This window comes from Anolis sagrei, chromosome 4 (assembly GCF_037176765.1).
Source record: "Anolis sagrei isolate rAnoSag1 chromosome 4, rAnoSag1.mat, whole genome shotgun sequence".
Classification (NCBI taxonomy): Eukaryota; Metazoa; Chordata; class Lepidosauria; order Squamata; family Dactyloidae; genus Anolis; species Anolis sagrei.
Window position 1 is genome coordinate 83,373,131 of NC_090024.1, and position 144,179 is coordinate 83,517,309.

Consider the following 144,179-nt stretch of genomic DNA (forward strand, 5'->3'; position numbering starts at 1 on the left):
AATTGTGTAGCATAAACTATTTTTTGTTTTAAAATGGGGGTGTAGTTCCCATGCAATGATAATTTTATGCTGAGAAGATTTGAAAACCTCTTTGGCGAGACAAAGTATTTTTTTGAAAAAAATGTGGATTCCACCAATTTAGCTCTGCTTATACAATACTTAAAGAACAATCCTAAGTGTGTCTACTTAAGGCCAAGTCTAAATGTATTCAGTGGGGCTTACTCTGAGGTAAATGAATCTAGGACTGTAGCTTTTGCAGTTCTAAACAGAATGAGAATTGCAGTTCTAAATGGAATGTGAACTCTAAAGGCTACACTCTTATCAAATAACTGATTGAGTCATTTTTATTGTGCCTAACGAAGTATTCTGCTGCTATAGGTGAAATGCTTTGAAGATCCATAATAGCAGTGGGTTGGATGCAGGCATATATTTAAACTCTCAATTTTAGTTAGAATGATTAACTTGGTTCTATTATTTTCAGTGGGCCTACTCTAAATATAATTCTGCACCCAATTATTACAAAATTTACGTAAAGGTGCCCATTTGTAAGTCTGTATATACACTTGCATCCACAGATGTCTAGACCAATGCAATCGTACATCTGAAAATAGTCTTCAAAAAATGTCAGTGAAAATCTAATTAGTACATTTAGGTACTATTGGCCAAGCAATATGTTTACTTACACACCCCACACAAAAATATGTCACTCCTCCAGACCCAGAAGAACTACTTGTTTTATTAATAAACAAATCATTGTTCCAATTGCTGTTACATGAAAATTAGCAAATTTCAACCTGATTTTAAAGAGAAAAATACTATGTGCTTAAATGCTGTCTCTTGATTGTAGGCCGACTTAAGAAAAGATACACATTTGTATTAAATCCATAGATAGCATTTAAATGTGGGGGCAGGGCTGGGAAGTAAACATGATACATATGTGTAACAATGCTTACAACCATCAGGGTTTTCCATACATCATTTTAAAGTGCTCACAGCTTTGATAAAAACTGTCAGAAGTAGGCTGTAATATAGATGTAGCCTTGAGCAACTGTGCAACAGTAGTCAATAAAAATAATAATCTGGTGTCACAAACATGGTGCTCTTGTAGTTTAATATCCTTGGTCATGCCATGCCATAAATGGGAAAAGTCTGTAAAATGTATAAAAAGTTTCCACAGGCTGGGACCAATGAGGAAAGGAATTGACTCAAAATGTGCGTAAGCTGAGGGCCTGCTTTCTAAGATAATGCCTGGGACTCATTTGTGCCCTCACTAGCCTCTGCCCATTTCTGTATTGTACTATTTTGGGGGGGGGGGGGGGGGGAGTCAATAATTTTGATTGTTTTCACTGCTCAGTTCAAGCATTTCGAAAGCTGTCTCTTCAGAAAATCATCTGCTTCTTATCCGCTGCACAATTACGGCTGAAGGGGCTTCTCCATCATCTGTAGTCCCAGTTTCCCCACCATTAGTAAGCTGTTGAAATGCAATGTAAATCAAGACTTGAGTGAATACTGTTGTAGATTTTAGTACAAATAAACTAAGTGATGGTTGTAAATTGAGAGGGCCACAATACCAACCCAGTATTAACTAAAGCACCCCATTGCCCTTGTTCAATAAAAGAGCCCTTCAGAGTTGGATCACTGGAGAACAAAAGTTGAACCTGTACCTGGCACCAGCAATTAGTCCTGCAGGCATGAATTTCCTGGAGTTATAGAATCTCATTCCCATCACACCAGTTAGAGTTCCAGATGCAACTAAGAGGGAAAGATCAAAACAATTGAATGGTTGGGTTGCTGTGAGTTTTCCAGGTTGTAATCCCCATGTTTCAGAAGCATTCCCTCCTGACGTTTCACCCAAATCTATGGCAGAGGTTGTGAGGCCTGTTGGAAACTAGGCAATTGAGGTTTATATATCTGTGGAATGTCCAGGGTGGGAGAAAGGACTCTTGTTTGTTTGAGGTAAGTGTGAATGTTGCAATTGACCATCTTGATTAGCACTAAATGGCCTTGCAACTTCAAAGCTTGTGGATTTCAATGGCTTCTCTGTGTTGTCTGACCTGGTGGTTGTTAGAATGGTCCAGCATTTCTTTGTTCTCAAATAATATGCTGTGTCCAGGTTGGTTCATCAGGTTCTCAAGCATGTGGGTAATTGCAACAGAAAGGAAGAAACTTCGAAAATGAATAAAATCTGGCTACCAGTATTTTTTAAAAAATTCTAAAATCAGGATAGTAAATAAAGAGCAACACAGAAAATAGGAGAATTCCAGACAGGAAACAATCAGGGTCAGCTAGCACCTCCCAGCAAAGGATTCCCTCAGTCAGGAAGCAGGCAGGCTTTGAAGCTGAAAGGGCATTCAGTGCTAATTAAGGTGGCCAATTGCAACATTCACATCTGCCTCAAACACACGAGAGTTCTTTCTCCCACCCTGGACATTCCACAGATATATAAACCTGTCCTGACCCTGCTAGCCCACTTAAAGAGCCATCAGCTTGATTAGGCAAAAGAGATCCATTCAGCTTCTAATAGGGCCCACAAGGATGGAGATGTTTCCTTTCCGTCCTACTAGCAAGTGCGGCAGCAACAAATATGTGCAACGTGTGTCCTGCTTCGTACTGAATATGAAGCAGCTACTGCGAGCCAATAATAATAGTGACTAATTTTTGTAGAAATTGTATACATATATCAAAATACGAGTAAAGTACTTACTCAGAGAAAGCCAAACATTCTTTGGATCTTGAGACTGCTGATACGCACCCAGTCCTGCTAAACTACCAAAAAGGAGACCAGCAGCTAGAGAAGGAACACTACCTGTAGTAAATAAAAAAGATTGCACTTATTAGAAGATGGAAGACTAATTAAGGTGGAGGAGTGTACAAATCTATGGAAGGAGGGTATAATTCCATTTAAAACCAACATGGAGTTTTTTAAGCATTTGACTATGACTGGAGCCCAGGATTTGATTTGCTTCTCAGCCATGGAAATGTACTGGGTGACCTTGGATGAGTCACACTTTCAGCTCCTGAAAACACTATGATATATATATTTGTGTGTGTGTGTCAGGAGCAACTTGAGTCGCTTCTGGTGTGTGAGAATTGGCCGTTCAACGATGTTGCCCAGGGGACGCCTGGACATGTTTTACCATCCTGTGGGAGGCTTCTCTCATGTCCCTGCATGAGAAGCTGGAGATGACAGGTGGGAGCTCACCCCACTTCCTGGATTCGAACCGCTGATCCTTTGGTTAGCAGTCCTGCTGGCACAAGCGTCTAACCCATTGTGCCACTGGGGGTTCCTGTGATATAGCCATTGGGGTTGCCATACATCAGAAATGATTTGATGGCACACAAAAATAAATCCATCTCTCCAGCTTGTGTTATGGCAGAAACTTCCCTTGTAGTATGAGAGTTAAAAATATAAATACAGTCCCAGAGTTACAAACATCTGACTTCTAAATGACTCATAGTTAAGAATAGGGGTGAGACTACAGGAAGTGAGAGAAATCTACCCCTCCCAAAGCCTGCTGTACCAGAAACATAGCAACAATGTCTGAATGCAAGAAAGAATTGGCCCAAATAGATTCCCTGGTGAAAGAGTTCAATTGTCACTAGTCTACATAGTAGCCTTTTTCTATGAAAAAAAATTGAGAGGATGAGGAAGGAGGGGGGGGGCAATTCTCCAACAAAACATATTCTGCATATTATGTAGCAATTATATTCAATGAACAACCTGCAACAAACAATGTACCCTTCTGTTTTCTGAAGCTCTTAGTGAAATGTCGCAAGAGCTGTGCTAGTTTTAAACCATGTTTATTCTCATGATGTGCTTATAGGAATTTCACAAGCAGAGTTCATTCTTTTGGGGTGCACCTTCACTGCAGAGTGAATGCAGTTTGATACCACTTGAACTGCCATGACTCAATGCTATTGAATCCTGGGAGTTGTAGTTTTGAGATCTTTAGCCTTCTATGCTAAAGAGTGTTAGTGCCTCATGAGCCTATAGAGCCCATTGGAATTCTCTGCCTCAGACAGCAGTGGAAGCTCCTTCCTTGGAAACTTTTGAATAGAGGCTGGATGGCCATCTGTCAGGGGTACTTCAATTGTGCTTTTCCTGAATGGCAGGGGGTTGGTCAATGACCCATGTGGTCTCTTCCAACTCTATTACTCTATGACTGGAGCCTCTGGTGGTGCAAAGGGTTAAACCCTTGTACCAGCAGGACTGTTGACCAAAAGGTCAGCATCTCAAATCGGCAAGTGGGGTGAGCTCCCATCTGTCAGCTCCAGCTTCTCATGCGGTGACATGAGAGAAGCCTCCCACAGGATGGTAAAACATCTGGCTGTCTCCTGGGCAACATCCTTGCAGACGGCCAATTCTCTCACACCAGAAGCGACTTGCAGTTTCTCAAGTCGCTCCTGACATGGAAAAAAAACCCCTCTATGATTGTATGATTTTATAGCATTGAACCATAGCAGCTGAAGGTGTGTCAAACTGCATTCATTCTACAGTGGAGATGTATCTTTTGTCCTCCTACATTTTTGCTGAATTATGAAGAAAAGACACTATTGTTTTTAATATCCTGACTTGCTTGCACTGCCAATTTGTTGAAAAGCACCCTGGTAGCATGTGTCATCTCGCACAAGAAAAACCTGTGCCTCATTAAAAATTAAACCAAGATAGGATTTCATATTATCCTCTAGATCACAGTTTCTCAGACATTTTAAGCAGACCAATTCATGGTCTCTCAGATTGTTGGGGGACGGACTCTAGTTTGCTGTTGTCGTGTGCCTTCAAGTTGGTTCAGACTTAGGGTGACCCTAAGGCAACACTCTCGCAGTGTTTTCTTGTCAAGATTTAGTCAAATTTGCCTTTGTCTTCATTGCAGGCTGAGAGAGTGTGACTTAACTAAAGTCACCCAGAAGTTCAAAGCACTACACTATTACATTTCCCACCAGCCCTAGCCAACATGGCTAATGCTGAGGAATACTGGGAACATTAAGTCTGGTCATGTACAACTTTGAGGCATGGTGCTCATCTCCATTTCTGAGCTGAAGAGCCGGCATTTTCCATAGATACCTCCAAGGTCATGTGGCCAGCATGATTGCATGGAGTACCATTCCCTTTCTGCAGATACTGATCTACTCACATTTGCATGTTTTTGAACAGGTAGGTTGGCAGAAGCTGGGGCTAACAACAGGTGCTCACCTGCTGCCCAGATTCAAACTGCTGACCTTTCGGTCAGCAAGTTCAGCAACTCAGTGATTTAACCTGCTGTGCCACCAGAAGGCCTCTCCAGAAAACTAAAGTTATCTTTAAATATAAATTCAAACTCGCTCCATCACATGATGCTGCTCTTTAATTTCTGTTTGAGCACCCACAATACATTCCAATTTATTCTGCCAGAAAAGGCTACAAGGTGCAACACTAGTGTTTAGGGGTTATTTAATGAACACAGAAGAAGAAGAAAAAATAAAGATAAGAAGCTGAGCACTCTGCAATACAATACCTGCTTTTGCATAGCCAACTATTCCACCTGAAGCAACCAGTGCTGCATAACCGTAGCCAAGCCAGTCCACACTCATCCTGGAAATATATATATGATCATAGAGTATTATTCAAATACTGCACCTTAGAATCTATCTATCTATCTTGAAACAGTCAGATTTGTTTGGTCAGTTCAGCTTTTCACACTTTTGAGGGGTTTCAAGGTTCCAAATCTTTAAGGGGGAAGAATACAATTAATGCAGTCTGACATCACTTGAACTCAGTGCTATGGAATCATGGGAGATAGGACCTCATCACACTAGAACAGTGGTTCTCCACCTTCCTAATGCCGCGACCCCTTAGTACAGGTCCTCATGTGGTGGTGACCCCCAACCATAACGTTATTTTCGTTGCTACTTCATAACTGTAATTTTGCTGCAGTAATGAATTGTAATGTAAATATCTGATATGCAGGATGTATATTCAGTCACTGTACCAAATTTGGCACAAATACTCGATACACCCAAATTTGAATACTGGTAGGGTTGGGGGTGATTGATTTTGTCATTTGGTAATGGTGGAGTTGCTGGGATTTATAGTTCACCTAAAATCAGAGAGCCTTCTGAACTCCACCAATGATGGAATTGAATCAAACTTGGCACACAGAATTCCCATGACCAAGAGAAAAACTGGGAAGGTCTGGTAGATGTTGTCCTTGAGTTTTTGGAGTTGTAGTTCACCTACATCCAGAGAACACTGTGGACTCAAGCAATGATGGATCTGGATCAAATTTGGTACAAATACTCAATATGCCCAAATGTGAACACTGACAGAGTTTGGAGAAAATAGACCTTGCCATTTGGAAGTTGTAATTGTTGGGATTTATAGTTCACCCACAATGAAATAGTATTCTGAACCCCACCAACGATAGAATTGGACCAAACTTTCCACACAGAACCCCCATGACCAACAGAAAATACTAAGTTTTCTGATGGTCTTTGGCAACCCCTCTGACACCCCCTCGTGGCCCCCCAGGGGTCCCGACCCCCAGGTTGAGAAACACTGCACTAGAACATGAATCCACTTAAAATCCGGTTTCTGCCTCCTGCAGAATTCTGGGGTTTGTAGTTTAATGAGTCTGTTAAAGGCGTCTCTTTAAACTACAAACCCCAGAATTCTGCAGGAGGCAGAAACCGGATTTTAAGTGGATTCATGCTCTAGTGTGAAGATGTAGTTGTTTTGCAAGGCCTGTAGGCTTCTCTGCCAAAAAGTACTAGTGCCCCACCAAAACTACAAATTCCATTATTCCATAGCATTGGGCCATGGCAGTTCAAGTCATGTCTGCGGTGCAGATGCACTCTTGTATACAATCTTTAGCAGATAATTGATCAAGTAAATTTTCAAGCATTTCTGACACCTGCTCTATCTGTGCTGAAATTGGCAAAAAAATTTTTGCTAAAACTGGAATTTTTGCTTTTGTGTTTATCTTCATCCTCAATGGTATCTGCCTCCTCTTTCTGGATTTTTGATTCAGAAGATTGTCTCAATTTCATTCAACAACGGTAAAATACTAGAACTGTATATTTCCCATCAGAGTTCAAGGAATGAGAGCTGACTTGTAGATACAGTAGAGTCTCACTAATCCAACATAAATGGGCCGGCAGAACGTCGGATAAGCGAAAATGTTGGATAATAAGGCGAGATTAAGGAAAGGCCTATTAAACACCAAATTACATTATGATTCTACAAATTAAGCACCAAAACGTCATGTTTTACAACAAATTGACAGAAAATGCAGTTAAATACATGGTAATGTTAAGTAGTAATTACTATATTTACGAATTTAGCACCAAAACAGACAAGGGATCTTTCTTTCGCCCACCCTGGACATTATTCCACAGGTAAATAAACACTCCATTTCCCTCACCTGGGGATCCAGGTAGGAGGCAGACTGCGTTGGATAATACAGAATGTTGGATAAGCAAAGGTTGGTTAAGTGAGACTCTATTGTGGTTTTATTAGGTAGGAAAAGTAACATGCTACAAGGTAATGTATTTATTTGTAATGTGTACTAACAAAGTTAGACCCAATTGAAGAAATAGTAAATCATCTCTCCCCCAAGGAAATCTTACTTTGAGTACATAGGGCCCTTTCACACAGCCATATAACCCAGAATATCTGCTTTGAACTGGGTTATCTGAGTCCACACTGTCATATATTCAAAGTTCAAAGTAGATATTGTGGAATTTTATTCAGCTGTGTGGAAGCGGCCTTAGTCCTTTTTTCAGACCTTGGAGAATTACTTTTTGGATCCGAATTCCTAAAATCCCCTCCATTACTCGATGTCGTGGAATTGCGGGAGCTGTAGTTTGGTCAGGTATTAGCACACTTTGGGCCCTTCCAGACAGTCCTTATATCCCAGGATGTGATCCCAAGTTTTCTGCTTTAAACCGGATTATATGAGTCCACACTGCAAGATAATCCGGGACAAACAGAAAACCTGGATCAGATCTCTGGGATATAGGGCTTGTCTGGAATGACAGAGCCCTCTTCTACATAGCTAAATAAAATCCCACATTATCTGCTTTGAGTTGGAATATACGGCAGTGTGGACTCAGATAACCAAGTTCAAAGCAGATATTGTGGGATTTTATGCCTTGATCTTCTGGGTTATATGGCTGTGTGGAAGGGCAGAGACACAGGCCTTGTAAAACTACAGCCTCCATGACTCCATAAGCATTGAGCCATGATAGTTCAAGTGGTGTCAAATTGCATTCATTCTGTCTATATAGGGTAATATCAATGCACCCATACGAGGGAGGAAGAGGTCGTGGAGGGCGCCTTGTCCACACTGACCTTTCCGCAAAGTTGCAGCCTCAGGCGCCAAGGCTCCCGCCCCCGATTGCTACCAAAGTTGATCCACTCGGTCCCTCCAGCGGCGGTAGATCGCGCGTGCACGAGGATCAGGCTGGACGACCGGCAGAGAGCCCTGCGTTTCCCTGCTCGCGAGCGGAAGGAAGAAAAGGGCCAACGACGCCTTACTCGGAGTTCTCCCAAGCTGTGGCTTGCTCACCAATTAGCTTGTATAATGTGTATGTGTTGGTGCGCCTTTAAATCCCCCACGGACTGCATAGGATTGCATTTCTCAGGCAGGGAATCCTCAGAGGTCATAGGGATCAGTTCCTCCCTCTGAAGTATACAGGACTGCAATATACACACTGAAATTCCAGACTTTTATGTGTTGTCGAAGGCTTGCATCGAGTTTTCCGGCCTGTCTGGCCATGTTCCAGAAGAATTCTCTCCTGATGTTTCACCCACATCTATGTCAAGCATCCTCAAGAGGTTGTGAGATCTGTTGGCAACTAGGCAAGTGGGGTTTATATATCTGTATAATGCCCAGGGTGGGAGAAAGAACTCTTGTCTGTTGCAATTGGCCGCCTTGATTAGCACTGAATGCACTGAATGCTCTTTCAGCTTCAAAGCCTGCCTGCTTCCTGACTGAAGGGTCTGCAGAACAAGCCCTATAAGGAGCGGCTTAAAGAGCTGGGCATGTTTAGCCTGAAGAAGAGAAGGCCGAGAGGAGACATGATAGCCATGTATAAATATGTGAGAGGAAGTCATAGGGAGGAGGGAGCAAACTTGTTTTCTGCTGCCTTGGAGACTAGGACATGGAGCAATGGTTTCAAACTACAAGAAAGGAGATTCCATCTGAACATGAGGAAGAGCTTCCTGACTGTGAGAGCTGTTCAGCAGTTGAACTCTCTGCCCCGGAGTGTGGTGCAGGTTCTTTCTTTGGAAGCTTTTAAACAGAGGATGGCCATCTGTCAGGGGTGATTTGAATGCAATATTCCTGCTTCTTGGCAGGGGGTTGGACTGGATGGCCCATGAGGTCTCTTCCAACTCTTTGATTCTATGATTCTATGATTCTATGATCTGCTTATCCCAGATTATCCGTCAGTGGAGACTCAGGTCCCTTCCACACAACCATATAACCCAGAATACCAAGACAGATAATCTACAATATCTGCTTCGAACTGCATTATCTGAGTCCACACTGCCCAGTTCAATGTGGATTTTGTACAGGGGGTTGGACTGGATGGCCCATGAGGTCTCTTCCAACTCTGTGATTGGCCCACTGGAACAGCCACGTTTTCAAGCTCCTCCTAAAGACTGCCAATGTGGGGGCTTGTCTGATATCCCTTGGGAGTGAGTTCCAGAGTCGGGGGGGGGGGCACAATAGAGAAGGCCCTCTCCCTTGTCCCCACTAGTTGTGCATGTGAAGGGGGCGGAAGCGAGAGCAGGGCCTCTCCAGATGATCGAAGAGATCATGTGGATTCGTAAACAGAAATGCGGTCACACAGGTAGGCGGGTCCCAAACCGTTCAGGGCTTTGTAGGTGCACCTTGAATTGGGACCGGAAAATGAATGGCAGCCAATGGCGCTCCTTAAACAGAGGGGTTGACCGTTCGCGATAAGTCGCTCCAGTTAGTATTCTGGATGCTGTCCATTAGACCAATTGAAATTTCCGAGCCGTATTCAAGGGCAGCCCCACGTAGAGTGCATTGCAGTGATCCAATCTGGAGGTGACTAATGCGTGGGCCACCATGGCCAGATCTACCTTCAGCATGACAATGATCCCAAGCACACCGCCAGGGCAACGAAGGAGTGGCTTCGTAAGAAGCCTTTTAAGGTCCTGGAGTGGGTCTCTAGATCTCAATCCTATAGAAAACCTTTGGAGGGAGTTGAAAATCTGTGTTGCCCAGCAACAGCTCCAAAACATCACTGCTCTTGAGGAGATCTGCATGGAGGAATGGGCCAACATACCAGCAACAGTGTGTGCCAACCTAGTGAGAACTTCCAGAAAACGTTTGACTTCTGTCATTGCCAATAAAGGATATATAACAAAGTATTGAGATGAACTTTTGTTATGGACCAAATACTTATTTTCCACCATAACTTGCAAATAAATTCGTTAAAAATCAGACAATGTGATTTTCTGGATGTGTTTTCTCATGTTGTCTCTCATAGTTGAGGTCTACCTTTGATGTCAATTACAGGCCTCTCTCATCTTTTTAAGTGGGAGAACTTGTAGAATTGGTATCTGACTAAATACTCTTATTCCCAGAGTGAATGCTCCTTCACCACGACATTCTGACTCAATGATATGGAATCCTGGTAGCTGCAGTTTGGTGAGGCTTTCTTGTCAGAAAGAGAGCGGCCTTCTTTTTTGTTTGAAAACTTCAATCACAAGTGAATGGATGGACAGGGAAATGAACTACTAGACCAGCCTGATCAACAGCTTTTCATGAAACACAAACGTTCCTGAAACCAGTACAAACAAATGATTCTTTGTCTCCAGATTATGAAACAGGAGGAAGAAATTCTTTTCTCTTAAGACCAGTCCCATCTTCTATTCCCAGCAAACTATGCCTTCACGTGTTTATTGCAGAAATCAAAAGATGTGAATTAGCCCCTCTTATGTATTGTCGAAGGCTTTCATGGCCAGAATCACTGTGTTGTTATGAGTTTTCCAGGCTGTATGGCCATGTTCCAGAAGCATTCTTTCCTGATGTTTCACCCACTTCTATGACAGGCATCCTCAGAGATTGTGAAGACTTTTGAAAATTAAGAAAATTGGGTTTATATATCTGTGGAATGTCCAGGGTGGGAGAAAGAACTCTTGTCTGTTTGAGGTAGGTGTGGATGTTTCAATTGGCCAAATGAAACATTCACACCTATCTCAAATAGACAAGAGTTCATAGATAGGCTAAACATCTGGAGAGAATGCTTCTGGAACATGGCCATACAGCCCAGAAAACTCACAACAACCAAGCTCCTCTGACTTTTGTGCTGTAGAAAAAAAATGTTCCGTGCCTACCTACAAAGCCCTAAACGGTTTGGGACCCGCCTACCTGCATGACCGCATCTCTGCATACGAACCCACACAAACTCTTAGATCATCCGGAGAGCCCCTGCTTACAATCCCACCTGTGTCGCAAGCGCGATTGTTGGGGACGAAGGACAGGGCCTTCTTGGTGGTGGCCCCTCAACTCTGGAACTCTCTCCTCAAGGACATCAGACAAGCCCCAACGTTGGCAGTCTTTAGGAAGAGCTTGAAGGCATGGTTGTTCCAGTATGCCTTCCTAGAATAGGAAACTCCAAGCATCATGTCCCAATGCACTTTACCAGAGATTTAAGATTGTCTGCACACTGCACTTATCGCCAAACACATCCATTTCACCTGGTCATGTCCAGCATTTTAAAATTTTTAATCATTACATCTGGCCCGGCCATAGTTTTTAATTGCGTCATGGTGTTATTGTTTAATGTTTATTGCTATTGTTTAATGTTTATTGCTTTGTTTTATGAGTTTATTTATTGTTGTATTTGTTATGTTGTTGTTTTGCTGATGTATTTGGCCTCGGCATCTTGTAAGTCACACCGAGTCCTTTGGGAGATGTTAGCGGGGTATAAATAAAGGTTTATTATTATTATTATTATTATTATTATTATTATTACTTGAAAAATCCATCACTCAGGGTATACCCATGTGCCCTCCTCCTATACGGTTGTTTTCCAAATTTGGGGCCCCAAACAGCTCACAAATCTTTGCAAAACTCCAGATTCCAGTCAGAGCCATTGTTTATTTCTTTACTATGCCAGGCTGACAGGAAGCTCTGGCGTGGGCTGGTCCATGAGGTCATGAAGAGTCGGAAATGACTGAACGAATAAACAACACCAGGTGATAATCAAATCATGTGGAATCTGCTCCTGTTGTGAATGATCATTTTACTTTCCTTGTTTGAGTTGAAGGGAACACTCAGCCTTTGAAGTACTGATACATTGCTGCTCCCATTCTACAACTACAACTCCCAGAAAGGAAAGTCAGTCATCCCCCCCCCCCCCAACTCTCCCAACTCTGAGTAATCAAACTTCAGCATATAATGTATGTGTGCCAAGTTTGGTCCAGATCCATTGGTTTGGGTTCACGGTGCTCTCTGGATGTAGGTGAACTACAACTCCCTCAAATCAAGGTGAATTTTCCCCAAAGACCTTTTTGCTGGTCGAGGCTCTGTGTGCCAAGTTTTGTCCAGATCCATCATTGTTTAGGTTCATAGTGCTCTCTGGATGTAGGTGAATTACAACTCCTATAAATCCCTCCAAATACCTCAAGTATTTTTTTTTTTTTGGTCATGGGGGGGTTTGTGTGCCAAATGTGGTCCCAAGTCCATTGTCAGTGGGGGTCACAGTGCTCTGTCTTAATGCAGAGTAAACCACAATTTCCATCATGTTGAGTCAATCCCCCAAACCTCTCCAGTAAGTTTAGCTGCTGATCAGTTCTGCTCTGTTTGTTGTGCAGAGTTGAAAAGAGTAGGAAAGGATTAAGGAAAAGGCAGTGGGCGGAATCATGAAAATTCCATACAAATTGAGAGACTAAGACAGTGTTTCTCAACCTGGGGGTCGGGACTCCTGAAGGGGTTGTGAGGAGGTGTCAGAGGGGTCACCAAAGACAATCAGAAAACACAGTATTTTCTGTTGGTCATGGGGTTCTGTGTGGGAAGTTTGGTCCAATTGGTGGGCTTCAGAATGCGCTTTGATTGTAGGTAAACTATAAATCCCAGCAACTACAACTTCCAAATGTCAAGGTCTATTTTCCCCAAACTCCATCAATGTTCACATTTGGGCATATTGAGTATTTGTGTTTGGTTCAGATCCATCACTGTTTTAGTCCACTGTATTCTCTGGATGTTGGTGAACAACTCCAAAACTCAATACCTACCAAACCATTCCAGTATTTTCTGTTGTTCATAGGAGTTCTCTGTGCCAAGTTTGGTTCAATTCCATCATCGGTGGAGTGCAGAATGCTCTTTGATTGTAAGTTAACTATAAATCCCAGCAACTACAACTCCCAAATGACAAAATCAGTCTCACCACCAACCCCACCAGTATTCAAATTTGGGCATATCAGGTATTTGTGCCAAATTTGGTCCAGTCAATGAAAATACATCTTGCATATCAGATATTTACATTATGATTCATAACAGTAGCAAAATGACAGTTATGAAGTAGCAACGAAAATAATGTTATTGTTGGGGGTCACCACAACCTGAGGAACTGTATTAAGGGATTGTGGTATTAGGAAGCCTGAGAACCACTGCACTAAGATGTCTATGGTGAAGGAAACATGTAAAATCTAGAGTAAAATTGTCCCCAAGCGAGAGCATTCCTTGGGTGATGGGCAGTATGGTGTTTGGGGAGGACATTGGCAGGGTTTGAGCTACATTTTATGGCGCTCGCTATAACCTGAAATGTCATTGGAGAGAGTTCATGGCGCTTGCTACACCCTGAAATGTCATTGGAGGTAGTGCTTTGGGTGACAGTGCATTGGAGGTAGTGCATTGGGAGATAGTGCTTTGAGGACAGCACTGTGGGCTAAAGCTGTTTGTGGAAGTGGGAGCCTGTCTGTGGAAGTGGGCACCCCAGCCACATACACACATACATGTTTTCAGTTTTATCATGTGTATGGATTATAATATTTATTTATATCCTATTGTATCTCTCCTGAAGGGGTCTCAGATATATAGACATTCATAAGGACTGGGCTCTGGCACAGCTAATTAGTAGCTGCAATAAATCAGTACTGACTGAGAGGTCATGAGTTCGAAGTCAGCCCAGGTCGGAGTAAGCTCCTGACCATTAATAGTCGAGCTTGCTGTTGACCTATGCAGCGTGAAAGGCAGTCGTATCTGTCAAGTAGAAAATTTAGGTACTGCTTTTTGCGGGGAGGCTAATTTAACTAATTTATGACACCATAAAATCTTCCAGCAGCTGTGCAGAAGAATGAGGAAGTACTCCATCAAAGGACCCAGTGTCACAAGTGGACGGTGAAGCAGCAGCTCCCCCTGTGGCTGGAACTGAGCATACCCTCATGTAACTGGAAAAGCTGGAATGTTAAATTGCCTCTATGTCTGTCTTTATACGTTGTATGTCTAAATGGCATTGAATGTTTACCATGTATATGCGCATTGTAATCTGCCCTGAATACCCTGCGGGGGTGAGTAGGGTGGAATATAAATATTATATATATATATATATATGAGAGAATGTATATATTTCTATACATAGATTGTCTAGTTTTCCTTGGTAGAAGAGCACAATGGAGGATGTGCTCTAGCACAAGAACAACTGGGAGGGAAAGAGGAAGCCAACTGACTAAACAAATTATGCATGACACCTGGAATATTAGGGGTGAGCCCTGATATTTGGCACGCCAAGTCTTATTAACTGGATCTTTTGTGGATTCATGTGCAGGCTGTGCTTCTCTATGGAGCTCTCTGTCTCTTCTTCCTCCTTCAATTCCACAGGAAAAACAAATTGCCTTTGAAGAAACAAAACACTCTCTTTCTCTGCACCCCACAGTCACCAATGATTTATGGGGATAACAAAGTCATGGAATTAGTTCAAGATTTTCCATATCTTAACTCAGTCATTAATCAGAACAGAGGCTGCAGTCACAAGATCAAAATATCAGAACTTGGAAGGGCAGCTATGAAGGAGATAGACAAGATCCCAAAATGTAAAGATAGCTTATTGAATACTAGAGTTAGGATTATCCATATCCTATTTCTATATATGGTTGTAAAAGCTAGTCAGTGAAAAAAAGCTAATAAGAAGAAAATCAACACATTTAAAATGTGCTGCTGGAGAAGAATTCCGATACCATGGACTGCTAAAAAGACGAATAAATGGATTCTACAGCAAATCAAGCCTAGACTCTTCCTGTATTGGGGTCATACCATGAGAAGACATGACTCACTAGAAAAAATTGATAAAGTTTGGTAGTAGGAAAAGAGGAAGACCACAACTGGATGGATGCAATCAAAGATGTCCAGAAACAGATTCCCCTCAGATTCAATAGTTCTACTATATTCAAAATACTTTTAATCAAATTTTGAGAATCAATGTATTGTCGAAGGCTTTTATGGCCAGAATCACTGGGTTGTTGTGTGTTTTCCAGGCTGTGTGGCCGTGTTTTCCAGAAGCATTCTCTCCTGATGCTTCACCCACATCTATGGCAGACATCCTCAGAGGTTGTGAGGTCTGTTGGAAACTAGGCAAGGGAGGTTTATATATCTGTGGAAGGTCTAGGATGGGAGAAATAACTGTTGTCTGAGGCAAGTGTGAATGTTGCAATTGGACACCTTGATTAGCATTGTAATCAACATTTTCTGGCAGCCCTATACTTTCACTTGGAGGACAGTGGTGCCGTTCTATAGCAAATGATAAAGATACTAATATTCATATGTAGCTAATTTCTTGGCCTTTGGCACATAATTAAGATGGCACATTCACACAACAAATCTGTGCAGGAATCTAGGATTACCAAATGATCTGTTTGTGAGTGTGTGCGAGAGATGTTTTTAACATCTGTAACCTCACTGCTCTTAAAAAGCATAGTCTGGAGATAAGCTTCTGGAACACGGCCATACAGCCCAGAAATCTCACAGCAACCCATAGCTAATCATCTTGATGAAAAGTTGGCAAAGTGAATAAATTCCTTCAGTCAAAGAAATATTGTGCAGCCCACTTAATCAGTGTTTTGTTTTAATTATTAATTTAACAAAAGACGCGCAGAACTTTATTATATAAAATTTTACAAAAAATAGATCCTTGGTAGATTTTCTCAAATGAACTTGCATCATGGCGGAAAATAGATGTCCAACTCAATTGAAAAATACAGAACTTCACAGTCAACTAAAGAAAAAAGCTGTACTGTGGTTCTCAACCTGTGTGTCCCCAGATGTTTTGGCCTTCAGCTCCCAGAAATCATAACAGCTGGTAAATTGGCTGGGATTTCTGGGAGTTGTAGGCCAAAACACCTGGGGACCCACAGGTTGAGAACCACTGTTAAGGGTAAAGCTCAATCAGAAAATTGTACAAGAAGCCAGAAGATTATTATATATATTTTTACCATTCCAACTGGCCCACATATTTTACCTTCAGTTTTCAAGTATGTAGCAACTTCCAAGAAAGTACTGGAAAGCTCATGTTTTCTTTAAGACACCCACTCCTGCAACAATAATGTATTTTTGTAGAAAAACTTTAAAATTTATCATAAAATATAAGGGATTTTTATTTCTTTCAATGGAATTTAACCCATATTGCGACCACCTTTTCATGATATGGAAGCAGAGATTGTGTACAATGTTTTCTGATTGGTCACTTGTAGGGACTTCTCTTTTTTATCAGAGTATACATAAGGCTGCCTAAGCCTTCTTCTCTAGTATGAGATCCTTCAGATGGGTTGAGCTGACTAAGGAGTGTAGAAATTATAGTTAAACCCATCTGGAGAGAGCTGGTTTAAGCTTCCACCAGGTGAGTTTCCTAACTCTAACTGTATGGTATCTCATAAGCCAGTGGTGGCAAACCTATAGCACACGTACCAGGAGAGGTATACAGTACTCTCCCTGGCATGCACACCATTGCCCACCTCTCCCTGCCTGTCCACCCATTCACTTGCTAACCCACTTGCCCACCCCCCACTCATCCACTCGGTCATTTGCCCATCCCAATTGCTCACCTGCTTGGTCACCCCTCTGCTCACCCCCCCCCCTGAGTGCCCAACCCCACCCACCCCGGTTTGGGCACTCCATCTCTAAAAGGTTTGCCATCAAAGTCATAGACTTTCCAACTCCGGTGCTTCTTTGGTTCTTCCCCTCATCATTCTGAGGATCACTCACATCTATGCCAATTATAACAGGCTAAACAGAGCAGCTTGCCCTCCTCTCCTCTTGCCACTTTGCTCTCATGAACATCCACATGACATTTTCAATGTTAAATATTGAACATATGTCTCTGTTAAAGCTAAAGTTGAGGTTTTCCCTTGACATGAAGTCTAGTCGTGTCCAACTCTGGGGGGTGGTGCTCATCTAAATTTCTAAGTCGAAGAGCCAGTGCTTTCTCTTTTCAGTGCAGATAATGGATGGATGTCAGTAGTCAAGTTCCTTGACAGCTCTGGATCAAGTACAAGGCGTTGACTTCAGGTAGAATTGTCCAAGTAGCTATTTGATTTCAACAATGAAGTCACATCAAGAGGTATTTCAACATGGCTTAGTAGTCAGTCTGAATCTGTTCATCTGAACCTTCAACTGGCAAGGCTTGATGATGATAACGAAGTTCAAGGGCTGATTCAAATTAGCTAGATATCCAAAATCATTGTCTCTCACTCCATTGACCAGACTTGATTCACGAAGTATTAACAAAGAACACCTGACCATCCAGTTCCAAAATGGGAGGCAGTTTTCAAGAATATTATCAAAACTTCAACCAGTACACAGATTGCCCTGACTTCTAATTTCAGCTGCAATGCAGTGCCTTCCAAGACATTCACAAAATTACCCGTATAGGACATCCAAAAGATGAGGCAGCATAGTCCGTCTAGAAGACTATCTATTATTTGTTCATTTTTTAAATTTTTTTACTAAAGGTACCAGCTTGGTTCCACTGGTACCTCACTCTGGTTCAAGGCTCTCTCCCGTAGATTCAGCTCCAGACACTCCACAGTTGGTGGGTACGTTTTAAGTTCAAATTTGTTAGCAAAAAGATTTTCACTGCTCAGTAGCCACTTTAGGTCACCTGTTCCAAAGATGCAAATGCCCCTGACATAACGACCTGCCAAAGGAATAGAACATTAAGATTATAATTAAAAGGCACATGTGCACACTCCTTGGTATCTATACAAAGGTAATGAGTGAGCTCATTACAAGTTTGGGGGATCTGCTTCTCCTTGTCATCAGCGCCACCCTGGGCTGTAGGGGTGCTGAACTAGTATTTGCAGGCTTGAATAGGCTAGATCAGGCATGGGCAATTCTCTCACTTGGGGGTATCATGGTGAGCCAGAGTGGAGTGGGCGGGCTAGGAGGGGATTCTCCCTAAGTCCCCTCCCTGCCCTTTCCTCCTCTTCCTCTTCTCTTTTGGAGACAGAAAGTGAAGGAAAGGCAGCAAATGTTTGGATCCCAAAAGGACTGGTTTTGGTCAGGATATGGTGGAAGGGAGAAAAAAAAGTGTATCCATTAGACCCCATATTGCCCACTCCTGATATAAAATCCTAGAGTTGGAAGAGACCCCCAAGAGCCATCCAGTCCAACCTCCTGCCATGCAGGAAGGCACAGTCAAAGCACTCCCAATAGACAGCCTATGCAGAAAAGCCTCCAGAGAAGGAGACTCCACCACACTCCGAGGCAATCTATGCCAATCTCCAGGACATTTTTCCTAATCTTTTCAGTCTAATCTCTTTCCCTGGCATTTGAACACATTGCTCCCTTGTGCCCTGGTCTCTAGAACAGCAAAAAGTCAGTTTTCCCCCTTTTCCTCCTCAATGGGACATCCTTTGAAATCTTGAACCATGGTTCTCATGTTCCCTCTCTGTCTTCTCTTCTCCCAGCTAAACATCCCCCAGAAGGAATGGAGGAGGGAGGTATAGAAGGAAGGAAGGAAAGAAAAGAATGGAGAGAGGGAGGAGGAAAGAAAGAAGGAAGGGAAGACAAAAGGGAAGGAAGTAAGAAGAGAGGGAAGGAGGGAGGGAAGAGAGAAAGAAGGGAGGACAAAAGGGTAGAAGGGAAGGAAGGAGGAAGAGAAAGAGGAAGGGAAGGAAGGAAGGAAGGGAAGAGAGGGAGGGAGGAAAGATGGAAGGAAGGAAGGCGAAAGCGAGAGGGGAGGAGGGAGGAAAGAGGAAATGAAGTAAGAAAAGGTGAAAGATAAGGATGGAGGGATGAAAGGGTGGAAGAGAACGAAGAGAGGGAAGAAAGAGAGAAGGAAGGAAAGAAGGGAGAAAGAGAGAAGAGGAAGGAAAGAGAAAAGGAAGGAAGAATATGATGGTGAGAGACAGGAGGACCTGAGAAAAGAGCCCAAGGCACCACATTCAGCCCCTGGGTCTGAGTTTGCCCATACCTGAGCTAGATGATCTTCAATAAATTGAATTGAAGAATCACTGTGGTAATCCCTAGGTCAGGGAATTGGATAAGCAGCTCAGTTTCCATTTAATAATAGTACTTTTGTTGCAGGAAAGAGAGCAATGCAATGTGCCAAACAATTGGTTTTCTTTAGCAATCAAGGAGATGTGTGGCACATTAATGCATGATCTCAGCACATGCAACTAAATATAAGTGAATGAAATGGCATGGAGAAATGAAGGAAGTATTATGGGGAGGAAGCCTCCAGAAGGCAGCAAACATCTTGGAAAGAAGACATATATTTCCTGCACACTTTATTTTAAAACAAGCCATACCTCCTATGGCCTCTGTTGCGTTAAATAGGGGGCAAAGTATCCTACCCAGGGTAATGGCATGCTCTAGTTATAGAATAATTCCATGAAAATAAACAATATATTGCTGGAATTTCTAACCATTAAGAATACTGGAGGCTACATAGGAAATCTTTCCATATATTCACACAGGGCTTTTCTGCATGACCTTTAGGAGAAATTTTAAGTACAGAAACTAGCTGAAAATACATGTTTTGTGCAATCTCCAAATCAGTATCCCTCAATGATCATGTAACAGGATGAGTGCTCAGTTGCTTCTATGCTCACATTTCAAACTGGAAATTTCAGGCACTCAGACATATGGATTCCCAGAAACAAGGGTGGGATATGATCAATGCTAGTGTTTCTTACTGCATTCTTAAATGAACTTCAATTCTGGAACCCTTTTGGAACCTTCATAAAAAATAAGGGTAAAATAGGGCCTACATGGGGCAGCATCAAAGATTGCAAGGAATTCACTGGGAAGACTCAAACTTTTGGTGAGTCAAAATGATGAGCTATTTACCATGACATCCTCCATGATTTGCTTCTGCATCACCCCACTTGATAGCTCTTAGATTGCCTTCCCAAGTAGCATTTGGCATGGCACCAGGGACACCTGAGATTTGAAGAAGATAAAAGAGAAAGATGATTCTTGTTTGTTTGTACATTCATTGGTGAAATTAAGATCTCAATGTCTATGTAGTCGGTTCCATGTAGCTCGGTTCCATGTAGTTCCATGTAGTTGGTTCCATGTAGTTCCATGTAGCTTCAATTCCTCATGTTGCATCAAAGCTCTAATAATAATTTCTAAAAAGAAAACTGCTTCAAATCATTATTTCCATGATGAACAGATGCACAAACAATTCCTGTTTCACAAAAGGAATATTACTGATTCTTGTGGTAAAATGCCCATACTTGCAAATGGACATATTGTCATGACATATAATACTCCAGGCAAAGGTTATCTTCAGCGCTTCCTGTGTTCACTTTGCAACCATACAGTCTAAGGGGAAAAAACACTGCTGAGCAGTGGAAGCCAAGCTACCAAGATCCATTTTACCATTAATAAGAAGCAGAGGTGCAGTTTCGGGTAATAGCCTACACACTCACAAGAACTGCCAAAGGGACAATCCTGGCTGATGTTTCAAACATTATAAATCCAAAATTATAGTCTTTGGAAAAAACAGGAAACGGTACACGTGGTCCCTGAAAGGCGTACATTTGGAACAAATTAATTGCTACAAATATCTAGGCATTATGTTCTCTTCATCTTGGGCTAACCCCATTACTCAAAGCAGCAGGTTCCATTTATAAGCTGTACCATCATAGATACCCAGGCACAATCAGACCTGCCCTGGAAGTCTTTAAAACAAAAAGAATGCCAACACTTATATTTGGGGCTGAAATTTGGGGGCACATCAATTTGGCCAAGATCGAAGCCTTCCAAGTTAAGCAGCTTTGCACCCTCCTGGGCCTTTCCAGAACAACTCTGATGGCGGCAGTAAGGACGGAGCTAGGAATGCCGCCAGTAAAAGCTCAAATCTTAATGAGACAGTTTAATTACTGATCAGTAGATTTCCTCGCCTATGTCTAGAAGATCAAGTCCAGCATGACCAGAAGACGCCATGGATGGCAGTTCTGAATAATGAGTTGGATGGATTCGGTCTGCCTTTGCAATTTCTGGGTGTTCTGGGTCCGGGGGCAGGGCAGGTGCTCAAGTCACGCATTCGGGATGTCTATGCACAGCTGGACCTAGAGAGCATAGGTAGGTCTTCAGCCACAAGGTTTTTTAGCTTCTCACAAAAGGAATATTCATTTAGAGCATTAGCTAACTATTCCACTTCCACGACCCTTAAGAAGAATATATACTAGAGCTAGGGCTAGGGCTAGGTTTGAACAACTCAGTATTATGATGCAAACCGGGCACTACTGTCACATCCCAAGAAGTGAGAGATTCTGCATATGGGGAGAACAAACAGTGGAAGATATTGAACATTTCTTAATTGACTGTCCAGCATATACTGAACTGCGAGACAGAAATTTACATCCAATATCATCCAACTGCAGGTCCCCCAACAGAAATGATATTCTGACATCCCTCTTGCAAGGGCAGGAAAGATCCAACATAATCAGAGCAAGCCTTTTTATTCTGAAAGCTATTAAGAAAAGAGCAGATTTCCTGAAAGAAGAACCAGGAAAATAAGATTCTGACTATAAATAGAAGGTCAGCCGCTGTCCTCACCTTTATGCCTTGTATTTTACTCATGTTCTATTTTGATATGGTCATATGACTGGTCAAATAAATAAATATTATTATTATTACATTATAAAAGGATCTAGTTTGGGTCAAATTTACTAAATTTTTGGAGGGATTACTATGTTTGTGTCAAAGAGCCCCTCCACATAGCCCTATATCCCAGAATATTAAGGTAGAAAATCCACAATATCTGCTTTGAACTGGGTTATCTGAGTCCACATTCAGAAAATGTGGGATTTCCTACCCTGATATTCTGGGATATAGGGCTGTGTGGAAGGGCCAAAAGTTACTAGGTTTTGGGGTAGGATTTGGGGGGGGGGTGTTCTCAGTTCTTGTACCTTCAAGAAAGGCATGGGGGGATCTTGACTTGCCAACAATCAAGGAAGGAGAACATGTCCTCTAAATCAGGGATGTCAAACTTGTAGCCCTCCAGATGTTTGGGCCTCCAACTCCCTGAAGTCCTTGCTAGCTTGCCAAATGGCCAGAAATTCTGGGTGCTGAAGTCTAAAACACCTGGAGAGCCACAACTTTGACACCTCTGCTCCCAGTGTTGCTAAACTGAAGCTCCCATTAGTTCTTCTCAACTTAGTCAATGGTGGATAATCATGGAGCTTACAGTCAACAGCTTTTGGGAAAAGGGCCGTAGATTCTCTATCTGTGGCACTGTACATGGCACAGGGCTGTGCCCATCAGTAAGGTGTGCCCATTATTGAGGTGGCAAAGCCAAGAAGGAAGTGTTCCTTTGCTTGTCACATTCATAACATTTGCGTCATTGTCCTTCCTGGATATTTCTCAATAAAAGAAATATGACACCGTATGCTATCATATTGTGTATGTAAAAGTCAACGAAACAGAAGAAAAACATTTTGGGGAACTGTACAGCAACTTGCCCACGGTTGGCAGTGGGCAAGTCGCTGTCATCAGCACTGTTTGTCCCATCAAAGCAATGTGTTACATTATGCATTAACATGCTATTAATATTGCAAGTTTCTTTTTAAGAAAGGCTGGTATACCCCCTGGAACCCAGTAGGGTTGTAGCTCTGCTCTTACTGCTGAAAACCAACCTCTTTTTCTGTTGTGATTCTTCAGACTTGTTTTACAACCCAATCTAAGCTACATTGGTCCCACAAGGCTCACTGAGAGCTCTCTAGGAAGCCTCCCAGAAGTCGTAATGAGTACTTTGTAGAGCAGGGGTCCTCAAATTAAGGCTCGGGGGCCGGATACAGCCCTCCAAGGTAATTTACCCAGCCCTCGCTCAGGGTCAATTTAAGTCTAAAACGACTTGAAAGCACACAACAACAACAACAACAACAATCCTATCTCATTACCAAAAGCAGGCCCATACATCCCACTGTAATACTACTAAGTTTATATTTGTTAAAATTGTTCTTCATTTTAATTATTGTATATTTTTTTTGCACTATAGATAAGATATGTGCAGTGTGCATAGGAATTCATTCACCTTTTTTTTCCAAATTATAATTTGGCCCTCCAACAGTTTGATGGACTGTGATGTGGCCCTCTGTTTAAAAAGTTTGAGGACCCCTGTTGTAGAGCTCTACAAAATATAGCTACAGCATTCAGGTGATCTAAAAATATAGCCTTAACATATAGCTTCTAGGCTGTGCTCTGGAGATACAGCTCTATTGAGCTCCATAAATCGCATTATTAGTGCTTCCAGGAGGATCCTTTTACTGCTGTCAGCAAACTGCTTATCCCATAGAGATTGGACTTTAAAAAGAGTTAAAGCAAACTAAAAGCATCAATAGTAATAGAAGACTACAGGATAGTGACAGGAGGTCCTCCACATCTCAACAGCCTATTACAGGGGAAAAGAACATTTGTGGGCTTGTAGTATTTTGACTGAGAAATAATGGAGCTGGTTACACCCAAAGCAAACTCATGTGACACACTACATTACACTCTAATTTGGAAAAGTCTTGGACAATGTTTTCAGTGATTATTTAATTCTTAAATGTATATCTTACCTTCCTCCTAGCATAAGATTTAAGATAGCTGATATGAGAGAAAACAATTAAATGAGAATATTGAGTGTTCAATTCAATTGGACATTGAACAAACAAAGTAATGTGGTAAGACATGTATTATGGAACAGAACAACCAAATAAATAAGTATATAAGAGAACACTATTAGTAGAGGTTGGACTGCATGGCCTTTGTGCTCTCTTCTAACTCCATATTTCTATAATATGAATGAGAATACTCTGCTTCAAAGGCAGATGTCAACAAAGCTAGATGCCAATTCACCACATTTCAACATTACAGGTTTTAATAATGCTACTCACAACATCAACAGTGCATTCTACTTCAGCAATGCTCCTTCCCAGTCTACACTAGATGAAAAATATGGTTTGAATGGAATACATCAGATTGCATGCAATTGTAACGCCAGCATTAGTATAACTTTCTATGGAAAAGGTCATTAACCGCAAGCTATGTTCACTCAATTGAGCTTTCTTTTAAATCCTTCATTCTATTTCCTTCCTTCGGTGGAAGCGGATGTGCTGTGCATCCTGAAAGGGAATGTCAGCCAATAACGGCAATTTTGCTAACGTTGACAAACTGCAAGGACACAGAAAAATAACAAAGAAGGGCTGAACTGCCATCCTACATTAGGACAAATGAAGAGCAGACAAGAAGGATGAGACAGAGAGAGTGTGGGCCCATCCAGACAGGCCCCAAAATGCAGGGCCTGCTGGACTTTTACTGGAGGCATGGGTAAAAGCGAATTAATTCAGGACAAAGTAGGTAAACCCTGAAAGGCCCGGGTCTTATGGGGTATTGGGTCTGTGGGGACTCACTCACAGGCATTCCTGGGACTAGCTGGGGGTCAGTCCCCAAGGACATCTCGCTTCTTTGAGCCTCAAGAAAGCCTGGGTTTTCGGGGAGGGCATTGGGACTTAAAATCACGCTGAAGAGGGTTTCTTAAACCCGCTTCAGCATAGATCTAAGCCCTGCCTGGAAGTGCTCTGTGAGTGGAATACAGGGAGGAGATGGAGAAAATAACGTATGTGATGTTGGCAGCCTCCCTACTCGTGAAGTGGTGAGCAAACCATCTGTTTGCTAGGTATCACAGCAAAGTTACATACCATGTTGGTTTCAGATCTGATGGCCAGAGGCAAAAGGAACCTAGTTAAAGATAGTTCTGTAGTTCTCACTGCCTCCTAATGAAATTACTGGGCTGCCATACTGACCAAAGCACCAGCTTTAATGAATATTCCATGGTCATTAAGCAAACATATGACTACTGGAAGGCTTTCTTCATTCCTTCCGAGTGGGTGATCAGAATAGGAGGAATTATTGCATATGTTTCACCTGTGGCCGAGTACATACATAGAAATGTGTCAGTGAAAACTCAAAGAAATGAGTGTCCTACTGTTATCTGACATTTAACATCTGATCAGCATAAAGGGTTATGCAACAATGGATCTGCTGCTCAAAAGAACAGGACCTAAATGTAGTTGAAGCTCAGGGCCCATCCAGACATGGCCATTATCCCACAACATGTCTGTGTGCCCCTGGTAAAAATGAATTAATTCAGAATAATCTTGGTAATTCCAGATTAATTAAATACTCCATTAGATCTGGGCCTTCCTGAAAGGTCCGGGTATAATGGGGTATTGAGCGTGTGAGGACTCACCCCTGGGTAGTTCCAAGACCAACCAGAACTATCCGGGGGTGAATGCCCATTTGCCATCCTGAAGCTTTTGGGCTCCTAGTACTCAAAGGTTCAGGATGGCACCCAACCCCTCCTCTAAGCCCCCAAAACAACACTTTAAAACAATTACTGGTCTGCCATTAAGTGGCCCTTGCGTCCTTCTGCCATGCAGAAATGACACGCCAGGAGACTGCGGGGAGGGAGAGGAGCAACCCTGAAATGTTTTTTTTTTAGATTTTAATGGTTGTTTTGGGGGACTTTGGGGTCGCTGCATGCTATCCCGATTGGTATTGGGGTGGCATGTAGCCACCTCCTGGAAAAGCCCAGGTTTTTTGGGTGGGAGAAGGGACAGAAATGCATGCCAAAGCAGGTTTTAAAACCCCACTTCGGCGCACATTTCTTTGGTGTCTGGAAGCGCCCTCAGTTTAAGCAAGAAGAGAGACAACTAAAATCTACTATCTCCACCACTTTAATCAGTAATCTTCCTGTAAATAAAATAAACTCTATCTATGAGTGAAAAATATTCACTTTAGCAAGTTAAATAGGCAATCAAAGGAGAATTCTTGGTTGACATTAGAAAAAACTCTTTGGGAAAACAATCCTTTGGCAAGTTTCTATGGAAATCTGTGTTCAAAATAAATTTTAAAGCAGTTCATGTACAAGTGGGTTCATCCATGAAACTTTAAAAAAACAAAGCCAAACACATGCACAAAACCCAGTTATCACAAAGATCCTTCCTTTTGGTAACATGAGAGTTGTTTTTTTACCCACTTTAGGAAATAGATGAAACTATGCGGACAATTGATAAAATCCTCTGGCAAATGTCCATTATGTGTAAGCAATTGGACGTTTCGTGGTACTGCAGGTTACTTCTGCCTGTGAGTAAGACTGCCACTTTTGAAGCCTGGGGAATGGCCCAGAGCACAGAACCTGAAAAAGGGTAAAACAGAAGCCACAAAGACACTTGTCTTTCCAGCCTGTGTGGTTTTCACAAGCTCCCAGAAGGACCCACTGTTTATTCTCTAAAGGGTGTTTATGTGAGAGATAAATGAGATATTCCTTTCCCCCAGGTAACAATTATGCACACTTTGCAAGGTTCCCGGCCTTGAGGTGCCCTGTAGGCAGGCTCTGGGGTCAGGAGAAGTCACTCCGGAAAAACAGGGCTAGGCTCTTGAGTCAACAGGCAGTCAAGGAAGTCATGTTGCCTTTCTACATGCCATACCAAATGTCTGCTTTGTCTAATGTGGTTGACTGCTCTATCCATCAAATTATGAGAAAGAAATGTAAAAACTTGGTTCTCGCCTGGTTTTGTTCTACAGTGTAGGTTCCAGTCATGCTTGAGAATATTCTGTTCTACACCAAGCATAGTTAAATTAATGTGTAGTCAACTCACAGAATTGCCAACAAATATGGTCAATGGACATGCAGGCAGGGGGATTTTTGGAGCTATAGTTAATTTTATTGATTTATTGAAATTAATTTATACTTTCCCAGAGTCGTAATGATGCTGGGGAGAATGGAAGGAAAAAGAAAGAGGGCCCAACCAAGGGCAAGATGGATGGATGGTATCAGGCCCGTAGTCAGGATTTCGTTTCGGGGGGGGCTAAAAAAATTTTCAGGGGGGGGTTTCGGGGGGGGGGGGCTGAGTTTCAGGGGGGCTGAGTCTGAGTGAAAGAGGGTCTAGCCTAGCAAACTTTTTGTATCATTACCCCAATACCCCCATGCATATGGGATATATTGAGTATTGTGATCAGATCATGATATGAGTAAACATAACAGTTTAAATAATGCACCAATAAGGCCTTTTCGCGAACCACCATGAAAATTTCGGGGGGGGCTGAAGCCCCCCGAGCCCCCCCCTGGCTACATGCCTGGATGGTATCCTCGAAGTGACTGGCTTGACTCTGAAGGAGCTGGGGGTGGTGATGTTCGACAGGGAGCTCTGCCGTGGGCTGGTCCATGAGTTCACGAAGAGTCGGAAGCGACTGAATGAATAAACAACAAACAGAGTCATAAAAGGCTTCCCCCCACCAATGAACACACTTTTCTACATTCTAGTCTGTACCTTGGCATTTTGACTCCCATGAAATTTGAATTTTATATGATATGGATTAAAGCCTACTACTCTGAACAAAGTTCAATTGATAAAACATTATATATGTAATTTCTAACGTCAGCTAACAACATAATTGAAAATTTATTAAATATCCTCATAGTTATCATGATGTTGCAGAGATCCTTGGCATACATCTTCAAAACCTTGCCTCTGAAATCTCCTGCCTGCCACAAGGATATTAACATTTACACTTACTACACTTACACTTAATAACCACTAACCTACTTAAATTGCTATGAGGAACATTTGCTGGAATGCAAACCACAAAACCGCTATGACCTACAATTAGCCCCTATGTCTGATAAGTAACTCTACAAATCATGCTATCAACACTACATCCTAGATTGGCCAATTCACAGCCAGTTCATGAAGAACTATCACTGTCAGTGTTTGATTTTCCTTTTTTGTGGAGTATGGCTGAAGCATCTTCTACTGTAACACACTGTACAGATTTATGTAAATGGGTTACATTTTACTGTTGCTGAATTTTTCATGACCCCAAGACTGAGGTAAAGGGACTTCATTTGAGATCAAGACCCATTGTTTAAGAAGCAGTGGTCTAATTAACATACCAGCAACTATTCATGAACCTTAAAGATAATAGCTTCCACCCAATCTTAACATGCAACACCTTCTTACAATCTGGAACCTGAAGTGCATTTACATATAGAATTGAAGCATTTGACACTACTTTAACTGTCATAGTTGAATGTAATGGCATTACTGGAATTGTATTTTAATAAGCTCTTTAACCTGCTAAAGCAAAGAATACTTGTGTCCCATCAAACTATAGATCCCAGAATTACCACAGCAATGAGCCATGGCAATTAAAGTGGTGTCAAGCTACCGGTACATTAATTATATACAGTGCATATACACCCTCTCACTATTTTGCACACAATAGTATGCTTCTAGGGGGAAACTTGGCTTAGTGACCTATTCAATTTTGAAGACTAAAGCAAACAGAAGGCTTTGCCGATCTTTTTATCTTTTACATTGTTTGCACAGTAGCAGAATATTTTAGAAAGAGTTGCCTGGCAGAGTACTATTACAAATTTCCAAACCCGTTGATCTTCAACCAAGTAGTCATTAAGAACCTCAGTCTTGAACTTATGGATGTCTCAAGACAATCTTGGGGCCAATCCAGACAGGTCCACCTTTCGTAAAACCGAATTAATTTTGAACAAATCAGGGTTTGCCTTATTTGTTCTGAATTAATAAAACACCTGGTAATATCTGAATCTTATGATAAGAACTGGATTTTATCAGGTGTGGCTCCTGTGTGGATTTGTCCCAGGGATCACATCATGAGATTCCTGGGCCCAATCGCCTTCTTGGTTTTTCGGGCTACAGGAGCCCAAAAAACTGAGAGGGCACCCACCCATCCCCCAAACCCCAAAGTTTCCCCTAGAAAGTATGTGCAGTCAGGTTCCTGGATTTCACCCCCCACCCCCAATTTAAAACATAGATTTGGATGCTGTCTGGAAGCACCCTCAGAGTTAACAAAGGTTTTAGCATTTCTATTGTTTCTAGGGGAATGACTCAGGACCCTTCCACACAGCCATATAACCCAAAATATCAAGGCAGATAATCCACAATATCTGCTTTGAAATGGATTATCTGAGTCCACACTGCCATATAATCCACTTCAATGTGGATTTTATACAGCTTTGTGGAATAGGCCTCAGTTGAGAAGTTTCCTGAACAGCATCTACATCTTAACACATTGACAGAGAACATGTCAGCTTCTGGATGGGTGATGTTGGGTTGGAACCTCATCTTGATCCAGTGGTGATGTCCTTTTCCCACAGACAATAACATTGCAGCCATCCTACAGGAACAATCACATCACAGCCATCACTGATCCCCCACAAAAGCAATAGCTCTATGCCTGTTTTCATTGCAATGGGGGTTGAAGACCAGCAATTTTGGCAAGGTGATTTTTTAAAATTTGATGAAGTTCATCCAAACTCCTACTACCAATCACTAGGTTATATCTTCATGCAGCCACACTCCCAACACTCTCATGGTTTAAACCTTGTTTCATTACTTCTATTAAATCACACCTTCAGTGGAGAGAGGAGTTTTTGTACTTTGTTCCGATATGTGTCTTATGGGCCACTGGACAAAATGCCAACATAAACCTTTTTAATTTGATCTCACTCCAACTTTATTTGAAAAGATAAAGCACATGCAGCACAAACCCTCATATAACTTGAACAGGTAAGCATTTGTCAACTTAAATGTACACTGTCACACATATCTGCCAAAAGAAAAACACAGATGCATTTTTTTCTTGAACATACAGTATTCCATCTCTGAGGGCCCTTCCACACAGCCTTATATCCCAGAATATCAAGGCAGAAAATCCCACATTATCTGCTTTGAACTGGGTTATCTGTGTCCACACTCAGATAATGTGGGGTTTTCTGCTTTGATATTCTGGGGTATAGGAGTATGTAGGAGGACTTGTGAGATGCTGGATTGAGACTGAAATGCCAGGGAGTGAGTTTAACTCTTTTACATAATGAAACATGAGTTTATTTACAGAATCAATGCATTTATTCACTTGATCTGTCTCTTTGTCAAAGGAGGAATTTTGTTTCTGTTACCTGAGATTACTTGACAGTGAACCTTCTCATTTGCAGTATCTGGTAGCTTGCCTTGCTTCACGAATGACGTTCAGTTGGTATGACTGTGCTCTGTAGCCAAGCAACATTTCACTGTTCTCTTTGAAAAATCTTATGTCGCACCAAGAGTTGTTGACACACTGATCTAGCTTTAATCTGTTCAAATATGGTTAAGCATTCCTTCACGGGAGGTGAACTGTGTTACATTTCATTGCCTAACTAAACATTTCCTATACTGAATGAGATGCTTAAGAAACACTTGTTAATCCTAATGCTAAGAATAAGGAAGATGTGACTAATCAAGGCCCTCCCTAAATACTCCCACCTCAGATTGGGTTCCCTTCCATGACTTCAGCCTTTTGAAAAGATACATTATTGAGGAGACTACTTGCTTACGGAAAGAGCCCTATTGAACAGCCTCAATTATGCAACTATGTGGAGGTAACCTTTTCACTGCGTGTAAGAAGGAAGTTATATCTACTCTTTGCCTACAGGTTTAAGAAAATCTGGTCGCAACCTATTGATTTGCTGCATATTATGTAAAACAATGATTTTTTTTTTGCATTTTCCTAAGGCTTTCCTTAAAGAACATATGTGGACATTGAGTGTGGAGGGGCACAGTCACACAAACTACTCACTCCCACAGCTTGCATAAGTATATCATCTCCAAAATGAGAAGAAAGATCTAAAGGGGGAATTCTTGAACTGTTGTCTGAATAAAAGGAGATCCCTTCTCCCAACTGCATTACCTTGGGGAGCATTCTGAGTCCATAGTGTATGCCACGACTCGTGTGTGTGTGTGTGCGTGTAGCTTTGAAATAATATGCCATTGATATATGAGCATTCACATTAAAGGTTACATGGAAAACACTGCTTGGGTGTAAGATCTTATTGTAAGAAGGTGTTGCTATCACTTATCACTTGAAAAGCAATTAAAAATATTGTGCATCTGAGAAAGCTTCTAGGTGCCTTTTTTTTCTACAGCAGGAGTCTACAATCCTTGTTCCTTTCCCATTCCTTATGTGGCTCTCAAACCCAGCAAAATCCTATAGGTCATTTTTTTCATGTATTTATTTATAGGCGCAATTGGTGGGGACGAGAGAGAGGGCCTTTTCGGTGGTGACCCCTCGACTCTGGAACTCACTCCTTAAAGACATCAGGCAGGTCACATGGCAGTCTTCAGGAGGAGCTTGAAGACATGGCTGTTCCAGTGTGCCTTCCTGGAATAATGATCCCATAGCACTTTGTCCTCCAAAGAACTTTACATTTCTTTAGGTCTGCTTGTATGCCCTTCCACAAACACCACTACCACCTTTTCGTCCATGTCCCAGCATTACTTCAAATTTTAACTTTACATTTGGCCTTCCCACTGTTTTTAATTGTGTGTTGTCTTGTTGATAATGTTGTATATTTTATTGTCTATCTTTTTTATTTTAATTGCTTGTATTGTTGTTATTATTGCTGGTATTGTTGTATTTGGGCTCGGCCTCATGTAAGCCGCACTGAGTCCCTTGGGGAGATGGTAGCGGGGTACAAATAAAGTGTTGTTATTATTATTATTATTATTATTATTAATCATGTCAGAAGCAAATTGAGAATGCAGTTGTAATGTGTAAAAAACCACAAAGTTAAAAACGGCATTATGCTAGATTTCCTTTGACCAGAAGCTGGCCACTTGGAGTGCTTCTGGCGTCAATGGAAGTCTTCCATTGTGCATGTGGCAGGGCTCAGGCTGCATTATAGTCAGTTGTCCTTGGTTTGCTCTTCTCCACAGTCACATGTCATGGACTCCACTTTGTGGCCCCATTTTTTAAGGTTGGCTCTGCATCTCATGGTGCCAGGGCAGTATGTTCAGTGCCTTTCAAGTTGCCCAGTCTTCTGTGTGCCCAGGAGGGATTTTCTCATTTGGTATCAGTCACTGATTGAGGTTCTGGGTTTTAATCTGCCACATTTGAACTCTCACTTTGTGAGATATTCTTGCGAGTATCTCTGTAGATCGTAGGAAGCTGTTTCTTGATTTAAGGCATTGGCTTGCTGGCTGATATCCGAACAGAGGATGGGCCAGAGATGTCACTGCCTTGATCCTTTCATTGCTGGCTGCTACTTCTCAGCAGATATCAGGTGGTGCAATGCCAGCTAAGCAGTATAATTCCTCCAGTGGTGTGAGGTGCAATAACAATTTTAATGTAAATTGTTATTATATTTGTCTTGTTTGGGCACAGCTGAATAAAATTCCACATTATCTGCTTTGGACTGGAATTTATGGCAGTGTGGACTCAGATAACCCAGTTCAAAGCAGATATTGTGGGATTTTCTACCTTGATATTCTGGGTTATATGGCTGTGTGGAAGGGCCAGAGAGAAGGGCCCTTGCATCACAATTGTGGAAATAATGAAACAAATGCTATTTGTTGGCCAAATATTGTTCCCCTGAAAATTAGATAAAATGCTCCCATTTCCACACATAATGTGTGTTTTGCAGTACTCCAAATTATGAGATATTCTTTTATCTGTACATGGGTGTACAATGAGAGAGGGATAAGGTGGTCAACCTTTCCCCCAAATGAGTATTTGGGCCCTTCCACACAGCCATATAACCCAGAATGTCAAGGTAGATAATCCACAATATCTGCTTTGAACTGGATTATCTGTGTCCACACTGCCATATAATCAAGTTCAGTGTGGATTTTATACAGCTGTGTGACAGGGGACACAATCTCCATATTACATTTACCTAGTAGTTTGAAAAGTAAGGTTTTAGCTTTTGGAGAAGCTGAGATACAAGGCAAAGTGTTCAACCAATTTCCGCCTATTCTTTTATTTTAAAAATATACTTATTTCCTGGATGAGGCAGTTCATTTTAAAAGTACTTTCTTTCCCATGCACAGCGTTTCTTCAACTAACGAACCAACAGAAACCCAAAACACCAGAACTAGTATAATTGAAAAAGACAGAATATTTCTGAGATCTTATAAGCAAGTTAGTAAATATTTAAAACACTGTTTTGACAAGGTAGTCAGACAAGGCCCATCATTACTGTGTCCTCTGTAATGCAAGGGAAAAGACAAACTATTGTCATATTTGACATATTATTATAATTCGTGGCTATGCCATATATAACATCTCTTGCTCATCTAAGTGGAAAATTTTAAAATGAGACAAGGAAGCAAGAATGGGGAGCAAGTCTCTCTCAGGCCCCTTCCATACAGCTGAATAAAATCCCACATTATCTGCTTTGAACTGGGATATATGGCAGTGTGAACTCAGATAACCCAGTTCAAAGTAGATATTGTGGATTTTCTGCCTTGATGTTCCGGATTGTATGGCTGTGTGTAAGGGCCCTTAGTGTGTGTGTGTGTGTGTGTGTGTGGTCTGGGATGGCTTTGGAATGTGATGGACTACAGAAGGAACCACTTGACCATCAACCACTCCCCAACATCAGCACCAAAACGGTTACAAATCAGTTTTTGGTCAACTTTAGATTTGGTTTGGTTATTTGGGGTGCTGATTCAGAAAACTGCATTGGATAGACCACATCAGCTCTAGTTTCTGATACAGAACATATGGCATCCAGTAGTCACCATCTACTCACCCACAGAAAACCATATTTAATAGGGCTCAGCATTATAAGAGGGTTTCGTGAGACCAGTCACTCTCATCGCAATGGTGTAGTAATGGTGCAGCCACCAACCATATTTATTTCTTGCAGATCACTGGTGGTCCATGGACCAAAGGTTGGGAACCAAAGATTGGGAACCAAAGATTGGTACAGAAAAGCTTCAGTGGTTCTCAACCTGGGGTCCCCAGATGTTTTTGGCCTTCAACTCCCAGAAATCCTTACAGCTGGTAAACTGGCTGGGATTTCTGTGAGTTGTAGGCCAAAAACATCTGGGGACCCCAGGTTGAGAACCACTGAGCTAAATGGTGGAAGGCTTAGATACAAGCTGCCAAGAATGAGGAGCAAGACTAACAGCAGCAAGTAGAATGGACTATAAAATTGGACTGTAGATGGGAAGAATAATAATATGGATTCTGTAGAAAAAGCTTAATAATTGTCGTGAAGGATGAAATGCTATTGAGATATAGTATAACTATGGTGAAGGGTGCAATGTTAACCAGTTGTTATAACTAATTCAACCAGTAATAACAGCAAGTGAAAGAAGATTTAAGACAATGAATTGACCCGGACTGGACTTTGGATTCTGGATTCTGATTTTAACAGGCATGTTTTAATTAATTGTTTAATTACCGTTTTTGATGTTTTTAGTGTATTATTGATTGTTTCTATGATGTTGGCATCCTATGGTGCTCTTGTGAGGCTGCCCCGAGTCTCCCCTTGGGGGTGAGAAGGGCGGGGTAAAAATACAGGAAATAAATAAATAATTACAAACAGAATGAGGACTTAATAAATGCACAAAATCTTCATGAAGCCCAGAAACACACATAAGAAAAACAGAAGTACATACTTTTGAAATTCCATAGAGAAAGGCCTTCATCAGGGTAGACCTTGAATAAAGAACAATATTTGTCCCTATATGTGGGTGTGTAATGAGTCTTGCCTATCAACCTGATACTTCTTGTCTACATTGAGTATCTGTGTATCTTATTACTACCCTTACCTTTTATCATAATTACAAGTTCTTCTGAAGACTGGATGCTAATCTGCTTTAATTTCACCATGTAGCTTAGTTTTTTATAGTAGCTAAGTATGACACGGTCAGTGCACTCACTACAAAAATCACATGAGCTAAAGTTTTCATTATCATTGAGGTTTAAAGTAAATGCCAGAGACACTGAGTTAGTTAGAAGATGTTCTATGGTTGGTTCAGTCACCTTGGACACATCATAAGAAGGTATTAGAATAGGCAAGAAAGGTGAGAGGCAGTAGGAAAAGAGAAAGATCACATTACAAGTGGATAGAGCCAACACAACCACATTACATTGCTAGTGAATAGAGCATATTACAGGCCCATAGCCAGGATTTCGTTTCGGGGGGGGGGGAGTTTTTTTCAGGGGTGGGGTGGGGGGTGAGTTTCGGGGGGGCTGAGTCTGAGTGAAAGAGGGTCTAGCCTAGCAAACCTTTTGTATCATTACCCCAAATACCCCCATGCATATGGGATATATTGAGTATGGTGATCAGATCATGATATGAATAAACATAATAGTTTAAATAATGCACCAGTAAGGCCTTTTCGCAAACCATCATGAGAATTTGGGGGGGGGGGGGCTGAAGCCCCTCAAGGCCCCCCCCCCCCCGGCTACATGCCTGGCATATTATATGTGGATTAACTACTGGTAGGATTCAGGTTCTGATCATTCCAAGCAGGGAGGTATTCAGCCTATCTTTTAAGACATCCAGAGGAGGAGACCACACCAACGCTCTAAGCAAGTGGTTCTATTGTGGAACCACTCTGCCTAGAACACATGTGTTGACTCAAGGCCCCTGGGTCAAATCGGGCCCCCCATGTCATCTTATGTGGCCCTTCAGATACTGGAATTGAAGTTCCTTTGGGAAGACAGGGCGGTATACAAATAAAGATGATGATGATGATGATGATGATGATTATTATTATTATTATTATTATTATTATTACTGAAGCCCTGTATTTCTCATTTAGTATCATGACTAGAACTGATGGGAGTTGTCCTACAGTAACATCTGGAAGGCTACTGTTTGTTCTGTTTCATCAGGAGAGTGGGTTTTATTTAGATACAAGGCTTGTGGATAAGATGTCTGACTTTAAAATGTCCTTTAACTTTTTCCCAACCTCAGAGCCACAAGTTGGGTTTCAGTTCCCATTATCCCTAGTCTGCATGGTGGATAATCAGAAGTGATGGGAGTTGTTGTTCATTAACATCTGGGGACTCACCTTGAGTAAAAACTAAAGATCACTGACCACTATGTCAAAAGAAAATTATAGTTAGCCCTCTTTATTTGGGCTCGGCCTCTTGTAAGCCGCACCGAGACCTTTGGGAGATGGTAGCGGCGTACAAATAAAGGTTTATTATTATTATTATTATTATTATTATTATTTATCCACAGATTTTTTTGTCCATGGATTCAACGGCCCTTTGAAGGCAACCATAAGGCTGGTGTGGCTCTCCATGAAAATGGGTTGGATGCCACTGGTCTAGTTCTTTCAAGTAGTCAACAGAAACCTATCATTCTCTATGTTCAAACAATTAGACTGATAGAGAACAAAGCTCCACCAAAGTCAACATTTACACCGAAATACAACACCGCCTGAGCTCTGTGAGTGCAGCATTTTCCCAAATGAAGCAGAGAGTGTTTGAGGACCGGGACATCCATAGGGATACCAAGGTGCTTGTTTATAAAGCTATTGTCCTCCCAACCATGCTATATGCCTGCGAAATGTGGACTGTCTACAGACGTCATATGCAACTCCTGGAACGATTCCATCAGGGCTGCCTTCGGAAAATCCTGCAAATCTCTTGAGAAGACAAGCGGGCAAACGTCAGCGTGCTGGAAGAAGCAAAGACCACCAGCATTGAAGCGATGGTTCTCTGCCATCAACTCCACTGGACCGACCACGTTGTCCGGATGCCCGATCACCGTCTCCCAAAGCAGTTGCTCTACTCCGAACTCAAGAATGGAAAACGGAATGTTGGTGGACAGGAAAAGAGATTTAAAGATGGGCTCAAAGCCAACCTTAAAAGCTCTGGCATAGACACTGAGAATTGGGAAGCCCTGGCCTTTGAGTGCTCCAGCTGGAGGTCAGCTGTGACCAGCAGTGCTGCAGAATTCGAAGAGGCACGAATGGAATGTGAAAGAGAGAAATGTGCCTCTTCAAATTCTGCAGCACTGCTGGTCACAGCTGGAGGTCAGCTGTGACCAGCAGTACTGCAGAATTTGAAGAGGCACGAATGGAATGTGAAAGAGAGAAATGTGTCAAGAGGAAGGCATGTCAAGCCAACCCCGACCGAGACCGCTTTCCACCTGGAACCCAATGCCCTCACTGCAGGAGAAGATAGGGCTCCACAGTCATCTACTGACCCAAAAGAATACTGATCCTGAAAGACTATCCTACTTGGCCTAAGGAAGGAAAGAAGGAAGGAAGGAAGGAAGGAAGGAAGGAAGGAAGGAAGGAAGGAAGGAAGGAAGGAAGGCCATCACGTCACTCCCTCATCTTCTTTCCACCATGCTGAACATGCTCAACTCCTTCAACCTTTGTTCCTAGGTTGTGTGGTCCATTCCCGTGGCGAATTCAAGTCCTGGAAATTACCACATTCACGCCATGGAGATGACCTACCTGGAATCCTGTTGAGGGTCACCCAGAAGTGTTCGTCGGGGCTGTAGGTATCCATGGACCAGTTCAGCAAATCCCGGGCCCGCTTGTCTATGAAGAGGAACTCCACAAAGGGCCGGGTCAGGGCGATGTACGCTGAGCCAAAGTGAATGGTCAGGTTGTGTGGCACCTGCGACTTGACAATGGAGGTGCGTTTCATGTAGGAAGCGTCTTTGCGCATGTGCTGCCGGTAGACATATTTAATCCGTGAGGTGAAGCGGGCAGGCATGGGTATCCCAGGGGTGATGTTCTTGCCCTGGAAGGACTTCAGGTGCCGGACGACTTCCAGGTTGGTCTTGAGCGGGACATCTTGACCGCACATGTTGAGAACGTATTGCCAATGGATCTGGGAGGTCAAGAGGTCCTTCAAGCAGTTGAGGTCGGCCTGGAGCCTGGAGATGCCGGCGTAGACGACGGGTTCGGCTTTGGAGACCAGGAAGGCGTTGGGGAAGCAGCCCACCAGCTCCTCCACCTGCTGCTGGTAGGAAGCAGGGGCCTTCAGGTCCACATGGATGCAGTAGATGTTGTGGGGCGCGTAGAGGGAGCGGAAGACCCGCTCGAAGGTGGGAAAGTCCTTGTGGAGGGTGACCACGTAGGCCAGAGGGAAGGCAGCCTCTTCAGCGGACAGGGGCCGCGTCAGGTAGTGGCTCCCTGATCGGTAGTCCTCGCAAGAGGAGAATCGCCCCCACGTCGTGCCAAGGCGGGGCTCCCAAGTGAAAGCTTTGCCCCCGCTTAGAAGAGAGGCGCACTGGGCACGCAGGGCGGCCGCTTCCCCGAGGGGCAAAGACGGCTCGGGCTCCTGCTTGGGCGGCGTGGCGTCGGGCCAACGGGGACCTCCGTCCAGCAGCAGCAGCAATGCCCCGAAGCCGAGCAGCAAGAGGACGGCAGCGGCGAAGAGGCACTGGAGCCTAAACGGAGGCAGCGCCGGCATCGGAGCGGTTTGGAAGCAGGGCACCAGAGGCTGCTTCTTTCCCGCTGGGCGCCGTCGGAAGGCCTCCGGGGATGCATTCAGCCACGGAGATGCATTCTGCCAGCAGCCGCTTCCCGCTCGTCCCCTCGGAAGCCCCGTTGCTAAGCCCGCCGCCCGCTCCCAACGCACCTTGCCTCAAGTCTAGAGGCGCGTCCTCACCAATCAGAGAAGAGCCCTGTTTTGCATATCCCTTTCCATTGGTTGGCGACGGCAACGTTCTCTCCCCCCACCCCCTTTCTCCATCTCTGTTTGTTCCATTGTCTTTTTCGGACGGAGGGGAAAGCGGTCACTTCCTCGAAGGTTTCTCCGGGGACATCTCTATATGTACCACTTGGTTCAGGGCTTTGGAATCACGGCCCTGTACCACCGCCACACCCATGATTCTGTAGCATTCAGCCCAGCATTGATGTGCATTGATTCTACAGTGTAGATCAGGCATGGGCAAACCTTCTAACTTGGAGGACGCCTTGCCCATGTCTGATCTACACTGTCTTTTCCTCCCCTTCCTCTTGTCTTTAGGAAACAATGTTTGGATCCCAAAAGGGTTGGTCTTGGGATGAGATGGTGGATGGGGGAGAAAAAGTGTACCCATTAGAACCCCCCCCGAGGTGGAAGAGACCCCCAAAGGCCATCCAGTCCAACCTCCTGCCATGCAAGAAGGCACAATCAAAGCCCTCCCGATAGACAGCCTCTGAGGAAAAGTTCCAGAGAAGGAGCCTCCAGGACACTCGGAGGCAGCCTATGCCACTCTCCAATAGCTCTTACTTTCAGGAAGTTCTTCCTAATCTTTCCAGGCGAATCTCTTTCCTTGTCGTTTGAAACCATTGCTCCCTTATGCCCTGATCTCCAGAGCAGCAGAAAATCGGTTTCTCCCTCTTCCTTCTCAATGGGGCACCCCTTTGAATCTTGAAACATGGTTCCCATGCTCCCTCTCCATTGTCTCTTCTTTCCAGCTAAGCATCCACCAGGAGGAAGGGAGGGAGGAAGAGAAGGGCAGAAGGAAGTAAAGGTGGAAGGAAATGGAGGGAGGGAAGTGAGAAGGAAGGAAAGTCGAAAGGTAAGAAAGGAAAGGAGCAGGAGAAAGATAGAGGGGGAGGAAACGGGAAGGAAGGGCAAAAGGATGGAAGGGAAGGAAGGAGGGAGGGAGAAAGGGAGGGAAGGAGGAATGAAAGAGAAGCAAGGAAACACAAATGGGAAGAAAGAGTGAGGGAGGAAAGAAAGAATGATGAAAGGGTGGAAGGGAGGGAGGGAAGGAGGAAGGAAAGACAAAAGGGAAGGAAGGAAGAAGAAAGAGAGAGGGGGGAGGGAGGAAAGAGGGGTGGAAGGAAGGATGAAAAGGTGGAAGGGGGAGGTAGGGAGGGAAGAAGGAAGGAAAGAGAGAAGGGAGGAAGGACAAAAAGGAAGGAAGAGAGGGAAGGAGGAAGGAAAGAAAGGAAGAAAGGATGAAAGACTGGAAGGGAAAGGGGGGAGAAAGAGGGAGGGAAGGAGGAAGGAAGGAAAGAGAGAAGGAAGGAAAGACAATAGGGAGGGGAGGAAAGACAGAAAGTGAAGGAAGGAGAAAAGAGGGAAGGGAGGTGGAAAGGAAGGGAAGGAGGAAGGAAAGAGAGAAGGAAGGAAAGACAAAAGGGAAGGAGGGAAGGAAGAGGGGGGAAGGGGGAGGAAAGAGGGAAAGAAGGATGAAAAGGGGGAAGGGAAGGAACGGAGGGAGAAAGAGAGGAGGTCTTATTTTGGGGGGGGGGGGGAAATGTTATAACCCAAATTACCAAAGCATGGATGTCTGCTCATGTTTTTATCACTTTAATGTCTATGTAATTGTTTTTAATTTTATGTGTGATATTTTGGGGTGCTTTGTTACCCACCCTGAGTTCCTTTGGGGAGCTGGTGGCGAGATGCAAATAAAATGTATTATTATTATTATTATTATTATTATTATTATTATTATTATTGCTGTGAACTGTAAGGTTTTGTCAAAGGCTTTCGTGGCCAGAATCATTGGGTTGCTGTGAGTTTTCCGGCTGTATGGTCATGTTCCAGAAGCATTCTCTCCTGATGTTTCACTCACATCTATGGCAGGCATCCTTGTGAGGTCTGTTGGAAACTAGGGAAGTGAGATTTATGTATCTGTGGACAGGGCCGTAGCTAGAAAATTTTTTTGGGGAGGGTTGAAAATTTCAGGGAAGGTTGAAAATTTCGGAGACGGTTGAAAATGGGGGGGGGGGGGGGGTTGAAACCTGCCTCCTAGCTCACGCTGAAGCCAAGAGCAGAGCAGGGGGCAGAGCATCCTTCAATAGCCTGCAGCTCCGCCCCTGTCAACCACCTCCACCAAGTCTGGCCTCCTTAATGAGAGCATTCAACACCCCCCCCCCCCCAACTTGGTTATTGCTGCAAGTAATGACAGTGTGGATAAATTGTCAATATTTGCTTGAGATAGTGCTTGCAGTTCTGGAGGGACTCATAATTTTTTGCGTCTCATAGACTTAGCATGGGGATTTGGTTAACCAGTTAAAATTCCTGAGTAAACCAGGTGTTTTTTTAACCTGAAAAATGTCGAGGGGGGGGGGTTGAACCCCTACCCCCACCCCCCAGCTACAGGCCTGTCTGTGGAGTGTCTAGGGTATAAGAGAGAACTCTTGTCTGCTTGAGGCAAGTGTGAATGTTGCAGTTGACCACCTTGATAAGCATTGAATGTCGCCTACAGCTTCCAAGCCTGCCTGGGGGAATCCTTTGTTGGGAGGTGTTAGCTGGCCCTGATTGATTCATATCTGGAATTCCTCTGTTTTCTGAGTGGTGTTCTTTATTTACTGTCCTGATTTTAGAGCCTTTTAATACTGGTAGCCAAATTTTGTTCATTTTCATGGTTTCCTCCTTTCTGTTGTGGATTTCACAGGGACCACCAAATGCAGCACTGCCTTAACTCAGATCAAGGAACACAAAATGCACTGCAGACCAATTCAACCAGAGAAGTCAGCCATAGAAGAGCACTTGATGAACCAACCTGGACACAGCATATTATTTGAAAATACAGAAATGCTGGATCACTCTAACAACCACCATGTCAGACTACACAGAGAAGCCATTGAAATCCACAAGTATCTGTCGAGCACTCTGCTCCCCAGTGAGCAAACATATACTTACTGGATACCAGTATGTGGGAAATGCGTGTAATGGTCAGTAAATGTTGCCCAAAGGCAAACTGCCTCTGAGATTTGAGACCAACCATGTGTCAATGCAAGTAACCATTACCCTCAGAGCATAGAGAGCTACTTTTTAAAAGTGATTTATTTCATTACTCATCAGTGTTATAAAAAGTAGCCTCTTCCTGTTATTCATTATGATCATGGAGAAAGTGAACTTGGGCCAGCTGTTGCTTTTAGTTACTCTCTAAGAAGAATCATAGAGTGGGAAGAAACCTCATGGGCCATCTAGTCCAACCCCCTGTCAAGAAGCAGGAAAATTGCATTCAAAGCACCCCTGACAGATGGCCATCCAGCCTCTGTTTCAAAGCCTCTAAAGAAGCAGCCTCCACCACACTCCAGGGCAGAGCAACCCTTAAGATTAATTAGACTTAAGAACTTACCATCAACTTGCCTCTTCAAATGGCTGTAAAAGTAAACTTTTTAACAAAAGGAGTAGACATTGTCACTTTTTTTTACAGCAATAAACTTTCTTGTTGCACTACTTTGTTACACTCTCCTAACCCTGAAACAACACATTAGTTGCATATAGCAGCATTATTTGCAACACATTTCTGGTAACACATTATTTTGAAGCTACTTATCCTCCATGAAGTCATGACCAGAGTTTCCAGTGGACCAGAGAACAGTTGAAAAATTGCTTCCTTGTGGTGAAGGAAGGACAAAAAATGCAAGGCCTAACCAGAGTCACAGCTGCCATTTCTTTCAAAGGAAAGTGGCAGTGTCAATCAAGCTTTTTCAAATATCTGTTTGCTCTCACACGCTTGTTGCTGTAGCTATGTACTTTCAAGTTGGCAATGATGTACAGTGACTTGGAAAGGTATATTCCATTGCATTCCTGTGGTGAGAGTCAGGATTGTATAGTCATTTCTGTATTGTGAGACGACAGCGTTTCCCAACTTGGGGGTCATCAAAGACCATCAGAAAACACAGTATTTTCTGTTGGTCATGGGGGTTCTGTGTGGAAAGTCTGGCCCAATTCAATCGTTGGTGGGGTTCAGAATGCTTCTTGATTGTAGGTGAACTATAAATCCCAACAACTACAACTCCCTAATGTCAAGGTCTATGATGCTGGAGACAGTGTTCCATACTTCAAGAAATAAAGCCTGACTGTTCATTGGAGGGAAGAATAGTAGAGGCCAAGATGAAGTACTTTGGCCATGTCATGAGAAGAAAGGAAAGCTTAGAGAAGAGTATGATGCTGGGGAAAATGGAAGGAAAAAGGAAGAGGGCCCGATCAAGGGCAAGATGGATGGACAGTATCCTTGAAGTGACTGGATTGACCTTGAAGGAGCTGGGCGTGGTGGCGACCAACAGGGAGCTCTGGTGTGGACTGGTCCACGAAGTAATGAAGAGTTGGAAATGACTGAACGACTGAACAACAACAATTACCAACCAAAATGATAAAACAATATGCCTTAAATTGGCCCAGTCTTACAGGTGGGTATTCGCAATGCTAAAATATGGATAACTTTTTCAGATCACACAGTAGTTAAAAAAATGCTTTTAAGGGCACGAACCTATGCATATAAATACCTGGCAAAGGAAATAAAAATCCTGTTAAGTACACACCTTGGATTGCTAAATAATTGAACTGGACATATTTCCTGGTTGGAAATTAACTGAATTATATGAAGGTGACATTTACCTAAGGTAGGGGAAAAAAATCTCTAATAAATTGCTAGCATGTCATATAGTATAAACAATGAAGTCATACCACACCAACTTGCAGTTTTCATCCTCTTCCTCCGCTCGAGTCCTCCCCTGGACATAAGATATCTTTTTATACAGGTTTTTACTAGTGGGAAGTGAAGTTTATGATACACGTAAGCCACACTTCTTTTATGGTTTGATGATATGCCAGGGGTCCTCAAACCTTTTAAACAGAGGGCCAGGTCACAGTCCCTCAAACTGTTGGAGAGCCGGATTATAATTTGAGGGGAAAAAATGAATGAATTCCTATGCACACTGCACGTATCTTATTGATAGTGCAAAAAACAAAAAACAAAAACACCCCACTTAAAAACAATACAATAATTAAAATGAAGAACAATTTTAACAAATATAAACTTATTAGTATTTCAATGGGAAGTGTGGGCCTGCATTTGGCTGATGAGATAGGATGGTTGTTGTTGTGTGCTTTCAAGCCATTTCAGACATAGGTTGACCCTGAGTGATGGCCGAGTAAATGACCTTGGAGGGCCATATCTGGCCCCCAGGCCATAGTTTGAGGATCCCTGTAATATGCAAACCACCTTGGCATGAGGACTACATGTTAAGCATTTCCAGTAGTGTACAGCTCATGAGGTAACAAACCACTCTTTACTTTGAAGGGGCAATTGAAGTTGGAGCTCATGTCTAAGCATATTTATGGGGAAGCCCATCTGGGGAGTAGGGTGAGCTCCTGCTGTTAGGCCCAGTTTCTGCCAACCTAGCCGTTTGATAACATGCAAATGTGAATAGACCAATAGGTACTGCTTCTGTGAGAAGGTAACAGCACTCCTTGCAGTCATGCTGGCTATGTGACCTTAGTGGTGTCTATGGACAACGCTGGTTCTTCAGCTTAGAAATTGAGAAGAGCACCACTCCCCGAGAGTTGGACATGACTAGACTCAATGTCAGGGGAAACCTTTACCTTTACCTATCATCCAGATCTTGTGAAATTTGGTGGAGCCAGTCAGAAATCCTAGACTTTATCATACAAAGCCCACAATGTAGCCCATAAAACATACTTTAATTGGTCCCAGGCCACTGTGAAACTTCCCCTCTAGTCCTCCTGGCATGAGAAAATAACATGAGAGGAGATGGGGGGGGGGATTTTCCTCCTCACCCCTCCTGTCTCCTCAGGTGTATAATTCTGTCTTAGTTCAAAGTCATTCAAACTGATATGAACTACAGCAGTCTGTCTTATCTGACCTTCACTTATCCGACATTCCATCTTATCCGACACTCTTATTCGATGCCTCCCTTTTCCTCCAGCATTTTCCCTTTAATTAAAGGAGCACTCCCCAACCCTCTCTCCATTCCCAATAAGTGAAAAAGGCAAGAAAAGGAGGAGGGGGAGAAGAGGCAGGGGTGGAAGTGAAAGTGTCCTCCCTCCTTCCCTCTGTGATTTCCACGCTCCTCTTCCTCTTCTTCGGCATCCAGGCATTTCCTGCTGGGCCGCTCTAGCCCTGAGGCATTGCCTTGATTTAGTCTTTTGAGTTCCTGTTGTTAGTATTCTAGGTGCCTAGTGCCGAGTTGGACAGGTAACAGTAAATGTCAGATAATACAGTAAATGTCTGTATTATCTGACATTTTTGTTTATCCGATGTTCTGCTGGCCCGTTTATGTCAGATAAGTGAGACTCTACTGTAATTCAGTTCAATTAAGTAAACAAAGCTGCTTTATGTACGATTTTACCCATTCCTGGTCTATCTGTTGTGTGTCTCTTATACTTTCCTCCCATCCAGAATATCAGTAATATTTTGGCTTAGTTTTCCTATATCTCTAAAAAATAAAGAAAATAAATATGGCCTTCAATCTGTCTTTTAATATGAATTATATAATTCTGAGTCAAGTCTGTTACTCAGCCTGCTTCTAATTCTGTTTCATTTGCCAATAAAAACAATTTTGTACAGACGTCATGTAAATTTCTTGTGATCTTTTCCACAAAGAAGTGATATTTCAAAAGCTGATCTGGGTGATTCATAGCTAAATGGAAAGAATGTTAGACAATATTCATGTGGGTGTTCCTGTCTTTATCAAAACATTGAAAGTTAAAGTCTGGAACACTTCCAACAGCAAATGTAGCTTGGGATAAAAACTCATCCTTAGTTATCGTAAATTAGCATATCTTTGTTAATTGAAATTAGAATAATGATCACTCCCCAGCATATTTCAGACTACATTTTAAGGGTTGGTACTGATTCCGTGATGTTATCTCAGATTATGGTTTCCAGAATTTGACCAATGCTTGTGAAAATGTAATTATTTATGACAGTGCGACTTTGGAAATTTGGAAATAGTTGCCAGTACATATATATTTAAACTTGGGGTTTGCCCCTAGGGTCCTTGTTAAACTCTGATCTCGATCCACCCATTCCTTTGGGGTTTCACCAAAAGAAGCTTTGAAATTGTTATTTTCCTTTTAAAGGAATTATATATATGTCTACTCAGAAGTCTCACTCTTTGCATGTAATACTATGGGCCTTTCCACACAGCCATGTAATCCAGAACATCAAGGCAGATAATCCACAATATCTGCTCTGAACTGCATTATCTGAGTTCACGCTGGCATGTAATCCAGTTCAATGTTGATATTATACAGCTGTGTGCGAGAGGCCTAAGACCATTTCTTTTCCATTTTGGTCACCGTTCCCTAGACTGTATTCAGTTAGGACTCTAGAAGACCAATGTTCAAACACTCACTTGATCATGGTAACCAGGTGAGTGTCCTTAGACAATCATACTTTCTCAGCCTACGAAAAAGGCAGTGTCAATTGCAAAAGCACTCTGAACAAATCTATGGCAGTTCCAGACAGCACCAAATCACACACTTTAGTCAGGGGCAAAAAAAACTTGGGACCTGAGAAAATGTCCAAATACAGACTTATTGGTCCTGGGATTTCTGCCTCCTTTGTCCACACTTTCTGCTTTGTCCTGGGATTTTGCAGACCCAAGATGGCCACTGCAGGTCTTCCGCTGGAAACTTTGCCAGCTTTTTAAAAACAAAACTGAAGTTGTGAAGATCCAAATCATTGCAAAAGTTCTGTTCTTTGTCATGGCTACAGAATATTTACAATCCACACGTTTCATGAAGTTTTTGACACACAAAGTTAATGGGGCAGGATCACTTCTGTTCAAGTGAGCACTACACAGGAACAAACACTTTCAAACCAGGAACAGAACTTTGTTGTTATTGACACTTTTTAGAGCAGTATTTTTCAACCTGGGGGTTGAGGGGGTCTCAGAGGAGTCGCCAAAGACCATCAGAAACACACAGTATTTTCTGTCGGTCATGGGGGTTCTGTGTGGGAAGTCTGACCCAATTCTATCATTGGTGGGGTTCAGAATGCTCTTTGATTTTAGGTGAACTATAAATCCCAGCAACTACAACTCTGTAATATCAAGGTCTATTTTCCTCAAACTCCACCAGTGTTCACATTCGGGCATATTGAGTATTTGTGCCAAGTTTGGTTCAGATCCATCATTGTTTGAGTCCACAGTGCTCTCTGGATGTAGGTGAACTACAACTCCAAAACTCAAAGTCAATGCCCAACAAACCCTTCCAGTGTTCTGTTGGTCATGGGAGTTCTGTGTGATAAGTTTAGTTCAGTTCCATCGTTGGTGGAATTCAGAATGCTCTTTGATTGTAGGTGAACTATACATCCCAGCAACTACAACTCTCAAATGACAAAATCAATCCCTCCCTCCCCACCTCCCAAACCCTACCAGTATTCAAATTTGGACGCATTGTGCCAAATTTGGTCCTGTGAATGACAATGCATCCTACATATCAGATATTTACATTACGATTCCTAACAGTAGCAAAATTACAGTTATGGAAGTAAGCAACAAAAATAATTTTGTTGGATGTGACCACAACATGAGGGGGTCACGGCATTAGGAAGGTAGAGAAATACTGGCTTAGAGGCACAGGGCAGCAACAGAAAGTAGATGAAACCCACAGAGAATTTTTTTGCCATGTCAGGAGCAACTTGAGAAACTGCAAGTTGCTTCTGGTGTGAAAGAATTGGCCATCTGCAAGGACATTGCCCAGGAGACGCCCGGATGTTTTGATGTTTTTATCATCCTTGTGGGAGGCTTCTCTCATGTCCCTGCATGAGGAGCTGGAGCTGATAGAGGGAGCTCATCCACCTCTCCCCAGATTCGAGCCTGTGACCTGTCGGTCTTCTGTCCTGCCGGCACAGGGGTTTAACCCACTGCGCCACCGGGGGCTCACACAGAAATGATTCAGCTGCAATCTCTTGTATTAGTCCAACAACGAGTATCAATGGGAAATTACAAACCAAGTCCTCAAAAGGACTATATTACTTAACAACTAATTCACATTCAGGATTTTACCAGCAAGTGTTGTTTTTCCTGAAACCAGCAGAATGGGCCTGGTGTTGGACTGGGAGAAAATACATTTTCTGGGTGTGCTGCAGGCTTTGTTTCTGTTGACTTTAAAACTTGTTGCAACGTATAATGATGCTTTGAAAGATACAGTGTAATGCTCTGAAAATAAAACAACGGTCTTAGTGGCTGTTTGACTTACAATTATCATAGATTTTGAAAGGTTAGGGAATGAGACATTGTTGGGAGTGTTATTGTTGGAAATGTCATGTGAAAAGAGCCAGTTTCACAGTTTAGGATCAGTGAATAATATAAAGAAGGGAAAGTAAGAGAAATGCAGGCACTTCAAAAGGCAGTAGAATTTCTATAGTCTGGAGCTAATTCCCCTTTGCTTATTTGGGTGTGTTTATGTATGTGTGTATGTGTGCCCTTACACACTGTTGACTTATAGTGGGCCATATATTTCATAGGGGTTTCATTAAACAAGGGATACTTAGTGATAATTGGTTTCTGCCTTCCTTTGAGATAAAGCTTGCAGCATTTTGAATTCCTTGATAATCTCCCATCCACATACTAACTTGTGTCCCCCCCCCCCCAAGTCAAAAAACAAGCATATGATCGCTGGTTCTGATCTGGAAATTAGCTCTATTCTTATGATGTGCAATAATATTAACCTGACTTTATTGTGAAAGGCTTTAATAGATCCCTACCATCCATAGCCCAGCCCCAGCCCTGAAAACTTTGGGCCCTTCCCCACAGCCATATAACCCAGAATATCAAGGCAGAATAACCCACAATATTTGCTTTGAACTGGAATATCTGAGTCTGCACTGCCATATATCCCAGTTCAAAGCAGATAATGTGGGATGTATTGTCGAAGGCTTTCATGGCCAGAATCACTGAGTTGTTGTAGGTTTTTTCGGGCTGTATGGCCATGATCTAGAGGCATTCTCTCTAGGCCTGTGCGGTTTCGTTCGTTATTTCGTTATTTCGTTATTAATTCGTTATTTTTACCATATCCGACGCGATATCAAAACACTTTTTTAAACCCGGAAGGGTTTAAAAATATCGAAACAGCAGCCCCATATATTTTACGAGCTTCAGCTCGTGTCGTTAATGGGATGGAGGCTGCTGAGTGCTGCTGGTGCCTGGGAGCCAATCCGGCGCTCCCAAGCACCCCAGCAGTAAATGGGGCGGGCGGGGCGAAGGGGCGGCGCGAGCGCACACCCAGTGAGCCAAGCACCGCCCCTGCCTGTTGGGCGCCCGGCCCGCGCGCGCTCACCCTTACACCCGGCCTCCGCACGCCATCCAATCGGCTCCAGCTCCTGCGCCCTCCTCCTCCTCCTCCTCCTCCTCCTCCTCCCAGCTGTGTTGCAGCCAGGAAGTGCCAGGAGGAGGAGGAGGAGGAGGGCGCAGGAGCCGGAGCCGATTGGATGGCGCGCGGAGGCCGGGTGTAAGGGTGAGCGCGCGCGCGCCATCCAATCGGCTCCGGCTCCTGCGCCCTCCTCCTCCTCCTCCTCCTCCTCCCAGCTGTGTTGCAGCCAGGAAGTGCCAGGAGGAGGAGGAGGAGGAGGAGGAGGGCGCAGGAGCCGGAGCCGATTGGATGGCGCGCACGCGCTCACCCTTACACCCGGCCTCCGCGCGCCATCCAATCGGCTCCGGCTCCTGCGCCCTCCTCCTCCTCCTCCTGGCACTTCCTGCAACACAGCTGGGAGGAGGAGGAGGAGGAGGAGGGCGCAGGAGCCGGAGCCGATTGGATGGCGCGCGGAGGCCGGGTGTAAGGGTGAGCGCGTGCGCGCCATCCAATTGGCTCCGGCTCCTGCGCCCTCCTCCTCCTCCTGGCACTTCCTGGATGCGGTGGGATAATGTTTTGGGACACAGGTCTGCATCATTTGATTTTAGAAATAAATAATTTAATAAGGTAGCTACTTTTAATTACGTTTGAGAAACAGTTAACTTTTCTAAATAATAACAATGTTCGTAATTTATCTTTGGAGCTTTGATTCTATAACTATTTAATTTTTGAAATTAACTTTTTAGGCTTTGTGGGGGACTTCCCTTTTAGTAGTACATTCACATCATGTTTAATTCAGAGGTCTGTTGGAAACTAGGCAAATGGAGTTTATCTATGGAATGTCCAGGGTGGGAGAAATGAAAGCCATTCAATGCTAATCAAGGTGACCATTACTGCAACATTCACACTTACAAAATGTTTTGTAAATATTTACGAAATTTCGTAAATATCAAAACATTTTTTTGGAAAGTTTTGTAAATATTTTAAATATCGAAACAAAAAAACACCCCAATTACAAATCGATTTTAGAAACAAATTTTTTCTTGATCAAACAGGCCTAACTCCTGACGTTTCGCCTGCATCTATGACAAGCATCATAGATGCAGGCGAATTGTCAGGAGAGAATGCCCCTAGACCATGGCCATACAGCCCGAAAAAACTTACAACAACCCAGATAATGTGGGGTTTTATTCAGCTGTGTGGAAGGGGCCTTAGTTTTCCTAAGTGATTCCCTCTTCCTGTAAGGCAGTGGTTCTTAACCTTTCTAATGCCATGACCCCTAAATACAGTTCCTCATGTTGTGGTGACCCCCAACCATACAATTATTTTTGTTGCTACTTTTTCTACTGTTATGAATTGGAATGTAAATATCCGATATGCAGGATGTATTTTTATTGTTACAATTTGAACATATTTAAAGCATTGTGATACATCACAAAAACAATATGCTTGGGGGAGTATGGACAACAAATGATGGGATTTGCAATACCTTCAACTGAATCAGCTCTGACTTCCACATACCACTGAGACCCCCACGAATTATAGACCTGGACCAAACTTGGCACAGAGAACCCCCATAGCAACCATAGCAATCTTCCAATTTTTCATGTTTATCGATTCATTTATTTAGAGTTTTTATGCCATACCTTTTAGCCAAAAAGTGTCCCTGAGAAGCTTACAAATTATTACTTTGACAATTCACCACCAAGGCATGATGGAGCTATGCATGCTGAACTGGATTACACAGCAGTGTGGACTCAGATAGTCCAGTTCAAAGCAGATATTGTGGGTTATTTGCCTTGATATTCTAGGTTATATAGCTGTGTGTACGGGTCCCTAAATGGATTAGCAGAAAACTTGGTTTGCCTGGCATGTTTATTTTCTATAGCTAGGCAACACATTACGACCTCCATATCCACATTCTTGGACTTTACATGGATACATGAAACCTCAGATAATAGCAAACCTTATTGAACTGCATTAATTCTACAGTGTAATATACTCACAGTGATATTAAAGGGCTTTAATCATGCAGTATGGTTGCACCCCTGGACCAGTTAGTCCCATATATTTGCCTTGAGCATTCTCCCTTAGTTTTGCTAGTACAACGTATTCATCTGATTTGTCCTAGCAGCTTAGATTGTCCACAACCATCTCTTCCATAGATAAGGCATTGTAGGTGATCTGTAGCATCACTCTGGGCCCTTCCACACAGCCATATTATCCAGAATATCAAAGCAGATAATCCACAATATCTGCTTTGAATTGGATTATCTGAGTCCACACTGCCATATAACTCAGTTCAATGTGGATTTTATACAGCTGTGTGGAAGAGGCCTCTGTCTACCATAGTGAGCTTTGTTATTCCTCAGTAAACATGCATGGTTACTGTTGTTCTTGTTGTTTTAGAGTGTGTTGTTAATGCTAATTATGCTACCTTCCATTTGACTAGCATGGGAATTGTAATTGTCCCTTCTAGTACTTGGAGTTGTGATACTCTCAACTCACAAAAGAAGATCAGAACTCTTAGTACTTGGATGGGAGACTGAGGAGACAGCAAAGCCTGGAGAAGACAATTATGCTGGGGAAGGTGGAAGGTAAAAGGAAGAGGGGCGGACCAAGGGCAAGATGGATGGATGGCATCCTTGAAGTGACTGGACTGACCTTGAAGGAGCTGGGGGTGGTGACGGCCAACAGGGAGCTCTGGCGTGGACTGGTCCATGAGGTCACAAAGAGTTGGAGATGACTGAATGAATGAACAACAACAACATAGACTCTATTTCAGAGGAAGGAACTGGCAAAATCACCTCTGAGTATTCATTATGTAACTTAGGTACTGTTCCATTATCTGAGTGGAGCCCAGAAGGAGTTACTAGAGAGAGAAGGATAGTCCATTTTACTATTGGGGGGGGGGGAGTTGAAGGAGGAAAGCCATTTCCCCCATTTTCGCTAGTTATTCCCTCTCCCCTCTTCCCATGTCAAAAACGAGGGTTGTCTCCATGATGAGGACATGGGTTGGGGGGAACATCAGGAAAAGAGGGGGAAATGGTTTTCCTCCTTCAACCCACCCTCCATCCCTGTAAATTGGACTATCCTTTTCTCTGTAGAGCCATCTTGTGGCCTCTGCCCAAATAATTGAACAGTACCAAAATGTATTCATGGGGTCATCATAAGTTGACAAATGAATTCAGAGGCCCACACAAAAGATGTATATCAAGTTTAGGCAAACCTCAGGCTCACAGAGTTGGTCTTGTTTACATTAGAACCCTGGACACCATTAATTGGATCCTATGTTTAAAGACATATGCCCACAGAATCAAAGAGCCTGGCGCTGATTACATAGTTTTGAGCACCAGGACACCAACAATATCTATTCTACTTTGTTTACCCCAACATACCTTTATTTCTGAAGAAGGATGGAAGGTGTGCTTCAGGCTATTAGGGGTCAGATCAATGAAATACTTACCAGTAGATCCAGATCTAGCTTTTACCCAGAGCTGACTATTTTTGGAGAAAGTGCATGGAAAAACCCCATAGTTTTTTCAGAGGTGACTACTAGGACTAAGAGGAGGGAAAACAGGTTCTTCTGCCACCAGCTGGTGAGCTGCTCATGCCACAACCACCCCTATTGTTTTGCAAATCTTTTGCAACTGGCTAAAAACAACAAAAATGAATTTAATATTTATCTTGCATCTCCTTACGCTATCTTCCTGCTCCAGGACTAGATGAGTCTGGTCAGTGTTAATTGTAAAGTCAATAGTAGTTAGCAGGAGGAGAAAGACAGTGAAAAGCTATGGCCAAAATCATTAGTAGATCTGTTGCCCCCCAAACCAATCAGCTCCCCCCCACAACTCTGAAAAAAAAACCAAATAGAAGCTAAACTCAGAACAAATTACAGCTTGTGCAAAAAAAACCCAAAGAGATCAGAAGAGACAGTATCCCACATTGTGTCTTCAAAATGCCTATTGATTTATGAATACCCCATACATTTATCAGAGTTTTTTTAATGCAAGGGATACCCAGAGGTGGTTTTGCCAGTTTCTTATGCCAATATAGAAGTCCAAAGATGTTGTCAAAATCATTTCAAAAGCTTGGGGTCAACTTATCTATGGGTCAATGTGAGCACTGGTTTAAAAAAGGGACCATCAACTTCTCTGAGTAGAGTAGCAAAAGGAAAAATATTAGTTCATCCCAGGAGATCCTAAAAAGCACCAGCCCCCATATTCCTCAATATGGTGCTACTTCTGGTCTTTTTCAATGTCTGGGGTGGGGGTGGGGGTAGGAGGGTTGCAGTGGCAGCCAGGGATGGCTGGCCCATGAGTCTGAATTGATACTTTCTGGTGGACTGACTCTCAACTTATCCATAGGTCATATCAAAATCCATAATTTTGACCACAAAATCTGTCCTTGACATATACATGAAGTTGACTCAAACATGAGTAATGTTGTAGTCTGGCAACATAAGAGGATTTTTCTGACTGTTCAGGGGATTAAGGGCATGATGGCTTTCAAAATGAGGAGTCTGTGAGTGATTGGAGGGTATTGCAGGTAGACAAGGCTGATTTTTTTGGATTCTTCAGCTTGTTCCCAGGCAACAGGGGGACATAAAAGTACCAGTTCCCTTGAGAAATGGACTTGGGAAGATGAAGAGTTTTCAGGAGAGAATAGATTAGACCAGAGAACACAGCATGTGAAAAGCTGGCAAATCAGATTTTTCTCAGAGGGCTCAAGATAAGACCCAGAGATCCAGATGCATGAGGCATGGGTGGCTTGGAGGGTTTTAATTAAGTGGTTTGCTTTCGGGCCTTTCAGAGGAGACAACGTTGCTAAAGAAGATCAGTCTCCTGTTTCTGATTCCAAGTTCATGGTTTCTGTATTGTCAAAATTCCTGTTTCATGTTCCTGTTTATATCTATGCATCTTTGGAGAATTTACCTTGGAGAAGTTCCTGTTTTCATGTTTCATGTTCAAAGTTAAGCACGTGGCCTTTTGAATTAAATAAATACAAGAAACTGTGATAAATCAAAATTTGTCTAAATACAAAGAAGAGTGAATAAGACTCTTGTGAAGCTTCCAATGGCTGTACAATGGTTCACATCATTAAACAAGGAGAGAATGCAGAGCACCAACTACCGGTAGCTAAAGAGGTTACTTATTATACTGCAATCAGGGGCTGGATTAGGAACAAATTTAATAAATACATGTCAAATTCCATCCACAAGGTGGCAATGGTTCTTATATTTGTGTCCCACATTCCTTCCAAAATTGGGACTTATCTGCTTTTACATTTTAAAAAACAACAACTAAAAACATACAAAAAATAAATATTAAAATGGAATCAAACATTTCCCAATGCTAAAACAACCAAAGTTACAATTAAAATGCAATAGAAAAGATGAAAAGCTATGAAAACAGTTGAGTTTTTTTGCTGGTCGATGAAAGAACAGCAAGGCAGGAGTTCCAGAGTCCAGATTATCAAAGCAGATAATCCAGTTCAAAGTAGATAATCTGGATTTTATATGGTAGTGCAGAAAGGGCCTCCGAATATTCCCATCCACTGTGTTTCCAAGAATGGTGGGATTGAGAAAATGGATCATCCTAGTGATCACAGGAGCTGGGCAGTTCATATAGGTAGACAAACTGCCAGCTAACCTGGACCTGAGTCATAAAGATCTTTATACGTCATAATCTGTTACCTGAATTTAGCAAATTTTGCAAACAATGGAGCTGTTGTAATAGGAGGAAAGTATTGTTCCTGTAACTTTCCTTAGTTAACACTGCAGCTCCTTATACCAGCTGAAGTTTCCAAACACTCTTCAAAGGTAGCCTGAAGTAGAGAGCATTACAGTAATCCAAATAGGATGTATACTATCATAGCCAGCTCTGGTGTCTCAAGGAATTAGTACAGTTAGCACACAAGTGTATGAAAGTACTCTTGGCTACCACATAAACCTAAGTATTCATGTTCAAAACTGAGTCCATGTATATACCCAAACCGTTTCTGTTTCAGAGTGTAATCCCACCTAATCATCCAAGAAAACGAGCCCCCGGTGGCGTAGTGGGTTACAGCACTGTGCCAGCAGGACTGAAGACCGACAGGTCATAGGTTCGAATCCGGGGAGCGGCGGATGAGCTCCCTCTATTAGCTCCAGCTCCTCATGCGGGGACATGAGAGAAGCCTCACACAAGGATGATAAAACATCAAAAATCATCCAGGCGTCCCCTGGGCAACGTCCTTGCAGACGGCTAATTCTCTCACAACAGGAGCAGTTGCTCCTGACACGACAAAAAAAATAATCCAAGAAAACAAAATTCCTATTCCTAAATCTGCCTTTCAGGTACATATTTAATGCTGGTGGGGAGGGGAGAGGACACACAATATAATTGTGTAGAGTAACAGGACCCATGGGCAATAGAAACTGAAGAGACATGCATAGATTCAGGTAGCAAAACTTGTTGAACTTTGTGTTTAACAAAGAGACAGCTTCCAGGCATCTGAAATGCATTCTTTAGCTTTTAAGTAGAAATGCAAACTATCTTGCCACACTTTTAAAATGCCTAGTAGGGAGCCCGAGGGAGGAAAGGTATCCCATTTCTGTTGATTTAATTTCTGTCTTGCCCTTTCCTCACAATTGAGGACCCAAAGTAACTCACAACAAGACTAACAACAAGCACAGATCACAACTGATGCAATTAACTAAATTAATTTCTTCATTCTCTCTTATGTTTTTCTCAAGAGAATCTATTGCAAATTAGTAATCTGAAATATTAGAACTATTTGACGACCAATTAACTGCTAAAATATGTCGGATTGGAAGAATAGTTTATGGTCCACCACCAATTTCCCAGTGTTGTTTCCAAACTAAAGTCTTTGTGTGCACTCTCGCTCCTTCATTTCACCTGTCAATTTATGGTGACCCTATGAATTCCATAGAGTTTTCTCGGGGAAAGGATACTCAAAAGTGTTTTGGCCAGCTCCTTCCTCTAAATATAGCTTGTAGCACCTGGTATTCATTGGCAGTCTCCCAACCAGAGCTGACTCAGCTTCCAAGATCAGAGGGGATCTGGTGGCAAGATTCTTGCTCATTCTGATTTATATTAAATACCAGGTTTGTGTGTGAGAGAGAGCAAATCAATCCTGAACTCTTAGCTGAAGGACCAAATAGAGACTGTTGTACTTTGGACATTTCATGAGGCAACATGACACATTGGGAAGAACCATAATGTTTGCTAAAACTGAAACCTGGAGGAAAAGATGAAGATGTCACAGTCTTGATTTTGCCAGATGAACAAAGGTCTTTTGGAGATCTCTGATTCATAAAGTTGCCAATTTGATATCAAACAACTAAGGGAACAAGAATCCCAAAAGCTCTGCTCAGTCATTATAGTAGCTGCAACTACAAACATAGTTAAATAGCTCCCACCCTACACTATCTTCATCGGTTGAGCACTTCGCAGTCATCACTACCAGCCATTTCGGCTAGGGCTCCTGGCATTTGTTCTGGCTCAGTTTACCTGTCCAAATGTACCTCCCTCTATGAACCACCAAGGACCTTAAGATCATCCAGCAAAGCCCTGCTCTCAGTCCCACCTCCATCGCAGTCGTGTTTGGTTGGGACAAGAGAAAGGGCCTTCTCTGTGGTGGCCCCTTGGCTGTGGATCTCCCTCCCTTATGAGATTAGATCTGCCCCATCCCTCCTGATCTTCTGAAAGAAACTCAAATCCTGGCTGTGGGATCAAGCATTTGCAAAATAGACTGATTTACTGGTGAAGATAAGATTTTAATGGACCGCAATGGACTGATTTGGATGACGATTTGAACCAGCAAACTGCTTTAATGTATATTTATAATTGTTTTTAATGTATGCTAATTGTATTTTATGTTATGTTATTATATTGTGTCGATATCGAATAGTTGCCTGTTGGAAGCCGTCCTGAGTCCCTCTTTGGAGGTTGAGAAGAACAGGGTATAAATGATCTAAATAAATAAATAAATTTGCAATCCAGCAATGACTGGAGAAATAGATGATTCCCAGTCCTGCAGATACTGATATAAGATCCAGTATGGCACAAATGTTCTAACCGTGTGGTAGTTTGCATACTTAACACTGTGCACCTGAACAATCTTTCTCTGAAAATATTCAGATTGTATATAAACACCAAGGAAGATCATTCAACAAACAGGGTCTCAGCACATGGATCCTTGTTGTGGTTCCAGTTCTACATAATTCTGGTTATGTCATTTAACAAATGAATAAGGCAAGCATGCCATCACACCTTTTTATGGTGGGACTTAGCCACAAAAACAATGATAGAACTCAGAAGTCCCCTGCAGAGCTTTGGAAAGTTGACTCCAACCAGCATTATCCCTAACCAGTTGGGCCAGTGGTCAAGAATTGCAGGGGATTTGGGGAGCTGTAATTTGAACCACCTACTTCATGCAGAAGAGTCCAAATATAATAAGTAAACATATATCAGTCCAACTGATAATATCATAGCTTCCACTCTGAAAAATGGCACTGTGTCCCCGTCCCCACTCTGTTTCAAGCTACTTCAAGGTCTTCTAAACTAAGCTATCTGGGACACGTCTGTGGCTGAGAAACACCACTTGGTGGGAAAGTCACTTTGATAAGTCACTTTGAACACACACTGTACCTATAAAAGGCTTGTAATGTAAACATCACATTCAGGAGCCTTTGTTAATAGATTCTGTACCAGAACATTTTCACAACTTATAAGTCAAAGACATGAGAAGTAACATTTATAACTTTGTCAAATGCAGTGAGATGTTGACTTTAGGTTTATGTATCCTTATACTTTTTATGGAAATAGGGAGTTGTAAAAAGAGAAGTCACCACCTTTGAAATGAGAGGAAAAATGGAAGGAAATAACACACGGACCTGTAAAATATATACTAATAGAGGCCGACGGGTGTACAATACAGGACTTGAAAAGTATGTGGTAAATGGAGTTACAAATTACAGAACAAGATATGAGACAAGTGGTAGAGACAATAGGGACAACAAGGAAAACAAGAGTAAGAGAAATAAGGAGGAAAATATTACATAAGTAGTATCGTACACCCTGTAAATTAGCATCTATATATATATAAATGCTCTGTGCGTAATGAGTACCTTGAAAACAAAAGAACCAATGAATGAAATCACAACAAATTTGGCAACAAAACGTCTCACAACACAAGGAGTGACCATCACTCAAAAAATTATGATTTTGTCATTTGGGAGTTGTAGTTGCTGGATTTATAGCTCGCCTATAATCAAAGAGCATTCTGAACTCCACCAACGATGGAATTGAACCAAACTTGGCACACAGGACTCCCATGACCAACAAAAAACACAAGAAGGGTTTGGTGGGCATTGACCTTGAGTTTGGGAGTTGTAGTTCACCTACATCTAGAGAGCACTGTGGACTCAAACAATGATGGATCTGGACCAAACTTGGCACGAATACTCAATATGCCCAAATATAAACACAGATGGAGTTTGGGGGAAATAGACCTTGACATTTGGGAGTTGTAGTTACTGGGATTTATAGTTCACCTACAATCAAGAAGCAATCTGAACCACCACCAACAGAATTGGGGCACACTTCCCACACAGAACCCCCATGACCAACAGAAAATACTGTGTTTTCTGGTGGTCTTTGGTGACCCTTCTGATACCCCCCTCGCAATCCGCCCCCCCCCCCCAGAGGACCCAAACACAAGATTGAGAAATGCTGCCTTAAGGCCATCCAGTCCAACTCCCTTCACCAGGGCAAGAAAACATAAAGCCCTCCTGACAAAGAGCCATCCAGCCATAGATATAAATATATATGATTCACACACACACACATTTATGACAGATATAGTACCATAGATTTCAAAAGGACCACTAAAGAAGGACAATTATATGTTGCATGTTCCAGAGTAGGCAAACCAGGCACTCTCCACATCAACACTGACAAAGAAACAAGAAATACAGTTTAACCACAAGGATAGAGAAATTACATATATTAGAAACCAACACTTTCTCTTTACTTTATTTTCCAGATCACCAGACTGGGCCACAGCAACGTGTGGCAGGGGACGGCTAGTACTATTATAAAAAGGGGACCAGTCAGTGCGGGCATGGATGTCAACAGAAAGGACAGTTTATGCATATGATGTGGGAATATGAACAGGTACAATATTTCTGGCAGAGAATACAAAATGTGTCAAAACCAAATATTAGGGACTAATTGGGTTATAACAAAATAAATGGCAGTCTTAGTACAAAGAGAGGGAATGGGAAATTACAGGGAAATAACGGAAGCAATAATTGAGTGCACACAAGCAGTGATAGTATTGGGATGGAAAGACAAATCAAAGTGGACAGTAAATAAATGGTATCAGTATATGATGGACCAAATGGAATTTGAAATTATGGGTGTAAAATTAAATGATTTAAAATGTAATGAAAATAGAATGTAAAAAGTTGAAGAAAGATGGAACCGGGTCAAGAATTATATTATGAGTAAGTCTAGAGATCAGACCATAAGAAATAGAATACAAATGTTATACAGTATATAAATCTAGAAGGATTGTCTCCAAAAGGATTAATATGGGAAAGAAAATAATCCTCATGTTGGTGGGAATTGTAACTGTTGTGTTTGTCTAAGTGTATGTCCTAAAGTAAAAAAAATATATTTTAAAAAAGAAAACAGGCTGTCATTTATTTATTTATAAGTGACTGGTTTATTTGTTTTATCCCAGTCATGCCTCTAAATTAAGGACCCAAACTATCTCACTATAAAATTAAATATGAGTACACACCGAAACATATAATAAAAGAATGCGTAAATGCAATTAATTAAACAATGGCATTAGATAACATTTGGGTTGAAAGCAGTTTTCAAAAGCATTGATAAAAATCTGCAACATACAACCTCTAGAAACACCTTCATCAGCAGCCAGTCTTTTGTTCTATTTTTCCAGGTCATTCGCAAAAATAAACAAATTAAAAAAAAGCCCCAGCACTGCAGTCAGATCTTTTCTGGATCTACCTTCTTGTGGTGGGGCCTCCAGAGGGCTACAATAAATCAGAAGTGCATCTACACTGTAGAATTAAAGTGGTTTGACACCACTATAACTGCCATGGTGCAATGCTATGGAATGATGGAAGTTGTAGTTTTGTGAGGCACCAGCACTTTTTTTTGCAAGGAAAGGCTGAAGACCCTGTGAAACTACAACTCCTGTGATTCCATAGAATTGAGTCACAGCAGTTAAAGTGGCATCAAATTGCATTAATTCTATAGTGTAGATGTATCTGAAGTGAACAACTGACCATTAGCAGATGGATAGAATGAAAGGACATGACAATCTGTGGCCCTTTAGAAGTTGTTCAGTTAGCGTCCTTGCTATTAGTTCTATGGAGATAGATCAGAGGACAATTGCAGGCCAGCAACTGTTGACGGGTCTCATCTTTCCCACCCATGAGATCTATGGGACAAAATGTGGGATAGGTTTTGCTTTCCCACAAAAGGTAACATGGCTTCCATAATTAAGAGGACAAAAGGTACATTTTTTTATTTTTTAAAAAGACTTTGGATAGTTGTTCCTTCAATGCTAATTTGCACTTGTGATTTTTAAAATTTCATTTATGGATAACAATACTGACAAAGCTTAGAGAAGACAATGATGCTGGGGAAAATGGAAGGGAAAAGAAAGAGGGGCCGACCAAGGGCAAGATGGATGGATGTATCCTTGAAGTGACTAGTTTGACTCTGAAGGAGCTGGGGGTGGCCATGGCTGACAGGGAGCTCTTGCGTGGGTTGGTCCATGAGGTCACGAAGAGTCGGAAGCAACTGAACAAATAAACAACAAAACCAACAAATCAAGATAACTAAATGAGGAAAAACAGGAGGGGGAAAAAAGCTGCATTATCAACGTAGTAGTGCATTGTTTCAAACTTTAGCTCCTATTTTATTATCTACCTGATTTCTTACAAATTACTTAAGAAGTGGGTGTACCCACAATATTTGTTTTTCCTGATATATATCCTTTACTCCAGACAGACTATGGAGAAACAGAGCGGCTTCCAATTGGCAAGGGAGTCAGGCGAGGCTACATTATATCTCTCCATCTGTTTAACTTTTATAACAAACATTTTGTATCAAAAGCAGGATTAAAATCAAACAAAGGAGACATTAAAATTGCAGGTAGGAGCATCAACAGTCTAAGATATGCAGATGACACCATACTAATAATAGTATAAAATAACAAAGACTTAGAATGGCTACTGAAAAAAGTCGAGGAAGAAAGCACAAAGGTAGATTTACAATTGAACAGCAGGAAAACAAAATTAACAACCAAAAATGATTCAAAGTAGATGATGGAGACAGTGAAATAGTTTGAGATTTAACATATTTTGACTTAGTCATTAGTCACAATGGAGGTTGTAGAAAAGTAATCTGAAGACTAGGACTTGGAAGAGCAGCTACGAAGGAACTTGACAAGATCCTAATATGTAAAGATACATCATTGAATACTAATGTTAGCACTGTCTATGTTACTGTATTTTCCATTTCCATATGTGTCATGAAATGAATTATGGTTAGTAAGAAGAAAATCAACTCCTTTGAAATATTATTCTGGAGGAAAATTCTACAGATACTGTAGATGGCTAAAATGACAAATTAGATCTAATGACCTCATCAGACTTGCCACCGGAATCATCACGCATCATAGCAAATTCAGTGGTGCCCACCAGTGGGCAGGGGGAACCTGTTAAACCATGCCCGTATTGACCAGCATCCCTCCTACCTCATCCCATGGGGGGAAGCATCTGTCGTTCAGCTCTCCCCCCACCCCCCACTCTCCGTTAACTCAAAAGAACCTACAGGTCCTGCAGTGCAGCATCTACAAGAGGCTGGTTATAGTCACTCTTGAGGGCCTAGAGATTCACAGAGGAAACAGATCTCAAGGAGTCTACAGGGTCATCCAGTATGATTCTATGGTCAACTTCCAGAAGATGTTGAGTCAATATATTCCTAGAGAGTGGTCTCAGGTAAAACTTTTGCAGGGGTTCTCTGTCCCTAACCTCAGCAAATCTAGATGACTGACTTTTGTGATGATAATGGACATCCTACTGATTCCGCTCCTGTGATTCTCCAACACCTTCATCACACTAGAGAATGAATCCACTTCATTCTGGTTTCTGCCTCCTGCAGAATTCTTGGATTTGTAGTTTAGTGAGGCTGTTAAAGGCCCCTCCCTAAACTACAAACCCCAGAATTCTGCAGAAGGCAGAAACCGGGTTTAAAATGGATTCATTCTAGAAAAAGCACCACTGAACATAGTGTGACTTCTTGCTGGAGTCTGGAAAATTACACCAAGGATTGTCTTGCAAGTTAGTAGTGTTACAAAATGTACAGTATCCTCAATTGAAGATAGAAACAAATAACAATTGACTACCTAGGGTTTTTCTAATTGTCAGCATTCGGTGTGATATTTAATATACTGGTTAAATAACTCACTGATGTACAACCAGCAGGTGGTGGTAAAGGACAAATCTCATTGACGAATAAAACTTCTTAGGGTTCAGCCACACTGTGGATTTTATCCATTTGACACCACTTTAACTGTCATGGCTCAATGTTATGTAATCTTGGGGTTTGTAGTTTGGTTAGGTATCAGTGTTTTTAGGCAGAGAAAACTAAAGACCTTATAAAACTACAGCTCCCATGATTCCATGACCTTGAGGCATGGGTTCAGCCAGCTTTGTAAATATTAATCCTCATTATCATGACTGTGTTGTCTGTTGCATATGATGAACCCATTAATTCCACATGATTTTCTCCGACAAGGAATATTTGGAATATATTTTGCCAGTTCCTTCTTCTGAAATATAGCTTATAGCTACCTTGTGCTGGGATAGCCAGCATTCAGGCACAGCTATTTGTATGGTGCCATTGCTATATTATGATTGTATAGTATTTTGGCTACTTTCATGTAAATCCATCCTACTGTCTTTGAATTATGTTGACCCACCAGTGTTTCGAAATGGCTGTCTTTTCAGATTTTTTAGACTGGGTTTTTAATCATCCTAAAACAGTTGTACAGTGGTAAATGTTGTCATGTTGTCACTTATCATAAACACCCCTGAAATCAGAACTACAAAGAGACTGCACAAAACCAGGTAGACATGCTAGCAATGCTAGAGTTGTTTCCATATCCAGCAAGAACAGCTAACAACTTATTCATTCAAAAATAAGTCTCCCTGAATATCCAGCAATAATAACCAAGATAAGCTCACTGTGATTTAGTTCTTAGGACAATTTATTCTCTCCCCTCACTTAATGTGAAGATTGCAGGTAAACCTAAAGAGAACAGGAAAACCTGTGTCATGGTATCATAATTTCTATTAACGACACATTCCTGGCATTTCAATGCTGTGTATCCTGTCTCCACTATACCTGATAGAAACATGATACAAACCAATAGGATGGTAGGGTGGAGAGATAATGATATATGTCCCTATACCTCGACTTCATGTATACTTCAAGAGCAGGTTTGGGGGGCAAAATTATGGATTTTGATATGACCTGTGGATAAGTCAAGGTTCATCTCACAGAGAGCGGGTGGTCGCTTCTCAGCTTCAGGCATTCTTGCATTAAACCTATTACCTTGATCCATCGCAGTCTGGTTTTAGGCCTGGTCATGGAACGGAGACAGCTTTGCTTGCCTTGGGGGATGATGACCTCTGCAGAGAACTTGTCAGGGGGAGTGTGTCCTTGTTGGTTCTCTTGGACATCTCAGTGGCTTTCAATACCATCAATCATGGTATCCTTTTGGGGGCGGTTCTCTAGAATAGGTCTTGAGGGCATTGCATTGCAGTGGCTCCACTCCTTCCTGGAGAATCACACCCAGTTGGTGAAGCTGGGGGACACCTGCTTGGACCCCTGGCCATTGACTTGTGGGGTCCCACAAGGGTCCATTCTATCTCCCATGCTTTTTAATACATGAAACCGCTGGGAGAGGTCACCTGGAGTTTTGGAGTTTGGTGCCATCTGTATGCAGATAACACACAACTCTATTATTTCTTTCCACCGAAATCCAAAGAAGCCTCCCAGATTCTGGACCAGTGACTGACAGTTGGGATGGACTGGATGAGGGCTAACAAGCTGAAACTTAATCCAGACAATATGCAGGTCCTCCTGGTCAGTCATGAGGCCGATCAGGGTATAGGGTGGTAACCTGGGCTTGACAGGGTTACACTTCTCCTGAGGACACATGTTTGCAGTCTAGGGGTCTTCCTGGACTCAGCACTGATACTTGATGATCAGGTGTTGGTTGTGGCTGGGAGGGCCTTTGCACAGTTAAAGCTTGTGTGCCAGCTGTGACTGCCCCTTGAGAAGTCGGACTTGGCCACAGTGGTTCATGTCTTAGTCACATCAAGATTGGATTACTATAATGCATGCTATGTGGGCTGCCTTTGAAGACAACTCAGAAACTGCAATTGGTTCAAAGATCTGCAACCAGGCTACTAACCGGAGCCAGCAATAGGGAGCACATGATGCCCCTACTAAAGCAGCTCCATTGGCTGCCTATAGGTTTCCGATCGCAATTCAAAGTGCTAGTTATTAGGCATGTGCAATCCATGGTTCTAAATGGTTCTAAAGTACTTACAAAACTAAAGTTCTGGTGGTGAAAACTAGGGGGCGCTGGTGCTTTGCTTCTTCAGTGTTGCTAAAGTTCTGGTGGTGAACATTTCAGAACTCTAACAAAACTTTCAAAATTTCATTATAAATGGCAGTTCCTAATTGGTTCTGTCATAAAAATCATCAATAATGAAATAATAATGAAATTTTGAAAGTTTTGTTGAAAATTTCAGAACTCTAACAAAACTTTCAAAATTTCATTATTATTTCATTATTGATGATTTTTATGACAGAACCAATTAGGAACAGCCATTTATAATGAAATTTTGAAAGTTTTGTTAGAGTTCTGAAATGTTCACCACCAGAACTTTAGCAACACTGTAGAAGCAAAGCACCAGCGCCCCCTAGTGTTCACCACCAGAACTTTAGTTTTGTAAGTACTTTAGAACCATTTAGAACCATAGATTGCACATGCCTACTAGTTATCACCTATAAAGTCCTAAACCGCTCAGATCCTGCCTATCTTCATGACCAAATCCCCCCTATGAACCGACATGGGCTCTTAAGATCTGCTGCGGAGGCCCTCCTCTCGGTCCTGCCACCGCCACAAGCGTGGTTGGTGGGGATGAGGGAGAGGGCTTTCTCAGTGGTGGCCCCATGACTTTGGAACTGCCTTACCAGGGAGAATAGACAGACCTCTACACTGTCCTCCTTTTGTAAGGATTTGAAGACGTGGCTCTTGAATCAAGCCTTTGAGAATATATAGCCCCTAGTTGTCCTACTTAGTAGTTGCACATCCTGCACTTTATCCCATACCCTCTCCCCATTACTGCAACTGGCACTTATTTTATTCCAGTGCTTACAGTCTGGCCATGGTTACAGTAATTAGAGGATCACAGCTTGATTGAGTCTGAACTGATATTTTTTACATGTGCATCTGTTTTATTTTACTGTATGTTATATTGTGTTCACTTTTATGTTTGTTCTAAGCACTTTGTGCCATCTGTAAGCTGCCCTGAGTCCATCAGGGGAGATTATTATTATTGCAGCAATGCTTTCCCAAGGGGTAGCCACCATTTCCCTGCCCAAACATTCAAAGAGTTAAGATATAACATTCATATCAATTCATGGATAAATTAACCCAGTTTTTGGACTGAATTTTTTGACAAAAAGTTCTAGACTTGTACATGAGTACAGTGTTCCCTCACTTATTGAGGGGGGTTTGTTCCAGGACCACCCGCGATAAGCGAAAATCCACAAAAGAAGGGATGCCATATTAATATTTATACATTATTTTATATATTTTATATATTATTTTCTTACCCACGCTTCCTTACCCACCTCCTGGACCATCCCAAGGGCTTCCACTGGACGTAAATATTTAATATTTAATATTTTTATTAATCTTTTCAAAAACCCGCGAAACAGTGAGTCTGCTAAAAGCAAACCACAAAGTAGTGAGGGAATACTGTATATAGGGTACTGTGAATGCCTTTAAACAAAGATAAAATTGATAACCTTAATAAATGTTTGGATAGACATCATGAAATCTCATTAAACACCAAACAACAAAGTTCAGGATCTAAATAGTAGTACATTGCAAATGTGTTTTGACCTCATAGACCTTCTTCAGCTTTGACATGGTCCTACCATATATATAATGATTGCATAATAGCAATACTAGATAAAAAATTAACAACAACAATCCCCCCTTTTCTTTTCTCCCTCTTTAGACCCCCTTTCTTTCTCTCTTTTCTCTTTACTTCCCTCCCCATATTTTCCACAGTCTATCCTACATGCTACCCCTCTTTTATGCAAACTTGTTCATTTGAAAACCACAGTAAAATTACTTTAAAAAAAGAAATGACAACAATAACAGATCAATCAGGGGAGAAACAAAACATACCTGGTACTCTGTTCAATGTCGTCCAGAAATGTTCGTCAGGACTGTAGGTATCTTTGGACCACTCAAGGAGGTCAAGAGAACGTTGATCTTGGAGTATGAATTCTGCAAATTTCCTTGTAAGAGCAACGTAGGCAGAGCCAAAATAGATCGTGAGGCCATGCGGAGGAGGTGATTTCCATAATAAAGTAGGTAGAATGACAGAAAAGACGCCAAATCTTAGTTCTCTGTGGATATATTTTGTCCTTTTTTGAATATGAGGAGGAGGCAATACTCCATCAGCAATGTTTTTCCCCTTGAATTTTTTAAGATGTTGAATAATTTCCTTGTTGGTTTTCAAGGGGAAATCTTGCCCGCACATGTTGAGAAGGTATTTCCAGGGCACCTCAGACTTCACAAGATCTTTCATGCAGTTTAAGTCAGCCTGAAGCCGGGATATCCCAGCATACACCACTGCCTCTGACTGTGAAGCAAGGAAGGCATTGGGGAAGCAGCCCAACAATTGTGCCACATTCTTCTTGTATTTTTCAGGGGCCTTCTTATCCACATGGATACAGTAAATGTTTTGAGGCATATAGATAGCCCTGAAGACCCTCTCAAAAGTTTCAAACTCCTTGTGCAAAGTTATCATGTAGGCTAAAGGAAATGAGGCTTCTTCTTGAGAAAGCGACTTGGTAATATAGTGACTCTGGATCATGTAATAGCTGCAGTTAGATTTCCCAAATGATGTTTTTTGCAGGTTTTCTTGCACAAAAAGGCTCTTTCCCTTCACAATTGCTTTGCAAGTTTCTTCCAAGGTTGTCTGATTGTAACTCCTTGGGATATTTTCACCAGAGAGTTTTGATGTATACACCAAGATTGAAAGCAGAATACACAAGGTAAAAAATATTAGGAAGTACCGCATTCGTGAAATCGTAGTCATTGTTGGAAATAGCTGTTTTGTCTCATCCTAAATATGAAGCAAAAACAAATACAGTATTCAGGGTGATGGCCTTTGAAAAAAAAAAGGAACAAGTTTCTAAAATCACAATGCAGAAGGAAACCGATATCTTTAAACCAGTGTTTCTCAACCTTCCTAATGCTTTGACACCTGCATACAGTTCCTTACGTTGTGGTGAACCTCAACTATGAAATTATTTTCGTTGCTACTTCTTAACTGTAATTTTGCTACTGTTATGAACCATAATGTATCTAATATGGAAGATGATTTTTCATTCACTGGATCAAATTTGGCACAAATACACGATACGCCCAAATTTGAAACTGGTGGGGTTGGAGGGGGGTTGATTTTGTCATTTAGGAGTTGAGGTTACTGGGATTTATAGTTCACCTGCAATCAAAGAGTGTGCTAAATTGCAACAATGGAACTGAATCCAACTTGGCACACTGAACTTCCATCACCAACAGAAAATACTGGAAGGGTTTGGTGGGCATTGACCTTGAGTTTTGGAGTTGCAGTTCACCTACAACAGTTCACATCCAGAGAGCACTATGGACTCAAACAATGATGGATCTGGACCAAACTTGGCATGAATACTCAATATGTCCAAATGTGAGCACTGGGGGAATTTGGGGGAAAATAGACCCCCAGAGAAGGACAGCCTTCTCTGTCCAAGGATTTCCTAAGACCATCAGAAACATATGTTTTCTAATGGTTTTTGGTGACCACTCTGAAACACCCTTGGCATTTGGGAGTTGTAGTTGCTGGGGATTTCTAGTTCACCCACAAACAAAGAGCATTATAATCCCCAAGCCTTAAAGGGACTCACTGGCATGAGCCTCCCTCCAGCCTTGCATGCTCTCCCTCACCCACACATATGCACCACGCTGCCATGCATTGAAACAGCCCTCCCCTTGGCTGAAAGGCTGGCTGAGAAGACAGCAAATCACAGTGGAGAAGGTTTTTTGGTGGGAAGATTTGCCATGTTTCCAAAAAGGAAGAGAAGGACAGCCTTCTCTGTCCAAGGGGTTCCTAATACCATCAGAAATGAATGTTTTCTAATGTTTTTTGATGACCCCTCTGAAAGCCCCTCCATGACCCCCCACCCCAGGTCATGACTGCCAGGTTGAGAAACACTGCTTTAGACTATGGATCTGAGACTGGCTAAAAAGGGCTCATTGCTCCAGAACACATGGCTCTGTAGATGCTGTTAGACTGCCCCTCCTACAATCCCTTTGGACTGATATGGCAGTGAATTATGGGAATTACAGTCCAATTCTGGAAGGTCATATATTCCCCACCTGTATACTGTTTGCATGTATCAGTAGCACTAACCCAATGATATCATATGGCTTTAAAGAGAGAGAGAGATGTAAGGTGTCCCTACAATGAAGAATGAGTGAAGTTTTACACTACCTTTAGCTGACATGGCTCAGTGCTATGGAAACATGGGATTTTCCAGAGAAAGCTAAAGACCTTGTAAAGCTACAACTCCCAGGATTCCATAGTGTTGACTTAAACTTTTTGAAGCTAAACCAATCGCACAAATTCTGTATGGACCCTTTTCAAATGACACCCCACTATAGTGTGTTCAATCAAAATTCCTAAGAACAGCTCTACAGGCTCCCAGATATGTCTCTAACGCTACCCTGTGATTGGAGACAGGCTTTGTGAAAGTGGAGGCAAGAATACGGATAGCCATTCTCAACTACTGGCTATGCCTATCCTTCTCCCAACGTGGTCTTGCCCCCGCTAACCATCAGGGACAACTTCCAGTCCACATAGATTAAAACAGTGGCAGCAAAGATCACAACTCTAGGTTTCTCCCAAGGACAATTGCTAAGCATGAGATGGGACCAAGCCAAAGATATTAAGCAACAGATCCTGGGCATAGAGCGCCTGTCAGACCTAGCCTTTTCACCAGCCTTTATTGTTAGGGAAGCCAATAGATACCTCACTGCCCCTATGGGATACCTAACAGACTTGGAGGTGCCCAAATGCCAAAGGGCTTTTACCCTGGCAAGATGCCATGCCCTCCCATTGGCTATATTGGGGGGGGGGGAGGTATCAGAAGACCCCCCCCCCTTCAAGGAGAGTCTATGACCCTGTGAGTCCTGACATGTAGAATCAAATGAGCAAGTGCTTCTTCAGTGCATGTTCTACAGAGGTCTTAGAACTAATCTCATTACACCATGACTTCTAAAATACGTAGGGTGCAGTGAAAAATATTATTCCACCCTACTGCTTCCGGACTCTAGCACTATAATAACTTACAGTGTTACTAAGTTTTGTACTGCAGCATTTAAAATTAATGAATGGGGATTGACCCCACAAGGCAACACCCTGTTGGGAATGTAGTTAGAGCAACATGTTACAGATGAAACTTGTAATGTGCCCCTCCCTTCCCATTTAGTGCCCCCCCCCCAGTGTTTTGGCCCCTCCTATCAGTCTCCTTACCCCCTTAGTCCATACCTGTTACAATAAGCTGTATTTTCAGCTGTAATTTTAAACTGTTTTCTAATCTGCTTTTTAAAATAACTGCTTCACTGGGGAACTGTGTTTCCATTCCCAGGGCACTTGTGCCCTGCTTTGTGCTGGTCAGTGACCATAATACATTTTTGTTTGTGGGGACTTCCGGTTGGTGGCCGCATGATGGTGGACGTGTTCTGAAGCTCTCCGGTAAGAAGAGTCAGAACAACCAGGTTTTCGCAGGTCAGGGGAACAATCAACCCCTCCCCTGTTGATGGTCGGAGGTCGAAGGGGCTATACTCTCGAAGGTCGCCGGCCGACGGCGTCTAGGAGGCTCCCCCCTCAAGGGGGTGCCCAAAGACGCCCGGCAACGGACACAGAGAGAGAGACGCAATTCCTTGGTTAGAGGCTACTGCCTCAGACTTCCTCCATCGGCCACCAGCACATTGAAAAGAAGAAGAACTTCCAACAAGAAATATTAAAAGATAAAAAGCGACAGTTTCCTCTGAGGGATTACAACCGACATCAACTTAAGAGTATTTAAAGCAACACCTGCTGACAGGCTGACGGGGAGCGACAGAAAGGAAACAAAAGGACACCCCATATCATACTACAGTCTGCAAATTAAACGAGGTAAGAGAGAAAAAAGAGAGAAGCAGAGAAAAGAGGAGCAGAACAAAAGGGCAAAAGGAGCAAAAAGGAAAGGGGGAAAGGGGGTTAAAGAAACGGAAAGATCAGAAGGAAAAGGGAAGCGCCACAGCTGGGTAGAGCGAGCACGCTCCCTCCCGGGGCAGGGACAGCAAAACCTGCAGAACCTCCATACCCAAAAGCCGGCCCTTAAAGGGGTCGACTGATGGGAAACTGGAGGTAACAGGTACAGCGGGCTGCTGGCGACTGGCCTAAAAATATATAACGGGGAAAAGAAAAAAAAACCCCAACCCCCTTATTCTGCCTACTTTACCTACTTTACCTACTCTGCCTACAAGACGCTACAAGATGCCTCCATACGGCAAAGGAAAAATATCAAACACCCACTGACCTTGAACACGCCAGTGGAGGAGTGAAGGCATTGCCTGGGACTCATCAGACTCTATCTTCTTCTTCGTCCTTGAGAAGGCCGCACGAGATTCGGGGGAGGACAGACTAGCCCTCCCTCCGCCTTCTCCACTGCCCTTTCCGGAAAATAAAGGGTGGGTGAGCCGCGTGGCGAGGAAACGCGAGACAAAACGAGAGTTCCGGAGCAGCCGGCTTCCCTCGAGACCAGGCAAGCTCGCGCGAGACAACGCGAGAGTTCCGGAGCAGCCGGAGTCCCGCGAGACCGGACAAGCTAGCCCCAAAGACGCGCGAGAAGGGGCGAGGAAAAAAACAAAAACGGTGACTTCAAAAGGAAAGTAAGAAAGGAAAGAAGAGAAGCAGGGAAAGTAGGAAATACAGGAAGTAAGCAGCTCCGTGATACTAAGAAATCGAAGGAGGACAAAAGCAAGGGAAAATAAGCAGCAAAGACACAAGGAGGAGAAAGAAGGAAAGAAGGAGTAAAGGAGTAAAGGAGCAAAGGACCAAGAGAGATAGAGATAGAGGTATACTGCATAAAGTGCATAAAGAAGAACAGAAGGAAGACAGACAGAAGGGAAAAGAAGGTAAGAGGATCCAACTACATAAGATATATAACCCAAGTACTACAAAGTTAAACCAAATTAAGGTACATAAAGGTTAAAAATATAACAATTGATAAATAATAATAACAAATATACAATAATAACAATAAAAATAATAATAAAAATAAAGGTATAGAAATATATATTATAGATATTTACAAAATACACTTGGAACAAACTTGTCAATTCCGGGCTATGACCGTGAGGTCACAGGTCTGAATATCTCTCCTCAGGCTATTATAAAGATAGAACAACAAGAAAAATAATAATAACAAAAAAAAGATATATAATTCTAACACAGTGACACATACTGGAAGAGACTGATAAATATCAAAACAAGAGTAAACTGAGAAAACCGAAATAAAAATGGTGACTCAAAGTACTAAAGGGAAAAACACACAACCAAATAAAGGATCAACAAGAAGAGACTCACTATGCAAACAAGATACACAAAACGATGCACAGACAAAAAAGGACGCTCCAACAGAAGAATCCGTACTGGCTAATATTCTAGCTGAGATTAAGAAGATGTCAGAGAAACAAGACACGCAACACAAAGAGCTACAAAAAGAGATTCAATCCATGAAAAAGGAGTTGAAGGAAGAAATGAGCAAGCTGAAAGAAGACGTTGATAAGGTGAAAGAGGAAAACCAAAAAATAATCAAAACTCAAGGGAAAGCAGAAAGCAAGATGAACAAATTGGAAATACTCACTCAGAAAATACAACAACAAACAGAGAAATTAGAGTATAGAGAAGCAGAATATCAATTAAGAATTCGAAATCTCCAAGAAGCAGAGAATGAAAATGTAAAGCAAAACATGATTGTACTCTTAGCAGAATTGCTAGATGTGAGCACGGAAATTATTGGACAGGATGTTGACAGGGCGTATAGAGTGCCCTCAGGATACGCTAGGAAGCACAAGACCCCCGAAGATATGGTAATAAGTTTTTGCAGAAAGAGTACGAGGGATGAAATTTTGAAAGAAAATGCGAAAAAATCAATATTCTTCAAAGATCAAAAAGTAATAATTATGAAGGAAATACCACAACAAATTTTGGCAAAAAGAAGAAAATTCTACTTCCTCACAAAAGAATTATAGAGGAAAAGAATAAAATTTAGATGGGAAAAAACAGACGGACTAACGGTCACCCTGAACGAAAAAAGATACTGGCTTAATTCAGAAGAAAGCGCCAAGACCTTCTACAATGAACACATTAGAGAAAAAACAAGAGAGCCAACACAAAGAAAATTTCATGAAAAAATGAAAAAGGGGAACACAGAGGGTTACAGCAGAGAGACAAAGACGACAGAGGAAACTGAAGAAGAGGAAGAGGAAAGAGAAAAAGGGGCATACAAATGGCCAAGAGATACACAAGAAGAGGAAGACGATAGGGAACTTAAGAGGCTAAGAGAGTTTTCTCCTGAAAACTACCAACTAGTCGTCCCTCAGGATATGCTACAGTGGGAGATGCCCGAAAACACCCATGAATAGAAACAAAGTAAAATTATACTCAAATAACATCAATGGACTAAACTCTCCTAGCAAGAGAAAGAAACTTTTCAGCTTCTTGAGACAAAAAAATTATGATCTAATAATGCTCCAAGAGACACACATTGCTGACAGACACACTAAGCACCTGACGCAAGATAAACTAGGAAAGATCTTCCAAGCAACATACAGCAAGAAAAAGAGAGGCGTGGCAACTTATGCCAAAGAATGGCTAAATCCCAAACAAATGTTCAAAGATACACAGGGAAGATATTTAGGCATATTAATCGAAATAAAAAACCAAAAGATCCTATTGTGTAATATTTATTGTCCTAACGGACCAAAAACAAAATTCATAAAGGAGCTAGTAAAGGAAATAAGCAAAGTGGAATATAACGAATTAATCATAGTAGGGGATTTCAATGGGGTGGTGGACAGTACTCTAGACAAATTGCAAAACAAGGGAAAGATAACAAAAGGTAAAAGCAAAACGGGATCACTTCCCAAAAATTTTCTAGCACAATTGGACACACTACAACTGATGGATGTTTGGAGACACCATAAGGGGGTAACGAAAGACTACACCTATTACTCCGGGAGACATGACTCGTGGACCAGGATTGACATGGCCTGGGCCACTAAATCTCTAAACTTAAAAATAACAAAGATAGAGATAATCCCAAGGGTCTTTTCAGACCACTGTGCTATAGAACTGGAGGTGAAAGGAAACGATAGCATATTCCGGTGGAAATTAAATGAAAATCTATTGAAAAGGGAGAAGGATATAGAAAAGAACAAAAAACTGCTGATAGAATATCTAGACTTTAACAAAGGGGATGAAACATCAAAGATAACGCAATGGGAAACAATGAAAGTAGTCATGAGAGGTTATTTGATACAGCAAGAGACTATCAAAAGGAAAATGAAAAAGAAAGAACTTGAAGAATTAATGGAGAAATTAAATAAAAATGAAAATTTATTAAAGCAAAAACCAAAGGATAAGAAATTAGCACATACTTCCAAATTACTTAGAAAACAAATAGAAATGTTGCAAATAGAAACTATAGAGAAGCAAATGAAATTTGTTAAAGTGAATTACTTTCAAAATGCCAACAAAATTGGAAAATGGTTGGCCAACAAAATTAAGAAACGCAAACAAAAACAGACAATCACAAAAATAAGAACACAAGGGAAAGAATACACGAAAGGACAGGATATAGCAGATCAATTCCTCCACTTCTATAGGGACTTATATAAAAAAACAAACACCCCATTAGAGGACATCTCCAGCTTCCTCAGTAAGTTAAAATTACTGAGTCACAAAGAGAAATATTGAATGGCACAATCACCCCATGCGAAATAGACAGAGCAATCCAAAAGTTGAAACCAAATAAATCCCCGGGCCCAGACGGGTATACCGCCATTTTTTATAAGGTATTTAGAAACGAATTAGGTCAACTCCTGAAAGACATACTAAATAATATCCTAGAAAATAAAAAAGTTCCAAAATCCTGGGAAAAAACAAACATAATCTTGATACACAAAGAAGGAACAGACCAAACAGAAGTAAAAAATTATAGGCCTATATCATTGTTGAACACCGATTATAAAATATTTGCGATAATTTTGGCTGAACGATTGAAAAATTTTCTAAAAAATTGGATATCCAAAGATCAGGTAGGTTTTCTCCCAAACAGACAAATTAAGGATAATATAAGAATAATCATTGATACACTGGAGTACTATGAAAAACACAACGAAAAACAAATAGCACTAATATTCATCGATGCTGAGAAAGCATTCGATAGAATCAATTGGAACTATCTAAAATTATTAATTGACGAATTAGACATGGGATATCATTTTAAAAATGCAGTACAGGCTATTTATACTAATCAAGAAGCAACCCTTATAATAAATGGGGAAGAGTCAAAGAAAAGCATTAAGATTACACAAGGTACCCGCCAAGGATGCCCCCTATCTCCCCTATTGTTTATCTTAGTAATGGAAACACTGATTAGGACCATAAATGAAGATCAAATACTAAAAGGAATCAAAATCGGTAAGTACCATTTTAAACTGAGAGTCTACGCAGATGATGTGGTCTGTATAGCAGAAGATCCAATAAACAATATCAGAAAATGGATAAAGAAGATAGAAGAATTTGGTAACGTGGCGGGTTTTAAATTAAATAAGCAGAAAACAAAATTATTGGTTAAAAATATGGACCAAAAAGCTAAAACAATACTCCAAGAAACCTCAGGGATAAAAATAGAAAATAAAGTGAGATATCTAGGAATAAACATTACAAAAAATAACATAAATCTTGTGAAAAATAATTATGAAATATTATGGGAGAAAATAAAAAAGGACATAAATATGTGGAAATATCAGAACATATCATTATTAGGACGAATTGCCATAATTAAAATGAATATACTGCCTAAACTCTTATTTCTCTTTCAAACACTACCCGTACTAAGAAATGACTATCTTTTTAAGAAATGGAATAAAGATGTGATCAAATTTATATGGAAGGATCGCAAGCCAAGAATCAGTATAAAAATCTTAACGGATGCAAAAAAAAGAGGGGGCCTCGGATTACCGGACTTCAAGGCCTATTATGAGGCATGTAATTTGGCAGCAATAAAAGAATGGGCCACCCTTGAAAATAGACCATTACTTGCATTAGAAGGATTTGAGCTCAGGGCAGGCTGGCACGGGTACCTTTGGTACAACAAAAGAAAAGTAGAAAAAGCTTTTAGCAATCATTATATAAGAACCGCCTTAATAAGGACGTGGGAAAAATATAGAGCTAGATTATATTCCAAAACTCCACTGTGGATCTCCCCCATAGAGGCGAAGTACAAAAGGGAATTGGAAGAACAAAATTGGCTAACTTATCAAGAGTTATTAAAAAAGAACGAAGAAGAGAAAGTAGGAAACTTAATATTAAAACCCTTAGATGAGATAAAACAACTAAACAATAAAATCACGTGGCTTAGTTATCACCAAATCCATCAGGAATTTAAGGAAGACAAAAAACTAGGTTTTAGCCAGGAACAAGGAATATGGGAGCTTATCATGAAAAAGAAAAGGAAATTCATAAAAATTATCTATGACCAACTACTCACATGGGCCACAGAGGAAGAACAGATTAAAAACTGTCAGGTAAAATGGGCAAGAGACTTAGGACACAATATATTAATAAAACAATGGGAAGAGGTTTGGACAACCAAAATAAAATATACAGAAGCGAGCGACCTAAAGGAAAATTGGTTTAAGATGTTTTTCCGGTGGTACTACACGCCGGAAAATATCGCCAAATTTAATAAAACCGGATCAAATCTATGTTGGAAATGTGGGAAAGAAAAGGGAACTTTCTTCCACCAATGGTGGTCTTGCAAACTGGTCAAAAAGTATTGGAAAGAAATACATAAAGCAATGCAAAAAATTATAAAAACCAGTTTTACCCAAATGCCAGAAACCTATTTACTAGGAATTACAACTATAAAATTAGACAAAAATCAGGAAAAGATAATATTTCTACTCAGTACAGCAGCAAGGATACTCCTGGCCAAGTTCTGGAAGACAAAAGAAATCCCAAGCATGGAAGAGTGGTACACCAAAGTCTTGGAAATTATTCAAATGGATAACCTCTCACAAAGACTGAGAGGAACAAATAAATACACAGACTGGACAGGCTTCAAAGAATTTATTAAGACTAAGGCGGTGCCTCTTCAAATTGACCTGTCAAGCATCTGAAGAAGGAAATCCAATACCTAGGTCGGCTTGAAGACTCCGTAACAATAAGAAGAGAAAACCCTCAGAAGAATGTCGGGAAGCTACTCCCCCCCCCCAACACCATCCCCCCCTCCCCACCCCTCCTCCCCCCCTCCCCACCAATCCTTTCAATCCTACCCTTTTTGTGCACCTATCCCTCACTTATCCTGCCCCCCCCCCATAATCTCCCCTACCCCATTCCCTCTTTTCCACATACTTCCACACCATACCCTTACCCTTACCTCTATACCCTTGGATGTATATAGACATAAATCTCAATAAAAATTACTCAAAAAAAATACATTTTTGTTTGTTGTTGACTCATGGAAGTTATAGTGATGCCAACTACATTACTTCTATAGCAAATGGAACCATAATCTCCAGAAGTATGTATGGGCGAAATTTTGGTCTCAATTTTGAAAGACTGGTAGACCAACTCATAGGTGGGGGAAGGGGAGAGGCTACACAAGGCCACATGCTACAATCGATAGGATGCTTCCCTTCCCAGCTCCGGCAAATACATCAAATATTTCATTTTATACAATGAGAAGAAACCACACAAATCTATGCAAAAGCTCGCTAAAATACAGTTTTCATTATTTACAACGTAAACAGGTATCGTGAGAATGGTCCATATAGAAGGTGTGGAGATAGAACACTTAAGAAAAATTGCCATGACGGACTCATGATGTCATACCAACTCTTTGTAAGCAGCATAGGAGTGTCTCAGCATCTAGGCAACTGTGGATATAGTGCTGTCCTAACAAATTAGCAAAATAGTATTTGGAAGGTAGATTATAACAGGTACATCTGAACACATCTCTCTCACACACACACACACTCCCCCTCCCCCACCCTGCACACACACACACACACACAAATACATGCATACACTCACTACATTTTACCTGGACAGATAAATTTTTCAGGAAGGTGAATGTGAGAGCGATGCTAGATGTGGCAAATGCATGCTTCAGAGTTCTATCCAGCAGGAAATATCATCAAATGGGATTGAGGGTGGGTCTAGATACTGTCAGCAGGCAACAGGCTGACCATCCCTGATCTACATCACTGTTATGAGTCAGGACTTAGGCATTAGGGATGGAGAGAATCTTACAGCTTACTCCGTGTAATGACATCTCCAGAAAGCATAAAGCCAGGAATCTTTGGAGCAGCTGGGGTGATCACAGAATGGAGTTTGCCCACAATCCCTTAGACGGGAAGGAGAGAAGACAGGAGAGAGCTCCTTGCCAAACATTAGGGAGAGCACCTACATTGTCTGGAGCCAGTTTAAGGCATATCTCTGGCTGGATCTACACTGCCATATAATCCAGTATCTGATCCCAGATTATCTGCTATGAACTGGGTTATATGACTCTACACTGCCATAGAATCTAGCCCAAGGCAGATAATCTGGAATCAGATACTGGATTAATGTATTGTCGAAGGCTTTCATGGCTGGAATCACTAGGTTCTTGTGGGTTTTTTCGGGCTATAGAGCCATGTTCTAGAGGCATTTCTCCTGACGTTTCACCTGCATCTATGGCAAGCATCCTCAGAGGTAGTGAGGTCTGTTGGAATTAGGACAATGGGTTTATATATCTGTGGAATGGCTGGGGTGGGGCAAAGAGCTTTTCTCTGCTGGAGCTAGGTGTGAATGTTTCAACTGACCACCTTCATTAGCATTTGAAGGCCTGCCTGAGCCTGGGAAAATCTCTTGCTGAGAGGTGTTAAGATGTACCTGGTTGTTTCCTTTCTGTTGTTTTGCTGTTGTAATTTTAGAGTTTTTTTAATACTGGTAGCCAGATTTTGTTCATTTTCATGGTCTCTACTCTCTTCCTTTGTGTTGAAATTGTCCACATGCTTGTGGATTTCAATGGCTTCTCTGTGTAGTCTGACATGGTGGTTGTTGGTGTGGTCCACACACCATCTGGCTACCAATATTTAAAAAACTCTAAAATTACAACAGCAAAATAACAGAGAGGAAACAATCAGGTATATCTTAACACCTCTCAGCAAGAGATTTTTCCAGGCTCAGGCAGGCCTTCAAATGCTAATGAAGGTGGTCAGTTGAAACATTCACACCTAGCTCCAGCAGAGAAAAGCTCTTTGCCCCACCCCAGCCATTCCACAGATATATAAACCCATTGTCCTAATTCCAACAGACCTCACTACCTCTGAGGATGCTTGCCATAGATGCAGGCGAAACGTCAGGAGAAATGCCTCTAGAACATGGCTCTATAGCCCGAAAAAACCCACAAGAACCTAGATACTGGATTATGTAGTAGTTTAGAAAGGATCTCTGACTCCTGTCTCCTACTAGAAATGATTGTCTGCTTTCTGCTTTGGCTTGGTATGGCAAATACTGTTAGACTCTTAAGGCCTTGGACCTTGTTTGGTTGATGGATGGCTTGACTTCTCTCCTACGTGTCTCCAATGCATACATACTATTACTGGCAATAATGTTCTCAGGGACTTTTGTTGAATTATTGCCCTGTCTTGCTACCCTTATCTACATGAACTCAAGAGCTAATTGTTGTGATGCGGCGGCAAAAAAAGCCAATGGGATTTTGGCCTGCATCAATAGGAGTATGGTGTCCAGATCCAGGGAAGTCATGCTATCCCTCTATTCTGCCTTGGTTAGACCACACCTGAAATATTGTGGGCACCAATTTCTGGGCACCACAATTGAAGAGAGATATTGACAAGCTGGAATGGGTCCAAAGGAGGGCGACTAAAATGATCAAGGGTCTGGTGAACAAGCCCTATGAGGAACGGTTTAAAGATCTGGGCATGTTTAGCCTGAAGAAGAGAAGGCTGAGAGGAGACATGATAACCATGTATAAATATGTGAGAGGAAGTCATAGGGAGAAGCAAGCTTGTTTTTTGCTGCCCTGGAGACTAGGACACAGAACAATGGCTTCAAACTACAAGAAAGGAGATTCCATCTGAACATTAGGAAGAACTTCCTGACTGTGAGAGCTGTTCAGCAGTGGAACTCTCTGCCTCGGAGTGTGGCAGAGGCTCCTTCGCTGGAAGCTTTTAAACAGAGGCTGGGTGGCCATCTGTGAGGGGTGCTTCGAATGCAGTTTTCCTGCTTCTTGGCAAGGGGTTGGACTGGATGGCCCACAAGGTCTCTTCCAACTCTATGATTCTATGATTCTATGTTTCTTCCCAGTCTATGAGAATGTGAAAAACCTGAATGAGGACAATCGCAAAATCCTGAATGAGGACAAACGCAAAACCTGAATTAGGACAATGCAAAAACCTGAATGAGGACAATCATAGCACATCACAATCAAAATCTGGAAAATTTACTTTTTTGCCTACTGTTTCTAGAATCTCTTAGGAGACATGGGCACAATCCAAATAGCTGAGGGTAGATGAGGATAGAGAACATAGGGTGGAGAGCTGCATTTAGCTGTAGTAATATCTGGCTCTCACAACACAGTGATCAGATTGCAATCTGATTACAGATTGCTCCAATCTTTTTTTAAGGCACAGAGGCAGACTGGTTTATGAGCCTCTAATGTGGAAACACAAGTCCCAAAAGGATTATTTGCCACATGATTTATCCCTCTGATATATGAGCTCTAATTTCAAGTTAGGATCAGACATAGCTATGGTTGGCAAAATTATCCTTTAAACTACAGTTACCAGGTTCCATCAGCTAGCATTGCATTGGTCACAGTGCTAAGGAATTCTGTGAAATTGTCATACATAAATGATTGTGTGAAAGACAAGTATGGAGAAGAAGGCAAGCTGAAATCCCACTTACCATCCAAAGGAGAGCAAATCCTGGGTACGGCGATGGCCAGAAAGTGACCCTTGATAGGCAAGCTCCTGCAAAAGAATTTGTGGAGTTATTTATCACCACAGATATTGAGCCTGGAATGCTGCATCCGAATGTGGGGAAGTGAGAGTCAAAAGTAAGGTGGAGAGAAAGAAAGAAGAGCAGGAACTAAAGCAAGAGAAGCTGGAAGAACCAGAAAAAGGGATGAAACTAAAGGCTTTGTATGTTTTCTTGCCTTCAGGGTCAGGGTCTGGTGATAAGTTTGGTTCTCCCTACCCCCTACCTCAGCCAGGATTGCTGAAACCTTTCCAGCATATATGAGATTAAACTACAGGCTCCAGCATGCTGTATCGTGTGGAAGTGAAATGAAATAAATTAAAATAGAAGGTGTAGACAGAATTAGAACGGCCTGGAGGGAAAGAATTTTTTTTAACTGCAGCTGAATATGAAATCCAATGGAATGATCATTATCAGGAGAAGCAATGTGATCAAATGACAAATTACACAAAGGCATTAGAGATAGCTAAAAGGAATATTTATGCAGTTTTTGTAAACATGACTGAAATAAGAATCAATAAGCAGTAATCGGCAGGATTTCTGGAAGCAATTTCATCACTACCATCTTTTTATTCAGGATGACTTTTAAAGGAGGTGGTTTTAAAGATGAAATCAAGAGCTGCTGTGGTATTTTGTTCTGAATTTATTTTTTAAGGATTTTTAAAAATACCAATAATATTTAATTCTGTTTTAATGCTTGTATATTTGAAAAATTTAAATCATATGGAAATGCTTTTAGTGTAAACTGTTTGATGGAGAGAAAAAGTGGGGTTTAAATAAACCCCATAATAATAATCATTTTTATTTCACTGAAAAAGTCTTTAATAATTTTTTGTAAAATAGCAATAATATTAATAATTGAAAAGTCGATGATAGAGTCAAAGTGTAGACTCTGCAAGGAAACAGATGAAACAATGGATCACATACTCAGCTGCTGCAAGAAGATCATGCAGACAGACTACAATATGAGGATTTAAAGTTCAAACTGCAAAGACTTTGGCACAAGCCAGTAAAGCTGATCCCAGTGGTGATCGGCACACTGGGTGCAGTTCCTAAAGAACTTGGCCTGCACTTGAAAACAATTGTCGCTGACAAAATTACCATCTGTCAGCTGCAAAAGGCCACCCTACTTGGATCTGCACACATTATTCGCCAATACATCACACTCTCCTAGACTCTTGGGAAGTGTCCGACATGTGATCGAATACAAAAGCTAGCAGAGTGACCTTGTTTGCTGTGTACGAATTTTTGTTGTGTATCAAATATTAATAATAATAATAATAATAATAATCCCCCGATAGGTGCCACCTTGTGGTGGTGGTGATGGGGGGGGGGGGCTTAACTGCTCCAAGGATGCTGAGAGCTGTGCTGGCAGTAGTGTAACTACCAGCAGGTCCAACCAAATCAGAGAGGTCTCAGCTGAGGAATGGAACTAAGAGCACCTAACCCATTAGCACTATGGAAAAACAAATCAAAATGAAGTCTATACTGGCTCAGTCGATGCCTTTTTAGGACAGTGGTGAATGCTGCTGATTCTGGACATCCATTGACAAGTTGGCTACAGAATCAAAATACAAATTTTATATTTGTATGAACAGTCACAGAGGTGGCAGAAATATACAATGCCAGAAACCCCCCCAGTTATGAAATGCCATTACAAATCAGAACCTCAAAAGTGTGGCTACCAAAAAAGGATGTATCAATTGTGGAAATAAGAGTACCCTGACTCACAGATAACTGAAGTCTGGCTGGCTGACCAACCAAATTCATAATCAGAAACAAAGTGTTTGGTGAAGTTGAACTTGAAGAAATTCAGAAGATTTGCAAAGCATCAGGTCACATTACAGACAATAGCAGAGACTCCAGCAACACTTGGAACTGTGGAACAGACTGAACCAGGAAAAAATGTGGAGCTTTTGCAAGAATTTGAAGAACCAGCACTTGTTGAACTACTAGGAACATTGAAAAAAAAAACAAGAGCTCAAGGATGAAATCATGGCTCATGCTATATCAAATGCAGTAAGAAAGTGACTCCCAACTTTAAAAATAGTGTCTAAGCGACACCTGGCGCCTCTCATGAAAGATGTGAATACATTATTTTCTACTGTCCAAATATTCTCCATTGAACAAACAAACCAGTTTGCCTACAGTACAACAATGACAGAAGGGCTTGGGCCCCTATAACCAATGCAGCCTCCAAGGAAATGGACTGGAAAACCAAAGTGAAAGGTCAGGTTGGAGTTGAAAATCAAAAATCTATGATCAGATGCAAGTAACCTGAAAAATATGGAGGAAAAGAAACGGAAGAATGAGAAAATCAAGCAATACTTGATTAAAAAGTACTAGCTGAATACCAGAAAAATTGAAGAAGCTTTGGAAATCATGAAAGAACAAATTGCAGCAACAGCCAGAAAATTGAGAGGTATGAAACCAGAATAATCCAGGATAGACGAAATCAACTGTTTCAATCAGACCAAAGACGGTTCTACCAGAGTCTGAACCAAACAACAGACACAGTAGTCATAAAGCCTGAGAAAACTGCAACAACTAAGTTTTGGAAAGAACTTTGGGAAAATAATAAGAACTACAGCAAAAATGCTGGGTGGATAAAGGAGTCTGAAGAAAAATTCTTAGAGAACAAAATGGAACAGATGGAAATAACAACTGAAATGATCAGCAAATGAGTGCAGAGAGTCAAGAACTGGACATTGCCTGGTAGTGATCAACTGCATGGATTTTGGCTCAAATATCTGACTAGTCTACATGGAAAAATGTCCCAACAATTCAATGAGATGCTGCAGAAAGGAAGTATTGAAGGAGGCCCCAAGGGTCTCTGAGTAAGGGGTTTTTGGGTGAAAAAGCTAACAAAATCAGCAAAAGAGAGATACCCTTTCTCTGACTTAAAAATGAGCAATAAGAAAGAAAGTGTTTTTCTAGAAACGAGATGTGACATTTAGAAGGTACTTCTCACACAGGATGTTTGTGGTGAGCTTCAAATATTGTTTTTGAAGTGCACGTGCACAAAAAGGTACTTTCCATCAAAAGGTCAAAGAGTGGGGGCTGGAAAGAGAGTACTTTCCCATGACAAAAATGTTCTGTTTACTTCAGGGTATATATTTGGTGGTCAAAAGCCAAGACGGGGTGGCAATCATTTTGAAGGTAACTTCTGTGCAAGTTGCTTGACTGTCCATCTTTCTTCTGGAAGAAACTAAAATAAAAATCTTGTTTTTTGATCTTTCAATGGGACTGTCTCCTTCCTTTCGTGCTCCTGTGACTGGACCTAAAAAGACCCAAATTTAGGGTCTCTAACAGTATCAGTGAATGGTTAACAACTGGGAGAACATATCTGATACCAAATGATCCAGCAAAAGGAGCAGCACCAGGAAACTACATGCTGATAACATGTCTGCCCACTATGTTTAAACTACTGAACGGCATCATAGCTAACAGAATTCAAGATTGTCTTGAAGAAAAGAACATCTTGCCAGATGAACAGAAAGGCAACAAATGGAAAAGCAGGGGCACAAAAGACCAGTTATTAATTGACAAAATGATTCTGGAGAACTGCAAAAGCTGAAAAACTAATATCCACATGATGTGGATTGACTACAAAAAAGACTTTGACTCACTCCCACACTGTTGGATCATCAAGCACCTAGACACCATTAGGGTTTGTAAAAACATTGGAATTTTAATTGAAAATATGACAAGCATTGGAGAACTGAACTTTTTTTGTTGGAAATGAAAACTACGGACTTGTCAACATCAGGAGAGGAATTTTCCAGGGAGACTCATTGTCCCCACTGCTTTACATCATTGCCATGATCCCTCTGTCAACAATCTTACAGAAAACAAACTTCAGCTATCAAATGTCTAAGAAATCTCACAAAATTTCACATCTGCTGTACATGGATGACCTGAAGCTGTATGGGAAAACCTAAACAGAAATCCAGTCTCTGACTAACACTGTCCAAATCTTTAGCACTGATATTAACATGGAGTTTGGTTTGGACAAATGTTTGATAGTGGAACTGAAGAAGGGAAACATCATTGAAAGTGAGGGCATAAATAGTCTAATGGCTAAGCAATAAAGTGTCACCAGCCAGAGGCCTATAAATATCTGGGCATACTACAGCTGGACAACATCAAACATGAACATGTGAAAACTGTGGTCAGCAAAGAATACATTCAAAGAGTCAGAAAAATTATCAAAAGCAATCTCAATAGAGGTAATACCATCAAGGTCATAAATACCTGGGCCATAGCTGGGCCATATCTCTACAGCATGTACTGCTGGCATCATAAACTGGACACAGGCAGAAAAACAAGAAAACTCATGGCCACTATTCACTACATCCTCACAATGATGTTGACTGGCTCTAACTGCCTAGAAGGTCTGGTGGCAGAGGACTCTTACAAGAAAAACAAGCACTTGAAGAAGAAAAACATGCCCTGGCAGAATATGTAAAGGAAAGCAAAGTACCTGCTTTAATTGATGTTAATAACCAGAAACTTCTCAAAGCACAGCAGACAAAGAATCAGTACAAGAAAACTATACTACAAACCAGAGCTGACAGCTGGCACAACAAAGCATTGCATGGGCAGTTCCTTGACAAAATTGAAGGAAAAGTTGATAAGGAGAAAACCTGTTTAAGGCTCACAAATGAAACACTGAAGAAGGAGACAGAAGGCCTGGTTCTTGCAGCCCAGGAGCAAGCCATCAGACCCAATGCAATTAAGGCCAGGATTTAAAAATCAGCTGATGACTCAAAATGCAGACTGTGCAAGGAAGCTGATGAAACCATTGATCATATCCTCAGCTACTGCAAAAACATTGCACACACAGACTACAAACAGAGGCACAACTATGTGGCCCAACGGATTCATTGGAACTTATGTCACAAGTACCACCTGTCAGTAGTAAAGAACTGATGGGATCATAAACCTGAAAATGTAGTGGAAAATGGATGCAACAAAAATACTGTGGGACTTATGAATCCAGACTGACAAAGTTTTGGAACACAATACTCCAGGCATCACAATTGTGGAAAAGAAAAATGTTTGGATTATTGATGTCGCCATACTCAACCGTTATTAGGATCTCAAAATGGAACTGCAAAGGCTCTGGCATAAACCAGTACAAGTGGTCCCAGTGGTCATTGGCACACTGGGTGCTGTGCCAAAAGATCTCAGCTGGCATTTGGAAACAATCACGTTCTGTCAACTGCTAAAGGCCACCTTACTTGGATCTGCACGCATCATTTGAAAATAAATCACATAGTCCTAAACGCTTGGGAAGTGTTCGACTTGTGATTTTGTGATATGAAATCCATCATATAGATTTCATTTGTTGTGACATATTGTGTTTTTGTGTCAGTAAAATAATAATAATAATAATAATAATAATAATAATAATAATATGGAGGTGGCGAAAGGCACTGCAAAACCCATGTTACAGAAGCAGGAATGACTGGCTCTTTTCAAAACCATAAAACACCCAGTTGAATTTCATAGCTTTAACTTTTTTCTGATCCTGGCAAATAAAGCAGCAGCAACATATATAAAAAGTTCTACTTGACATTCCTTTGAACCAACACAGACAAAACAGTTAGGAAATTATGTGCATAGGGCACCAATGCCTCTCAACTGGTGATGAACCATTAGATTAGGACAGCTGCTCCATAAAAATAATATGTGTTACCTTCTGTTCCAGTGACACTCATAGAACCTGGATTTCAGGGAGACAATGCATGTGAATGGAATCGCAGGACCAGAGTTTTGATACAAAGAAGAATAACATGGCTGAGGAACCTGTGTTCTTGCAGATGCTGCAAGACTGTAACTCCCATTATCATGTGACAACATTTTTGTTTCTGGGTTATAAATGTCATTTCCTGTTTGCTTCTATTATAAAAACAGGGGAAAAATTAGTAAACTTCCAAAAAAAATGCGGTACATTCTGCAGCACGTTCTGCTATAGCTTTTCAATGACTATAGCATTGATTCTCAACCATTCAACATAGTTTGTGGCCATCACAAAAACGAAGTTTCTGGAGCATAACAACTATCTTCAAAGTAAGTACCACACAATTAAACAGGAAGTAACAATTTCAAACTAGAAACAGAAAACATTTCAGTAATTGGTTGTCATGGATGGATCTGATGAGAGTTGAAAGTTGTACTATATCTATAGATTTGCCATCCTTCTGCTAAAAGATTTTGTTTTGTCTGCATTTTTTCCAAATTTCAATTTTTCAGAAATTAAATTGTGATTCTAAAAAGCTTATGTAGTATCAACAATGTAATGGGTTTTTTTTACAAACTGTCAGAAGGAAAAGGAAACGAGCAAGGTGGGCAGTTCATTTGTGATAAACCAAATGTACTAAAAGGATAATAATCTATTGCACTACCTTGGCAGCCACCTCTCCACAAAAGTCAACATTGACACTGAAATACAACACCGCCTGAGCTCTGCAAGTGCAGCATTTTTCTGAATGAAGCAGAGAGTGTATTGTCGAAGGATTACAACCTCTGAGGACGCATGCCATAGATGCAGGTGAAATGTTGGGAGAGAATGCTCCTAGAACATGGCCATAATACTCTGAAAAGCTACAACAACCCAGAAGCAGAGAGTGTTTGAGGACCGGGACATCCATAAGGAGTCCAAGGTGCTTGTTTATAAAGATATTGTCCTGCCAACCCTGCTATATGCCTGCAAAACATGGACAGTTTACAGACATCACACTCAACTCCTGGAATTATTCCATCAGTGTTGCCTCTGAAAAATCCTACAAATCTCTTGAGAAGACAGGTGGAAAAATGTCAGCAAGCTAGAAGAAACAAAGATCAACAGCACTGAAGCGATGCTCCTATCAACTCAACTGGACTGGCCATTTTGTCCGGATGCCCAATCACCATCTCCCAAAGCAGTTACAATTCTCTCAACTCAAGAACGGGAAATGGAATGTTTGTGGACAGGAAAGGCGATTTAAAGATGGGCTTAAAGAGGGGGATAAGCGGGCCCTCAGGTACGCCGGCCCCAGACCATATAAGGCCTTAAAGGTTAGTACCAGCACCTTGAAAGTAATCCGGTACCCAATCGGAAGCCAGTGCAGCTGTTGTAGAATTGGGGTGATACGACACCTCGCCGGCACCCCGGCAAGAAGACGAGCTACTGCATTTTGCAACAGCTTCAGTTTCCGGATCACTGACAAAGGAAGGCCAATGTAGAGGGCATTACAGTAGTCAAACCTCGAGATGACCGTCGCCTGGATCACTGTAGCCAAGTCATTCCTAGATAGGAAGGGAGCCAGTCGCCTAGCCTGACATAGGTGGAAAAACGCAGATCTGCTCACAGCAGAGACCTGGGCCTCCATTGTGAGTAGAGGGTCCAATAAGACACCAAGGCTTTTTACAGAAGATGACGGACGTAGTGTCTCGCCATCCAGGGTAGGCAGCTGGATCTCCCTCCCACCCGGACGGCCCAGCCAAAGGATCTTCGTCTTCGCTGGATTCACCCTCAACCTGCTGGCACGCAACCACCCAGTAACGGCCTCAGGGCACTGATGGAAATTTTCGGGTACAGAGTCCGGCTGGCCCTCCATCCTCAGAATGAGCTGAGTGTCATCAGCGTACTGGTGGCACTCAAGGCCAAAGCTCCACACCAGTTGGGCAAGCGGTCGCATATAGATGTTAAATGATAGAGGAGAGAGAATGGCTCCCTGCGGGACCCCGCAAGTTAGCTGAGATCTGAGTGTTTGAGGACTAGGACATCCGTAGGGATACCAAGTGCTTGTTTATAAAGCTATTGTCCTCCCAACCCTGCTATACGCCTGCAAGATGTGGACTGTCTACAGACATCACATGCAACTCCTGGAACGATTCCAGCAAAGACCAGCAGCATTGAAGCGATGGTCTTCCGCAATCAACTCTACTGGACTGGCCATGTTGTCAGGATGCCCAACCACTGTCTCCCAAAGCAGTTGCTCTATTCCGAACTCAAGAACAGAACATAGAATGTTGGAAGACAGGAAAAGAGATTTAAAGATAGGCTCAAAGCCAACCTTAAAAACTTTGGCATAGACACTGAGAACTAGGAATCCCTGACCCTTGAACACTCCAGTTGGAGGTCAGCTGTGACCAGCAATGCTATAGAATTTGAAGAGGCACGAATGGAGGGCGAAAGAGAGAAGCATGACAAGAGGAAGGCACGTCACGCCAACCCCGACCTGGACCGCCTTCCACTTGGAAACCGATGCCCTCCCTGCGGGAAAAGATGCAGATCAAGAATAGGGCTCTACAGTCACCTACGGATCCACCGCCAGGACACCGATCTTGGAGGACCATCATCCTCAGACAACGAGGGATCGCCTAAGTACTATTGCACAATGAAATTAAATGCCTTCCCCAGCCTTCACAAAAACAATACACCCATCCCTCCACACCCCAAACACCACCACACCTATAATGCTTAGAAGTACCTATAATTCCTAGAGTTGGTAGGTAGGTGAAGCCACATGTACCTGTTCTGTGGGTACATGTATTGTATTTTTGTTGTTGTTTTTTAACTTGTCCACTACTTTCATCCTTGAAATTATTAATTCCTTTCTGCTGGTGTGAGTATTCCTCCCCTAAAAGGATGGCTTCTCCATTTTGAACATTTACAAGTGTCCACAGTAGAAGTCAAGTCATGACTCTTGGTAGAATTTAGCATCTTTAACATGCTTACACCCCCTCATTGCACAGGGCTGCATTTTAGGGATTGCTTTTGCTGTTGCTGGGAGAGCATTAAGAGGAGTGAAACTTTTCTTTCATTTAAGTCTACTGGGAAGAGACTGATAGCCATGCAGTGGATGGCTTTCACAGTGTTCAACCTTATTTCTCTCACAGTTAGCAGCACTAGACACAGTGCTTTAGCTATCTACCTCACCCACAGGTTTTACAATTTTACCCTTTGCATTTGGTCCAGTTCGCCCTCGTTTAATCCTTGTACCATTTTACACTCTGATTTATTATGTTATTGTTACTATTTTACTGTATTACCATGTTATTGTATAGCATTTTTACTTGATGTCATCATCTGTCTTGTATGTACTTTATTTTGCCTTATTTTAATTGTTTGGGCTTGGCCCTATGTTAGCTGTCCTGAGTCCCTTCGGGGAGATGATGAAGGGGTACAAATATTGTTGTTGTTGTTGTTGTTGTTGTTGTTGTTAACTTTCTGTCACACATCGGGGGGGGGGGGCAATGCCAGCTAGTTTGTAGAGTCTATCAACAGGTGTAGGTTTGAGACATCCTGTGATTATGCTGCATGTTTTGTTCAGTGCTGTATTCAACTGCTGTGCATGGGCAGACTTAATAATAATATAATAATAACTTTATTTTTATACCCCACCTTCATCTCCCCAAAGGGACTCGGGGTGGCTTACAGAGGGACAAGCCCAAGGATTACAAATATAACAGACACAGAAAAAAATAATCAATAACAACAAATAATAAAAACATTAAAATCAATTGACAACATAAAAACAATACCCTGGCTGGCCAATTTGAAACTGGGTTCGGGCTCAGAGTAAGTGTAATGATTCCTTGGGAGAGCTGAGGGAAAGTGCAATAGTCAGAGGGCTAGGTTGCCAGGGTAATGCCTTTGGCCTTTAAAGCATCATAAGTACAGGAAAGGGGCCAACTAAAATGCTGGAGCATAGGTAAAGTTGGGATAATTCTCAGGTGAAGCCCTAGTCAAAGCACAACGGAACAACCAAGTTTTTAATTCCTTGTGGAAAATGAAGAGAGTGGGGGGCTGTCCAATCTCCCTAGGGAGAGAGTTCCAGAGCTGAGGGGACACCACAGAGAAAGCTCTCTCCCTCATCCTCACCAACCATGTTTGAGATAACAGTGGGAGCGAGAGAAGTGTCTCCCCAGAGGATCTTAGAGCACATGCTGGTTCATAGGGGAAGATGTGATCACGAAGCTATGCAGGTCTCGAACCATTTAGGGCTTTGAAGGTGATCACCTGCACTTTGTATTGGAACTGGAAACTTATTGGCAGCCAATGGAGCTCTTTGAACAGGGGGTTGACCGCTCCCTGTAACTAGCTCCCATTAGTAATCTGGCCATAGATCTTTGGAGCAGCTGCCCCATGTAGAGTGCATTACAGTAATCCAACCTGGAGGTAACTAGGGCATGGACCACCATAGCTGTCAGACTTCACGAAATACGGGCGCAACTGGCGCACAAGCTTTAATTGTGCAAAGGCCCTCCTAGCCACCGCTGACACCTGGGCATCAAGCACCAAAGTGGAGTCCAGGAGGACCCCCAAGTTGCAGACCAGTGTCTTCAGGGGGACTGTACCCCATTGAGCATAGGTTGCCACCCTATATCCCGGTCAGCCCCATGATGACAGAGGACCTCTGGCTGGTTTAATAAGCCAGGAAGGGCAAGGACCAATGCAGAAGTGGTCGCTTTCACCGCTGCAAGGATCTTGTTCACGTTATCAGGCCAAACTAACTGAAATGAATCCCACAACTTGTGTCAAACAAGACAGGCATACTCAGCAGTTGAGTTAGGTGGTGAAATGGTAATATGGGTACCACAGCTTTAGGAAGGAAATGACTGAACACCATTTCCCTCTGATGGAAAAATGCTGCTCATCTTTTGTTTGTTTCTTCCATCTACGTTCTGCCTTTTCTCCGAGGAGTTCAAAACAGGATACATTAAGATTCCCCTTTTTTCTGTCCATAATAATATATTATGGATATTTGAATCCAGATCTATCAAGTCCTTCTTCACAAGTCCAATCACAACACCACATTCCCAGACATGCGAAGTACTCAATCAGTTTCTTCCATCTTTATATAATGGAGGTGATGGTTCTCCAATCTGATGTCTCCACTTTGAGCATACCATCTTCTGACAGTATTGCTCTCAGCCTCCCTGACATTTTCAAACTCCCACATTTGAGATGTCATCTGAGAGAGGGTTCATTTTACATATTACAGTTCATATGTCACTTTTTTCTCCAAAGAGGTTAAGGCAGTATAGAGAGATTTTTCCTCACATTTTACAACATTACAATGATATAGGTTGTGCCAGTAAACATCTAGGATAGGATATCAGAAAATGAGTGAAGAACAAGAAGAAAAAGTGGCAGATGGAGGGTTCAAAGATGCCTATGAAATAGGGAATGGAGGTGAAAGTATATCAGCAATGCAGTGTTGGAAAGACCTGTGGTGTAATAACAGAGGGAGAGTTTTATAATGTTTAGAGAGAAAGAGGAGGAAGTGCCTAGAAAAATAGGAAAGCAAACAACAAAGAGGTTACGCTATAGAAAGAAAAAGAGAAAAGAGCTATGATGCGAGTAGAGGAGTGGGAGAAGATTAATAGAAAGGGAGATTTAGAGCAGTTGTTCTCAACTTTCCTAATGCCGTGACGCCTTAATACAGTTCCTCATGTTGTGGTGACCCCAACCATAAAATTATTTTTTTGCTACTTCACAACTGTAATTTTGCTACTATTATGAATTGTAATGTCAGTATCTGATATGCAGGATGTGTTTTCATTTACTGGACTAAATTTGGCAGAAATTACTGACATGCCTAAAATTTGAATACTAGGTGGGGTTGGGAGGGAATTGATTTTATCATTTGGGAGTTGTAGTTGCTGGGATTTATAGTTCATCTACAATCAAAGAGCATTCTTAACTCCACCAATGATAGAATTGAACCAAACTTGGCACACAGAACTCTTATGTCCAACAGAAAACACTGGAAGGGTTTGGTGGGCACTGACCTTGAGTTCTGGAGTTGTAGTTCACCTACATCCAGACTAAAACAATGATAGATCTGGACCAAACCTGGCATGAATTCTCAATATGCCCAGATGTGAATACTGGTGGAGTTTAGGGGGAATAGATCTTGACATTTGGGAGTTGTAGTTGCTGGGATTTATAGTTCACCTACAATCAAAGAACATTCTGAACCCCAGCAATAATAGAATTGGGCCACACTTCCCACACAGAACCCCATGACCAACAGAAAATACTGTGTTTTCTGACGGTCTTTGGCAACCCCTCAGACACCCCCTTGTGACCCCCCAGACACCCCCTTGTGACCCCCAGGAGTCCTGTTCCCCAGGTTGAGAAACACTGATTTAGAGACACCTTGAATAAGGAGCCCTAGAGATATAAGCACACACTCCATTGTAGTTATGGAGAGAAAAGGAAGAGCTAGAACAGAATGGGAGAACCAACATGGCACAGTGGTTTGAACACTGGACTAGGACACTGCAACACCATCAAATTCTCACTTAGCCATGAAAACCTGTGAGGTGAACTTGGGCTAGTCATGCCCTCTCAGCCGTAGATGACCCCCCCCCCCCCCACACACCACTAAATCTGGCCAAGAGAATCCCCTAATAGGGTCACCATAGATCAGAAACAATTTTAAGGCACACAACAAGAAGAACAGAATGGCTCTAAAACATACGAGAGGGGTGACAGAGAGGTAAACATGGAAGTACAATAGTTTCTATTGTGAACTAAACAGTGTAGCAAAGGGGAGAAAGACTAGAGTGGAACTCACAATGGCTATCCATGGTCTCTGGTTCGAAAAACTGACTCCAATATTTGTCACACTAGAAAATGAATCCAATTCCTGCAGAATTCTGGATTTTGTAGTTCAGTGAGGCTGTTAAAAGCTCCTCCCTAAACTACAAACCCCAGAATTCTGCAGGAGGCAGTAACTGGATTTAAAGTGGATTCATTCTCTAGTGTGATGAGGTAGCAAGTGAAGTTGTTTCATTTTATCTGACAGCTAGGCAGTGTATACCTGTCCTTGTCATTTTCACCAAGTTAATTATGAAGTTGAGGTTTCACACTTTATTTGCATTTTGCTTAATCTGCATTTTGAAGGGAGATAAAATTTTTGGGGAAACCATAATTGCTTAATTATAATGACTCTTTCATTAATGACTCACTCTTTCATAGAGCCATCAGATAGTTAAAAAAAACTTGTGTATGTGATAGGAATTCCGACATTGATTTTGATTAAATATTCAAAATATGGATTTAATTAGGGGGGGGGGAGTAAAAGAAAACTCAACTAAAGTCAGAATTCAGACCAAACTGATTTCAGATCTTCTCTATTTTGTGTATTTTTCTCACTTTTTTATGTTTTATTTTTTTCAGAAGTTTGACAACAAAGCATCCACTTGAAACAGAGGACTTCTATAGAAGCAATACATTTACTTTTGCACATATTACAGCAGCTTTCAATTTATAACGCTAGTCATCAAAGGCTTTCATGGGCAGAATCACTGGGTTGTTGTGAGTTTTCCAGGCTGTATGGCCATGTTACAGAAGCATTCTCTCCTGACATTTCACCCACATCTATGACAGGCATCTTCAGAGGTTGTGAGGTTTTGACAAACCTCACAACCTCTGAGGATGCCTGCCATAGGTGTGGGTGAAACGTCAGCAAAGAATGCTTTTGGAACATGGCCATATAGCCCAGAAAACTCACAGCAACACTATAATGCTAGTTATAATGAAGAATTATAATATTAATCAATTTGATAAAAAATGTTATTAATTTAAGGACATTGCCATCTGTATAATTAAATCTAAAACCATACTTATCTGAGTCAGCAAGTAAGGTCTTCTATATGGCTAATTTTAGATGTACTATTTACAATTATCATTACTACCTGACTGTAAACATTTCCATTAAGCCTCTAACAGAATACACTCATGCACAGAAAAACTTCAACAGACAAAATAGAATCCAATTCTCAAGTAGATAAACAGACAGGATCATTTTAACAATTCTGTATTTGTTGTACTTTATGTCATACAGGATAACATTTCTTCATTATTTCAGATTTTAAATTATGACGTGGAGCATAAATACAGCCATGGCCACATAGGAGTAGAATTTGATCCTACCTGCTTTTTTCTGTTGCACAGACTTCCTTCAAGTTTTCATCAAATACGATCTCTTGTTGCACCACTTGCTTGAAAGTAATATATATCTTCCCTGAGTTATTTAACCTGCATTGGTAATTTTCTTAATGGGTAATCAAAGAAAAGAGTGGAAGAAAAAATACAGCCGAGCCAGCAAACAGGATGATGTATTTGCTGAAGAAACTTTTAAAATGCTAACGCCCATGTAACTTCGCTTTTATAGTCCAGCGTGGGATGGGGAAAAAAAAAAAACCACTGGAAGCACCTGTATTGCTCAATAAAACATATAGAACTTTTCCAGCTTTCAGAGTTCTGTGTATTTTAAACCAAAATTCTGGTTCACTGCTATTGTTCAACTTGATGTCATTCAGATCTTGTATGTCCTTTTATTTGTAATTTAGCAAGATGTAGTTTATCTGGTTCCTGAGAAACATGCATCAGCCATTCAGCAAGAGAACTGGAGCATCAGCTTTTGCTTTGGGAGTCTCCTGATTTGTTGTCCAAGGATTTCATGACCAGAATTACTGGGTTCCTGAGAATTTTGGGGGCTGTATGGCTATGTTCCAGCAGCATTCTCTCCTAACGTTTGGATTTATCCAGAAAACTTTGATCATTCGCATCTGCTTGCTTGCCTGTTTGCTTTATCCCATTGCCTCGCTTCCTCTGCTCCTCTTGTTCCCCTTTTCAGTGCAACTGGCTTTGCAAAAGAGATGTGCGCTAAGCAAAACAAAACCTGTGTAAACAAGCACCATCTGAGGCCAGCCTCCTGTGATAACAAGCCTGACTCAGTCAACTTAAACAAATCCGGTCGCAGGGCTGCAAGGGGGGAAAATGCTATAATTTAAACAATTATAACAGGTGAAGTGGTAGCATAGTTATTACAAAACTAGTTTTTCTTTTTTCCAGAAAAAGCCTAAGAAATTTGTATTAAGCCAAGCTATCTTGATGATTGCACTTTTCATTTTCCCAAAAGGAGAAACATCATCTAGAGCTGTGCTTGTGGTGTACATTTATACTGTGTTTGTGGTGTACATTTTGTTCCTCTTCCAGCATTAGGTAGCAAAACTAGACAGCCAAGTGTGCATGTGTTCACATTCATTGCTTTTTTAAAAAACACTTTCCAAGGGCCCTTCCACGCAGCCATATAACCCAGAATATCAAGACAGAAAAACCCACAATATCAGGTTTGAACTGGGCTATCTGAGTCCCCCCTGCCATATAGCCCAGTTCAAAGCCGATAATGTGGGATTTTATTCAGCTGTGTGGAAGGAGCCCAAGTTATTGTGCTCAGCAGGAGTGTTGACTATAAACTCTCATGTCTGATTGGAGTTTAGTACCGTCAACGACATTATCCCTAAACTACATTATTATTAAAGCAGGCAGCCCTGAATTTTTTCCACCTGCAGAATTCTGGGAAATGTAGTTTAGGGTGGAACTTTTTGAATGATCAACTACAGAGGTCCCCATCTTCCCAAACTACATTTCCCAGAATTCTGCCTGTGGCAAAAATGTGTGGCTGCCCATTTTAAAGCCCTGATGTGATGTTTGATCAATGGTGATATGGTGACCCTATCAAGGTTGGGGCTTTTTGGGAAGATGTGTTCAGAGAGAGGGCCCTCCCACACAGCCCTATATCCCAGAAGATCAAGGCAGAAAATCCTACAGTATCTGCTTTGAACTGAGTTATCTGAATCCACACTCAGATAATGTAGGAGTTTCTGCCTTGATATTCTGGGGTATAGGGCTGTGTGGAAGGGCCCTGAGTATCCTATTGGGAGAGAGTGACTTTCCCAAGGTCACTACAATGGCTTTCTATAGCTCAGAACTTTGGTCCACTAGAATCCCAGTCCAAAAATCCATGTCTGAAAGTGTCCTCAAACTAGCCACAATTTTTGCTAGTTTGAGGATGATATCCAATTGTAGTCCTTTGTCAAGGTAACAAGGAGCATATTGGTTTTAGGGAGGGTTTGTAAGGAGCTGCTAGACTAGAGGAAGAAAAAATTGCCCCAAATCAGTTCTTCTATGTTTTTATTGCAGATGTACTGTGTGATAGCACAAAGGAATCTATTGATCATATGTAACCCCAAAACCTTTTTGAATCCCCACATGCCACCCAGAACTTTCCCCCAGAAAAATGGCATTATGGTTTTGCTTCTAAAATTCATCAACAAACTGCTAAATGGACTATACTCAATGGAGAAAAGAATTATTTTGGCTATTGCATTGACTCTACTCAGAGAGATGTTCAGTATTGCATTCATCAGTGAATATAAACTCAATAATAGTACAGTATAGGAGGATTTTATTTGTTAGTCATCTATCCAGGATAAATTTCAATTTCTACTAATGACATTAACCTTTCCAAATGCTAATTAAGTATGTGTGGTCCTCCACACATACTTAATTAGCTTAATTTTACTAATACTTAATTTTTACTTATACTTAATTTTTACTAATACTTACTTAATTTTTACTAATACTTAATTTTTACTAATACTTACTTAATTTTTACTAATAAAGAAAATTAAATAGAATAAAATAAAATATAAATTAGGAACTAGACTCTTTGAAACCTGTGAAAATAATATTTTGCCCATATTTTCTCCTAGTTGGGATAACATCATTTGGGATACTTTATATCTTACACTCTTTTATGTTTTCATGAAAAAAACCTTTTACATCTATTGAATTGTAAATTTCTTTCAATAAAGTAAAAATGGCAAAGCAGATGGAACAAATTAAGAACTTTGGCCCAAAAGCAAGGTGCTGGCAACTGCACTGCATCCTGTCAGATCCCCAAAATCTGGAGGAAAGCAAGAATCGTAAAGACCGTAATTATCTAAACAGCTATAGACCAATCTCCTTGTGCCATATTTACAAAATTCTGTAGAGACTTATTTTGTATAGAATTATGGAAAAATAGACCCATGTATGATTCCTCAGCAAGCTTGTTCCAGGAAATGAAAAAGCTGCACATCACAAGTTTTGAACCTGACTCAGTACATAGAAGATGGTTTTGAAAGGCAGCAGATTACAGGAGCTGTCTTCATAGACCAGTCAGCAGCATATGACTCTGTAAATCATCACCGTCTCCTGAGAGAAAAAAATAATATCACAAAGGACTACCACCACACCTGCTTCACAGGAAATCTGCTACAAAACAGGAGCTTTTTTATTGAGTCCAAGGGTCAGAGAAGCAGATGGCAAAAACAGAAGAATGGCCCATCTCAGGGGAGCGTGCATCAATGTTTAAAATTTACACAAATGACCAGCCACTGTCAGAAGATCTATGCTGCTGATTGGCATCACCACTCAAGCAGGGAGCTTTGAAATGGTTGAACAGAAGCTCTCCAAAGTTTTAAGTGCTCGTACTGCCTATTACAGGAAAAACAAGCTGATTCCTAATCCATCTACAACTCAGACATGTGATTTTCATCTTTAGAACAGGCAAGCATCTTGGGAAGGAATCCCACTGGAGCATTGCAGCACACCAAAACACCCAAGAGTTACTCTGGATTGTGCTCTGACTTATAAGAAGCATTCATTGAATGTCAAGCAAAAAGTGGGTGCTAGAAATAACATCGTGTGAAAGTTGACTGGCACAACCTGGGGATTACAACCAGACACAGTGAAGGCATCTGCCCTTGCGTTTTGCTACTCTGCTGCTGAATACACATGCCCAGTGTGGAATACATTTCACCACATTAAAACAGTGGATATGGCTCTTAGTGAGACATGCCACAGGTTGTCTATGTCCCATATCACTGGAAAAATCATACTGTTTAGCTGGTATTGTACCATCTGACATCCTTAGGGAAGTAGCAACCAACAATGAAACAATGAAAGGATGAAGGCAAAGATTTCTTCGGCCTCTGTTCAGATATCCATCAGCAAGCCTTAAATCAAGAAACAACTTCCTAAGATCTACAGAGATACTCACAGGAACATCTCAGCAAGTGAAAGTCCAAAAGTGGCAGGCCAAAACTCAGAACCTCAATCAGTGGCTGAAACCATATGAGAAACTCCTCCCAGGCATACAGAAGACTGGGCAACTTGGAAGGCACCAAACAGACTGTGCTCTGGCACCACAAGATGCAGAGCCAACCTTAAAAAATGTCATCACAAGGTGGAATGCACGACATGCGAGTGTGGAGAAGAGCAAATAACCTACTACAGTGCAGCCTGAGCCCTGCCACATGCACAATGGAGGACCTTCTCCCACTCCAAGTGGCCAGCTTCTGGTCAAAAGAAATCTAGTATAATGTCAAGTTTTCTAACTTTGTGTGTTTTAAACACATTATAACTGTACCTTCAATTCACTTCTGACATGGTAAATAAATGAAAAAACCTCAAGTATTTGTGGCACAAAAGTAAAAAAGCTGACCCAAGGTAATGAATCTAACTGTCCTTGCAGAGTTTTCTTTCTGAAAACAAAACAAAACAAAACAAATATCCTGGGACAGAAAAAAAATCCCAACAAACCTACTAATTTTTGCCATTAGAATGCCTTCTTGTCCCAGCAAAATAGAAATTATTAGAATTAAGAAAAAATGCAATGTTTTTTAATTGAATGCAATATTTTCCAAGGAAAAAAATAGGGCTCTATCAATTTTCACCACTGAGAACTCAAAATAGGTTGAATAGGCCTCATGAAATATGAAACCTGAGCTTACTAGGCTTTCTATCATCTACTAAAAGTATAATTGAAAAGCCCCATAACGAGGAGCAAGAGGTTGATTGATTTTAGTGGATTTTCTTTATCTAAGGCCCCTTTCACACTGCCCCTATACCCCAGGATCTGATCCCAGGTTATCTGCTTATCCCAGATTATCCGTCAGTGGAGACTCAGGTCCCTTCCACATAACCCAGAATACCAAGACAGATAATCCACAATATCTGCTTTGAACTGCATTATCTGAGGTCACACTGCCCAGTTCAATGTGGATTTTATACAGCTGTGTAGAAGGGGTCTCAAATAATCCAATTTAAATTAAATAATCTGGGATGATATCCTGGAATATAGGGCAGTATAGAAAGTCAATAATGTTCTAAGGGACTGACCTACCTGGAACTCCATTGTAGGTTATGAAAATGGGAGCATCTTCTTATGGGACAGAGAGAAAGAGGGAGACGGGGAAAGAATAAAAATTAATATAGATAGAAATATCTCTCATATTTGTTAACACTGAGCAATACATTTTCTTATAGGTAAATTGTGAAACTATGTAATGTGATATCTTAACAAGTCTTCTAGTTACAACATGACTTTGCAATAAAAGATGTCATTTTCAAAGAATGCAAAATTATAGGTTGTAGTGGGCTGAGACACCTGCTGCCATAGTTGCCTAGCATTGTCCTTCTCATTCTCTGGCTGTTTCTTTCTGTTCCCATGGTTGCCATGTACTTACTTACATCATTGGATGTTGACATGTATATGGAGATTATCACATGAGGTTTGGAGTGCACTTCTGAAGCTCCCAAGCCATGAACAGAAGCACTCACAGTTACACAACGTCATTGGGATATAATAATAATATATAAATCATAATTTGAAAGTAGGTTATAAATGATAATAATATAAACACTGGGATATAATAATAATATAAATATAATATTAATTTTGAGATATAATAATAATATATAAATAATTAATAATAATAATATGAAAAGTAGGATAAAATGATAATAATATAAACACTTGGATATAATAATATAAATATTAAAATGTGGATATAATAATAATATAAATAAATAATATTATAAAAGTGGGGTACAACAACAATAATAACATATAAACATATATAAATATATAAACATATATAAACAATAATATTATAAGAAGTAGGATATAAATGATAATAACATAAACACTCTTTTTCTAAGCTGCTGTCATTTAACTTCTAGACTATTTATTTATTTATTTATTTATTTATTGCATTTATTGACCGCCCCTCTCAGCCCGGAGGCGACTCGGGGCGGTGAACAACAACAAAAAAGACAGTATACAGTGAATCAAGACATACAAACCAGACAGATACAACATAACATATACTTATACTAAAAATCCGCTTCGTCAAGTCCTGGGGTCATAGCCAAAATTCGTAGTCCTAATTCATTCCAGTGTCAGTTAGCTATACTCAGTTGAAGGCCTGCTCGAAGAGCCATGTTTTTAGGCCCCTACGGAAGGCCATCAAGGAGGGCGCCTGTCTAACTTCAGCAGGGAGAGTGTTCCACAGCCGGGGGGCCACCACCGAGAAGGCCCGCTCCCTCGTCCCCGCTAGACGTGCCTGTGAGGCGGGCGGGACCGAGAGAAGGGCCTCCCCGGATGATCTCAAGGCCCTCGTGGGCTCGTAGGCCGAGATGCGGTCTGCCAGGTATTTTGGGCCGGAACCGTTTAGGGCTTTGTAGGATAGCACCAGCACCTTAAATTGGGCCCGGTAGCAGATCGGCAGCCAGTGGAGCTGGGACAGCAGAGGCGTTGTATGCTCTCTGCGTCCCGCTCCCGTTAACAACATGGCTGCCGCGCGCTGGACTAGCTGAAGCTTCCGGGCCGTCTTCAAGGGCAGCCCCACGTAGAGAGCGTTGCAGTAGTCGAGGCGGGATGTGACCAAAGCGTGTACCACCGTGGCCAAGTCAGACTTCCCAAGATACGGGCGCAGCTGGCGCACGAGCCTGAGCTGTGCAAATGCTCCCCTGGTCACCGCTGAAACCTGGGGCTCCAGGCTCAGCGATGAGTCCAGGGTCACACCCAAGCTGCGACTACTGCAATGCACTCTACATGGGGTTACCTCTGAGGACTGCTTGGAAGCTTCAGCTAGTCCAACGCTCGGCAGCCAGGTTGCTCATGGGAGCAAGGTACAGGGAGCAAACAACTCCCTTGCTACGCCAGCTCCACTGACTGCCTATTAGCTTCTGGGCTCAATTCAAAGTACTGGTGTTAACCTATAAAATCCTAAATGGTTCCAGCCCAGTTTATATCTCCAAACATATCTCTACAAACCATCTAGGACCTTAAGATCATCTGGGGAGGCCCTGCTCTTGGTCCCACCACTATCACAGTCACGTTTGGTGGGGACGAGAGACAAGGTCTTCTCTGTGGTGGCCCCACAGCTGTGGAACTCCCTCCCTAATGAGATTAGATCCACCCCCTCCCTTCTGACCTTCCAGAAGAAACTTAAATCCTGGTTATGGGATCAAACCTTCACAGAATAGTTGTTTTACTGGGAAGATAAGATTTTATTAGGCTGTACTAGGACTGTTTTGGACGATGATTTTAATACTGTGATTTTAATCTGGTGAACTAGTCGTAATGTATATTTTTAAAAACTATTTTAATGTATATGGATGTATTTATTATGTGTTTTATATCATGCTTGCCATTGAATTGTCTGTTTGGAAGCCGTTCTGGGGTCCCTCCTCAGAGGTCGAGAAGGACGGGGCATAAATGCCAGAAATAAATAAATAAATAAATAATAGAAAGCAATTGAAGAGGACCTGCAATATAAGTAATTATTTCACTTTCTTGTTTCCTTGGCTACTAGTTTTAATTCTTAATTTTCATTTCATTTTATAGAACTGTGGGATGTCCCTACTTTTATTGGTCACTCTCTTGCTTTTCCATTTCTCTTTCTTCTAAGAATTATAGCTTTATTGGGCTACATGCAGGGTTGATTTGTACATTAATGACCATTTTGTGTCTTTATCATTGGAGAATATTGAAACCCTTCCCTGAGTATTGATGTAAACTTTTTTTTTACCTTGATTCTTGGTTCAGCATGTAAGTGCAAGCATCTCTTTGGAGAACAATCAAGGTGTTCTGCACCATCTAGAAGAGCCAGAAGGAACATCAGCAGAGAGCTTGGAAGGAAGAGGCAGTGTTTGCTTGCTGTGGGCTGCCTCTTCACAGACTGAGGCCCTGACTGAATGCAAGTCTGGACTCCTAGCAAAAAACACCTGCTTGCCTCCAGAGGCTGGAGGACAAACAGAGGGCACCTGTAGGGCCTGGGTTTGACACCAAAGGGAGTTTGCTACTTTGGTGGTTTGCCCCTTTGGGGTAGCAGAGGCAAGGACTTGTTCCTCAAGTCTATTACCCACAAGGAATTGGGAAATTGATGCTTCTGTTCTATGTTTGATATTTTGTCTTATCTCTGATATAACAGGTTGCATTTTTAATTCAATTTTAGTTATTAAGTTATCATTTGTTTTTATATGTTGGGTTTCCAAATTTTGTTACTATGGATGTATTGTTGTTGTGTTTGAGCATTGAAAGTTTGCCAGTTATGTTTGGAATCTGCTATGAGTTCCTCCGGGGAGATAGGGTGGAATAGGGTAAAGGGTAAGGTAAAGGTTTGCCCCTGACATTAAGTCCAGTCGTGTCCGACTCTGGGGAGTTGGTGCTCATCTCCATTTCTAAGCCAAAGAGCCAGCATTGTCCATAGACAACTCCAAGATCATGTGGCCGGCATGACTGCATGGAGCACTGTTATTTCCCACCAGAGCGGTACCTCTTGATCTACTCACATTTGCATGTTTTCGAACTGCTAGGTTGACAGAAGCTGAGGCTAAGAGCCGGGAGCTCATGCCGCTCCCCGGATTCGAACCTGTGACCTTTCAGTCAGTAAGTTCAGCAGCTCAGTACTTTAACCCACTGTGCCACCGTGAGTTAACCACTGTGTACTTTAATAATATTAATAATAATAATAATAATAATAATAATAATAATAATAAAGCAGTACAGGTGGTCCCAGTGGTCATCGGCACATTGGTGCCATGCCAAAAGATCTCAGCCGGCATTTGAAAACAATAAACATTAACAAAATCACCATCTGTCAACTGCAAAAGGCCACCTTACTTGGATCTGCACACATCATTTGAACATACATCACACAGTCCTAGGTGCTTGGGAAGTGTTCGACTTGTGATTCGAAATCCAGCATATAGATCTCATTTGCTGTAACATACTGTGTTTTTATGTCAGCAAAATAATAAAGCATTATTATTATTATTATCATCATCATCTTGTTTTTGACATCTGCCTGCCTGATTCTATATAAGGTTTTTGTTTGCCACATGTTAGCCTGCCCCATATAGGAAAGATGTGTTTTCTAGAGGAGGGAAGATGTCCCCAAATTCATGGGGCAGCCACTGGAGTCCTATAGGGCAGGGGAAGATGTGGAAGGAGAAGAAAGTCTCACTACCAACAAAATCGGGAGTGAAATAGAATGCTTATTGCCCCCAAATGGTCTTCTATATCAAATAGCCTGGATAACCAGGGTGACAGACCCCCTAGGTTGAAAATGCTGCTGTTGAATGGCAGGACAGTAAATGGATAAAAACTGCCATCTAGAACTTGATTCTTGATGAGCATGCTGACCTGGTCTGTATCACAGACACCTGATGGTGGTGGTGGTGGGGAATCTCTCTCTGCTCTGCCCATCAGGTTTTTCTGTGCTGCAGCAGGCAAGGCCTGGGAAATAGGGAGGTGGAGTTCCAGTGGCCTATCATGATCCCATCCCCCTGACCAAGTGTCCTGTCCCTCAGTCAGCGGCGTTCAAGCGTGTTTACCTAAAGGTGGGTAGCCAGGATATAATGGGGATCCTGTTGGTGTATCGCCCACCCCGCTGCTCAACAGTTTCCCTTCCTGAGCTAGCCAGGGTGCTTTTGGGGTTGCTGTTACTCTCAGCAACTAATAGTGCTGGAAGATTTCAACATCCATGCTGAGACTGCCCTGTTTGGAGGGGGGTTTCTCTGAGGCTGAGAAAGGGTAACCTGCCCAGGTCACCTAATGGGTTTTCATGACTGAGGTCTCCCAATGCCCTAATTCAGCATTCAAAACTCTACATCTCTCATGCACTGTATGTAGGATTAATGCAGTTCGACATCAAGTGAACTGCCAAAGTTCAATGCTATGGAATTCTGGGATTTGGAGTTTGGTGAGGATAAAGACCTGGTAAAACTACAACTTCTGTGATTCCATAGCATTGAGCCATGGCAGCTAAGGTGGTGACCAACTTCATTAATTCTACAGTGTAGAGGCACCCATGTAGATACACTTCACGTCACGTCACTTCACTTTATTTCTTAATTAGTCATTCTCCACCAAGGTTCTCCGAGAGACTTACAATTTAAAATAGCATTTACACAATATGAAAACATTCAACATAAAAACATACAACAGTGACTATTTGACAAATTAGTTCTGATCACTTTACTTAAATGCACAACCAAACAGCCAAGTCTTTACAAAAGGTCGCAACTCCGACATTGCTCTAATATATGGAGGCAATGAGTTCCACAGAATTGAAGCATAGATCGCAAAAGCTCTACAGCTTGTAACTTCCACGCCTTTAAACTGAAGACTGTTGTCTTCATACTCCCACTTTGTGAAGACTCTTCTCCTGTAGCTAGAGGCGGCCCTGGGTAATTTTCAATGGTAAGCAAACAGTATTTTGGCACAACCCCCCCCCCCCCCCCCCAATCATTGATATATATATATTCTGTTCATCGTGGGAGTTCTGTGTGCCATATTTGGTTCAATTCCATCATTGGTGAAGTTCAGAATGCTCTTTGATTTTAGGTAAACTATACATCCCAGTAACTACAACTCGAATATGTCAAGGTCTATTTTCCCCCAAGAGCGCCCTTGGGCAAAATCAACTATACTGCGAATGCTTACTTTGCGTAATGGGTTGAGCCGCCCCTGCCTGTAGCCAACTGCAGTCTTATAGGCCTTATCTACGAACTGTTTGGAAAACACCTAAGCCTCCCTTGAAGGGGACACAAAGATTAAACTGTTTCAATCAATGTTTGTTTTAAGACTGATTTCTCCCTGGTTGGCTGGAAGTGCTTGCAATACTCAACAGTGCTCAAGGTGCCCAGTTTTTAGACTGTTTGTTTGGGGTTTTTTTCTTTTTACTCTGGTTTCCTCTGGTTGCTGGCTGCTACACTGGAGTAGATATCCTCGAAGCAGAGAATCCTCTACCTTGCAGAGCTGATGATTTGAGGAACACTCAATTAGCTGTATACACCTGAGAGCTCTCTTGAAACAAATCTCTGCTAAAGTAGTATGAATTGCAAGAGAACTTCTAGGGAACAAAACAGCAGGTGAATAAGGACTATAGATAAAGTTCTAAAGAAACAAGATGGCGGCGGCGGCAAAACCCCACATAACAAGGAGGCGCCCCGGTTCGGCCCTGTGTCCCAGCAACAAAACTGAGACGGAATCCAACCAATTAAACCAGGATTTGTTTGACCTTTTGTTCTTAGAGTACGAGTGCCTTACTGAAAGTCTAAGACACCTTGGAGAGCTATTAAATCAATTAAATGACTCACAAACACCAAAAAGAGACTCTATGGCAGTGGTTCTCAACCTTCCTAATGCTGCGACCCCTTAGTACAGGTCCTCATGTTGTGTGACCTCCTACCATTACGTTATTTTAGTTGCTACTTCATAACTGTAATTTTGCTACTGTTATGAATTGTAATGTAAATATCTGATCTGCAGGATGTATTTTCAGTCACTGGACCAAATTTGGCACAAATACCCGATATGCCCAAAATTTGAATACTGGTGGGGTTGGGGGTGATTGATTTTGTCATTTGGTAATGCTGGAGTTGCTGGGATTTATAGTTCACCTTAAATCAAAGAGCCTTCTGATCTCCATCAATGATGGAATTGAATCAAACATTGCACACAGAATTCCCATGACCAAGAGAAAATACTGGGAAGGTCTGGTGGACATTGACCTTGAGTTTCTGGAATTGTAGTTCACCTACATCCAAAGAACACTGTGGACTCAAGCAATGATGGATCTGGATAAACTTGGCACAAATACTCAATATGCCCAAATGTGAACACTGGTGGAGTTTGGAGAAAATAGACCTTGCCATTTGGGAGTTGTAGTTGTTGGGATTTATAGTTCACCCACAATGAAATAGCATTCTGAACCCCACCAACGACAGAATTGGACCAAACTTTCCACACAGAAGCCCCATGACCAACAGAAAATACTATGTTTTCTGATTGTCTTTGGTGACCCCTCTGACACCCCCTCGCAACCCCCACAAGGGTCCCGACCCCCAAGTTGAGAAACACTGCTCTATGGACATATCACGGGCAGAATGCTCGTTTGGTGGATGTTGCCCTTTTGGGGTAAATCCTGACGGCACTTGTCTCTGGTCAAACCAGAAACCTGGGAAGGCCACAGGGGCAGACCCGCCTCAGTGGATGGAAGTGGAGCCATTGGACATTTCCGCGATTCTGCAGAAGGATCCAAGGACGATCACCAAAACTCAAAAGCCAGAAAATCGCCACAGACATTGTTGTCTTCCTTTGTTTGAAATACGAGCTCAGATTAAGGTCTTGAAAATGGCGCCTGGTGGGGGGATTGTTAAAGGAAAATCGACCTCCTACAATCAAGCTGTTCTTAAAAGTATGGAAGGATGTATCCCCCTAAAAATGAGCAGCAAGCATCTGTACTCACTCTCACAATCCAGTTTCAAAGATAAGACCATTTGTCATATCCTTTATTTTTTTATGGCTTTTCTTGTCTTCAGTCAACAGACATAAACCACTGATAATTCTCCCTCTTATTTCTTCCACACCCTACAGAGAAACATACCAGACAGCAGGCATGTAGCCGGGGGGGGGGGGGGGGGGGGAGGCTTGGGGGGCTTCACCCCCCCCCCCCAAATTCTCATGGTGGTCCGCGAGAAGGCCTTACTGGTGCATTATTTAAACTGTTATGTTTATTCATATCATGATCTGATCACCATGCTCAATATATCCGATATGCATGGGGGTATTGCGATAACGATACAAAAGGTTTGCTAGGCTAGACCCTCTTTCACTCAGACTCATAGATCATACTATAGATAAGACTACATGGTCTTGTGGGAAACCAAAACTGTAGGATAACAATGCAGGAATAGAATGTGTCTAGTAGAGGGATATGGGATTGGGGAATTATATACACAGGGTGTTTGGCAGCAAACCTTTATAATGAACTTTTTTATGGTTGTGGAATGACAGAATAAACCTGTTTCCAAAGATTGTCCTTTATGAACTTGCCTTTCTTTTCAAGAACTTCCAGAATCTGACAAAATACGTATCACATTGGGTAGAATGTGGGGACATGAGAGAAGCCTCCCACAAGGATGGTAAAAACATCAAAACATCCGGGCGTCCCCTGGGCAATGTCCTTGCAGATGATCAATTCTCTCACACCAGAAGCGACTTGCAGTTTCTCAAATCGCTTCTGACACGACAAAAAAAATTGGGTAGAATGCCTTACTGTTGCTTGTACAAGAAGAACACAACCTCTAAAATATAATGGTTTTAATGATTTTAATGGTTTATATGGTTTTTATAATATTGGGTTGAATGTTTTTAATTGTACTGTATGAATGTATGGCATCAAATTCTCCCAATTTCTGTAAGCTGCCTTGAGTCGCCATAAGAAAATGAGCTACAAATGCCATAAATATATAAATAAATAAATAAACAAACAAACAAACAAACAAATAAATAAATAAAGGGGTTTAAAATGTTCAAAATTGCTTGGGCATGGTGGGAAATAATTGGAATGCTACAGTCAGCTCAATAGTTGCTTCTAGACACTTGTCATATGAAATGGCAAAGAGTGCTGTGAAAATAATCCTCTTTATCCCACAAGCCCTGGGAGTTTGAAAACTGTGAAAGCACAATATCCCTGAAATAGAATCACTATCTGAAAGGAAGGTATTTTGTCTGGATCCCCTGTACCCAGTGGAGAAGTGCTACAGTGTTTTTAGTGTATGAAACTGGTCATATTTCTTTGTTTGGTACTCATGAACAGTGATGTGTCACCTCTTAGTGGTAACATGAAGGAAATACATCCTATATATTTTAAGCTATTTCTATGGAGCCCCTGGTGGCACATGGGTTAAACCCTTGTGCCGGCAGAACTGAAGACCGATAGGCCAGAGGTTCAAATCCAGGGAGAGTACGGATGAGCTCCCTCTGTCAGCTCCAGTTCCCCATGCGGGGTCATGAGAGAAGCCTCCCACAAGGATGGTAAAACATCAAACACATCTGGGTGTTCCCTGGACAACATCCTTGCAGACGACCAATTCTCTCACACCAGAAGCCACTTGCAGTCTCTTAAGTCACTCCTGACATGAAAAAAAAAGCTATTTCTATAAAAGTTGTCTTAAATTAACTGATGTTTACAATAGAGAGAAGAGATCATGAATAAAAAGGAATGTAACTAAAGGGTCTGAGTGTCCAATAAAATGAAGTGTGAGATATAACAGTCATGTCACCTGTCTTCCATGCAAAAGAAATGGTTATGCAAATATACTACAGTACGTACGCAGAACACATTGTGACAAATGGTGAATGCATGGACAACAGAGCATGTGTGACTGCTGAAAGCAATGACAGCAGGGGCTTGGCCACCCCATGATTCCTCATGTGCTTTGTCACATGTTCCTTAAAAGTAGAGAGGGAGATAATCTGATTCTCCTCCATCTCCTGCCACTTTCATAATGGAACTATACACAAGTGGAGTCATCACAGACTATCACTTGTAGTTGAGTATGACTGCCTTCCAAGTGTAAAGTCTTGGTGGTGGGTCCATAAGTGACTGTAGAGACATTATTATTGATCTGCATGTTCCTTTCACAGTAAAGACATTGATTTCCAGATGGATGGCGGTCCCAACAAAGGTTGGCTTGACGTGCCTCCCTCTTGACATGTTTATTTGTTTGTTTATTTGGGAATTTCTATAGCATCTTTCTCTAAGGACTCAAGGAAGTTTACAACCATAGTTAAAACATAACAATACAAAATAACCCATTAAAATAATCCCAAATTGGTCCATACTGGACGTAAAATTATCAAAATTAACTAAACAGTATGAAATACCCAGGGAGGTGACTCTAAAGTGCAGTTCCTAGGCTTCTGTCACCATTAGTTAAAAGCTATTCAACACAGGAAAGATTTCAAGTTTTTCCTAAAGGCCAAGAGGGTGAGGGCTGCAATTATTGCTTCTGGCAAAGCATTCCAAAGTTTTGGTGCCACACCCGACTATGTGTTATCTCTAGCCAATTTTAAGTGGCAGCTGTCCCTGAGCTGACTCGAGAGGAGTATTTCATTACTTGATTTTAATAATTTGCCCAGCTTGTATAGTAGGACACAATGTCTCAAGTATCCTGGACTGAAACCATGCATGGTTTTTTGGTTAAAACTGGCACCTTAAACTGGGCCTGAAAGACAATCGAGAGCGAGTGGAGCAGTCTTGGCAGCTGTTTCTTCCTTTTGCCCTCCATTCGTGCCTCTTCGAATTCCACAGCACTGGTGGTAACAGCTGACCTCCAGTTAGAACACTCAAAGGCCAAGGCTTCCCAGTTTTCGATGTCTATGCCACAGTTTTTAAGGTTAGCTGTAAGCCCATCCTTAAGCTCTTTTCCTGACTACCAACCTTCTGTTTCCATTCTTGAGTTGAGAATTTAGTAATTGCTTTGTGAGACAGTGATTGGGTATTTAGACAACATGGCCAGTCTTGCTAATGGTGGAGGATCACCATTTCAGTGCTGCTGGTGTTTGCTTCTTTGGCTACTTTGGCTTTAAAATTTTATATTTAAAATAAATTTTATATTCGTTATTAGTCTTAATTAGCCTCCTAAATGGTTATTTGTTAAATAATCTATATAAATAAAAATGTGGGATTAATATAACTCAAAAACCACTGAACGAATTGCCACAAAATTTCAACACAATACACCTAAATACCCCAAGGAGTGACCATCACTAAAAAATTTGATTTTGTCAATTGGGAGTATAATTGCTGGGATTTATAGTTCACCTACAATGAAAGAGCATTCTGAACCCCACCAATGATGGAATTGAACCAAACTTGGCACACAGGACTCTCACAACCAACAGAAAATTCCAGAAGGGCCTTGAGTTGTTGAGTTGTAGTTCACCTACATCCAGAGAGCACTGTGGACTCAAACTATGATGGATCTGGACCAAACATGGCATGAATTCTCCTTATTATTTATTTATTTATTTATTTAGAGTTTTTATAACCCGGTCTTCTCGACCTCTGAGGAGGGACTCAAGCCGGATAACAACATAAGATTCAATACAATAAGAAAAACATTATAAATCTTCAATATGCCCAAATGTGAGCACAGATGGAGTTTGGGGAAAATAGACCTTGACATTTGGGAGTTGTAGTTACTGGGATTTATAGTTCACCTACAATCAAAGAGCATCCTGAACCCCACCAATGATAGAGTTGGGCCAAATCTCCCACACAGAACCCCCATGACCAACTGAAAATACTGTGTTTTCTTGTGGTCTTTGGCAATTCTTTTCACACACCCCCCCACAACCCCACCCCCAGGGGTCCCAACCCCCAGGTTGAGAAAAGCTGCCATAAGGCCATCCAGTCTAACTCCCTTCACCAGGGCAAGAAAACATAATTAAAGCCCTCCTGACAAAGAGCCATCCAGCCATAGATATAGATAGATATATCTGATTCACACACATACACACACACACGCAGATATGTATACGACAGATATAATATCATAGATTTGAAAGGGACCCCTAAAGGAGGACAGTAATATGCCCATGTTCCACAGTAGGCAAACCAGACAATCTCTACATTGACAAAGAAACAACAAGAAGTACTGTTTACCCACAAGCATAAAGAAATTACATATATTAGAAACCAACACTTTCTCATTACTTTATTTTCCAGATCACCAAACTGGGCCACAGCAATGCCTGGGAGGGGACGGCTAGTGCAATATATATTAATAATGTAATATAATGAAACGAGAGTTGATGTGGTTTATCCAATGCAATTTTCTGAATCAGCACCTCAAATAACCAAAGTTTTTGTTGCTGGTGGGGTTTTTTAAAATAAAAAATCACCACTAATTTTCTGAAATTTTCTGGTATTTTAACTATAATATTGTTGCATGGTCTGATATGAGATGAGGTCCATGAGAATAACATCATGAGTTACTGGATTGGGTGACACCAATCCCAGGGATTCCACCAACAAGAGCCGTGGTCCAACCCATCGATCACTGAAATGTTGCATATTTGAAGATTCTGTTACAGATCATTATTAACAGACTGCCATTTTGATCCTTAAAATGCAAAACTGTATCTGCAACCACTTCCAAAGCATTTTTCTAGAAGTTGCTTTCTGAATCATTGGAAGTATGTCTATACTCAGGGATGTCTTTTGGAAATTAAACAGATGTAAAGTATTTCAACACAGGTAACAGTAGAATTGTTCCACTCACTAAAAGTGATAATCAATGACCTCCTGAACACCGTACTATGTAAAGTTTGTCACTAGATGGCAGTATTGGCTCATTATTTGCCTGGTGCAGCAAAGACAACTCCTGGAATAGCAGGAAAGGAACTGGAAAGTTGAGAACTATTTTTTTAAGTGAAACTATTCCCAGCATTTCTCATGGATACCTCATACCACAAAACAGAACAGCTGTGAAATAAGAAAAATACTGCAAAAAGGTTAAAAATTCTTTAAACAATATGGAAACAGTTGCAGAATACAACTGTTGTATTCCCAAAGTTGCACCACAAACAATAGCTGTGTTGGCTGAATGATACAGGGAGTTGTAAACCAAAACCAATAATTTCTGGGGTTTGTGGATTTCCCTTGACAATTAGGGGAAGTTGCATAGATGTTTCAGTGTTCACTCCTGTCCATACATATTACACCCAGGTTCTCTGCTCTTTTCGCCCTGCTAAGAGACACTTTGTCAGTCTTCACATTGGTTTTGCTGGCTTGGTATGATGGTAATACACTGTAGTTCAAGATGGTACTGTATTTTCTAATTTAGCACAGAGGATGAATTCCCTTTCAGATAAATTTTAGGGCAAGATGTAGATTCCAGTGACCAATGGCATGGGATTCTGGCAATTGAAGAACACTGCAACCAAGGACCCATCTATATGTCCATATAAAGCAGTTTGAAATTGCATTATATGGTCATTGTAGACAATTCAATACAGTTAAATGCAGGAGCCACGGTGGCGCAATGGGCACATTGGGTTAAACCACCAAGCTGTTGAACTTGTTGACTGGAAAGTCAATGGTTTGAATCCACAGGAAGGAGTGAGCTCCCACTGCTAGCCCCAGCTTCTGCCAACCTAGCAGTTCAAAAACATGCAAATGTAAGTAGACCAATATTTACTGCCTCGGAGGGAAGGTAAACATTCACATGACCTAGGAAGTGTCTATAGACAACTCAGGAAATACAATTAAAGTATTATTATTATTATTATTATTATTATTATTATTATTACACTCACCGTGTTATGCAGTTTCGAGCTGCATTAGATGGAAGTGTAGATGGGGCACAAGAGACAGAGAAAGAACAGGGTTCAGCCATAGAAAACTAGCTGTGTGTTGCTGATGAACTGAAAGTTTGATGCAGGGAAGCAAAGTCAGCTGAACATTGGTACATAATGCATATTCAGTCAATCTGTCCTTGGGTGGTGGTAGGTTTTTCGGACTGTGTGGTCATGTTCTAGAAACATTATCTCCTGACGTTTCGCCTGCATCTATGGATGCCTGCCATAGATGCAGGCGAAACGTCAGGAGAAAATGCTTCTAGAACATGGCCATACAGCCCGAAAAACCTACATCAATCCAGTGATACCAGCCATGAAAGTCTTCGACAATAAGCTGTCCTTGCACAACACAGTCCTGTGCCTTATTCACTCCAAGAGCTGACAAAGTGGCTAAACTCTTTTCGGACTAGACCACATCAGTAGAAAAATTGTAAGCTGTCTTGAGTCCCATTTATAGGGGGGAAATTGGGATATAAATGAATAAAATAACAACAGCTGTTGACTCGAAATAAATTCTAGATAGATACTAGCATGGGGATGGGAAATAGAGAAGACTGGACAAAAATTCATTTCTCTGAAATCTAGTTTTCCAGCTGTAGTGAGATTTTAAACAGAGGAAGAGTCTAAACTCATTTTCACCTGAAATGTGTGTGAATTAGATTAGTTTCTCCTTCCCTTGGACAGCATCTCCCAGAATCAAGTTTCCCAAATAATGTCTCCTGCTGGTCGTAGGATTCTGGGAACTATCATCCCAAAAGGTAGCATTTCTAATTGGATTTAACAGTTTCTTTGGTGTCTAGAAGCACATCAAGTGTGGTGGAGATCACACTGACAAGAAAACAAATATAACCCACAACCACAGTGGATATGGTACTGGCTTATACAACTACATTTAATATAACACAATCTACTAGGTGCACAGTGAATACTGAATCACAGTTAAAGCAGGGCCTGATACATCCACCTTGGACTCAGAAAATGACCCACATCTCTATAAGATCAGTGGAATAGCATCTTTCTAAGTAGGAAGCTAGGTATATGATGGAGCAATCTGAACCATTGGATGAGGGACCCTTCTACACTGCCACATAACCCAGATTATCAAAGCAGATGATCCATATTATGTGCTTCGAACTGGATTATATGAGTACACACTGCCATATAATCCAGTTTAAAGCAGATAATCTGGATTTTATATGGCAGTGTAGAAGGGATTGAAGACTCTGGAGGCTAGGGTTTGAATTCCCAGTTGGCCCTGGAAACCAAAGTGGTGACTATGTATTGTCGAAGGCTTTCATGGCTAGAATCACTAAGTTCTTGTGGGTTTTTTTGGGCTATATGGCCATGTTCTAGAGGCATTTCTCCTGACGTTTCGCCTACATCTATGGCAAGCATCCTCAGAGGTGAGGTCTGAGGATGCTTGCCACAGATGCAGGCGAAACGTCAGGAGAAATGCCTCTAGAACATGGCCATATAGCCCGAAAAAACCCACAAGAACAAAGTGGTGACCTTTGCTAAGTCACATTCTCTCAGCCTCAAAAGAAGGCAATGACAACCCCTCTCTGAACAAATACTGCCAAGAAACCTGTGTGATAGCTTCACCTTCGTAAATGCAGGGGTAGCTCAACCCATTACACAAAGTAAGCATTTGCAGTATAGTTGATTTTGCCCAGGGGTGCTCTTGAGGCGCTCTTGGGGGAAAATAGACCTTGACATATGAGAGTTGTAGTTACTGGGATGTATAGTTCACCTACAAAGAGCATTCTGAACTCCACCAATGATGGAATTGAACCAAATATGGCACACAGAACTCCCACAACGAACAGAAAATATATGTCAGTAATTGGTGGGGGGGGGCAGCCCCAAAATACGGTTTGCTTACTGTTGAAAATTACCTAGGGCCGCCTCTACATAAATGTAAAGGTTTCTCACATTAAGTCTAGTCGTGTTCAACTCTGGGGGGTGGTACACATCTCCATTTCTAATCCGAAGAGCCAGCGTTGTCCGTAGACACCTCCAAGGTCATGTGACCAGCATGACCACATGGAGTACCATTATCTTTCTGCAGAAGCGGTATCTATTGATCTACTCACATATGCATGTTTTCTAACTGCTAGGTTGGCAGAAGCTGGACCTTAAAGCGGGATCTCACCCTGCTCCCTGGATTTGAACTGTCAACCCTTTGGTCAGCAAGTTTAGCAGCTCAGTGGTTTAACCTGCTGCACCACTGGGAGACCCAGCTTTGCCTTAGGGTTCCCATAAGTGGCATTTCTATTTTTATTGGAGTGCCAGTTGGAATAAGAAATATAGCTCTTGTTCCTTTTCTGATTGTGAAGAATAATGAATTTTAGCAGATGTTGCTTGCAGGGCAAATAGCATGTGCTAGAATTCTCTCTTCTGCACAGCCATTAAAGGGACGGAGGTCTTGTCCTTTGTCTCACCAACTGTAAATTAACAAATGCCTGATCCTATTCCCAATTTGCAATAAGACGAAGACCGTGACCATTCCAATTGGGACTATCCAATTGTTAGTCACAACTGGAATAGACCCATTGAATTATTTGAAACTTGGTAAATCAACACTTCTGTAAACTCCATTGATTCAGGGATCCTGCTTTAGTTGGAAATAAATTTAATTTTTTGAAAAATGCTTCACCCAATTTTTCTTTGATCTTTAATAGGACTAGACACACGAGGGCACCAAAGACTTGTGGAAAATATTGTGGCTCATTTTTTTCCACAAATGTTCTTCATTCTGGAATTAGTTTCAGTCCAGAAAAATATAAGCAGGTGACATGAACAAAAATTGCCATGAGACCAAATTTATTTTGTTTAGCTGGACTTTCATACATCACGAGAAAGGGAACCAGCACATTATTATAAGCAAATCTGTAACAAATCATTGCTGTAGAAAGAATATATCAGGCTTCTAGCCATTTCATCCCATTTTCACTGACTTTGGGTATAGCACTACTGTAGTCAGATAGAGCTGTTTATTGATTAGTCCAGTAACCATATCAACAATAAAAAACAAAGAATACACAAACAAATATATACTAATCACTATCCCAAAACTCCCTGTATAGTTAACTAAAATAAATTAAAACACAATAAAACCAGATTAAATAATAAATTTGATACAATGGGATTAAGTTACAAGATGAAAGCAGGGGAGTAGAGGAGTGTAAAATACCCAGTCAGAGAATTTAGATAAGTTCATTGCCATGAAGTTTGGTGAGAAAAAAGCAGCATTTGGCTCAAAAGACTAAAGACCTTGTAAAACTACAACTCCCAGGATTCCATAGCATTGAGCCATGGCAGTTAAAGTGGTGTTATGCTGCATTCATTCTACAGTGTTGGCGCAACCTTTCTGTAGACTCAGAAAAAAACAGATGACATTTGGGGTACATTATGTGTGCCCCCCATTGCATGGGTGAAGCTTGGTGATGGTCTGTAATAGGATTTGTTCATCTATTTTTAGGGGGGTCCTACCTAAAAACCTGGTGTTTCCCCAAACTCTTTTGTGTTGGAAATAGCAACCTTCTACAAGCTTTCTATACTAGTTATGTGTTGTATATATAATTGTGATTGCTTACTATATTGTATGTATATATTGATATGCAGTTTGCCCTTAACTCTATGTTGAGGTTGTGGGAGGAACTGCAGACCATGTGACTGGAACTGGGACTATTCAGACTGAGACTCCATTTTAGAAGTGAATACAGTTTATGAACTCCACAGTGTTAGTATTCAGAAGTTAGTGTCATATTGTTTTTATTTTATTTTTATTTATTTATTTTTTGTCGTGTCAGGAGCAACTTGAGAAACTGCAAGTCACTCCTGGTATGAGAGAATGGGCCGTCTGCAAGGACGTTGCCCAGGGGACGCCTGGATGATTTGATGTTTTTTATCATCCTTGTGGGAGGCTTCTCTCATGTCCCCGCATGAGGAGCTGGAGCTGATAGAGGGAGCTCATCCACCTCTCCCCAGATTCAAATCTGTGACCTGTCAGTCTTCAGTCCTGCCGGCACAGGGGTTTAACCCACTGCGCCACCGGGGGCTCCATGTTAGTGTCAGTATGCTGCAGTGAGTAGTCAGTCTGTATTGAGTCAATGTTCAGTAATGTATTAGACTGAAGAGAGTGTTAGTCTGTTTGCAACAAAGAAGAGACTAAAGCAGAATGCTTTAGAGAACTTACTGTTTAAACTCTTGACCAATAAGAAATGTACCTGTATGCTGAGTACATTATGTTTGTAAGTAAATCAGTTATGTTACTTTTAACAGTGACTTCTTCTTTTTGGTCTCTTGATAACATGATTTAAAAACCAATATATTTTATGGGAAAGTAGATATATTTTGGGCAACTGAAATAAAGATCTGCTATCAATTTTGTGCATTGGCATATCTTTGTTCCTAACAGTTCAGAGAGATAACCAGGTACATCAGTCTAACAAATGAGAAGCATGAATACTAGTGGATATTTACCACTAAGGATATTTGCTCAATTGGATATTTGACTCTTCTCAGGAAGATCATACTTTACACAAGGCTTATGATTATTTGAAATAGTGTGATTATTCCAATTAATCTCCAAATGGGCCATGCTCCCATGCCTGCTCTAGTCAGTAAATATGTTGGCTGGTGGATTATGGGAATGGCAGCTTAAAAAAATTGCAAGCTCTGCTTAGAATTTCTTTGACAGAAAAAGGCACAGACCTCTGCATTTGTGTGGTTTTTAAAAAGTTACACACACCAAAAAAATTGAAATATTCCATTTGGGACATGTGGGCTGGCTGGCCCTAGGAAACCACACATAGATTTGGCAACACTCTGGCCTATCTAATGCTTTGTTGGGACAAACCAAGCATAATTCTGATTGTGCATCTGAACACATAATTTCTTCCATGCTTCAAGTTGCCTTCCTGGTGTATGTGGAGGGTCCTTCTTGCATTTGATTAAAATCATCCTATGCAGAGGCAGGAACTAAGCTCATTGCAGCAAAGGATTTGAGGTCACTTCACTTGTTATGTGAGACAAATGTTGTTTTTAAAATATGTGAACACATGAGAGACAACTCCAGCTGAAAGTTGCTTTCTTTCTTGTGCATCTTTTTTTCTTTCACAGGGATGTCTCACAAAACATTGGTATGAAAAATGTAAGTATAAAGCGAGTACACAAAGAACATAATATATCAAGAGCCATTGTATATTTGATGTTGCTTTCCCGCCCTGGAATTCTTTGTTATTGAAAACCTAAGTTTAGATACTGCTCTTTCAGAAAATAATCAAGATGATGGCAATGAAAGAAAAACAAACGTGTTTGTATAACTAACAACTAAAATGTAAATAATTTGTAATCCTATGAGTTTTAAATCCAATTGCTGGTCCCAATTAGAGTAGACTCAATAAATGAATAGTATTTAAACGCATGTCGATTTAGACTTCCTGTCTGATTTTGGAAGCTAAGAAGGGTCAGCCCTTGTTAGTACTTGGGTGGGAGACCACCAATGAATCCCAGATGCTGTAAGCTATATTTCAGAGGAAGGAAGTGGCAAAACCACCTCTGAAAAAACTTTATGACATTAATGGGGTCAACACATAACTGAAAGACTCATGCACACACAATTGATTCAATGGGCCTATATTAGGTGGGACTAGCAATTGGATTTCAACTGTGGCTTCTGGGACAGTGTACTGATTGATAACAACCTGTTGAAATTGGAGAGTGAACATTGAATGGCTGCCATCTATGTTGTAAGTCGCCCCAGTCCCCAGGGGGAGATGGGATGGAATATAAATAAAGTTGACTTGACTTGAACTCTAGTCTCTGGGTGCAACTACACTGTTGAATTAATGTGGTTTTATACCACTTTAACTGCCATCAATTCTGAGGATTCAATAGTATTGAGCCATGGCAGTTAAAATGGTGTCAGATTGCATTGATTCTATAGTGTAGGTGCACCCTTAGAAGAGGAAAATTGGGCCTGGATCTCTCTCCCTGTTTCTGTGGAAAGACTTGCTGTAGTCTCCTGATGCTGGGCCTTCAGTGTCAGAGAAACAAAGAAGATACTGCTTGTAAATATAGGCAGAATGGAGGATGCTTTGGGTTTAGAGTAATGGTTCCCAACCATTTTTTCACCAGGGACCATTTGACCAGGGACCACTCTCCAACATTAGTACCAAAAAGGTTATAAATCAGTTTTTTGGTCAACTTTAGCTTCAGTTTGGTTATTTGGGGTGCTGATTCAGACAATTGCATTGGATAGACCACATCAGCTCTAGTTTCTGATACAGAACATATGCCATCCAGTAGTTGCTATCTGCTCACCCAAAGAAAACCATATTTAATAATCTAGAGCTGATGTAGTCTATCCAATGCAATTTTCTGAATCAGCACTCCAAATAATCCCAGGAATAGGCCTAAAAATGGAGACACCATGGTACCCTTGGTTCCAGACTCTGCTCAGGGGGAGGGAGGAGAAGAAGCAGCAGCAATCAGGAGGCTTGTTGTCACACCTTTTGTAGGTAGTCAGCCTTTCCCCTCTCGACATCCTCGACATCCTCGTTGCCTCAGCATTATAAGAGGGTTTTGTGAGACCAGTCACTCTCGTTGCAACAGTGTAGTAACAGTGAGGCAAGGGGCCATATTTTAGTTCTTGGAGTCCACTGGGAGTCCATGGACCACAGGTTGGGAATCACTGGTCTAGAGAATCCAAAATATTTCCTACCTTTCCAGTCTTTAAAGATATAAACAGGCAGATGGTATTTGTGGCACAAGTTCCAATGGATCATCTGAGCAACAGTATTATGCCTTTTCTTGTAGTCTGTCTGCACAATCTTCTTGCAGCAGCTGAGGATGCGATCCATTGTTTCATCTGCTTCCTTGCAGAGTCTACACTTGGAATGTGTCACTGACATCAATTGTGATGGATTCGAAGTGTAGACTCCTCCACTAGCAACACATGGCATAAAGGAGAAACGAAATTATGTTGTTGTTGTTGTTTATATTTAGATGGCGAGCAGGGCTCTCTGGATCTCTTGATAACTCTCTGCATGATTTGCCACAGATGGACAAAGATTGCTAAATCTGTTATTTAACCATCACCAGCAACAAAATGACTATAGGTGCTGGTGAGGAGCATTGAGTTTATTGGTATAACAACTCAAGGACGAAATAATCCAACAGCACTCCACAGAATTGCTCAGTGAGTAGGGCAGAGACCAGAAGACCTATCAATGGGAAAATTCACAGAAGCAACACTGAATTTCTCTGTGTGCTTCTCATGTATATCAACCACACCAACCCCAAGGGAAAAAGGTCATCTTGATGAGCTTGTGATTTTTTAGAGAATCCAGACCTGCATCAGGACAATGGTTGAGGACTAATCTTGAAGGCAAAATTAATAGCAGCTGTAGTAGTCTGGTATAAATTAAAATACAATACCGTGTACGTTTCCTGTTAGATGTATCTTTTAAGGATTTTTTGTGTGCGGAAATTCATATTCTTCACTACAATCTTCAATTGTCATTTTCCAGGCTATGATTCTGAAGTTATGAAACCCTTTTCTTTGAAGATAACAGTCCCAATCATTGTCTGTCTGTGTGTGTGTTTGCGTGTGAGTGCACAAATGGATGTGCATACTTTAACCATTGAGCAATAAAAGGTGTTTTATGTAAGTACTTCTTATAGTCCATAAAATGTATCCAACCAAATTCCAGTTTGATTTCAGTGCTTTGTGAATGCATTATTTCACAAGTAATAATATTTAGGTGCTTAGATCAAAAACATCAAATGCAAATTTAAAACTTGGCCATGAACATCTAGATTGTGCCAAGGGCATAATCTACCAAGGGGTTCGATGAAATCCATGAATGAAAAGGCGAACAGCACAAGTGTTCAACATATGTATTATTCTGATGTATATGGACACAATTTTTGCAGTCAAAAATGAAATATGAAGTATGGATTGGACCTATGGTCATCCATATTAAAAATCTGTGTATGGTACATGTATGATGTTTTATATGTGTATGTGTTTTGTTTTATTGTATTATATATTGTGTTCACTTTTATTTTTGTTTTTAGGCACTTTGGTCATCTGTAAGCAGCCCTGAGTCCCTTTGGGGAGATGGTGTTGGGATATAAGAAGACTATTATTATTATTATTATTATTATTATTATTTTACTGACACAAAAACACAGTATGTCACAGCAAATGTGATCTATATGCTGGATTTTGTATCACAAAATCACAAGTCAAACACTTCCCAAGCGTCTAGGACTGTGTGATGTATTTTCGAATGATGCACACAGATCCAAGTAAGGTGGCCTTTTGCAGTTGACAGATCATGATTTTGTCAATGTTTATTGTTCCCAAATGCCGGCTGAGATCTTTTGGCATGGCACCTAGTGTTCCGATGACCACTGGGACCACCTGAGCATTATTATTATTATTATTATTATTATTATTATTAAGGATTTATTGTAGTGGTCATGGTTGTAGTTATTCACTAGTTTTCTCCATATAACTAGCTCCAATTTCATTGCCTGGCTAAAGCTCTTTGGACTAACTAAAGTTTCTGAATGATCTTCAAAGGCAGCCATATATAAATTAATCCAAATGGCATGCAACTAAGGATTGTTGCTGGATCCAGACTGGTTCAAGCAGCATGCTTGGCCACTGCACAAAGTTGAGTTTCCAGGCACATGCTGAATCCAGGAGTATGCCCACAATATGAACCTTTGTCTTCACTTTCCCAATTTCTTGATCAGCCTTTTGACTTAGCAGGAGGAGTTCTGTTCATACTATTTTAAGTTTAAAATTGTTGTTCCTCCTCCAGTTCATTAACAATTACAGGCACTGGTTTAGAAATGAAACAGCTTCCTTTGAAGCAAAAAGGGAACAATAAGGTTGAGGGTCATCTTCAGATTCATGGCACTAGATCCTCAAATGCTTGAAACCTCTCCTGATGGTTCCATGAATATGTTAAATAGAAAACTGAGTGAAACCAAACATGAGCGACCACACAGGGCCGCAGTTAAGGGTCAAACAGGGGTCCTCACAGAACTGCATTATGGATTCATCCTTCCAGGAAGGAGAAGAACAGCTGTAAAACTGTGCCTCCACATTTCATCCCAGTAAGGTGGTCCAAAAGGACACCATGGTTGATGGCACTGAAACCCAATGAGAGGTCCAGCAGATACAACAGGGACACACTCCCACCCAGTTCCAGCAAAAATGGAATTTTGGAAACTGGTTGATAACTGTCCAATATGAAGGGCCATGGTTTCCATCCTATGGACTAGAATTGTATCTCATATGACATAAATCTGGCCAGGATAGATTTAAATAAGCCTATGAGCTTTTCTGTGCAATGTGTCTTTTCCTGTTCCACTTATATTTGTTGTTTTTGTGTGCATTTAAGTCCCTTCAGATTGATGGCACCCAAAGGTGAACCTATGATGGGGTTTTCTGGGAAGGATTTACTCAGTGCCTTCCTCTGAGGCTGAGAGACTGTGGGTTGCCCAAAGTCACCAAGTACATTCTATGACTAAGCAGAGACTAAAACCAGGCCTCCAGAGTCATAGCCCAACCCTCAAACCACTATGTCATGTTGGCACTACATCTGCATACCGTATATCTAATCTAAATTGGAAGCCTGAACTGGGAAGGGCTGGATGTGTCCCATAACACTATCTGAAGATTCCATCTGATTTTGGAAGCTAAACAGAATCAGTCCTGTTGCTAGCTGGATGGGATATCACCAACAAATACTAGGTGCTGCAGACTATATTTCGGAGGAAAGCTACATCCAAGTATTTCTTGCCAAAGAAAACCTTATGCAATTCATAAGATCACCATATGTTAATATGAAACATGCCCTTCCTAAGGATAATAAATGACCTTTCCTGATGCTTAGACCATTTACATTACCGGAAGTATGGAGACAAAGACTAGCTAATTACTAAGCTGTTGTGCATAATAAATTACAAGGAGACTTAGTGGACTAGAAATGACTGGTGATAGCATCCAAAAGATGGAAAATAAGAGGCTGGTACCCACATGGTTGACAACTTCCTATCATCACAACATTCTGCTAGGAGGTTGTCCTGCACCAGTCCCACTGGCATAAACAACTGCATTGTGGTGATTTTATGCTTCTCTTGTTTATTTTCTGGGTGATTGTGGAAGAAATCATCTCAGCAGTTTGCTCCTTAGACTTCAAAAAGCCCTTTATCAGTTCAGAAAGGAGATGGTAAATGCTACTGTCATACTCCATGTTGTGTTGCAATGGAGCCAGGATTGGCACAGACAGAATGGCAGGGACTTCTTGATTTTCAGGGATAATTATTTAATCTGCCACTCATCTTTATCTTTACTGTTCCCTTAGATGTGGTTCTCATGGTAGGAGGATTCAGCTTGGATGGATTTTCCCAGCTAGGTATTGCTGAGTGATATCCTCATTGTAATGCAAAGTGGTATTTTTCCTGTTACCCAAGTACACATACACAGAAAGAACTGCTGGAATTTTTCACTCCTTAGGGCCACTGCTATGGGGATTGTCAGGTTCATTACCTACAGTTCAATTTCTATTGCTGTATTATTGGTCCTACATAATAAGTCCCATAATAAAGTGAGCCATACTCAATGAACACTTAGATCAAACAAAATTTGTGAATCAATTATGAGTCATAAGACTATTTGGATGAATCTACACTGTTGAATTAATACAGTTTGACACCACTGTAACTGCCATGACTCAATGGTATGGAATCATTGGAGTCAGAGTTTTAACCTTCTCTGTCAAAGAGTTCTGGTGTCTTTCCAAGCTACAATTTCCTGGATTCCCTAACATTTAGCCATTGCAGTGTCAAAATGCATTAATTCTACAGAATAGATGCATCCTTTATGCTGAAGCAATTTAACCAACTGCAGAAATTATTCTTGAAGTGCCTAGTTTTGTGTGTAAACTGCCCTGAGTCCCCTTGGGGAGAGACGGCAATCTATAAATAAAGTATTATTATTATTATTATTATTATTATTATTATTATTATTTTCCTTTCTCCTCATAGCCACATCCTTCATGGGCTCAGACAGCCTGTCAAGCCCTCCAGATGTTTTAAACTCACATCAGCTCCAGCAGCCAGCATGGACCGAAACAGATTAAGGTTAGGGTTAAAGTTACAGTTCAACTAGCCAGTATTGGTTATTCACTGACTTCCCATTCAAATGAGATAGATGATATTAAGAGAGGCAACATGGTAGAGTGGTTTGAACATTGGGTTATGACTTTGGAGACCAGGATTTGATTCTCTGCTTGGTCATGGAAACCCACAGGGCAGGTCACATAATCTCAGCCCCATGATAGGATTACTTGAGGATTGCCATAAGTTGGCAATGACTTGAAGGTACACAAAAACAAGATGGGATTGTGGGCCTCCATCTGACCTCAACGTTCTTTGCATTCTGCTACAGAAAGCTTAAAATATGAATTTTACTAGTTGGTAGCAAGACACAAAACAGGGGTAACTTAACTTTTGGGACTTTCTCTTCCTAAATTCTGGCCACCATCCAACACAACATTAAGCATATTTAAGCTGCTTGATTTCAAGAGCTTAAGTGTGCTTAATTCTATGTTGGACGCAAGCCATAAAAACTTTCAAACTCTATTTGTGCCTGAGAATATGGATGCCATTTATGATCAACATACCTACACAGTTTGTGCCACATAAACTGTTGGTGGTGTGGCTCAATATGCACACAATAATGATTATCTAAACATTGATTCCAGAAATATATCATTTTTGTCATTTGATTTCGTTTTGGCTTTTTTTTAGCAGGGAGTGGGGGCAAATTCACCTACCTTCCCACTCACCCTTATGAAAATGGAAGCCCTCAGGCCCTTTCCTCTGGCCTCCTGTTCTTCTGACTGCTCTTCATTAATGGCTAGATCCTAAAGACACTATTCAGACAAAACTTTCATTGTACAGTCAGACAATAAGACTCAATCTTGCGAAGATTTACATATGTGCTTAATTTTTTACCCAGTGAGTCATTCCAGAGACTTCAGTGAGCATTAGATCAGAGTCTGGGATGTAATAATGACTTTTAAAAATGTTTTGCCTTGGGAAAAATTGGATGATTTTTATAATACAAAGATCCACATTATGAGATTTGCAGTATTCCCTTAGGCTGATGTGTGGATCACTGCAATTCTCAACTAGTGTATAGTACTACTGTGGGTTACCCTAAATACTCTAAAAGGACCAGATTTCATGAGCTCTTGGAAGTTGCACAGGTCTGCCTTAGTTAGTCCTTGGATAGGAGACAGCCAATTGATTCCAGGTTTATCAAACTATATTTCAGAGGAAACTAATGCCTAAACCATCTCTTGGCTAAGAAAACCCTCTTAAATTCATGGGGTCCTCATATGTCAACAGGCAACTCAAAGGCACAACACACACACACAACACACCCTGTGAGATCCGTCTTCTAACTAAGTCTGACTAAGTCCAGCTTTGCTTGATTTTAGATGAGTTCATTTCTTCTGTTGTGCTTGGCCTTTGAATTATTTTTTTAATGAAGTTAACTCTGCTCTTTGTGTTTCAAGAAGATTATCTCCTGTTCTTAATTACCTCAAATGATGCAGCCAGTCTTTCTCTTGAATCAGCAGGAAGACATACTTTCTGCCTTCCTGAACAATTAATACATAATGTGGTAGGTGAACATTCAGAAAGTTACTTTATAAAATTATGGTGCCCAGAAACATCTAGACACTATAGCTTGCTGCTGGATTCTACACATTGTAGCTCAATAACGAAACTTTCCTTAGTGTTGTTGACAGGTAGAGCTATTTAACCATAAATTTCACCCTGATAAATGCCATACTGTGCCATTAGCACAGCGGGTTAAACCGTCAGATACAGAAAACCTTGCCAACTGGAAGGTTGACAGTTCAAGTCGTGGGTTGGGGTGAGCTCCCACTATCAGCCCTAGCTTCTGTTTACCTAGCAGTTCAAAAACAGCAATGTGAGTAGATAAATAAGTACTGCTTTGGTGAGGAGACACCCCTGAAGACACGTCGGCAATTCAATTAGGAAGGCATCCATGGACAACAGGCTCTTCAGCATGGAAAAATGGAACAGCAGCACCTCCCCATGACCGAGTTGAGCACAGCATCCAAATGCTGGAGATGAAAAAGAGGAAAGCCTTGCCTCTGTCTGTGTACTGTCTGTCTTTGTTGTTAATTGTATAATAGCATTGGATGCCATTCATGTATTCTGTAATCTGCTCTAAGTCCCCTCAGGGAGATAGAGTGGAATGTAAATAAAGTTTATTATTGTTGTTGTTATCATCATCATCAACATCAACATCAACATCATCATCATCAGTGGAACAAAGAGGGGAAAGAGCTCATCAGGAGTATGGATCAATATGGTTCAATATGGATCAAATCCCACTCATGCCTGTATACAAGAAAAGTGGTATAAATTGAAAACATCTGTTGAGGCAAAGTTTTCAAACAACCTCCATGTGAAATTTCAAATGGAAATGTATCTTTGGCATACATGTAAAGGATAAGATATATTAAAGTACCTTCCTTTGAGATCTTGGAAAAGTCATATTTTGGACTACAAAACCAAGCTTAGATCAGTTTAATAGTGGCCATGTAAGCTATGAGGTTCTGGCAGTTACAGTCCCAGAAATAACTTTCCAGAGCACTCCTTGTCTTCAAACACACTCTCATCTTCTATGAGGCAACTTTGCAAAGCAATGAGGGTCTATTTTGAGCCCACTTATCCACCAATTGGCCATACCAAGGCATTGTGATACAATGGAAGTGGCATCATGTCACTTCGAGTAGACATAGAACCATAAAATTAGAAGAGAACACAAAGGCACTCTAACCCAACCACCTGCCATTTAGTAATACAAAGATAAAGCATCACAAACAGATATCTAACCAATATCTCTTCAAAGATCTCCAAAGAATAGAGGCCATCACCCTTAAAGCCATTTTGGGATGCTGCTGGAGAGTAGGCATGTTGAATTGTCATGAAACCTGGAACAGACTAAATTCGGGGGACTAAGTCTCCTCTCAAAATCATCTGGAGAAATTGGATCATAAGGTATAGCTGCATAGCTGAGCCTAAATGATAAAGTATAGGCAGTCCCCAAGTTACAAACATCCAACTTACAAATGACTCATAGTTAAGATAACAGGAAGCAAAAGAAAACAACCCCTAGAAAGGGTGCCTCCACTGAAGCTTTCTCGCCAATCCTTGTTCCCACAACAAACCCAATTTTTCAAAATCCAAATATAACAGGGACAGAAAGTGAGGTGAAATCATCTGAACAGGGGCACAGACAGCAAAACAAACACCACAAGGATGTTAGCCCTTCCCTATGCTATCGAAAGCATGCATATTAGGCCTGGGTAACAACGGAAAAATTTGTTTCTAAAATCGATTTGTATTTGGGGTTTTTTTTTGTTTCGATATTTAAAATAATTACAAAATTTTCCTTTTAAAAAGTTCGATATTTACGAAATTTCGTAAATGGTAAAAAATTAACGAATCGATTTCCGAAACAATAACGAATCGATTCGTTAATGGCGGACGCGACCGCGAAATACGCTAAAAAACCTCCAAAACCTTCTGAAGCTTCCCTCTCCCTCTGTTGTTGACTGTTGGTGTGATATTATAATTTTTTTCACTAATTAAACCATAAAACTGGCCCAGACATGTGGAAATAATAACGAAATGACCTCAAAACAATAACGAAACGAATACAATATCGAAATACGAAGCATTTACAAAACGTTTTTGAAAATTCGTTTTTTTAAATAATTGCTCCAGAATGGTTCGTTATCGTTTTGTAATTGAAAAAATTAACGAATTATTAACGAATTATGAATTAACGAAACGAAACCGCCCAGCCCTAATGCATATATATAAATGGCTGGAGGTGTGCTAAAAAATGTACCTGATGTGATTTACGTACAAATTCAACTTAAGAACAAACCTACAGAAGCTATCTTGTTCATAACTTGGGGACTGCCTATACTAAGAAATATTGAGATAGATGTTTCATGGAGCCCTCTGGGGAATAATAAAGTCTACCTGCAATCTATCCTATCTACAAAGGAATGGAAGTAAGCGGCACTGAAAACATGGAAGGGGCTTTTAGGTATATATTGTGCTTGTAAGAGTCTTTGGTTTTAACAACACTTCAGTGATGATATATGGGAAGAGTAATTTTGCAAGACCTTGTAAGGCCCTTTCCACACAGCTGAATAAAATCCCACATTTTCTGCTTTGGACTATATGGCAGGGTGGATTCAGATAACCCAGTTCAAAGCAGATATTGTGGGATTTTCTGCCTTGATATTCTGTTATATGGCTGTGTGGAAGAGCCCTAAGTAGGCAAAATTAATAACGATCTGGTTGTCAATGTTGATTCTTCCATCCCATTTTAAAAACAATTTCAAGATTCTCGCAGATTGCTTTATAGAATCATAGAATCAAAGAGTTGGAAGAGACCTCATGGGCCATCCAGTCCAACCCCTGCTAAGAAGCAGGAATATTGCAGAGACCTCATGGGCCATCCAGTCCAACCCATGCCATGAAGCAGGAATCATAGAATCAAAGAGTTGGAAGAGACCTCATGGGCCATCCAGTCCAACCCCTGCTAAGAAGCAGGAATATTGCAGAGACCTCATGGGCCATCCAGTCCAACCCATGCCAAGAAGCAGGAATCATAGAATCAAAGAGTTGGAAGAGACCTCATGGGCCATCCAGTCCAACCCCTGCCAAGAAGCCGAAATATTGCATTCAAATCACCCCTGACAGATGGCCATCCAGCCTCTCTTTAAAAGCTTCCAAAGAAGGAGCCTCCACCACACTCCGGAGCAGAGAGTTCCACTGCTGAATGGCTCTCACAGTCAGGAAATTCTTCCTCATGGTCAGATGGAATCTCCTTTCTTGTAGTTTGAAGCCATTGTTCCTTGTCCTAATCTCCATTGAAGCAGTAAACAAGCTTGCTCCCTCCTCCCTGTGGCTTCCTCTCACATATTTATGCATGGCTATCATATCTTCTCTCATCCTTCTCTTCTTCAGGCTAAACATGCCCAGCTCCTTAAGCCGCTCCCCATAGGGCTTGTTCTCCAGACCTTTGATCGTTTTAGTCGCCCTCCTCTGGACACATTCCAGCTTGTCAATATCTCTCTTGAATTGTGGTGCCCAGAATTGGACACAATATTCCAGGTGTGGTCTAACCAAAGCAGAATAGAGGGGTAGCATTACTTCCCTAGATCTAGACACACGCCTCTGCTATATTAGCCATATTTTATCTGTAAGCCATTTTCTTAAACTAAGGCTTTTTGGAGTGAAAATCATACCTCAGATAAACAAAAAGGGGGCTTTAAGATCTTGATGATATTCCGTGGAGCTTTAGAGGTTCAAAAAAGGAAGGATGGGAGATAGCCTGCATATCATGCTTTCCTTGCCTCTGCTATATTAGCCATATTTTGTGAAAAACATGTAGGAAGGACACATACAGTCTGAACTTCTGTTTATTTATTTTTTTCAAAAAATGAAATTGAAATTAGCTTTAACCATAGAAGCAGAATGACATTACCAAATCCCTTGGCATCTTGTTGGTGAAAGGTCTATAGATGTTTCATTAGGAAACGAAGTGGAAAAACACAGCTCACTTTGTGTACTGGGGAGTGCTTAAGAACTGCAGCAGGATTAGATTTCCTTGAGCTGAAAATGATTTGTCATGGTATTCAATGCAGATGCAGAGCCAAGGAGAGGAAACCGGGGGGTGGAGGGGGTATTCCTCTCCTCCTGCCTTTGTCCATTCTCCTGGAGATGATATTTGATTTTTCGCCCGCCTCTTTGAAAATCTGACCGTTATCCTCAAATGAAATGCAGAGCTTGGGAATGTTATTGTATTGGACCACAGCTCTCAGAACCCCCCAGGAATGCTGGACAGGGATTATAGGAATTATAGTTCAAAAAGTAACATTTCCAGACTCGTATAACGGTATTTTAATTGTTTTGGCTTTATTTTTCTAAGCGATAAATGATTTAGTATATAAGCTGAGCATCCTTTATCCAAATGTTTGGGACTGGAAGTGTTTTGGTTTGTTTCATATATCTGTATCTGCATATATGTAAATAACGGAATATCTTGAAGATGGGACTCGAGTTTAAAGATAAAATTGATTTATGGTTCATATGCATGTCAATTGTGTTAAGGTATACCGAAAACTGAGTTTTTGCAAAGTTCAAAACCAAGGTTAAAGTAGATGTATGTGTAAGCTCCCGCAATTAATAAGAGCTGGTAAACTGGCTGGGATTTCTGGGACCAAAGGTTGGGAACCACCAGGTAAAGAAAAAAAAGAGTCCACGTGTAGGGGTGTTGCATGGGTTAATAGATGCAAGTGATTTCTCTTGCTGCAATCAACAGGGTATAACTACAGAGGTTTGAGTATACCATTTGGAGCTCTTTAAAGACTGCTCTTGAGAGGGTCAAGCTCTGTTATTTTTCTCCTGCAGGTTGTTGATACAATGCTCTTTGGAAAGGTCCATTTGTTTTGAAAGTAAGTTGCTGAATTAAGCTATATTTTATTTTGAATGCTGAAAGAATATATTTTCTGCTACATCTGGATAACGCTGTTTACTTTCTTCTCTGTTGTAAAGCGTAAAGGAACCTCTTTTTGTACAAACCTACTGTGCTTCTGGTGTCATTTTATCTTCAAGGGCACTGCAGTTGGACTTTAAGTTTGGCACTATAGAAAGATTGATTGTTTCCTGACACTAAACGCAATTTTATACAGAAATTTTAAAACCACCAAAAAGCAAAAATCTCAGACACTTGTGTGGACAATTTCGATTTTGGAGTATTTTAGATTTTCAATTTCTAGATGAAGGATGCTCAACCTATATTTTTTACTTTTAAGATCGTAGTTACTACATTTAAGATTATGGATAGTGCTTTGAATTGTGCTAAACTCAGTATGTTTTTCTGATATTTATCCAACCTTTCTCCCACCATTGGATTCAAGGTGATGAGATACTTCAATATAAGGTAGAATATTAATATTTTAATGGATAAATAAATAAACACTACTCAGATAAATTAAGAAAACAGATCACATGACTTCTGTGGGTCATGTTGTTCTCTTGGTCAGTGTAAAGATCGGCTATAGTAAGGCCTCACCACACTAGAGAAAAAATCCACTTAATATCCGGTTTCTGCCTCCCGCAGAATTCTGGGTTTTGTAGTTTAGGGAGGAGCCTTTAACAGCCTCACTAAACTACAAACCCTAGAATTCTGCAGGAGGAAGAAACCAGATTTTAAGTGGATTTTTTTCCTCTGGTGTGATGATAAGTGAATATAAAGTGAAGAGGAAGACAGATATATATATATATATATCTACTGTGGAACTGGTACAAAAACAAGTAGGATATAAATGCAATAAATAAATGATTTAATTTTCTATATCATCCAAATGTATTAGGGCAGAACATAAATCTCATTTGGATTGAAAACGGGTGTTTGCTTGAATCTCATTGTATAGTAACGGGAGATTTTGAAATATAAATCTCATCTAGAATATTTACTTCAATGTGGACAATATATAAATATTTACTTGACCTCGGTATAAAGTGTAGAGGCCATTTTGAGATATTCTTGGCTTTCTGTTCCCACAATCTCATGGCCAGAGCAACTGGCATAGACCAAAGGACAATACTTACAAATTATAAATAGATAGATAGATAGATAGATAGATAGATAGAACTTTATTTGTATCTCCCCAAAGGGACTCAGGGCGGTTTCCAACATGTAAGGCAAACATTCAATTGCCGGAAACAAATCATACAGACAATTACATCAAGATAAACACATTCAACAATATAACACAATCTAATTAAACTCAACAGACAAAATAAACAACTAAAAACATCATAAAATACAAAAAAAAATCTACCCAAACACATTTGCATCCCCTCCAACATTTCACAAATGGAAACCAGAACGTATATAGGCCAAAAAAAAGATCAGAATGTGGTCAAGATGAAAATAGTTATTAATGAGGATGTCAGAAGATAGCACAGGCTTCAGCAATTTGCTTTTGCTTGAAACTAAAGTATGAAATATACCCCCTCCCGCCCTCGCTTGCTGAATTAATAGTGCAAAATGCTTCTGTCCATGTTTGCTTACAGCAAACCGAACATAAAGAAAGAAAGGGAAACAAGGCGAGAGAAACTGAGACCTTTTAGAAGTGGAATGACAGAGTTAATCAGGACTGTCCCTGCCAAGTTGGGACAGTTGAGGAATACACACATTAAATGTAAAAGCTGTTTGGGATGGTTGGAGAATACAGCGGGCTCAAAGGCCACACAAGAGCTCCTCGCGGCTGTGCAAATTGTCGTCACAATATATACAAATTATATTCATTGCATATAGAAACTCTGCATTTCATTTTTGCTTGTTAGTGTTTTACTGGTTGTTGGATATTTAAATGCTCTTGTATTTTAATATGGTCTTGTTGCAAACCACCCTCACTCAAAGGCTAACACATGAACTGATGAGCTAGTGACGCATGGGAAAGCTTTTCTTGTGCGTTGGATCTGCGGTGATTCATTTACCCAGGACAATCAACATTAATTGCATAATGGAATCAAGAATATCTTCATGTTCAAAAGGGTAAGTGCAACTGAGTTCATAATGATGGCATTTTATTGTATGGTTTCATCATGGTTGAGGGAAATACTAACAGGAAGGCAAGGACTTGGTATTTTTGGCCAAATTGGAGGAAGCTGACACTATCCTTCACTTTCTCCCTGGGTGAAACAGAATTGGTTCATTTCTTTTTTTAAGATATACAGAATTGGTTCATTTCAACAGATCTTTCATTTCTAGTTTATTATGGCTAAAGGTCTATTTATAATGACAGACTGCAGTTCTAAGTTTATTCTTGCATCTTTAAGAAAGGAGTGCATAAAAATATTATGCTGGTTATGCCCTTGATTGAGAAAATGCTCACCTCATAAAAATTCTTGCATTTGTGCAACTGTTGAAAGTACAGGAGTTTCTCACAGGATATGGACTGAGCTGGTGCACCTACCTGTCAGAAATTGTTGGAATCCAAAACACCTGGAGGGCCGAAGCTTACCCATGCCTGATCTAGATACTGAATATGAGAGTCAGGGTGGTCATCAAAACCCACTGCTTGGTCATCAAAACCCACTGGGTGGCCTTGGGCAAGTCACACTTTCTCAGCCTCAGACGAAGGCATGGGCAATTCCCCATTGAACAAATCCTACTAATAAAGGTTAACCTTAGAAGAGTTGTAAGTCAGGAATTAAGTCACAAAATAACAATTTATAAAACCCAGCAAACATTGCAGTTGTCACTCTACGTTTGCAGTTTTTTTTTACTTTTGTGGATTTGATTATCCATTAATTTGATTTAAAATGTTCTCTCTAGGAATATCTAGGTCTTGCAGTGTGATTCTATTGTCAGCATCCAGCAGAAGTTGACTCTGGAGTTATGTTGAAGGACCAGAAATGTCTAGAGAAATATTCTTTCAGATAAAAAACTTGCATTTTTAAATGTACGGTTTTCCACTTTCATGGAAAACCTGTGCCCTAATCCTAGTGAATATGGAGGAAAGCCTGCATTACTTAATATTCATTAATTGTTTGCACTTATATGCCATCTTTCCTTTAGTAGGGACAAAGGAGAGTGTGTGGCTTCCAACATTTATCTTCACAGCAACCTTAACAAATTAAAGTAGATTGGAATCATTGCAGTTGTTTTAAAGTAAATCTACTGATTCGATGAGAGCTTAGTGAGTCAGCCCTTGCAAAAACCTTCAGTCACTCAATATATCTGTTCTATGGGAACTGAATTTAGGTCACTGCTTGACCCACATCCATCCTCTGGGACCCCTTCTACCCTGCCATATAATCCAGATTATAAAATGAGATAGCCCACATTATCTGCTTTGAACTAGATTTTATGAGTCTACCCTGCCATATAATCCAGATTATAAAATCAGATAATCCACATTATCTGCTTTGAACTTGATTTTATGAGTCTTCACTGCCATATAATCCAGTTCAAAGCAGATAATCAGGATCTCATATGGCTATGTAGAAGGGGCCTGAGTTTCATGGTTGGGTATGGACTTGACCCTGAATCTCTCAAACCTTTACCCCTCACTGGATCACACAAGATGAAGTCTCTTCTGCAGGGATATCTATCTATGATGATTCATGTGCATATGGACAACTACCAAGAAAATAATGCTTCTTGCTGCAGAATGACTGGGGGTTTTCCATTATGCAAACACAATTGACAGTTGAATTGATTAACCCCAAAGGAAGTTCAACAAACTAAGAACTGAACAAAGTGACAAGAGTTCTCCAAAGTTGATGCTTAACCTCTTCACGTGTGAATTGGGTCCACTGAAAAATACTGCATCTCAAATGTTCTGAAAGCTGTATCTGTGGAATTTTATTGGTGATGGTTCTTCATTCACACAACTAACACAGCACCAAAAACAATTGACACTCAGCAGTGTAGGTACTTGTTTGAAGCAGCATGTGAATACAAGAGAAAGGGCATTTAATTGGAGAGATGGAATTTGTTATTTTTTAAAAAAACGATGGTTAACACTAATCACTAATACCATTAACCTATTCCTGGTGAAAGAGCTGACATTTAGGACAAGTATGTAACAGATGTTCAACAGAATATCATCCCAGAAGATAGGTTATTCTACTGCTAAAATGTGTGAGATGTACAGGCACTTAAAATGTGTGAGATGTACAGGCATCAGTATAGAACATATACATTTTGTTTTAGTAAATTATTTAACAATTTGGAGGTGGGTAACATCTTTGCATGTCTGCTGCCTGAATGTAGGGAGCAAAGTTAGAACAAGTCATAACACTTGGTGTATCAGGTTCTCCACGGCAGTTTAGGTGGCAAAAACAAGATTACAGGTAATCCCTGAGTTGCAATCATCAAACGACTTATAGTTAAGAATGAGGGTGAGACAGCAGGAAGTGAAAGAAATCTACCCCTCAGAAGGGAAATTTATTCCTGGAAGAGTTGTCATGGAGAAAAGGTGTCTCCACTGAAGCTGTCTCCCCAATCCCTGTTTCCACAACAAGCCTTCTTTTTTTTTTTTCCAAAATCCAATTATCACAAGGACAGAAAGTGAAGTGAAATCTTCTGAACAGGGGCACAAACAGCAAAACCATAACAGGGGTGTTAAACCTTCCCTGTGCTATCCAAAGTGTGTGTGTGTGTGTGTGTGTGTATGTATGGCTGCAGTTGCACTTAAAATGTATGTTTCCAACTTACAAACATATTCACCTATCTTGTTCGTAACTTGGGGCCTGCCTGTACCTAATACTGCAATGATGGGAGCCTTGTAATCTCGCTTCCCTCCTAGAAAAGATGAAATTATGTTTATGATGTATGTTTGGTTTCACCCCATGACTGCACAAGTTTTCATGTCATCGAGTTTCTAGTCATCAATAAGTGGCTAGTCTAGAGACAGGGCAAAGCTGAGGGAGTCCTTTCCCTCACATTCCCTCAAGGGCTTTGTCTTTTGTCTTTACTTCTAACCACTGTCACCTCCCCTTTTGATGATCTAGTAAAGGAATTTCTGTAAAGGAACTTCCTAAGTTTAAACTGCCCTGGGTGAACCATGCTGTTTCCACCATGTTAGTTCTGCTTTCCTTTCTTCCTGCGAGGACGCATTTTGCCTCTCTCTAGGTAAAATGTAGCTGCATGGATTTTTTTAACCTTTTACCTTCTTTAGAAGATGTGATTTGATAAACTATTTAGTTCCAAGACCTTTTCTATCAAGAATGTATTTCTTTTTTACTTTAATAAATATTTTTAACCCAAAGTTCTAACTCCACGATCCTAAGTTATCCTGATGATTCAAAGGCTATCCCTTCTTGACACACATACGTTTCTGCTGGTTATGGAATTTACTCCTAGTACTTTGCTGTATTTTGGTAGAATTGCCCCAACTGAGGGTTATTTTTGAACCTAGCAGCTCAGATTCCCCAACGAAGTGGTGAATGACTTTAATTTATTCACTAAAACACATTATTTATTTATACATTTGTATCCTCCTTTGTATGCTAATGCCCCACAATAAGGACAATGAATCCTAGGCAGGTTTCTGTATATGGGTCTGTTCATACGTCCAAAGCAATTGGCTGCTACACAATCTTTGTGACCTTGTACCTGTTACTTTGTACTTCTCTGACCTTGTACCTCTGTGACATTGCACTTGCTGCCCTCTGGACTGCTGAAGAGTGGGTTTCAAGGAAGGATGTTCTGAAATGCTGCAGCAATGTGTCATCATCATTTTGCTCCACCTCTGAAACCGGTTTCCAGATAGTGTCCTTTCCAAGATCTCTACCACAACATCTGAGTACTGACACATGCATATGACTTTAGCCACAAGAGTCAGTGTTATATAGTGGAGAGATTACTGAGTTGGACTTGAAGACATCCAATTTCAACTCTCCATTGAGCTGTAAAACTCATTCTTCAGTCTCAACCACAAGATTGTGTTATCAAAGGCTTTCATGGATGGAATCACTGGGAGTTTTCCAGGCTTTATGGCCATGTTCCAGAAGCATTCTCTCCTGGTGTTTTGCCCTCATCTATGGCAGGTATCCTCAGAGGTTGTGAGATCACATCTGAGGATGCTTGACATAGGTGTGGGTGAAATGTCAGGACAGACTGCTTCTGGAACATGACCATACAGCCTGGAAAACTCACAGCAACCCAACCCCAAGATTGCTGTGAGAACAAGAGAACCACCTCAACTCTATTGCACACTGCCTGTAATTCATTTGAGAAAAGGGGTTATATAAATGTACACAGGGGTGACAGTGATGGTATCAGCAACAAGAACAAGAACAACAACAACAACAACAACAACAGAAATGTTATTGCATTGTTTGCTTTCTCTTTGGCAAGAAGTATTTGACATATGGTAGGCTCTGAAGATGCCAGCTGTTATGGATCCAAAAGAAGGCAGGGATGAGCAGAGTATGGCACATGGTTCACATGTTAACCTCCCACAAAACATTGTTCTGTTTTCCTGTGCCTATTAGGAGGTCATTTTTGGCATGTTCCCCAAAACCCCCAAAATGCCCTCTGGGGGAGAATGCACTGCTCAGATAACACTCCAATGTGGATTCACTGTTCCGCTGGCATGCAAGTCACCAGCTATGACTGGCAAGGAGTCTAATAGCATCTGAAAGACTATATCTTTGATTTTTAAGATATTCAACTTATTGCTTCTGTGGACTTCAGGCTATTTCATCATTCAGGGGTTCATCTCAATCATGTAGAGATGAACCCCCGAATTATGAAATGGCCTGAAGTGGTCTGAAGTCCACAGAAGCAATAAGTTGAATATCTTAAAATACAGTAAATTTATTTATTTACTGTATTTGTATACCGCCCCTCTCAGCCTTCCGGCGACTTGAAGCGGTTTACAAGGCAAAATTCAATGCCACAAAAACACAAGTACAATTTTAAAACGTTAATATCAATAAAATCATTAAATTAATGCAGCTTGACACTAACTCTATGCTGTGGAATCCTGTGATTTGTAGTTTGATGAATCACCAGTATTCTTTAGTAGAGAAGGCTAAACACGTTCTAAATCTACAGGTTTGCAGATTCCAAAGTTTTGTATCTTGAAAGTGAAAGTGGTGTCAAACTACATTAATTCTGCAATTAGATGCACCCTAGAACTGCAAAACAGAGGCCACTGCATCCTAGTTGTTTGTCTGCATTCCACTTTGTGGACCACAGGTTGAGCAGCTCCTTCCCAAATAGACCAAGGTAAGTGTTTACTATTTTCAAGAAAAGGACAATTCTGTGTTTTCACTGAGCATTCAGGATTGACTTGATAAAAAAAAAGCTAATGAGGCTCATCTATTTCTTATGATTCAGATGTTACCCCCCCCCTCCCCCCCAAAGTTCTCAAGGGACTCATTTGAGAGGGGAAAATGGCTCTTCAAGTTTTCCGGACACCAGAGAAGGGAAAGTTTCAACAGTGAGGCAACTTAAAGAGGTGCTTGGGGAGGAAACTTGTGAAAGCTCTCAGGGCAAAGGAATTCAAACAGCCCCACCCTGAAAAGCAGGTCCTGATCAAAGGGAGAAGACAAAAGGTAAAAGGTGACTCTTCAGCACTTGCCAGAAGGTACGCTTTGCAGAAATGGAGCAAGCAACCTAATGAAGACCTAAGGCCTGGATTCATCATGAGTGGAGCAATTTCCTCCTACCAAAAGCCATGGAAGGAACCTGACTAAAGGCAGTTGAGAAAATATGTGCCTCTAAACATTTTACCTGATTGGCTCTTAAGTCAAGTTTTATCAAAACCATCTATTCAGTAGCTGAATATCTGAAATACTTACTTTTAAATATTAGGTTTGGGGAAAATACTGGTATTTTGAATGTTAATTTCAAAGACGGTATGTTTCTATGTATTATACAATATATATATATATATTTAAAAAATACTTTTTTAATATTAGGTTGATTTTTGTGTTTGCCAACTTGTGGCGGCCCCATTAATTTCATAGTGTTTTCTTAGGCCTTAGTACTCAGGTGTGTTTTTGCCAGTTCCTTATAAAGTTTCTATGACAAAAATTTGGGGGTTTTTTCTCACCAGCATTATAACTTCCCCACTTTTCTGGATTTGTCTTCCGCTGCTTACTTGATTTCTAAAGGTCCAGGATCACTACTACTGGAACCCCAAGAAACTCTTGGAGAAACCCTAAAGCTTTAGACCAGGTGTGGGCAAGCTTCAGCCCTTCAGGTGTTTTGGACTTCAACTTCCACAATTTCTAACACCCTGTTAGGAATTGTGGGAATTGAAGTCCAGAACACCTGGAGAGCCAGACTTTACCGATGCCTGCTATAGACCCTAAAGAAGTACTGCTGGATAACTCTGGACACAACTACACTGTGGAACCGATGCTGTTTGACACCACTTTAACTATCATGACTCAATCCAAAGTGCCTATGGCAAGTCTGGGCAGAATTCTCCTAGATTGGTAGTACCAAGATATTTTGCTGCCTGAGGCAGAACAACAAACTGTGTCACTGCTCTTAAATCAATATGCCCAGCATCATTATTTTTGGCACCCTGGGGAAGAAAATTTCCTGAACACCTTTTCCTTGGGTGGAAAGCAACACCCACAATATATTAAACAACATGCTGCTTGTTCACAACACCTCAAAACAGTGGCCTGAGGCAGCTGTCTCTATCTCAGGGCAGAGGCAGTCCCTTCAGTCCTGTCTACCCTGTGGTGCTATGGTGGTTGTGTGTGTCTAAAGGTGTGTCTACATTGTACAAATAATACAGTTTGATACTATTTTAATTGATCTGGCTCAATGTTATGGATTTCTGGAAGTTGTTGTTTGGTGAAGCAGGGGAGGCAAAAAACCTTGTAAGATTGGGGGCCCTTCCAGGCAGGCCCTATATCCCAGATATTATCCCAGGTTTTCTGCTTCAAATTGGATTATATGAGTCCACACTGCCAAATAATCTAGGATAAACAGAATACTTGGGATCAGATCTTGGGATATAGGGCCTGTCTGGAAGGCACCTACGACTCCTCTAATTCTATAGTATCGAGGCAGGGCAGTTACAGTGATTTCAAACTACATTAATTCTACAGTGTAGATGCACCCTGAGAGAGAGACCTAGCAGTGGCTCCACCTTTCCCCCCTGCAGTCCTGGAATGGTATGCTCCAAGAATAGTTTCATGACAGATGCCCTTTTTGCCTGGACTAGTCCTGATTTATCACAACTCGGTATGCATTTGTGGGTTCTTAATAAGGCTTAATAAGGCATTGCTGGAGTTGATCAATGGGATCATAACTCTTCATGCAAATGTCGGTTCATTTTAAGCTTGCCTCTTTGAAAAGGCTTCTGCTGATGAAAGCTATTTAGGACTGTGATCTTATTGCTCTTGCCAACCTCCTAAGAAGATTTCCAGAGCAGAAAGTGGTTGGAGGTGACTTTCTAAATAATGCTTAGTCTGTGTTTTTCAGTCTGGAACAACTGGTTTCCTCATAAATTATCTCCAACCCAGGAGAGCTGAGGGAAGTTACTTTCTGGAACTATTTACTGCCAGAATTCACCAGCCAGAGGCCATAGTGGAATACCTTTTGCGGTTCTGAGTTATACAAATCTCTTTCAATAAGGGTGAATCTCCACTGTAAAATGAATGCAGTTTAATGCACTTTTTAAACTATCATAGCACAGAGCTATGGAATCATGGGGGTTGTTGATTTAGTCTTCTCGGCCACAGAGTGATGGTGAGTCACCAAACTACAGCTCCCAGGATTCCATAGCATTGAGCCATGGCAGTTAAAGTCGTGTCAACCTGTATTCATTTTATAATGGAGTTGTGCCCAAGGTTTGCAATGCAATTGAATAATGAGTGTTATAGTTTGGTGAGGTACCAGCAAACTGTGTAAAACTACAACTCCCAGGGTCCCATAGCATTAAGCCTGAGTTTGCAATGCAATGGAATCATGGCTGTTGTAGTTTGTGAGGTACCAGCACTTTTATTTGGCAGAGAAAACTCAAGACTTTGTAAAACTACAACTCCTAGGATCCCATAGCATTGAGCAATGGCAATTTAAGTAGTTTCAAGCTGGAGCTGTATTCATTCTACAATTGAGTTGTCCCCTGAGTTTGCAATGCAATGGAGTCATGGGTGTTATCGTTTGGTGAGGTACCAGAAGTTTTTGGCAGAGAAAACTCAAGACTTTGTAAAACTACAACTCCCAGGATCCCACAGTATTGAGCCATGGCAGTTGAAGTAGTGTCAAGCTGTATTCATCCTACAATCAAGTTGTGCCCTGAGTTTACAATGCAATGGAGTCATGGGTGTTATAGTTTGGTGAGGTACCAGCATTTTTTTGGCAAACTCAAGACTTTGTAAAACTACAACTCCCAGGATCCCATAGCATTGAGTCATGGCAATTGAAGTAGTGTCAACCTGTATTCATTCTACAATGGAGTTGTGCCCTGAGTTTGCAATGCAATGGAATCATGGGTGTTGTCATTTGGTGAGGTACCAGCAAACCTTGTAAAACTACAACTCCAGGGATCCCAGAGTATTGAGCCATGGCAGTTGAAGTAGTGTCAAGCTGTATTCATTCTACAATGGAGTTGTGCCCTGAGTTTGCAATGCAATTGAATCATGGGTGTTATAGTTTAGTGAGATACCAGCATTTTTTGGCAGAGAAAACTCAAAAGACTTTGTAAAACTACACATCCCAGGATCCCATAGTATTGAGCCATGGCAGTTGAAGTAGTGTCAAGCTGTATTCATTCTGCGATGTAGTTGTGCCCTGAGTTTGCAATGCAATGGAATCATGAGTGTTGTAGCTTGGTGAGGTACCAGCAGATCTTGTAAAACTACAACTTCTATAGCATTGAGCCATGGCAGCTGAAGTGATGACAAGTGCATTACTTCTAAATAAAATTATTTTATTATTATTTTATTTTTCTTGTGTTGGGTCTTCATAGTATTAGGAGACATGACTGCTGTCCTGGGTGCCAATTCACAACACACAACTCTACTACTATGATTTTAATTGCCATGGCAACATCCTATGGAATCTGGAGGTGTACACCACTCTGGTGGAAGATTATAAAGTCCCTCCTTACACTACAAATCCCAAGATTCCAAGGGAAGTTGCCATTGCAGCTAACGTGGAATCACATAGAGCTGCAATGGAAAGTCTCCTGATTGAAAAGACTGGGGTAATTGGATTCCACAAATTTCTAGAAACCTCACTTGGGAATCCTTTCAAGTTGAGGTCAACTCGGTAGAATTTTTTTCGAGGTACGTGCGTGTTTAGAAGTGGATAGACTGAAGAACTGATGTGGACTGAAGTCTCCATAATTGCCCATCTAAAGCAACTCCATTTGGACAGTGGCTAAGGGGAAGATGAATTGTTCCAGAAGCTGGTTTACCTGAAAGATAATCGGTTCTACTAATCTCAAGGGGAAAAATTCCCCTGTTGCAATTAGACTGCAATGCTCTCCCATACGATCCAAAAATAACATATGTGGGATTCTGAACCGGCATATTTGAGAGCTGTGAAGTCCAGAAAACTTGAATTTAAAGTCTTGGGCATTACAATGGATGTGTGTATTTCATTCCTAGACGGAGCTATAAGAAAGAAAAGGAAGGAGAAAGAGAAGGGGAAGGAGAAAGGAACAGGAGAAGGAGAAGAGCAAGGAAAAGGGGAAGGAGAAGGGAAAAAGGAGAAAGGAAATGGAGAAAGGAAAGGAAAAAGGAAGGGGAAGAGGAGAAGGGGAAGGAGGAGAGAAGGGGAAAGGAACAGGAGAAGGAGAAGAGCGAGGAAAAGGAAAAGGTTAAAATGAGAAGGAGAAGGGAAAGAAGGAGAAGAGAAAGGGAAAGAAAAAGGTGAAGGGAAAGGAGAAGGAGAAGGGGAAAGAGAAGGGGAAAGGAACAGGAAAAGAGAAGGGAGAGAAGAGAAAGGGAAAAGAAAAGAGAAAGGAGAAGGGGAAAAAAGAAGGAGAAAGGAAAGCAAAAGAAGGAAAAAAAGAAGAGGAGAAGGGGAAGGAGGAGAGAAGGGAAAGGAACAGGAGAAGAAGAGCAAGGGAAAGGGGAAGGAGAAGAGCAAGGAAAATGAAAAGGTGAAACTGAGAAGGAGAAGAGAAAGAAGGAGAAGGGAAAGAAAAAAGGTGAAGGGGAAGGAGAAGGGAAAGGAGAAAGAGAAAGAGAAGGGAAAGGAGAAGAGAAGAGAAAGGGAAAGGGGAAGGAGAAGGGAAAGGAAAAAGGAAGAGGAGAAGGGGAAGGAGGAGGAGGAGGTGAAGAGAAGGAGAAGAAACAGAAGAAGGGAAAGAAACTGGACGATGGCAAGAAAGTTCAAGTTTCTTGTAATTTCATTGTAATGGGAAAAGTACACTTAAGAGGCATCTACAATGTAGAATTGATACAATTTGACACCACTTTAAACTCCAGAATTCCATGCTATGGAATCCTGGGAGTTGTAGTTTTACAACGCCCGAGTCATCTCTTCCTGAGAGTGCCGGAGCCTCACCAAACTACAACTCCCATGATTCTCTAGCATTGAAAGGGCAGTCCAAATGCTGTCCAACTGCAATTATTGTAGAGTGTAGTAGATGTATACCGATAAAGGTAAAGGTTTCCCTTGACATTAAGTCTAGCCTAGTAGTGTCAGACTCTACTGGGGGGGGGGGGGGGATGCTCATCTGCATTTCTAAGCCCAGCCGGCGTTGTCCATAGACGCCTCCAGGGTCATGTGGCCAGTATATCCATAGTCTCCATCAAATGGTTTGCTTTTGTTACCTTCGATTGCATGGTGCGTATACAGAGCTCAGGAAACTTGCAAAATTCGGACTACAATGCATCTTGTTAGTGCCTTAAAGACTTACAAGTTTGATTTGGCGCAGCCTTCCTTTCCTTGGACTCCATCCCAGCGCCTTGGGTGAAGCGGGCTTCTGCCAAACAAAACTTGTTAGTCTTTAAGGCACCACAGGACTCTGTTGTTTTTGAAACATAGGCCATGCCAGCAGAGGGATTCTGGAGGTTGGAGTCGGAATCAAGCAACTTTCCAAACTTCGGAATGTCTCTTAGCACTTTGGAATTTTTTTAAAGAAAACCCAAATACCAAGATACACCCCCCCCCCCACCCAAATTATACAGGTGATGGGTTCTTCGTTAGAACAAGTGGCTGTCATC

The 144,179-nt window shown here is 41.3% G+C and overlaps 2 protein-coding genes across 4 annotated transcripts; both read right to left on the bottom strand.

Annotated features, from left to right (window-relative positions):
* Positions 1-716: 716 nt before the first annotated feature.
* LOC132774587 (transmembrane protein 14C-like) lies at positions 717-8,462 on the bottom strand. Its single transcript, XM_060774801.2, has 5 exons — positions 8,330-8,462; positions 5,496-5,572; positions 2,705-2,806; positions 1,665-1,752; positions 717-1,471 (listed from the first exon to the last, which is right to left on the bottom strand). Exons 2-5 carry the CDS (start codon positions 5,569-5,571, stop codon positions 1,414-1,416), a joined length of 324 nt encoding a protein of 107 aa, XP_060630784.1. The 5' UTR covers position 5,572; positions 8,330-8,462; the 3' UTR covers positions 717-1,413.
* Positions 8,463-17,937: 9,475 nt separating this feature from the next.
* On the bottom strand, positions 17,938-95,646 carry GCNT2 (glucosaminyl (N-acetyl) transferase 2 (I blood group)). Of its 3 annotated transcripts, XM_067467511.1 has the most exons (5): positions 94,949-95,646; positions 80,938-81,002; positions 66,825-67,770; positions 20,301-20,393; positions 17,938-18,144 (listed from the first exon to the last, which is right to left on the bottom strand). In XM_067467511.1, exons 2-5 carry the CDS (start codon positions 80,938-80,940, stop codon positions 17,954-17,956), a joined length of 1,233 nt encoding a protein of 410 aa, XP_067323612.1. In that variant the 5' UTR covers positions 80,941-81,002; positions 94,949-95,646; the 3' UTR covers positions 17,938-17,953. The 3 variants fall into 3 exon arrangements, with proteins under 3 accessions (XP_067323612.1, XP_067323613.1, XP_060630782.2); XM_067467512.1 differs by lacking the exon at positions 94,949-95,646 and having other exon boundaries at positions 80,938-81,150; XM_060774799.2 differs by lacking the exons at positions 66,825-67,770; positions 80,938-81,002; positions 94,949-95,646 and adding an exon at positions 37,730-38,945.
* Positions 95,647-144,179: the final 48,533 nt, after the last annotated feature.

Coding starts and splice junctions, on each gene's coding strand:
- GCNT2 (XM_060774799.2), bottom strand. CDS start 38,696: ATGCCGGCGCTGCCTCCGTTTAGGCTCCAGTGCCTCTTCGCCGCTGCC. Junction 20,394..37,729: donor GACCCTCAACAGGATTCCAG/GTAGGTCATCTC, acceptor TTCAAATCTCAG/GTGTCCCTGGTGCCATGCCA. Junction 18,145..20,300: donor AAATCATGGAGGATGTCATG/GTAAATAGCTCA, acceptor TTCCTTTGGCAG/GTCGTTATGTCAGGGGCATT.
- LOC132774587 (XM_060774801.2), bottom strand. CDS start 5,571: ATGAGTGTGGACTGGCTTGGCTACGGTTATGCAGCACTGGTTGCTTCA. Junction 2,807..5,495: donor AGTTGGCTATGCAAAAGCAG/GTATTGTATTGC, acceptor TATTTACTACAG/GTAGTGTTCCTTCTCTAGCT. Junction 1,472..1,664: donor GGACTAATTGCTGGTGCCAG/GTACAGGTTCAA, acceptor GCATTTCAACAG/CTTACTAATGGTGGGGAAAC.